Raw genomic sequence first — 135,017 nt, forward strand, 5'->3', positions numbered from 1 at the left:
CATCTCCTATTTCCCTCCTGCACCCCCTCACTCTTGGAGCACAGTTGGAAATTCAAATTGCAATCTTTTACTGTCCAGCCCTCAAAGCCTCAGCCTGCTTCCTCTCCCAGGGACAAAGTCTCCTCAACGTCCTGCCTCCCTTTGAGATGAACCCCCCAACCCTGCCTCTCTCACCAACTGTAAGTTTGTCTTCCCCACCTCCCTCTACCCCGCCTTCTCTCTCTAATTAAACCACATCCAGGGTGTTGGGAGGGAAGGGGAAAGGATTCTGAAGACTTCCTTGCTGCAGGTTCTGGGGGCCTACAGCCTCATGTTTTTTTGTGAGGTGCCAGCCACGCTGTGATCATTAAACCCCACCATGGTGGGGGGATTTTCTTGCTGCTGTTAACCTGGGAGCCAGCTCCATTCTTGTTTATCAGACTTGATTTAATTCAGCTTGGTCAGGTTCCAAGTGTTGAGGTGGAGATTAAAGGCAACTGAAGAATCCAATTAGCTGCCCAGTCTTCTTTAAGCCAAAAAATCAGGTCACAAACTAGATCAAAGTGAAATTATTTCTCGACAGCTCTGTTCATTAAGGGGAGGGTGGGAGCTCATACTGGTAAGCTGGGCTCATTATGGGGATTGGCATTTTAAATACAGTATCTCCCCCAAATTATATGTTTCAGAGGTCACAGGGAGAAACCGAGATTATCTCATGTGAAGTCTCTATTTGGCTAATAGAAAACAGCCGAAGAACGGGCGAGTATATAACTTCTAGGAAAAGACTTAAACAAGGCCCCAATTTTCCTGGGCTGGAAAACCAAATCTGGAAACTGGAATTGGCAACAATCACTCCCAGCCAGAGAATTCCTCCTCTGGGTGATCTAGAGAGCTGAGAAAGCTAATTTTTCCAGGTGGCCCTATATTCACCCATTTTCATGAGAGCCCACCCCTTTTCCTGGCTGGGTGCAGTGGCAAGGGTGGCCCCCTCGCTGCCCAGCCCAACCTCCCCCAGCCCCAGGACCCAGGCAGCTTTGAAGAGAAACCACTCACCATCTCTGGATTCTGAGTCCCATGCAGTGTCATTTCCAGCAGCAAGAGATTCCCCTTGGGCCTTCCCGTGTTTCTGTGGGCTCTTCTGAGGAGGCTGCATAACATAGGAAGAGGAAAGCAAGGAAGGCCATGATCAGATTCATTTCCCATAGGAAGGATCAAATATCAAATTGCTGTGAGGGCATTTAGAAGCCCTCAGTTTCATGTGAGAGAAAGAAAAATTACATTCGAGAGAGCAGAACAGGACATGTGCCCTCCTTCTGTAAGCACTGATTTTGAACTAAGGAAATCAGCAGAAACCATGGCTTTTCCCCTCCCTGTTCCCTTTGCTTGCAAAATTCCTGCTTAGCTTCTCAGGCAACCAGGAACCTCTAGGTGAGAAGATGGCATTTTTAGGCTCTCCAGGTCACAACCTTGTGGGACACTGAATGTGGTTAAGTTTGTAGGGGTTTTTTTTGGGGGGTGGGGTGGGGGTGGAATAGGTTGTGACCACTTCTGGAGTCTCTGAGGTCTGAACCACCAGTGAGAGACCCCTCCTCAAACTTCCCAGTCTCTCCATCTCATCCAAGTAGGGTCTGGGAGCAAAGTCATTTGTACCTGGAGGTCTGACCCTCTTGAGTGGAGTAAAGATATGAGAGAGAAAGGGAGACACGGGAAGAACAAGGAGAGTCTGAAAGCTTCTATGAAAGCTTCTGTCTGTGCCTCCTGCCAGGTTCTTGCTATCCCCAGATTTCTAGCTGCTGCATTACTAACCAAGTCTGGGAGTCCTGAAGATTTTATTATGTGGAGGCATCCAAGTCATGGAATTTACTTTGGGGTTGCAGCCACTCAGGACCCCCACTAGGCTTTTCTTCTCCCTTCCATCTCCCTTAGCAAGAGCCTGCACCCTCAAGGGAGAGGTGGGAAGCTCACACCTTGCCCAATATTGGGAGATCTAAGGACCCAGACCCCCTGAGCTCAAGTAAGTGCAGCCCAAAGGGATTCCTCTTGGATGATGTATTTGAAGCAAAAGCAAATCATATATGTCTCCTGGGTTTTGTTTTTCTTCTCTGTGTATTTCCCCTCATGGGATTACATCATCCTTCTAGATCCTTCCACACCCGCCTATTCTCCATGCCGCGGGGCTAGGGTGCAACAGCGCTGCCAGGTCTTAGAAAATACACGCTGGATCCTACACGGATTTTCTAACGTGTCCCAGAAGATGGAATGAACGACCAATGTTTTCGTTTTGTTTTGTTTTAAATCAGTGGCTAAAAATGAGTTTCAAAATCTGGTTTCCGAAGGAGAAATGAGAGGACACAAGCCCGAGGTTGAATGTTGCACTAACTGAGCCGGGACCCAGTGATTCCCGTAGGGCGTCTGCCGGCCTCCAGCAAAAGAGGAGCCTCCTGCAGCCGCCCCCGCCCGCCTCGCAAAAGGCCGCGCTTCAGGGGTTTCCGGGGATCGCGCTACCAGAGGTGCTCCCAAGCCCTGGCACTCTGGCCAGAGCCGCTCCTGCTGCTCCACACGGCGGCCTTGTTTTTGTCCTAAAAGCCTGGGCTGAAATAGAAAGCTGGGGAGTCGAGGCTGTGGTTGGCTTGCACACGTGCGCCTTGGTCCCTCAGGGGGCCGGTCCCCGTCCTGGACTGCAGTCCCTATGCTGGTCACTCACACTCGGCTGGCGGAGCCGCTGACTGGATATGGGGCCCGAGATGTACGTGTCGCGCGGTGGGAGGTGCCAGCACAAGGCCTGTACCAATTTCCCGGAGAGCCCTGGCGCCACCGGGCCGGGTGGGGATGGGGGCGCGGACATGCCGGCCCGGGAGGGGGTCCGCCATCCCAGCTGTTCTCTTGGCCCCGCAGCACCCGGGACCCAAAATAGCCAGTTCACCCCGGGTCAGCCCGATGAGAGCCGAACCCGCACCGCTCCCTAGCAAGGGATCACGGGCCCAGGGCCTCTGCCCAGCGGTCGCACTTCCACAAGGAGCAGTCTCGCAGGGGTGTTGCGGGTGCGCGGATCGCGGCCTGAATGGAAGGTGCGGAGAGTGCGGATGAGACCCGAACGGCCGGGAAGAGCTGCAGCGCTCGCTCCTGCCCAAGCTGGGGGCTCTCCGCGGCCGCCAGGACTCCAGGCCACCAGCCCAGCCCCCTCCGGCTGCTAGGCCCGCGCGCCAGGCCCGGCCTCCAAGGGCTCCGGGCTCCGTACACCCGCGCGGGCCGCTCCGGGCGCTTCTCGGCCGGCGCCTTCTCTCTGGCGCGCCCCTGAACTTGGCACAGACGCCGCCCAATAGACACTTCGAACAACACGGGAGGAAAAGAACGCAAGAAACCACTTTGCCGGCATAAACGCTACGAGGCACTCTCCAAGTTTTCCTGGCTTCTCGTAAAGGTGGCTGAGGCCGTTTACAGTAAGAGCAGAATAATGTTTGCGACTGTACGACATAATTATCTCCAGACTTGCCTCTCCCCCGCTCCCAGCTAGGGTTTTCACCAGCGAAAGCGGCTAATGCATTTGCACACATTAAACATCTTGAACGCATAATTACAGGCTGCAGACAGCCTGAACAATAAAATATCTCGGCTCGATATTTTTGGAAGCCTTTTGCGACTGTGCCTGGAATAAATAACAACCGCTTCCTATGTCCTTAGCCATCTAAACTGCAGCCACCGTAATTTCAGAGCGCCCCCACCCCATCCCTTCTGGTGCTTTTGAGAAAAAGTGCCTGAGGTGAGGGGGAATCTGTGTATGGGAAGGAGGGTGCAGCTTCCTGGAGAGGTGTCCTGCAATGAGGGAGGGCTCCCAGGGCTCTGTGCCTGGGCAGGGGTGACTGGAATAGGGAGAAGAAAATAGGTTCCCAGCCGGAGGCCGCCTTCCTCATTTGAGGGATGTAAGTGGGGCCCTCTAGGCCTTACAGCCTCTGGACACTGTCTCTCCATCCTTTTCCTCTTCAGAGGCTAAACATTTTGGAGAAGGAGCTGATTATCACCTCCCCCACCTCGCAACCATCCTGAGAAAGGTGTCTTTAGATGGGACTGGTTCCTGTTACCTGAGAAATCTGCTGGAAAAGAAAGAGCTCCCTATTGAAGCAGCAAGATTGGGAGGAGGAAGCTGGGAGTAGTTATTTTCTCCCACCAAGGCCAGGGACGCCCTAGCTTCCCTTGAGTCTTACTTGCTGTGTCTGTAAAATGGAGATGATTATAATAACCACGGGACCTACTTCACAGGTTGTTATGAGGAAGCACTTAAAATTTTTTTTATTGCCATATAACTTACATATATAGCGAAGCATAAAAATCTTAAGCACCCAGCTCACTGAATTTTTATATGTGTATATACTTGTATAACTACTACCCAGATCAAGATACAGAGAATTACTAACCCCCAAAAGGCTCCATGAAGAAGCACTTTTAAAACTAACTTTAGTCAGCGATAACATTATTGTCTCTAACTCAAGAAGTCAACACCCTGGTCAAGTATGTGGAGCCTCTTGACCCTCAGCAACAAAAATTGACAAACCAAATATATACAGAAAGGATATTTACTATTCACACCACGGTTAAGGACTGTGATAATCCCTGAACTGAAGGGTTCAGAGATGGATGGGTTTTTGTCTACAAACCCCCAGGCACACGGAGATTTGGGGGAAAATTGAAGATAAGACTTCAGTTCGTTTTGAGACCATGGGGTTCTGCTGTTGCTATGTGCAGCTGGGACTTTATATCCTGGGCTGGCATGCTCAAATCCAGGTTAGGGCAAGCCCAGCAGAAAAAGGCCTGAGAACCCCTCCCAAGGGATAGGATTCTGAGTTGATTCCTGTAGGGGTAAGGTCTAAGTTTTGGGGTGTCTTATTTCAGTATCTCCTCTGAGTACAAATCTAGGTTGATATGTGGAGGGAATTTCCTACAGGTGTGTTTGGCCGTGAGATGAACAGGGCACCCTATTTCCTGACAAGTGCTACCCCACTGGCTAACACATGAAATTGGTACAAATTGCAAACAATACAAGAGAATTTACAGCAAAAAAATAAATTCACCATCTGACCCTCTGACCCCCAGTTTACGCCATAGGAAGCTGCTGTTATTGGTGGCTTGACTATCCTTCTAGCTCTTATTACACACACACCTCATTTTTTAAACCACACTGGTAGCCCTCAGTATGCGTGCTGCCCTGGCCTTGGATATTTTTCCCTAAGTAACTGTCCAAGACAATTCTCGATGACACATGTATTGGTTCAGAAAGTTATGTTCAGCCCTGGTGACTCAACCCAGCTGACATTCATGCTAACCTTGTGTGGCCTGGCACGGGGGAAGGGTCATTATAGCCTGGATTCTAGATCCTGACATACCTCTAAAGGACTTGGCAACCTGCAAAACAATCAGCTAACTTGGCTCACCACCCATCATTAGCAGCAACCCCAATCACTCCTTGAGTGACCAGAACCATGCTGGGGGAAATAGTCAAGGCACTGACCGTGACTTTTGATCTACAACTATTCTCTGGAGGCAGGGGAAATTGGAAGTGCCTCTTGGAATTTTTAACTATTTTGTCTAATAGCTATAAAAACTGTGCTCCCGTCAATAGCCCACCCTGGGTGTCTGCCTCCATCGATCCTATTTCCTCAGTCCTTCTTGGGGCGCAATAGGATGGCTCTCGTCCTGGCCCCCACCCAGGCCTGAGCAGAGGCAGGAGGGCACAGTGGGACCTCAGCCCCAAACCTTGGACCCCACAGTGTCTGCCAGAAGACGTCGGAGGAAACGCATTTACCACCTAGGCGACCTTCACGGCAGCCGATTAAAGTTTAATCCGAGGTGTGTCCTCAACCTTGCCGTGTCATTTAAACACATCAAAGGTCATAAAAGGATTCCAATGCCATGAGCGGGTCCAACGCGGGCCTGCAGGGAGTCAGCGTTTAATTCTGATGGATTTCCACAGCCAGGATTGGGAGCACGGGGCGTGGCGGGGGGCCATAAGAAAGAAAGAAAAAGGTTTGCTTTCCCAGCGGAACTCCAGACTTCAAAAAGCGGCGGGGGAAACCGAGTCTCGGGCTGGGGAACAGACAGCGCCCTTCAATTCCGATTAACTGGGAAGACATCTAGTGGGAAGAGATCGCAACTGCAGCGGGGTCTCGCGAGCATCCTAGGCCTCTGCCTGCCGCGATCCTGACTACTGCTTAATTGTGAGGGTGGGAGGGCCGAAAAGAGAAGACCCTTTCTCCTTGGTCGTGCATTCGAAGCAGGGGACTATCTCAAAGTTTTCCAGTTAGGGCAGAAATCCCACTCAGTGCCGAGACACTATTTCTACCTCGGAGAGGACAGGTCCAGCTCTCACTGGCTTTCCAGTCTCCAGGTTGTGGTCCTAATCAGCCAACTGAGGCCACTTGGACCCAGGTTCCTCTGATTTTCATTCAACCCTTACTAGGGGTCCTGAGCCCAGAGCCAATAGAGTGGTGGAGTGCACGTGTGGGCTCCCCTCCAGGGCACTGAGAGACTCTCGGAACCACAGAGAGCGGCAGAGTTCCTGGGAGGCAGATCCCCTGAAGGCCATCCCACCCGGTTATCTGCTTTGAGCTCTCATCACCCTCAACCTACTGGTGGTGGCCAGGCAGACTGCAAAACTGAGGAGCCCAGCTGCCCAGGTGTCCATCTGCCCAGCCAGATGCAGTGTGTTCTCACCGCATCTGTGTTGTAGAGCTGTTGCACCTTGCTCCATCTTCTTCTTCTTGCCCAGACTGCCTCATTTCTATGGAAGACCTGGTGCCTTTCAGGACCCTGGGAGAATAAACCCCACTATGAGTGCCATCTATTACATTAGCTCTCCCAGCTGCACCAGTACCTCTCCCTAACGTGGAGGTGGGCAGAAAGACAGGCAGATTCTGGGCAGGCCTTCTCCTCAGAGATGCCAATTACAGCTTCTCTGTTGGCAGCTTCACCTGTTTAAAGCAAGGTCTTCTCCTCGGGCCCTCATGGCTGACCACTTTAGCTGGATCTAAGTTTTCCCTTCTGCTCCGCTGATTGTGGCACACATCATCTGAGAATTACTAGGGAGGAGGACCAGCCTCAGGATACTTTCCAACGAGACAGGAGGACAAAGCGTGCGTAGGTGTCACATTTCTATGTGTGAATCCTGGGACTTCCTGGATCCACTGATAGACGTTCCAGGCGCTCTGGGGTGGAGCCTGAGGGGACAGTGATGATAGGAAGACCCTGTCTTATGCTCATTCCAGGGCTGTCAGAAATGGCCTCCTCCCTCCTTTTGCCTGCCAGGTTGCCTTCTCCAAACTCAGCTATGTCCAACTCTTTGTGACCCCATGGACTATACAGTCCATGGAATTCTCCAGGCCAGAATACTGGAGTGGGTAGCCTTTTCCCTTCTCCAGGGGATCTTCTCAACCCAGGGATCAAACCCAGGTCTCCCATATTGCAGGTGGATTCTTTACCAGCTGAGCCACAAGGGAAGCTCAAGAATACTGGAGTGGGTAGCCTATCCCTTCTCCAGCCAATCTTCCTGACCCAGGGATCAAACCAGGGTCTCCTGCATTGCAGGCAGATTTTTTATCAACTGAGCTATCAGGGAAGCCCAGCTTACTATACTCCAGGGCTTAAACACTTCCTGATTCTCACAGGAGGGTTTAGGGAACCCTGTTCTTTGGCTTTGTGTTACCCTAACCCCCCCCCCCAAAAATGAAAGTAACTAGAAACAGTGGATGATACCATCATAGGCAAATGCTTTGAAGCCCTTTACCAAGGTGTTAGCCAGCCCTGTCACACACTGAAGTGCATCTTCTTCCCTGCAGTGCATCCCCAAAGGAGTATAAGAGGTATGGTTCTTTCTGCCTTCTCTTCATACCTCTTAGCTGGGTGAATCTTATTCCTCAGGTAGACAATCCCTTAGGTTTTGAGACTGATACAGACCATTAGAGCAGCAGTGAGTGGAGTGAGGTTTAGGGGGGAGGACTGCTGCTGATATAACCAGCCTTAACTTTAGGGAATGAAAAACTGAGTCTTGGATCCTGTAGAAAATGAACTTAGGATCCAAGGGCCTGAAACAATCTGGGTCCCATGCAAGCTCTACCAGCTGATGTGTGTGCTTGGAACAGAGCTGACCCTTCACTCCCCTGCACCTACATGAACAATTCAGACAGCCCCCCTCCCAGCCCACTTGGCTAAGTCAGCACTAGACCCATGGCTGGATCCCACAGCCCCAGCTAGCCCGGTTTGCTCTGCTCCCAGCTCAGACCTTCGGGGATGTCTATTCCTCTGGGTGACAAACGAGTCTGTTTGCTCTCAGTGACATCAAATTACTTTGCACCAGCCAAGGGTCCCATGACCCGACATAACCCCACATTAGGTCCTAGAAATGTAAAGAAATATGGCCTTTTTAAAAGTGACTGAGAGCACGTAATTGCTAGCAGGCTCGAGAGGTTGTCCCAAGTATGGCTCAAGTCCTATGACAGGGCAGCAGAGACCAGCCAGAATTCCTTGCTTGGGCTCCCTATGGTCAGAAGGTTATGCCCACATTTAACTCTGGACTCTAATCAGTTTTAGAAAGCTCAGATTATTTTTATGAAGTTAAAGAAATTCCAGGGAGACTTGCAACCTAAGCACCTTTTCCATACCAGTGGCTAGCGAGGTGGAGTGTGTGTCGGGGGTGGGGGGACCGGGGGTGTTGGGGGAAGTCAGGCTTCCGCAGAGAGCCAGTTTCTGTGGAGCTTTAAAAACACGGGCCTGACTTGGGCGGCCATGGCTTGGCTTTTTGATGAGAATTATGGTTTCCTTAGAGAAGGAAATGACGATCTACTCCAGTATTCTTGCCTGGGGAATCCCATGGACAGAGTCTGAGCCTGGTGGGCTGCGGTCCGTGGGGTTGCAAAGAGTCGGACATGACTTAGCGACTGAACACACAGACACATAGCTTCCCTGCTTTTTATTTTGCACCCTCCCATCTCCCCTTTCCTCTGTCTCCTGGCTTTGCTGCAGTATCTTTCTTCCCTTCTCCCTCTTCCTCTGAATCTTCCCATTTCCGCAGTCTCCACCCTGACCCTGGCCGGAACCTTAACCCTCATGGTGAACTCCATCCTAAAATCAGGAGACCAGGGAGCCCTGAAGGAGCTGCCCAGAGACCTGGCAGGGATCGATCTTGCTTATGACCTTCAGGCTGCAGGAAAGGGACTCAATGCCAGGGTCCCCAGGGGCTTCTGCTAGTTGTAGTTGGGGTTGTCAGAAAGGTATATAAAAATCTGTGCACATAATTTCGTCTCTTGTTTAATTTACACATCCCTAATGAGTTTAGCCAAATAGTTCTTTTCTCATGTAATAAGGAGTTGTTTTAGCATACATTAACATTTTAGCATCTATTATTAGCATAAAAATATCCCCGAGTAAAAGTGTCCCAGACATTTAACAACTCCTCAAAAACATTAAGGAGCCATAAACACTCCAAATGCAAAATAACCCAATACTCTGCCACAGAAAGAGTGACTGATATCCACTGAGACAAGCAGGATTAGAATTTATTAAGTAACTGGTTGGTGCAGGATTTTCAGATTCAACGGTTTGCTAGTTTCCATTTTTACTTTCTTGCTTTTTAAAATTGCCAACTCTTTAAATTAAATCATGTTTCAGAGGAGGATCATGTGCATTGTCAATTAGACCACCAAATTAAAACAAACCAAGCTACGACACCATTAGCACTTCTTTTTAAAAAATATTTTACTGTTGAGATTCTTAAAAAATACACAGAATTGAATTTCTTCTTGAAAACTGTGGTTACTGAGATGATATATCGACCCAGAAAACCTTTCCCTTAATCATTAGAAATCGTTCTTTGCTTTCTAAAAGGGGAGGAGGTGTGTTGAAATGAGAAATGGTTATTTGCCCAATGAGAAGGAAATATACGTCAATTTAGGACATAGAAAGGACGGAGGCATGGTTTTCATCTCTCCCCCAAATCCTGATGCAGCAGTAGAAATCTTCAATTAAAGGATGACATGCTTATGGAAAAGGGTAACATAAGTGTCTACATACGTATTTTTGATGAAGAGACATAAAAATTCAGGCGAGATGCCCCACAAGCCACACTCCTTCTTTATCTAGATTTTTCTCTGGTGGACCTTCAAGTTCTTTCTAGATTGTAATCAGAACAATTCAAGTTCAAACACACTGACCTCTTACCCTCAGACAGAGGAAGGATTCCTTTTGTTAAGTAATTTTGTTCAACCTTGAAATTTATTTTCAGAATCCTATGTTGGGAGTGGAATGAGGTGATGTCAGGGATTTACTTTAAACTACTCCAGGAAAAAGAAAAGAGTGGAAGTGAACAGTGAAACATGAAAGGCAAAATGATAATAGGGGTTGAAACTAAGAGTTGGGTATATAGGGGTTCATTGTACTTTTCTCTGTGTTTGGAAAATTCCATAATAAAAAGGTTTTTTTTTTTGATGTGTTAGGCAAAGGTGGAAAAATTATCCCTGCCAGGGGGCTCAAATAAAAACGTAGTCCATCGGGTAGCACCTGGAGTTACCCTTTTAATCTTCGTTTTTCAAGAATGGTAAACGACCTTGCTCCCTTTTTCATTTCTCCGGAATCAGCCGGCCATCCCCACGCTTTCTTTCCGGCAATCTCCCTTTCTCAACCCATAAACTGAGTATCCAAACCCGAGGTTTGGGGCTGATTAATGGAGCTTCCGTACTCAGCTCCTCTGAACAGAGTGTAAATACCCATAAAAACTAATATCAAAAGTTTTTATTGAGCTGCTTCGTTTCCCTGAGCGTTGGGCCGAGCGGGGCCAGAGCGGCGGGACAAAGGAGCGGCGGCTGAGCCACAAGAAATGTCGGCGTTTTTGGTTGGCTTGGCGCGGCCCCCAGAGCCTGCCGGAGTTTCTGGGGAGAACATCCAAACCAGGTAAATGCCAATCGGGGGGTTGCCTTCCCCTGGGGACAGGTGTATTTGGAAAACGGCGGCGGGTAAAGGAATGGTGAGTGGATGGAAAAATCAGCAAGGGTAGGGATACGCCAGCCACCCCGAAATATGTCACCAGACTGGTCGGACAGGGTGAACTATTCTTCCTCAGGACTTGGTAGGATACCTGCGTTTCACCCACAGGACATTGGATGTCCGTGTTCACTGATGCGTGAATCTGTGAGTGCCTTATGAGGCACACGCATCCTTATGATTACCGCATATACCTTGCCTGTAAAAGTCTGATCACACCTCTCTGTTCTGAGTTCCCCTTTCTCGTGGCTGTGCTAGTGAGTTTCATCCCTTAGTTGCTCGATGCGTTAAGAATTTGCATCCCGGGTCGGGGACCTGGGAGTCTTTGGGGAGGAGCGAACTCCCGCGGGCCCAGGCCGCGTGGCCGCTGGTCGTCTGCACCGGTTTCTCGGCGAGAAAGCTGGGGGCTCCGTGGGGCCAGGTTTACTGTCCAAGCCCCTGTTTCCTTCAAACGTTCGAATGTCTTCAGTGTATTTGTTGACATAATGAATCCACAGCCCCCCACCCCCCCGCAAGAGCCGATTTCCTGTTTTGTTGTGGGGCCTGAGTGAGCTTCGAGCGAGGAAGGGGGTGGGGGCCGGCGGGTGGGACTTCTCTTGGGCTGTGGCAAGGCCGTACAGACAGCGTCGGGACGGAGATCTCTCGCCTCTTTCACTCCCGCCGCAACCTCCCGGGATTCCTCGGCCGTTCTGCGCTCTCCCAGCGGCCCGGCGGGGTGACGGCGAGCTCACTCCCCTGGTGGCGTGGGTCCCGGAGTCCGCCAGCTAGCTGAGGACTGCGCGAAGACGCTTCCTCCCTGCGAGGAGCGCTTCTCCGGGTTCCCTCTGCTTGTAGCGCAGGCTTCGGTCCTTTAAGGGGAGGCTGAGTTTCCAGGTCCAGTCAAGAGCCAGGCAGCGGCGGCAGCGTCGGGGGCAGGCAGCACTCAACCTCATCGTCACCCAGGCCACCGCCACTGGGCGGAATCACCCATCCATCCTGAGCCCGAAGGCGGCCGGTCTCAGAGGCGGGAACTCCACCTTCACTCCCAAGTTTGCACCAAACTTGCAGAGTCTGGGCGCCGCTGGCTGGCTGGTGCTGTGCAGAGGGTCCTCAAGGGAGCCTGGGAGACTTGGGACTAATTGTTCTAAAACAGGGATGGTGCCCCTCTCCCTGCTCAGGGACTTTCTGTGAGAACTAGAAAGGGCAGTGCGGGAAGTGGGGTCCTTCCTGACGCTCTGAGCACTGGTGGCCTTGAAGGTCTGGTTCTGGAAAGAACCCACCAGGCACAGCTGCTGCCTCCAAACCCTTACTTCCCTCAAAATTCACAGAATGAGGTTATTTTTCAAGACAAAGTAGGGGTCTTTGTGGATCTTCTTAGACCTTGCACACCCTCCCATTTTCACCATGTTAGCGTTTGGTCACCACAATGCCAAGTGACTTCCCACAGCCAGACACTGTTCCTATCACCTTGGGCCTTGTGCTGCCTTATTCATGTGTCAAATACAAAACACACTCACACACACACACACACACACACACACACACACAAACCTAAAGCTTGAGCAAGTGACTCAGGACATGCCATTTCTCTGCCTACTGGCCAGCATTGGCCCAAATTTCTTGAAAACCCACACTTTCTCCTTAAGGAAGAGTTCAGCTTCCACAAAACCCACCATGAACAAAGCTGTCCCTCACCTGCATCCCAAAAAGTCTAGTTGATTACAGTTTTGGAAGTGCTGTCCTGTTCAAGTGTTTTTCCTTTTCTCTGTTTCTCTCTTAGCTAGCCTCAGCTCCTCAGCCCTTTCCCCTTCTCTGGGTCTTTCTTCCTTTGCCATTATCTCTGAGCCCCTATCCCTTGTGCCCTGGGAGAGAGAGGGTTAAGATCTTCTGCAAATGCAGCTCGTAAAGCTGCTTGGATACATTAGAAACACATGAATATCCTGAAATACAAAGTGTCTTTAAAACTAACCCAGGAATGTTTATCCTAATGTTGGATGGATGCAGAGAAATAGTGCCAGAGAGCAGTGCTGACAGGTTCCTCGGAGTTAAAGTGAGAGCAGGTAAATTTCATTTGCTAGTGAAAATCAAACTCGATTAATACCTGGGTTTCCCTTTGTCCTCTTCTCTTCCAACCCTGGGAACCCAGGGCTTCATGGCCCAGGCTGGCAGCGAGTCCCCCCCCCCATCACCCCATCACACCTCCCCCAAAATAACACCCAGCCAAGGTATTTTTCTTCAGCTCGAGAGCAACGAAACCCCTCAGGGCACCCCAGCCTGCCCTAGAAGGTCTGAAGCCATGTCTGCCAAGGGGCTGGTAAGAGAAAGGATATGGCAACTTCTGGAACAAAAGCTGCTGGTCTCTGATCTTGCCATTGCTGCCCACTGAGGGCCCCTCTAAAGGAAAGCAGGGAGCACGGGGCAAAACCCACCTCCACTCTACCGCCCTCTTGCTCAATGGGCCATGAATCTGCTGTTTCCAGAACCCAGTGGGTGCCTTGGCTTTCCAGCCTAGCCTACAAAGGGTCTGAGGATAAAACTGTCATTGCCAAGATTCAAGTTGAGGCATCTCCCTGCAATCCCACAGGAATTCCTGAGCCTGGTAGACCCTCCCCCGCAAAAAAAAGCAGAGGGACAGTTAAGAAGGTCTGGGCCAAGAGCTGGGCAGGCAAGAGAGTCTTGACCTTGCCATTGGAAAGAGTCTGTGCTTGCTTCCCAGAAGGCTCTCCAGTTCTTCACTGCCCTCCGACCTTTCCTCTTCCAGCAAGCTGGTTTGGTGGCTGCCTGGAAGACTAAGAGGCTAAGAAACAATACTGGGAACTTATAATGCATCTCTCAGGTCCCTCAGCAATGGACAAGAAGATGGAGAGAAAGAGGTTTTCTTCAAAGTAAGGAGAAATTCTGGAAAACCAAAATTATTTACAGAGCTAATCCAAATTCTGTAAACCATCTCCACTAGATATAACTCAATATCTAACGGGACCTGCAGACTTTTAAAAACAGTGAAGGCGTGCCAGGACATCACTAAGTTGTCTGGTAGAAAAATCACTTCATGTAGATTGAGATCTAAGACAAGAAGGAAACAGGCAGGCTGCCTCCCCGTAAGTAATCACATCTCAAGAGTTTTCAAAAGTTGATACAGATATTTAGAAAAAGAAAATATCCCCATAACCTGATCACTAAAGATCCACCTCAAAGCGCAATAAATAATTCAGGCCTGCCTGAAGCCCTTCCTTAGCGGGGTCACCAAGGTTGGGTAGCAAAACCTAATTCAAGATGCAACCCAAAGTCTTCCCCTCAGTGCCGTCCCTCCCAGACAAACCTGCTTGGGGCTCCTCAGCAGAAAAAATGAAATCTTGTCTCACCATTTTTGGTGAGGAGGGACCCAGTTGGCTTTGGCAGTCTGTGGAGCTGGGACCTTTCCTCTGCATTCAGAGCTTGGTCTCCGGCGAATTGGGGAGAGTGAGGGAAGAATGTGGAGCTGGCCTTGGCTGCGGTGTGCACCGGCAGGCAGCTGCGCCATGCCATGGCCAGAGGTGAGCTGGCACAGGCGACGGCTGGTGGGGGCTCTCAGAGCAGTGTTTTCGTTTTTCCGGGTCTGGCTAGAAGACAGAAGAGGCACGAAGCTCCGGCCAGGAGCAGGGCGGAGGCAGAGAAGAAGAGTCTGTAAACACTGCCCCCAAAACTCCGAGAAGGCAGTTTAAAAAACAAAACAAAACAAAACAAAACCTGGGTAACTAAACGGAACCAGAAACAGGAGGAATTCTAAAGGAAAAAGGAATCAGGAGTGAGGGGAGGTGGGCGGTATTCCTTTAGAAGCTGCCGGAGTCTCCAGGCTTGCAGGGCAGTTCTCACCATGGCTAGACTGCAACTTTCAACTTGACCTTGGCCTCCAGCCGTGTCTGACCTGTATGTAAAACAGCCCTCAAGTCCTTGGGAACTGGGGCCTCAAACCCTACCCTGTCTCTTTGTCATCAAGAGTTTTACAATGCCACTTGGAGGAAGGAAGGGGGGTGAACGGCCCGGAAAGTAACACAAAAATCAAGTCCCTACAGGGGCTGGTTCTTTAGGCTGCAAATGGCCAAGTCAGGGAGAAGGTAAACTGGGGGCAAATCAATATTTACCCGGAGCTACTAAAAAGGCAGGAGGGAAAGGGCACACTGGGTATGTGTATGGCAGGGGGGAGCGTCATAGAAGGTTTTATTGGGCAACACTTACATTGGTCCGAACAAACCCAGGATCAGGGTGGATGTGGATAAAAGCCGGAGCTCAGCCTCCTTGGTTCGGACACTTCAGGAAGACCAGAAACTTTAGAGAACAGACTGGAGTGGGGATGTTCACAGTGCCTTGAGCTTAGGGCTGAGTCTGCAAGCTGAAACAGGAGGCAGGTCCAAGCCTGGCTGTTCACCAGTCTGCCTGGGATGGGAGTCCAGCACTCTTCCCAACCCTCCTGTCCCGATAGAATGCACCCACTTTCACTTTGAATGCAAGTCCCCTTTCTGGGCATCTGAGCAACTCACAACATTCACAATCGGAGATGGAAGTATATGATCCCAAAGGCACAGGACCCCAGAATTCCTCACCAAAATGTGGCGGCCGCTTGGCTCTTCCAGCATCAACACCCCACCGTGCTCTCAGGAAAGGGCTGCATTCCCCAGGCACAGAGGGCAAAAGGCTTCTTCAGCTGGTTCATGGACAGAGGAGGGCCAGGCATCCTCTCTGCCGGCTGGAAACAGGGCTTTTTCCCAGTCCTACCTGGGAAAGGTGGGGAGGGAGATGTGAAATGGCCCCAAAGAGTCTCTTTCTCTTGTCCCAAAACGGAGTGTGATAGAGAGTGCCCAGGTGCCTGGAGAGTCAGCTCCGGCCCAGGCTCTGTGAAGCCTCATTAAACCCCAGAAGAGAGTCCCAACTCAGCACCCAGCTGGGGCCTGTTCCTCTTAAACTCCTTCCGAGACAGGCCAGACTGGCCGGAGACAAGGGAGCACGGAAAAACGATGCTCAGAAATTGGTCTCTCCATCTCAAAGCTTCTGGAGGAAGAAGAGTTGCTACTGGGACAAAGTGAGGAACAAAGTCTGTATATAAATGTGTGAGTGTGACACCAAAGTACACTTGGTTGTGTATGCGCTTATGTCCGTGTCATTGTGATGGGTAATCCGGAGCCTGTGGGCCTAAAGGCGAGTCTAGGAGATTGCCCACCAACACTGTGGACAGAGAAAGGGAGAAAGCTTCTACATGCAGTCCGAGCTTTCCAGTGGAATGTCCTGGGACTCATGAGCCAGGCGCATCCGCAAACGCCCCGCCACGGCTCCCCGGAAAGAGCCAAATCGCGACGCTGTCGAAGCCGACAGCCGAAAGCGCAAGTGTCGGTGCAGGCGTCTCGCTGCAGAAAGGGGCGCGGATACCTGTAAAGAAAACGGCGCAAGAGGCCCCAGGAAAACACCCAGCCTGGTCTGCGCCGCGCTACTTTACCGTCCCCAGATGCCCGCAGATTTACCTGACCTGTCCCCACCGCCTCTGGTCGTCACCCAACATCTCGCCCCGTCCCCTCCCCACCATACGCCGCTCCGAGCCCCACTGGGAGAGGGGAAGGGAAAGCGAACTGCGAGGAAGTCGCCGATGCCTCTCCTCCCCGCCCGCCATGTCCTCCGCCCCCACCCTACCGCACCCCCCGCCTCTCCCCTGGGTGAATGGTGCGCGGCCGCGCGGCGGGCGCTGGCGCTGGGGACGGCGCGGGCGGCGGTGGGGACGGCGAGTGTACAGGGCAAAGCCGGGCTTGGAGCCGCCCGCTTTGCATACGCCGTGGGCGGAGCGGGAGGAAGGGGGGGCCGGGCCAATGGGCGGCCGCCTGGCGCGACCCCGCGGGGCGCGATCCGCCCCCCTCGCTCGGGCCCCGGCCCCGCGCCGCGCGCTCTTCACTTCTTGGGGGCTTTTTAAAACAGCGCCACTGGGGTCTTCTCCATGCGGCTCGTGCTATGACAGCCTCCGTGCTCCTCCACCCCCGCTGGATCGAGCCCACCGTCATGTTTCTCTACGACAACGGCGGCGGCCTGGTGGCCGACGAGCTCAACAAGAACATGGAAGGGGCGGCGGCGGCGGCGGCGGCTGCGGCAGCGGCGGCGGCGGCTGGGGCCGGGGGCGGGGGCTTCCCCCACCCGGCGGCTGCGGCCGCGGGGGGCAACTTCTCGGTGGCGGCGGCGGCCGCGGCGGCGGCGGCGGCCGCGGCCAACCAGTGCCGCAACCTGATGGCGCACCCGGCGCCCCTGGCGCCCGGCGCCGCGGCCGCCTACAGCAGCGCGCCCGGGGAGGCGCCCCCGTCGGCCGCCGCCGCCGCTGCCGCCGCCGCCGCCGCTGCAGCGGCGGCGGCGGCGGCGTCGTCCTCAGGAGGACCGGGCCCCGCGGGCCCAGCAGGCGCCGAGGCCGCCAAGCAGTGCAGTCCCTGTTCGGCGGCGGCGCAGAGCTCGTCGGGGCCCGCAGCGCTGCCCTACGGCTATTTCGGCAGCGGCTACTATCCTTGCGCGCGCATGGGCCCGCACCCCAACGCCATCAAGTCGTGCGCGCAGCCCGCCTCGGCCGCCGCCGCCGCTGCCTTCGCGGACAAGTACATGGACACCGCCGGCCCCGCGGCCGAGGAGTTCAGCTCCCGCGCTAAGGAGTTCGCCTTCTACCACCAGGGCTACGCACCCGGGCCTTACCACCACCACCAGCCCGTGCCTGGCTACCTGGATATGCCGGTGGTGCCGGGCCTCGGGGGCCCCGGCGAGTCGCGCCACGAGCCCCTGGGTCTTCCCATGGAAAGCTACCAGCCCTGGGCGCTGCCCAACGGCTGGAACGGCCAAATGTACTGCCCCAAAGAGCAGGCGCAGCCTCCCCACCTCTGGAAGTCCACTCTGCCCGGTAAATGGCGCCCCCTTCTCAGCCCCGGTCCTCCGGTTCCGCCCCAGCTTCTCCTCCGCTCGCTCCTGGGTCACCCTCGTGCCACTCTGCTCTCTCCCTGGCCTGTCCTAGTGGTGCTGCACCCCTAGGAGCCCGACCCTGGCAGGCTGGCTCTGCCCTCACTGCCCTGGAGTTGGGCTGGTCCTGGCTCTCCCTGGGTGAGGGATGGCTGGAAAGAAGCTCGTGCGGACCCTCGCTGGCTTCCTTCGCCTTCTGCGCTCCGCCCTCGCCAGCCCCTGACATGGACTTTAAGGATGGGAAATTGACCTGGAAATGGTTTATCAAATTGCCCGTATTCATTCTCTCAAAAGTGTCTTCAGTGTAGAAGCATCAAGTGTTGGGGCTTTGGCGATATAGAAAGGAATCAGGAATGGAAGTATTGTCCCCTGAGCCTGGAGGCTAAGATTTGAGCCGCTGGGCCAGGAGATCAAGCGAAGCCCCGCCGCTGTGCGGGCAGAGTGGCCCAGGCTGGGGTAGTAATTGGATCTCGGCGATTTCATTTCAGTACAGAACTTCCCACCCTCCCCACTGACCCTCCAGGTTTTGGCAGAAGGGCTGGATTGTACAGCGGGTGGCAAAGGGCAGCCGGGCACTGCAAGGCGGTGGCTCAGAGAGAGCTGTCGCCTGTGTCCTGGCCTGGATCCGATGCCTCTTTAACTTGCCTTCTTCCCTATCTTCCAGACGTGGTCTCGCATCCCTCAGACGCCAGCTCCTACAGGCGGGGGAGGAAGAAGCGCGTCCCTTACACCAAAGTGCAATTAAAAGAACTCGAACGGGAATACGCTACAAACAAATTCATTACCAAGGACAAACGGAGGCGGATATCAGCCACGACGAATCTCTCGGAGCGACAGGTTACAATCTGGTTCCAGAATAGGAGGGTCAAAGAGAAAAAAGTTATCAACAAACTCAAGACCACTAGTTAATGGATTAAAAGTGGAGCTAGAGAGCAACTTGAAGAAATTCTTCAGAACTCGTTGCTTTGCCCAGATAATGGTTATAATGCTAATAATAATTGAAGAATGGGAAAGAGAAAGAGAGAGACACTGGCATTTTGCTTTTCTAAGGGGGATCTCTTTCTCCTGTGGAATCTACAACTCTTTTAAAACTTAAAGAAATGGTAAAGACTGCCAGTTCTCCCGCCAACTCCGACAGACCATTAAATGACAAACTCTAGAGTCAAACATCAGCCCCCCAAATACACAATTTCAGATAAGTTTGCCCTTTTACTGAAATCTTGTAAGTATTTATGTGACCGTTCTATTTTAGGACACTATGTTATGTGATAATGATCAATGATCGGAAAGTTGGTTACAAATGCAAGAGGCTGTTGTAAACATCTGCTTGTCTTTCTGGGTCACCATTACCATCCCCTTTGCATGTTAAGTGACTGCTCAGGTAAATCTTAGTGAAATTCCTACCGTTGTTGTATATTCTGCAAAACCCGTCATGTATAGATTTAGAAAGGAAAGGAGAAGAAGGTACTGAAATAATGATCTTGGACTATTTACTATGAAGGGGCAAAGGGAGACAAAGCTCTCCCGAGGATCGTTTGTCTTGGGAGTAAATACAACCATCGGAGTGAGCCTTTGAGGCCATAGGAGAACCCCGGGTTGGGAATGTCCTTCTGATAATAATTTTTAATTGCTTATGACAAGGTTTTTTTTGTGGCATTTGGACAATATTTTCTGCCCCAATATAATCTACTTTTCAAAGGATTTGATACGTTTAAAAATATTTAAAGCATCAGATAATTCACAGAATTCACTTTATGTCAGATCTTCTGAGAGGTCCCACCCTAACATGGTGGCCTTTGGTTTGAATACAATTAATTTTTCACGTAAATTGATATTTCCCAATATTTACAAACATTGGCTAGAGAAATATTTTGTTTTTATTTTTAGAAAACTCAAAACGGAAATCCATTCCCCCTGAAACATTTAGATGTTTACATTCTATATTTTTGATCTGTTAAGGGATTAGTATTTTTTCCTTGTTTATTGTGTTATGAGACTGCATTAGAAACTTTAGGGGTTCATCTTCACAGCACATTTTTAATCAAACAGTTATTTCAACCAGCACATTCATTTTGTTCATATTCACTATAAAATGCTATCTTGTAAATAAATACATTCAGCACACTGTGAAAATGTATTTGTGCACCTGCTTTTCAAATATTTCTACTAAAAATAATAGTTTTTAAAAAGCCTTAGACCTGTAGATAGTTGATATAGTGGCATTAATTATGTTAATAAAATAGACACTGTCATTAAAATCTGAGGAAAATAGTCATTATTTTTCTATGCTAAACATGCACTTCACAGAAAGAAAAGGAGCCGGTGGTTTGTCCTATACAAACCAAGGACCATTCTTTTCTATTATTATTCAGCTTTTTTTTTTGCTACAAATTTTTTAAGCAAAGGGAGAAATCCCTCACAACTAAAATCCTAAAAATTTAGATAAGTGCTTTAAGAAGGTTAAAGTGTCAGGTATTCTGAAAAGAAGAGAAAAGAAAGGAGGAGGAGATAGTATAAATTCCCAGGCTCCCTGTGGAAAATGAAAACCAGTTGTTTAGTATCAGTGATGCCCAGGCTGTCGTATTTTAAAATCTGCTGTTGGGTCTGCATGTGTCTGAAAGGGCAGGTTTTGATATTTGTTGAAATGACAGGACTAGGAAAGGCCTTAAACCTTGACCTTGATGAAAAAAGACAATTTGTGACCTTGACTTTTGACAGCTCATGAATTGGCCTCAGCTGGATTAGTAGATCAAGGGCGCCACCTGGCGTTGACAAGCTTCCTTGTAATTCTTCAGCTTCAAGGGAATCAAAAGGTCTTACCTCCTTGACTCCTTGTTTTAGAGATTTAGTACTCATTTCTTTGGCACCAGATGGAGCAAATTTGAATATATGTAAGTTATACATGTGCCTGTATATATGTGAATATATATCATATGTGTATACATGTATACATTTGCATATTACTGCTTGTGTGTGCTTGTATATATATTTGTAGAATCTGTACAGATAGAGTATCGTTAATTACTGATGACCTAAGATGGTGTAATTTAAGGTGATTTGAGTGTTGAGGTCCAAAATGTACCTTACATGATGAAGTTTTGCTCCTTTTCTTTAATGGCCAAGTTTGATTTGTATTCATAGCAGCTTCCCCTGCATCAGGTTTCTGCAGATCTGCTTTAAAGCTGTACATTTTTGTTACAGTCTAAGAGGTGTTCTTAAATAACCTTTCTTTCTTGGCCCTCACCCTCCAAGGTGGTCTACCATCCTAACTAGAGCTGTAAGGGATCTATACGGTAAATAAAAAGTTTCAGATGCCTTGCTAACTCTAGAGCTCTAGAGTTACATTTCAGAAATTCAAAGAAACTCACCTCTTAAGAGGTCAGTATGGAGAGCTTAAAGATCTCATATCTATAAAATGACCATAATACGGATGCAGAAGGAGAGTTATCCTGGATAGCTCTGAGTCGAGTGCTGTGCCTGGGTGGTGTGCAATCTTATACTGATGTTTTCTAAGCTGCCATTTGATTTATGGAAGAAATATATACATTTAATATTAACAACCACCATCAAAATTATACCGGCAATAACAATCATATGTACTACTTATTGACCCCTAATGACACATTGGATGATGTGTTTAGAGTCATAACTAATACATATGCATGTTTCCATACACATAAGGTGATGTTTTTGTCAAAAACATGCTATGCTGTGCATATATGCATTGAAATGTTGGTGGAACCAAGGTCTTTAGGATGCAAAATTTTGAAATGAGGTGAATTTTATCTTTATGTTAAGACGACAGTAATTGTGAACCGAGTAATCTTATTCATCATTTTATGGAAAATAATCAGTTGATAACAAACTAGGCTGACGCTGACAGAAACTTCTTCAACCTGAAGACTTAGAACTCCTTTATAGATGGAAAATTATAGAAAGAATCTCTAAAGCTGTCTAGAAACAGCATGGTCTTGAAACATACACATGGAATGGTCTTGTGAAGTGCAATCAAGTTTTGCTGCCCTGAGGATTTTCACTCCACTTGTGGAAACAAATGAAAATGGTGCTTCAAATCAACCTCCCCACATCTTGTTCTACAGCACTCCATTTCTAAATGAGCTGCCACCAAGCCAGAGTAACAACTTTCTCCCAAAATGTTAAAAGTGGTGGAAAATCCCCTCAAAGCTGGATCAAACTGTGTGTTTACGAACAGCTCCAAAGGGGACTCTTCTGTTGATGGGGGATATTTTTCTTTAGATCTAAGAAATATTCTGAGCCTCAGGCCTAGGAAGAAGGCCAACAGCAGCTCTGCAGCAGGAATACCACCCTTTTCACAAGCCATCGCCACTGCAGGAACTCTGGGTAAAGTAGTTTTCTTTTTTTTTTCTCCCTTCAGTTTTTGAAATTAATGACAGAAGATATTTCAGAGGTTGTTTTTCTCTTTCTCTCTCTTCTGAAACAGTTATTGATAATGTTGATTTTACCTTTTATTTAAAATTCTCATGGATCTACCAGATAACCTGAAGTAAGCATGGAGTGTGATGGTTCCCTAATACCCAAATACCAATTAATCTAAACCTTTAGAAAATAGACATCCAGGAGGATACCGGCCGCCATATAGGAATAATGCCAGACACTGGGATAGCATTGTTGAATCCCTCATTCAAGTATATTTTTTTTCCCCAAAAGGGATACACTTTCAGAGTAAGAAATTATAATATGGAAACAACTAGACACCATTTCCATCTATCAAATTAACAATGATTTTTAATCCTGTAATGGACTGTCATGTTACCATTTTTTTTAATTGTAAATATGGGACTTTAAAAAAACTACTCTTTCCATCTGCTCTTAATACTGTCAAATTTATTAAGGTATTTTAAGTGGATGATTGTAAAATGCCACTTTGCATTTCACTACTATTTATGCCTGATGCAGAGCTTAAGCCATCTATTTAAACTGGTGGGGTTTTTTTGTTTTTTGTTTTTAACAGAAAACTAAAATTTTCAAGAAAGGGTGAGAAAATTATTCTTTTTAAAAAATCAACCTATTTGAGATATTTTCTTAAAACTTCGCGAGGCAGCGAAATTCAGCTGAGGAGGATAACATATGTGTGCAGGTAGCTAATGACACATTTCACCGTATATGTGCGGATTACATCCTGCTGAGTGTGTTTGGAGGGTTTGGTGAGGATGCGGGTTCTCGCTCCCCTCTGCGAATTCCCGAGTTTCTTTCGTAGCGGAGACGGAGACTGCCCGGGACTGCTAAGCGCCAGACCGGGTGGGTTCAGAGGCGCCCTTCCGGATTTGCGAACTTCTATGGAGGAGACGCTAGGGGCTCGCTGATTTATGCGCATTCCTTTAAAGTTGATCGAATGCGTGTCAGCAGCCCAAGACCTGGAGAATCAGAGAAATGTGCAGCGAGTTGCTCACATCCCATTTTTCATAAGCAGAGATGTAACGTTATCCAAGAGGCCTGGGGAGATTTATGCTTCGGTTTAGGACACGCACACAATAATTAAGTTCTCATCCGCCAGGCCGCCGTGTAAATAACAGCCGGCTTCATTCTTTATGAAAATACCCACTTACTGATCGGCTGTTTCAATCCTAGCGCATCTACCTAGCTCCCGACCAATGTCTGAAAGGTGTTTGCTATTTTTAATTTGATTTTCAAGGGAAAGAAAAAAAAAAAGAGGCTGGCACAGAAAAACTCCGTGGAAGCAGCCAAGGCCTCGCCACAGTTGATTTCATTTCTGCCTGGCTCCGTCGCGCCGCCGAAGAGCTGGATCCACCGGGAAGCGGTCATCACGGCGAGGCCTTGGGGATGTGCGAACCTTGGCGGGCAGTCGCGCAGCGGCGCGGGGGCCGCCCCCTACCCCTCCCTCGGTGCAGGGACCGAGGACGCGCGGGAGAGGCGCCGCAGCGGACCCGGGAAGCCACCCGATGCCGCGCCCCTCGTGGGCCGAGGAGGCTCAGAATCCTCCGCGCGTCGCTAAGAACACTCTCCTCAAAATGGAGGCGCAAAGCTTCAGAGAGCCTGCCTCGCCCGGACGGCCGGTGGCCGGAGGGGGCGTGCAGTGGGACGCTAGCCGAGGTCAAGGCCCAGGTCCCCCAGCCCCGCGCGGCGCCCCGCAGCTGCAGGCTGATGTCACCGCCGCCCGCGCGGGCCTTCGCGGGTGTCGCTGGGCGTTATTTGATGCGGACAAACCGAGTCCAACGAAAGTCTTGGTGCGGGTCCCTCTTCTCCGCTCCCGCCCCTCCCTCCCCACGAGAATAATCGGGTATTTAATCTCTCCCGGTCTTAATTCTTGGCAGCGTGGAAGGTGGTTTGCAACGGGAAATAAAACTTGACAGGAGCATTTGCTCTAAAAGGGGTTCTGAGACGGGCTTAAAAGAAACTGTGTTTTTCTCCACCAAATACTTCCGCTTTCTGAGCCCCGGCCTGATGGGTGGGGTGGGATCCGAGGGAGCCCAGAGCGAGCCGGGCACGTTGCGGACCCAGGCGGCCTAATTCGGGTCTCCGGCCCCGGGGCCGGAAAGCAAGCTCGGCCTCGCTGCGCCCCGTGCCTCGGCCGCGCTGGACTCGGCTGTAGGTCCTAGGTCCGGGGCTGCCCGCAGTCCGAGGCCAGGACGGGGCGCATGGGAGGTTGGCACGCGCAGGGGCCCGGCTGGCATGCAGAGTAGTACCCTGGCTCTGGCTGAGGGCGGCTGGGGCTAAGGGAAAGAAGACGGCGCTGGGGTGAGAGGCGGGGGGCGGGGGGGTGGTTGGACTTAGATCGCTCGACTTAAGCTCTGAGCCTTTTGGCCCAGGGGAGATAGGGACAAGAGCTCGCGAAGGCGATGGAGAGACCACTGCTGGGGGCTTTGTTCTGGCTGCGGGTCTGCGGACAATGCACAATATGGAGGGGGAAACCGGGTTGAGGGGCATGCGTGGGTGTCTGGGCTGCTATTGGGTGGGAGAAGTTGGAAACCTCAGAACCCCCCTCCTGGCAGCTTAGAGAGCGCTCTCCTCTCGCGCCAGAAAGGTCAGGTCCTCTGCGCCACCGCCGTCTCCACGGCCAGGGCTGGTTGCCGCGAGAAGGCGCAGGACACGCAACCGGCCGGCTGCAAGCGGGTTCTGATAACCGGAGATCGCGGACTGGAGGCAGCCCTTTCCTGGTGACCAACTCTTTCGCCTCCAGCCATATTGAAGCGGAGTTCGCGCAGCCAGAGATGGCCCAGGCTCTGTTCCCGTCGAGTCCCAAAGAACTGAGCCCGAGGAGGCCTAGCCGGGGTGAGAGGCAAAACCTGAAAGCTCAGTCGAGTGGATGCGGCTGGATCTGAGTTCTGACCTCTGGGAGAGACAGGGAACCTGGCAGGGGCCTGCAGGCCCGGTGGGCGGAGAATAGGATGGGGAAGCAAGGAGCCTGCTGGGAGCCTCTCCTGAGGCCCCCCCGAGTCCAGGTCTGCCCCCTCAGTACATGGCAGACCTTTGGTGAGAACTTGCATGTGCCTCTTCTCCTGCCTAAAATATGGGCCACGGAGTGAGGTGCACTCTGCCAAAGGTAAAACTCTCTGACTCCCAGCCCCACCCCCCACAATCCCTTCATTGTGCTGAAGAGAGGTGGGGGGGTCCCTTCCCTCTGCCTGCAGCAGGTCATGACTTCAGGCCTAGTGGTCAGTCGCTTAAATCTGGTCCTCCTCTGAGCTTATTGCTCCAGATGAATCAAAGAGGCCCTGTAAATGACTGATTTTGTCCTTTTTTCACAGCATATAGAAAAGCAGGGTTTTATCCCTAGGGCTGCAAGTGTGCAACAGGGTCTTCAGGGGACAGTAGGCAGAAGGATTGTGCGTGAATAGGTACCATCACAGAACTATTAGGGCCCATGGGAGAGACTCCTAGGGCAGGGTTTGAGGAGTCAGGGGTTAGCTCTTCTCCAGCCTGGAATATGAGCCATGGATTCAGGCTGAGTAGAACCAGAGGAGCCTGGGGGAACTGCCCTCAGTGGTAGCTGAAGCTTGGGGTATAGGAGCTTCCTGTGAGCCACAGCGATCAAGACTAAGACGTGCTCCAACCCCCACCCCAGGACCAGAGCTGGCCTTTGGGTTGAGCTGCCCTCTGCCTTTTGTCCTCTTTATTACAGATATACTTGGCTGGGGAAACCCCGTTTGGGGCAAAGTTGCAGGGAGAATGGAAGGCAGACACTGAGAACCAGGGCTTTGCCCTTCAGCCCCCACCCCCTCATCTGTTCCCACTCAGTAGGGGAAAAAAAAATCTTTAATGAGTCCACAACAATAAAATAAAAATAGTTCTTCTCAAAGGAGGTAACTCTCTTTCTCCCATCACTTTGGGACACACTAAATAGTAACCAGATTGCTTGGTTGTCTGAGACCCCCCTGCTAAACCTGATGCCTCAGTAGCCATGGGAAGGATGTGGACTTCTTCAGATGTTTAAGGACCTTGGAGATTTAAACTGTGAGTCAAAAAAAGAGTCAACTGTAAGTTCAAGTTCAAGGCATTACCTGTTGCTGTGCTTTAGGGAAGGGAGGAAGAGCTTGGGGGAGGGGGGAACAGGTGTCTCTCCCAGCCAAGGAGATAAATTAACCTCCACATCCTTAGTGACAGAAGGAGGTCTCTTGATATTTTATTGAAGCCTCAGTGTCTCCTCTAGAGAGTGTCTTGAAATGTGAAAAGTTGGCCATAATCTGCCAATAGACCATTTCCTAAGAACAAATTCTAGGAGATCTCCTGGGCTTTACCAAGGAAGACAGATAGATGTGCCTCCAGGGTATCTCCCATTGGGACACAGAAAGCCCTCAAATGGGGACCTGGCCTCCAACCCTCTGAAGGGCTTGATAGCCATTTTCATCCTGGGTCCTCCAGCTGGTTCTTGCACCTGTGTGCACTGTGCAAGCATTGCCACAATCTTTGCTATGGTTTTCTAGAAACAGGTGTGACATTTGGGAACAGAGGATGGTAGGGGCTCAGATCAGAATTTAAAAAAAAAAAAAAAAGGTATCTTATGTGATCCACAAACCACCAGAGATCTTTGGGAGTGAATTTTGGTCTTTCAGGTGGGCCTTGCCCCCTCCCAGGCCAGCTGCCATCCAAGATTGCCAGGCCTAGAAAATCAGGAGTTGAGTTCCAAGAAGAGAAGAAGGGACTGTTGATGAGAGACGGAGGGAGAGAAAAAGAGCCTGGTAGGGCCTTGGAATAGAATGTTCAGAAGAAGGAGGTGAGAGGTCCAATTCAGACCCCTGGTGCCTGAACTGGGAGAAGAATCAGGAACCTAACCAGCTTCCAGAGAAACTGTGTTTTCCGAACCGAGTGCCCTCCAGTGGCACATTAGCTCTGGCTTAGCGTGGGGGAAGTATCAGAAGAGGCAAGAGGCCACAGAAAGGGAGACTTGGCTGGAAAGGGGCAGAGCGGGTGACTGGCAAGCAGGAGCCGCAGGGAGATAGAAGATAGAGACAGACAATGGTTAGAGAGGAAATGGAGTGAGCGGGCAGCCGGCTGTTGGCATTCATGTTAAGGGTTATGCACTGAGCAGTCTGAGGGCTGCAAGTGCAAGCGCTGAGACTTCGCATTCTCAGATTCAGGAACAATGAGCCGCTGCCAGAGTCCAAATCAGCCCCAAAGAGAGAAGGCGGCAGCGTAGGAGCATGATCAGTTAGGGATGAGAAGCCCAGAGTCTGGAGGCACTCCCTGCCCCCCAATTCTATCCTCCCTTGGAGTGAACAGTTGTTAGGCTGCCTATCAAGTGACGGTCCTTTCTGCTCATCTCCCTTGAATGACTATGCTGGAAATGACTCTCCGCCCTCCCCCCACCACCAACACACATGCACACACAGGATAACTCCGGTGAAAAGGCTCACTTTGCCCTGGTGCGCACTGACCATGCCAAGGTTACCCAGCCTGGGCACTGCCAGCAGGCACCCTCCGGCTGCTTCCCAGACCCCTCGGCTGCAAGAAGAAGGGGAGGCGGCAGTGCTGGGTAGATGCACCTGGACACACTTTATTCCCATATCCCGCCTGGGAAGAGGCGTGGAGTGGAGTGCAGAGCTCAAGAATCTCCGGCAAGACACACTCAGCCCGCCTGCCGAGGAAGGTCTGGGAGGCGTTGCAGAATCCCCCAATCCCTGACTTTTAGGGCCAAATCAAATGAAGTTTGGAAAGACTTGGTCTGCTCTGCTGAGCAAATCGCCTCGTTAGCCGTTTCCGCCTGACGAGGCTGGCTCGGGCGCCAGCCTTCTCCTGTCCGGGTGGCCATCTCCAAACGCTGCACTGGGAGCGACGGGCCGGCCCTGCTAGGGCTGCCTAGACCTTGAAGTTTGGAAAAACAAGAAGAGATTGAAATGGCTCCCTCCCTTCTCCGCAGACACACACGCACCGTCAGGCTGCCGCCACTTCCTGCCTTTGTTTTTCTTGCTCCAAAACATTTTTGGCCTCTCACATTAGCTGCCATGGGGCTCCGGGTTGACGATAAAAGGAAATACACGCTGAAGAGGGTTTTCTGGAGATGGTCCTGCACAGTGGAGCTTCTGAGAAAGAACAGCTCGTGGGAAATCAGTCTCCAGGGCCAATGTCACAGCCGTGCCCATCCTGGACTCCTCAAAAAAAAAAAAAAAAAAAAAAAAAAAAACCACAACTCGCACTTGGCCTTCCAGGGCGGACTTATACCCCATCGGGTGTTCTCTCCAGCCGGGTGGACTCAACTTGGCTGTTGGGCCTCCTGTAAAGTGGAAGAGTCAATTAGGCTCAGAGCAAAGTTAAAACCAAGGACCCAAAGCTCTGCCTCCCCAAGGTTTGGTCTGATCCTCAGAGCTGCTCCCACTTCTGAACACCGAACACCTCCCCCCAAAAAAACATTCACAGCATGAGTATATTCCAGGCCAGAGGGGGAGAAGCAGGCAAAGCTGGGAACTGTGGGCAGCACTGTGGATCTGAGCACCCCCTCCTGTCCTTGCTGAAGAACTAAAAAGCATTCACAGCTCCAGGCAGTTTCCCTTCTTCTGGCATCAAAAGCTTTTATTCTCTACTATCTTCACAGCAGCGCCCCCATTTGCCCCCTTCCAGGCTGCAAGACCCTACCTGCACCCCGTTTCAGTTCTGCCAGTGGCTCCCAGAGCACCTTCCCTACCCCCCGCCTCTCCTCAGGAATTTGCCTTTGTCTCTTGCAGACACCCATGGGATCCAGACTGACCAGCACCCTCTCAGCTTGGCTCTCAAGAAAGTGGGAGGCACTGGTTCTGTGGAAGAGAAGGTCCCTATACCGACCTTTCTGCGGTGAGCCCCCCTCTCCCTGGCATCAAGGGGAAAACTGATCTAATTGGGAGAGGGGCTGTGTGCAGCCAGGGTTGATAGCCTGGCGTCCCCCGCAGCCACCGCAGCCGGTCTGCTCAGGCACAAGCTGAAGTTGACTGCCAACACTGCTATAAAACCCCAGGTCTGTCTAGAACTGTTTTCGGTTCTCCTAGACGCCCCCGGGCTCAATTATAGTCTTAAAAGCCCTAATACAAGTGCAAGAATTTGTTTGCCTTCACCCAGGGGCGGGGCAAGCCCCGCAGTGGTGGCGCCTTTGTTATGGCAAAGTCACTGAAACCCCTCAAGCATTCCTTTTGTTCGAGGGTCGGGGTGGCGGGGACTGGGTGGGCTGCTGGGAGAGAGCTGGAAAGAGCCAAAATCAGCCTGGGAATGACTTAAATACTGCTATTTGAAAACCTCGCCTTCTGCCTTTTATATTCAGTCTTCAAGAAAGAAATGCTGTAGAGAAATAAATATTTTGCCTTGTTGGTCGCCGATGGAAATAGAAGGTTTGTTGGTTTTTTTTTTTTTTTGCTGCAGGGCAATCCTGCAACTATGATTCCCAGCTTTAGGAGGTCTCAAGCTACCCTTCCCAAACGACCTTCTTTCCCACCAGACCTTCTCACTCACACCGATACTGCCCTCTGCACAAGCCATTGTGGACAAATACATCAAGCTGAAGATGCACAAATAATTTTAAGTTCAGCTCATGGATTCAAGGGGCATGAAAGTTCTTGCAGCAAATCCTGAATAAAGAGTTCATTAAACCAATGTGTCCCAGTAGTTTGATTTGTGATACGCAACCCCTGTAAAGGAGAGGGGTAGGAGCCACATAAACATGAATGCTAATAAATTAGTTCACTACAGAGTAATTACCCGATATTATTGATATTTACAGCGGGTATTCAAATCCAATGGTGGGCCATCATTTGGAGAAAATACATAATGAGAAATTTCTTTTCCAGTGCAATACATGATTAGATTTGTTATTGAGTCAGTTACAGTCAGCTCAGCAATAAATAAATAAATCGATGTTGACACTTAAATACCAAAGATCTTAGAATTTATACTCTAAATCTCCCCAAGATATATAAATACCTTCAGCTATTTCCTGGATGGGGAAAGGGAAAAGGTTATCCTTTTTTATTTTTCAACTTTCCTTCAGCCGCATCCAGCTCCTTCCAAGAAGATAGGTGTGGGGAGGCCTCAGAGCCCGGCCCCTCCCAGCTCCTGGCCCTGCCTGGCTGCTCTATGCCCTCCTCTTCTGCTTCTCCCGAATATTGTTCATTCAGTCCTGAAGGATGGCAAGCAGTTTTCACCATCTCAAGTTTCTGTCTTTCCTCTTCCCAAGAAAACCTAGACTCATCCTAGCCGCCATGACCTCTGTATCTTTAGTTCAGACCTAGCCTTTTCAAAGCGTTCTTTTCATCCAAGGTGCTGGGAGTTTCAGAAGGACATCTCTTTTCTTTGGCATTGTGTCCCTTCCGTGGGATGAGTAGCAAGAAAGGCCTCGGTCCTTTTGAGTTTCTGCCCTGCACATCCCTGGCCCTCAAGCTTTGCAGAGGAAAGGAGGCGCGTTACCTCTTTCTCAGCCACGGCTCCCGGGCCCTCGCCCCCTGCTCATTTCCCCCCACTCTCCCTGCAGGTCTTGAGCTCAGATGTGGGTCCGGGAAGGTGCAGCATACCCAGGAGTAGTCTCCTCGGATGTCAGCGCCTGTGAAGCCGCCCAAGGCTCGCCTCAACCGCATGGTTTCCCCAGTCCTCACCTCCGGAAGACCCGGCGGGCGGATCAGTGCGCAGCGGCGCAGCCCCCGCGTCTCTGGCTCTGTTGAGTCCCTCCGAACCCCGGCAGACAGCGAGAAGGAGCGGGTTTCTCCAAGGGCAGGGCGTGGGGGTGAGGAGGCCGGCAGGGAGAATGAAAGGGAGGTGGATCCCGGGTGAGACGAAGGCCCTTCCGGGACCTGCGGATCCCTGACAAACCGCGGGGGAAGCCGCCCTGGTTGTTGGCGGTTTAGGGACGGAAGGCACTAAAGCGCTTCGGAAGTGACCATGAATGCGAGCGTGTAATCAAGTCACCGTGCAAATCGGGCAAGCCACGAGGCAGTCACATCCACGGCTGCGAACCCTGGCCCCGAAGGGGGTCCAGCCAAGATCGGAGGCAGAGGTGGTTTCCAGAGCAAGCCTGTGGGAGGGGGACAGCGCAGAAGGAGGTGCGAACGCGAGCCTCCAGGCGGATAGATTCCAAGACCACGCACGGGCCACGCAGCGACGAGCTCCCACCCGGCCACCCCTAGCCTGTGGCATCCCTCACCCGGGGAGAGGTGGGTGGCAGTTGAGCTCTCTCACCGCCCTCGGCGCACTCAAGGGCCAGCACCGTGCAGCTGAGCACAAGCAATTGGCACGGGGTAGCACCCAGCCTCGCCGCGCGCCGGGAGGCCCCCCAGCCAACATGAGTTACACCGGCGATTACGTGCTTTCGGTGAGAACACCGAGTGACGATCTGTTGCTTCCCCTGAGGTGGCTACAAAGAAAGGAAGCCGGGGAGGGAGGGGGGGAAAAAAGGAAAGGGGAAAAAAAAAAAAAAAAACGGACTCGCTCGCAGCTTGTCAATTTCAACATCGGGTCACATGACCAGCACCTCCCTGCTAAGGATGGGGATAGATTTCCACCTCAGCTTACGTCTCCAAATTTCTACTTCACGGATCCGCTTCAAAGAGGCAGCTGCAGTGGAGAATCATGTTAAGCTCGGCTACTGCGGAGAGCCCAAGGTAGCCCAATGATGGATTTTGATGAGCGTGGTCCCTGCTCCTCTAACATGTATTTGCCAAGTTGTACTTACTACGTCTCGGGTCCAGATTTCTCCAGCCTCCCTTCTTTTCTACCCCAGACCCCGTCTTCGCGCCCAATGACATACTCCTACTCTTCCAACCTGCCCCAGGTCCAACCCGTGCGCGAAGTGACCTTCAGAGAATACGCCATTGAGCCCGCCACTAAATGGCACCCCCGCGGCAATCTGGCCCACTGCTACTCCGCGGAGGAGCTCGTGCACAGAGACTGCCTGCAGGCGCCCAGCGCGGCCGGCGTGCCTGGCGACGTGCTGGCCAAGAGCTCGGCCAACGTCTACCACCACCCCACCCCCGCCGTCTCGTCCAATTTCTATAGCACCGTGGGCAGGAACGGCGTCCTGCCGCAGGCTTTCGACCAGTTTTTCGAGACGGCCTACGGCACCCCGGAAAACCTCGCCTCCTCCGACTACCCCGGGGACAAGAGCGCCGAGAAGGGGCCCCCGGCGGCCGCGGCGACCTCCGCGGCGGCGGCGGCGGCGGCGGCGGCGGCAGCGGCCACGGGCACGCCGGCAACTTCAAGTTCGGACAGCGGCGCCGGCGGCTGCCGGGAGGCGGCGGCGGCGGCGGAGGAAAAGGAGCGGCGGCGGCGCCCCGAGAGCAGCAGCAGCCCCGAGTCGTCTTCCGGCCACACTGAGGACAAGGCCGGCGGCTCCAGTACGTATAAAAGGCAGCGCGCCCTGCGCTTTATGAAAGGGGAGTTGGAAGTCTAGCACAACACCGCTGTTAAATTTTTATATGCTGTTTTATAAGCATATAAGGTTTATGAAGGGCCTTTAGGTTTCCCCCCAACAAAACTTTGTTATAAAAGGCGGGATCACGTGGCGAGTGCTGAAATTGGCCGTGAAATACCCACCGGCCAAGGCATGCCTGCAAAAAAAAAAAAAAAACACACACAAAAAACCTCCCTTTTCCCCTTTTTTTCCCTTCTCGGCTCCCAAGCCTAGCAGCTCGACCCCGCTCGGGGCCAGCTCGGGGCTGGGGAGCCGGAGGTGGGCGCCTGTAAATTCTCCTTGCAAGGGTTCGGGAGCCTTTGATAGCGAGGTAATCCGGAGATTTTTATAAAAGCCATGTGTTGCGCCGGGACTCCAGTCCCGGCCGGGATTCAAAGGCATCGCTGTTTAACGATGGCGCTAGGAGCGTGTTTAGCAGATAAAATAGCCCGCTTAGCTCGAGCAATATATTAAAAGAAACAAATTAACCCAAAGTTGGCCTTTTTGTCCAAAGGAAGCCATTTTCCTTGGGCGCAGTGGCAATTACGTGTGCTGCCTTCTGTCCGACTGCATGTTATTATTGTTATTCAATCTGTCAAAAGCGGGTTTTTTCTTTACTTCTGGTGGCGTTTTATTGAAAGGGGTGCAAGTCGAGCCTGCCCGCAGCTCTGGGAAACCCCTCTGTCCTCCAGCCTATCGGGGACAGCACCCCAGCCCTGCCAGAGCACCAGGATGGCTGGGTGGCCTTGGTCCTTAGGGAAGGCCCGGGGTAGGGGGCTTCCGCTACCCCCTCCCCATCCCGCGGAAGCCAGGGGGCTGGCTGGGGAGGCAGGAGCTGATGGCCAGGACTTAAGCTGACAAAGACCCGGCAGCTGCCCCCAGATGTTAACGAGGGCCGAATCCCGCCGTAGCCGGTAAAGTCTGGGGCTGGGGCCGCCTTTACTGCCTCGGGACTCGGCCGCCCAGGTGCTGGAAGGTGAAATGGTCGTGGGCGGCTGTTTGTTTAGTCTGGCCGGGCTGGAGGCAGCCGGCACCCCCCACTCGCTGCTTTGAAAGCGGTTTCCGCGGCACTAACTCGCCTGTTGCAGTGAGGAACCCTCCTTTCTGCTCCGGAGCAGAGTAAGCAGCTTCCCTGGGGGCCTATCTAAGGAGCTCGCTTTTATCCGGAGCTGAGCCTCCTCCCGCAGCCTTTCCCCCAGCCGGCAGTAAGAGCCTGAAGGCAGGGACCTAGTTGGGGGACCTTGCTTGGGCTTGGGGCAGGGCTTCCATTCCCTGAGGCCAGCCCTTTCCCTTCACTTGGAGCTCTGGGATGGATTGCAACCGTCACACCTGGCTCACTCCCTGCCTCTTTCGGCCTTCACAGGTGGCCAACGAACCCGAAAGAAGCGCTGCCCCTACACCAAGTACCAGATCCGGGAGCTAGAGCGCGAGTTCTTCTTCAGTGTGTACATCAACAAAGAGAAACGTCTTCAACTATCCCGCATGCTCAACCTCACTGACCGTCAGGTCAAAATCTGGTTTCAGAACAGAAGAATGAAGGAAAAAAAAATTAACAGAGACCGTTTACAGTACTACTCGGCCAATCCGCTTCTCTAAAGGCTCCAGCCAGCTGGACCTGGGTGGGGGGCTTCATACACAGGAGATTATATGCAGATTTTGCCCTTGACAAGGTCAAGGCACATGGTGACTTTTCAAGAAAGGAGATGTGCAAGAGAGGAAAGGCAATACACGGAGACAGCCTGGAAGGAGGCCGCCCGGTGGTGGTTAAGATTTCTAATGATACTTGGATTCAGAGAGTTGTGCACCAACAACGAGAATGAATGGTTTGGGGCCTCTGGTGGTTCACCTTTGGAGACTGCTAGAGCTATGGGCTGGGTGTGGTCTCCATCAGGGACTGGGCACCCTTCCCAGCCCCCCAGGGAAAATGATCCCAACCCAGGACCCTCCACATGGAGCCTGGTCACCTCTAGGACCCCTGTGTCAAGATCGCCAAAGCCAATTCAGTTTGGGAAAAGGAGAAGAAGGAAAGGGGAGGATTCCTAGATGTCGGATTGGGGCTGCTTTCCAAAGCTAATGTGAAAGATGACTGGATTAAGAGGTCGATGCAAGGTGGGAGAGAGCTGTTGATCCTTGAGGGGAAAACTAATTTACCATCCCAGGTGGCATCACAGGCTCGCTACTCTTCCTAGCCACTCCCTGAACTGTCCTAGGCCCGAGCTTCTAGCAGTTGACTGCCTTCTGCAACCCACCTAGTTTTTCCTACCGACGAGGGTCTTCGTCTGGCCTGCCACTTTAGGCCTAAAGCCTAGTGGCAGAGCAGACCATTCCCTGGGGTGGAAGACATCAAAAAGCCTAGAGGCTGCACCCAGGCCGCTGGCCCCCGGATCCCTGCAGGAAATGCCTGTGGAGTGCGGCAATTTGGCAAAGTCTATGCCACACTTAATTCAAGCTTGGATTTGCTCAGTGAAGCGGTGGGCCTGGCCAGCAGTCCACAGCCATAAGGGGCTTGAGTCTCCCAAACACCCAGTTTCCACGCCTCACTCTGCCCTTCGCCACCCCAGAACTGAGCTTGGAAGCTTTCGGTGACCTTCCAAGAGCTCAAGAGTGATTTGGAATTATTTTAAAAGATAAATATTATATTATATATATATATTTCCCTGCAAGAACCAAAGTGAATTTTAAAAGATGCAATGTAGAGGGGGGAAAAAGATGATGAAGAGAATATTTAAAGGCTCTATCTGTTTACAGTGTTCCACGGTTAAACTCACTCACTGCTAAAAATATTTGAATGTATGCTTCATACAGGGATGGTGTTCAAAAGACTTGTAAATAAAGGAACCATAACCTATTTTGTTTGAACACTTTTTTTTTTTTTTTGCCATTAGTTGATTGCCTTTGGGGTATTGGAGGGGATGGGAAGGGTGTTGGGAATGGTCTTTTTAATTTTTTGCAATATTTGAAAAGCATTAGGGAGATACTCTGAGGTAGTTCAGCCAGTCAGGGTCTGGGGACCTCAGCTGAGAAAGGTAGACACCCTCCCATTAAATCTCCTCTACCTCCCCATGTGAAGAAGCGTCTGGTGGCTCTGCATGTAAAGGGAGTAATGCCCTGTCCTCCGTTCTAGCCCACCGCGTAAGTCGCACCATGTATATAGGCGACGGGGCACAAGGAAAATAAAGACTGTGGAAACTTGAGTATTGGGTCCTGGTGTGACATTCCTCTCCCTACTCGCCTTTTACTGCCAAATGTCACCCCCACCCCCCCACCCCCAGCACCACTATCTCTTTAGGAAAGAGGCAAGTTACGAGGCCCCTGAGGAAGTGGGGAGGTGGCTTATTCAGGGTTTAACTCCATTAGAAGCCAGGCTTAGGAAGTCAAGGTGAATGGCCAGGTCCTTTGGGGAAGTGGGGGTCTCAGGAATGAATGGGGTATCCCAGGGCCTGGAATATGGGGCTTCATCCCCTCAGACTGACCCAGCCCTGAGAGAAAGCCTTGGGACTTGAGGTGGCCAATGGGCCTGATCCCAGGCTGGGCTCACTCATCTCCAGACTAGAAGGCCTGAAGTGGAAACACTCTAGGGTCCCCTGGGGAGCCCTTCAGCAAGGGGGAGACTGGTCTGGGTACAAAGAGCAGACTCACAGGAGTATCTAAGGGCGCTTTCTCCCCAGCTCTCAGCTGAGGCTGCCTTTTCCCTTTGGGGAAAGAAAGATGCTGGTTTTCTTTGTTTCCTGCCTTTGAACTTCTGCCTTAAATTTGGACATCACCCATAACCTTGAGGGGCAGGGTGAAAGGCCAGTGCCTTTTGTTTGTCCACCCCACCCCCACCCTCCACCCTCCACCCCACCCACCCCCACTGCCCCCCACTCCACCCCACCCCACCCCATCCCACCCCACCCTATCCCATTCTCTCTCCCTAGCCACCCAGGCAGGATCAGAGAGAGCAGCAGAGGGGATGGAATTTGGAGACAGGCCCCAGACCCCAGACCCCCGCTTTGTTTATTTGTTTGTGTGTTTGTCTAACTGGCGCGACTGGGGAAATCAAGCTCAAAGGGAAATGGGACAGACCCCGAGATGAATGTCTAGGTTGATAGACAGACACACAGAGGTGAACAAGGACTCTCCTGCGGGGCAGGGAGGGAGCGGACAGGGAAGCCCAGGATTTAAGGAGAGACTTCCTTTGGGACGGTTAAAGATTAACCAAAGTCTCACAAGTTGCTAGGGAGAGTCTAGCCAGGAGGACTGTTCGACGGCGGGCGGCGGCGAGCGGGCGCGGGTTTGATTTCTGAGCCCTATAAAAGCCCATCCTCCGATGGCTGTGACAATGTGGTCGTAAACCCGTCCGGGGCCGGCCAATTTGCATATTTGGAATGCGCCGCTATAAACCCGGCTGGGGTTTTGCAGCAATTTCTTAGATGTAAAAATGAGATCTCTTTAGCAGCGGGCTGGGCATATTCTCTCCTTCTTGTCTCTGACTTGAGCCTGCTCTCCTCTCCCCGCTGCGGGCTGGAGTTCGGGCCGGGTCTAGGCGCTCGGCCGCCACGAGATGGCGCACTTCCGATCAATGTCAAAGCCGCCGGGGAGCGGGGAACCCCAGCGCGATTCTTGGCCTTTGTTTGCTTCTGATACTAAGAGCAGCACGTTACCTTATTTCACTTGTCCCGCTCTCCTCCGTATCAAAAAAAAGGGGGCTCACCTTCAAGAAGTGGTTGGTGCTGTAATTTAAAGCAACGCGCTTTCTCTAGGCCTCGCAGGCGTCGCGGCGCGGAGAAGCCAGCTGTCCCTTGGCAGTGATTTCGGAAATGTGTCAAGGTAAGAGGCCCCAAGTTTAGCAATTTCAATCTGGCTTGGGCGGGAGCGGGGCCGGGTGTCTGAGCAGGGCTGGGGAAAGTGGCTGGGTGTGTGAGCTCGGGGGTGACGCTATAGGCGCTCAACCCACCCCACCCCCCTTCTCCCAACGCTCCCTAAGGTTGGAAAGCAGGGGAGGCCCCACTGGAGAAGTTGACGGTTTTAACTCTCTGCGCCAGCATTTCACCTGAGGCGATCTTTAGATTTTGTAGAAATACTCAGAACGGGATGAACAGGGATGGGGAGCATCTTCCTGGCTGTGCTGGCATACAGGCTTATAGTGGTTAAAAAAAAAAAAAGGAGATGGCGGGACTGGGGAAAGCAGAGTTTCTCCTCTAAACAATGAAGTGGTCAGCGACTGTGGTCACTGGGGCGGGCTTATTCCCTGGGGCAGAAGTCAGGGAAGTAGCTGATTTCCTACTAGGTGCGTTCTCTAGGTTTGCCCAACAGACTGGAGGTAACCTTTGTTCCAAAAAAGGCCAATTAGGAGAAGTCGCATTATATTTTTGAGGCTGCCAGAGAAACCTGTGTTGCTTATTTGGACTGTGCCGCTATAAACCTGGCTGGAGGTTTGCAGCAATTTTCTTAGATGTAAAAATGAGATATTTTGCATATTTTGCGAACATGCAAAAATTGTATTGGTAAATACATTTTCCCAAGGCTGGAAGTGGGAATAAACTCTGATCAAACAATCTCTCCATCAGAGTTCTCATAAAACAAGTTTAAAATAATCATGTCACTTACATTTCGGAAGCCAAACTCAAATTCCCTCTTTTTCTATATTTAAATTTTTTATTCCAGTGTGTTTTCATTAGTTTCTTGAAATGGTTATTTTCTTTTTACAAATATACCGTGCATGGGTTAGTGGGGTGGGGGGAATCTTAGAGAAAGTAGATGCTGCCTGCCGTGTATGAGTGTATAATTTTGCCGATCACAGTCACCAGTCTTTGTTGAGTATGGTCTCTCAAACTCTGCCAGAATAAAGCAAGGAGTGGGCGCCCACACAGTGCTCTTTGCAGCCTGAGCCTTTCCTAATATCGTTTCCAGGCCAGAGGCAGTTTATGATGGACAAAACTGAGGATACTGCAATTGAGGGGTGTATGTGAGGCATGTACGAAAAAAGTCTCCAACACTTCCCCCATCAGGAGAGAAGGGCCAGTTCAGTGGTTGGATTTAGAAAAAACTTTTAAGCAGGTTGTTTAGGGATAGGTTGTTTAGGGATAGGTTGTTTGATTCTAAGAAGACACATCAAATACTGCATCCCTGAAAATGCTGACATTCTTAAAGACGAATGGGAGAATCAGGTCTTTGCTCCTTCCAAAATTTAAACTATGCGGTAAATACATGAATTGAAAAAGTCCAGAATTTTTGTTAAAGCCGAATATGTCAAAGTAGCATTTATTTTCCCTCTCCGGGGCGGCATCTCCACTCCACAGCCGACCAGATAACACTGCGCCCAGAAAGCACTGAGAGCAACCTCCAGATACGAATTGTTTACTGGCTATCTCAATCTCAGTACCTGGTATTCTTTGTAAGATTTTTTTTTATAATATCAGTTTATTATTTCTCGTAGTTTGCAAGGGCCTACTCAGGAGAGGGAATGCACTTTCTGTAAACTGCAGGGTAATTCTCAACAGAGGGCTTATTTCACTAGCCTGGCATTTACTTCAGCTCCATAGCTGAATGGGGTGCAATGAACCAGGTAGAAATGAGCAGTATTTACTCCTAAATAAAATGTGGGCCCCGGCAACTGCACAGGCCTGGTTGAAGCAGGCAGACACTAGAGAGTTTTAGGTCAAATGCATTCTGACCACCAAGAGAGAAATTCGGCAGCTGGGAAAGAGTAGGAAAGAGAGAAAAAGGAGGCAAATGGACGAGAGGGAGAGAATATCCAGAGGCCGACCATTGAGTTGCTTTTCTTAATTTCTTGGGGGTGGGGAACCCTGGGAAAGCTGAGATGATCAATAAATGGAATATTTTATTGAGGAAGGTAACACCTCAGTGTTACAGTCTGGGGAGTGTGGAGCCTTGGGGGCAGTCGGGGATGCTGGGAGCTCCGAGACTAACTGAGAAGGCAGCAGGCATTTGACTTGAGCTTCTGCTGTGTGGATATCTTCTTGTCCAAACCAGCGGGGCAAGCCAATCTGTGTCCCAAGTGCACTCATAGGCTCTCCATTCACTCTCGCTCTCGGCTCAGCAGTAGAGGCAGAGTGGCCAACCTGGGCCAGAGAGAAGATCCCACACTGGCTTACTTATTCTGTGTTGTTGTTTTTTTTTCCCCCAAGCAAGAAACAGCACAACTCAACATCCCATTTGGCTTATTAGAAGCAGGGAAAAGATGCTAGAGAGAAACATCCAACTCTCCCCAAAGGTCCGTGAAGACTCAAGTGCCAATGCCATGGTCTGTGAGCTCACAGCCGGCTTTCCGCCTTCTCTGCTCTTCAGCTGTGGTGGCCTTCTCATAAGACACGGCACCAAAATGATTATTTGTAACCTTGGTTGGAGAGTGCATGCTCTTGGATCCCAGTCAGCCTAGAAGGCCATTTGGCCACCCTACAGAGCTCTGACTAGACAGGGCCCGAGCGCCTATAGCCGGGAACCCAGCTTGTCTTACAAGTCAAACTAGCAGGGCTACTGAATTCCCACAAGGAAAAGGCTTTGGTGGGGGGGGGGGGGGGATGTCTGTGAATTCCCTGGAAATGACTGGGTCAAATTGTGGGAATACACAGATTTGCATTTTTCACAGGGTAAGAGTCAGAACATGGCCTTAGATTTACCAAAGGGGGTCCAACTTTCAAAAATATTAAGAAAGACAAGTTTAGATCATTGTATTTCACTTTATTTTATTTAGCCTCCACTATCTCAAGCATTTTTCTCCTGCGGCCACTGGCCCTTCTGAACCTGTGGCCTGGGAAGATGCTTTTTGCATAATTTTAACTGAAAAGCACCCAGTCCTGGCCCACTTGCCTGCTGGGGCTCATTCTTCTCTAGGGACCCTCTCCTATGCTCAGAACCTACTTCCCCCTGGGCAGAAATTTCCTGATAGGCATGAACTGTACTAAAGGGCAAAGCCCCCTTCTCAGCCAGTCCTTGGCTTTGTGGCATTTCCCAGTAGCACTGCTGAACACAACAGTCCCAGTCAGTTTCACTCTCCTGACAAGCTGGGTAAGGACCAAGCCCATCTGGGGAAAGGTCCTAGGCTGCCTTACTCTGAAACTTCTGGTCCTCAAGTTCGTTGACCTCGTGGGCCTAGCCTGATGAAAATTTGCCTTGGCCTTGTGCGTTTGAGGCGTTTGAGCAGTACGGAGAGCGAAGGACATTTCCTGATCTCGGCACCGATCCCTTACTTGATTCGGCGGCGATGCTACTGCCGCCTCAAGAATCTGTCGAATTGGAGCGAGTTGGCGCTCTCCTTTCCTACCTCTCTCTCTTTCCTCTCCCTCTCTCCTCTTCACTTTTCCTTTCTTTCTCTTTCTGTTCCTCTCTTCTCTACCCCAGAGGCCCAGTCCGCGGAGCCGGTCTCCCCGGGGCGCAGAGGTAGAAGTGGCTGGAGCGCAGCGCAAGCAGTGGCGCGGCCTCCGGGTGCTGCGCGCCGAGCGGAGCAGCCGCTGCCGGCAGAGACCGCAACTGCGTGCTTACATCTCAGAAGCCAGCGCCGGGGCTCTGCCGCCTGCTCTCCCGTACGCTCTCTCTGGGTCCTCTCAGGCTCGGCTTCCTCCTCCGACTGGGTTCATACTGGGAAGAACAAGGCCAAGTGCCTGGCAAATCACTCGGGATGCAAGGGTCTTTCCCCGCCGCCGCCCGCCGAGGCCTGAGCGGTCTGCTTCCCGGGATGCCGGCGTCAAGCCCGCTGCAGGGGCCGGAGCTGGCGGAGCGGGCAGGCCTGGGGCATCCTGGAGGGCTCTAGCCCTAGCCCGCAGGCCCGGGACAAGGCAGCGACCTGCTGGGCTCCCTGGATCCGGCCGGAAAAGGCCGCGTTTCCTGAGACAAGTATGAGGCCCACACTTGGGGGGTAGCGCCCTGAGCCGGCCCTTTCCAGTTCACCAAGAGCGCGGTCCCTACGACCAGGGAAGGAGGAGGCCTGGGTGTCTATTGAGCAAAGGGCCTGGCCTCCGAACGTGCCTATAACTGGGCCACAAGCCCAACAAGGCCTCACAGGGAACGGATTTCCTCACCGCGGGCCTCGTTAAAATGCTCACACCACGGGCGTGAGGGCTGCCCCATCCGTGGGTTTGGAGGGGAGGGGGGAAGAGGGGAGGGGACAGAGGCAGGAGTGTGGTGACACTGGTTCTTGTAGCCTCCTCGTGCAAATGCCAAGGCTAAAGGGAGAATTCGAGAATTGGGTGGCAGAGGTGTTCGTTGGCATACCCCACCCAAGTTTCCCCCTCCAGGTCTTCCCCTCTGGGTAAGCCAAAGACCCTCAAGATCAACACTTCTTTCACTTCCCCCCAAAAGGCGTATCAGCTTGGAGGCTGCAAGGGTGATGTGGCTGTGGGGTGCCTGGACCTGGCTCTGGCCTTGGAGTAAGGGTGGGGAAGTCTTTCAGCCAAAGCTGTCGGTCGCCTCGACCCCCCCACTGATGCCAGCCCACCAAGGTTCACCAACAGGAGCTGCAGAGAAGGCAAGCCAGGTGAGCACACCATAGGCAAAGATCCTAACAGGATCAACCCACTGGCGGAGGAGGAGTGGAGTGGGTTTGGGGCTGAGAGACCAGGGCACTGCATTTTGGGGAAAGTTCGGTGAGCGATGCTAGAAAGAAGTGGCTATTGCCAGCTTCCATTCTCCTCTGGATTTCGGAAACTTTGAAAATCCTGGTGATTTTAGGACTAGGTCCCCCACATTGGGATAGAGTTCCCGGTCTGGGGCTGAATGGGAAGAACTTGGGGCACTGAGGCCCCCCTTAGTGTTTTAAGAGTGCACCCAAGTCTGGTGGCTGATTCGAAAAATTAAAACAGGGAGCCCCCAAAGAGGGCCGGGGTGCGCACCATAAACACCCCACTTGTTAACTGCATGGGGCCCAGGGGCCCTTCAAACAGACCCCAAAGGAGGGCGCGCGTCCGGGTATGGGCGGAGCGAGCCCAGGGGCCAGGCCCCCCACCAGCCACGTTGGGGCAGCCCCCGTCGCTTCTGGCCTTTGGGTTGAGGTATCGGGTGTGCGTCTTGCGGCCCATCAATACAGATTACATATTTATATCAATCGCGGGCTTGGAGGGCGCCCTCGGAGAGCGGCCCCGCGCCTACGAAACCAAACTGGGAGTGGTCGCGCGGAAACTCTGGCTCAGGATTGGCTGCGGGCGCCCGCCGCGGTGCGGGGGGATTGCTAATCGTATTCAGCATGTTTTGCACAAGAAATGTCAGCCAGAAAGGGCTATCTGCTTCCTTCGCCAAATTATCCCACAACAATGTCATGCTCGGAGAGCCCCGCCGCGAACTCTTTTTTGGTCGACTCGCTCATCAGCTCCGGCAGAGGCGAGGCTGGCGGTGGTGGCAGCGGCGCTGGGGGCGGCGGCGGCGGCGGCGGCTACTACGCCCACGGCGGGGTCTACCTGCCGTCCGCCGCCGACCTGCCCTATGGGCTGCAGAGCTGCGGGATCTTCCCGGCTCTGGGAGGCAAGCGCAATGAGGCGGCGTCGCCGGGCGGCGGTGGTGGCAGCGGGGGCCTGGGTCCCGGGGCGCACGGCTATGCGCCGGCGCCTATAGACCTGTGGCTGGAAGCGCCCAGGTCGTGCCGTATGGAGCAGCCCGAAGGGCCGCCGCCGCAGCAGCAGCCCCAGCCGCCGCCCCCACCGCAACCACCCCAGCCCCCGCCGCAGGCCACCTCGTGCTCTTTCGCGCAGAACATCAAAGAGGAGAGCTCCTACTGCCTCTACGACTCGGCTGACAAATGCCCCAAAGGCTCGTCTGCCGCTGCAGAGCTGGCCCCCTTCCCGCGGGGCCCGCCGCCCGACGGCTGCACCCTGGGTACCTCCAGCGGGGTGCCAGTGCCCGGCTACTTCCGCCTCTCTCAGGCCTATGGCACCGCCAAGAGCTACGGCGGCGGCGGTGGCGGCGCGCCGCAGCTCGGCGCCGGCCCGTTCCCCGCTCAGCCCCCGGGGCGCGGCTTCGACCCGCCACCCGCGCTCGCCTCCAGTTCGGTGGATGCAGCCCGGAAGGAGCGAGCCCTCGATTCGCCGCCGCCCCCCACGCTGGCTTGCGGTGGCGGCGGCGGCGGGGGCTCGCAGGGCGACGAGGAGGCGCACGCGTCGTCCTCGGCCGCGGAGGAGCTCTCCCCGGCCCCTTCCGAGAGCAGCAAAGCCTCGCCCGAGAAGGACTCCCTGGGTAAGCAGGGCGCGCTGAAGGGCTCCGCAGTCAGGCGGGCTGGCAGACAGGCAGACCAAGAGAAGGGAAGGAGCAGAGAGCCAGGAGTCCGCACAGCAGCCGGCCGGCCTTGGCCCGAGCTTCAGGCAGGCTGACCTTGTGAACTTGCTTTTTTAATATTTGGGCGTGGGGACTCAGTAAAAAATTCATGTCCCGGCTTAGCGCCCCACACTCAGACGTTCTTTGCTCTCGCCTCCCCTCACTCCGACTGGAGTCGAGGACACCGGCGAGCAACTCCCCTCTTGTGCATGCCCTTCTCCGTGCCCCGGAGCACCCAAAACCGAGTCTGGGCCCAGCCTGCGAGGCGCGGCCCACGCGGGGGGGAGGGGGAGGGAGGGAAAGTGGCTCGCCCGCAGATAGCGCGGATGTTTGTAAGGCATCCAAAATAAGCAGCCGCCAGCACCAATAAATAAGCCCATTAACCGGCGAAGTTCGAGTTTACGATCCCCCTTGCTTTTTTCAAACTTGCTTGAGGGGCGGGAATCCTTGTTGCGGGGAGAAGAAAAGACAGATCCGTCCCGGACGCCTGGGCCCTGATCTGAGAGTCAGAGAGGGGTCATTTCTCTTCCCCTGGAACTCGAAACCGCCCAGACTGCACGTCCCTGGCTCCTGGAGAGACGTGAGGGAGGGCCCTTGACCCCAATCAGTTTTTTGTGCCTTCTCTAGCTCCCAGCTATGCCCTTCTCCCTCTCAACAGGCCTTGGGTAACCACCGGGCTGGAGTGAGACACAGCCACGTTGCCCGCCCCCCCTTCCAAGTGGGCACCCCTGTCCCCCTAGCCTGGGGGTTGCAGGAAATGCTTGTCTGCCTTGGGGCGAGAGGCAAAAAAAAAAGGCGTTAAGTTCAAGATATACAGCCTGCCCTCCCAGTCCGTTCCTTCTGCAAGCGCATGGCAGCTTTGTGCTAAAACAGGTGTTTGGGGGGGAAAGTGGAGGAAAATGTAAGAGAGTAGGTGTAGATGGGAGGCCCACTCGATTTTACACATGACTTTTGGAGGAACTGCTCTCCCTCGGCAAACTAAAAGCGGCGGAGGGGGGAGGGATAGCTCTCTCTGGGTGACTCAGGGCATCCCTCATACTGTAGAGACGACCCGAATTCTCCCTTGCGTGCACCCCGCATGGCCTCGATTTAACCTTCCCCTCTTTATTCTCTCAAATGCCAGGCAATTCCAAAGGCGAAAACGCAGCCAACTGGCTCACTGCAAAGAGCGGCCGGAAGAAGCGCTGCCCCTACACCAAGCACCAGACGCTGGAGCTGGAGAAGGAGTTTCTGTTCAACATGTACCTTACTCGAGAGCGGCGCCTAGAGATCAGCCGCAGCGTCCACCTCACGGACAGACAAGTTAAAATCTGGTTTCAGAACCGCAGGATGAAACTGAAGAAAATGAACCGAGAAAACCGGATCCGGGAGCTCACAGCCAACTTTAATTTTTCCTGATGAAGCTCCAGGCAATGTGGTTCTTTTCGCGTCCAGAGACCCGTTCTCCTCCCTCTTGTCTTCGGCTCTGCCCAGGAACTCGCACCTGTGCCGGAGCCCCCCCGTTCTTCCCTCCCACACTCGCCATCTCGCTGGCCGTTACATCTGTGCAGGGCTGGTTTGTTCTGACTTTTTGTTTCTTTGTCTGTTTGCTTGGTGCTGGTTTATTTGTTGTTTTCTGGGGGAAAAAGCCATATCGCGCTAAAATTCTATAGAGAGATGCTGTCTTAAGTGTCAAGTGGTGACGGGGATGGTGTGCTGTCTCGGGGTTCCACTGCTTGAAATGGCCTCTGTCCTCCGCGTGCAGCTGGTTTCCTGCGGGGCCAGCGACCTAGCCGGAAGGCGGAGGTCCCATTGTAGGCAGCTGAGGTGTCTGGCCTGAGGTCAATGGTGCAAGGAGCCGCCACCGGGCTTGCCTGCCTGGAGTGCAGGGCTGTGTTTAATCAGGGGGCACAGGCCCTTGGCTTTCTTTTCTCTTTTTTTCCTTGGCAAAGAGAAGGGCTTGCAGAAAAATGTACATGCAGGTTGGCAAAAGGGTTTGACTTTGGCTGATTGGTAAAATTGAGAAAGTCAGAAAGATTCATTTTTCCTTCCCCTGTAAGATAGCTCAGCTTTAAAATAAGAAGAAATGACCAGGAGAAGGAAACGTCTCTTCCAGTTTGTGTAAGGTCTTGCATTGAGGGACTAAATTATTTCAGTTACTTTGAATTTCCATGTCCTTCTGGCTGTAGATAAATAATAGAATGTAGTTTTGTTTATACATGCAGATTTAGTGCATTTTTTGTCATTAAATAATTGTTACCACTGGTAACATAAGACAAGCACACCACGATTCTCCCTCCTCTGCAGAGGTTTCCCCCGCCCTGTTCCCCCACTTTTCTTTCCAAAATTCACAGAAGCCGAGGAGGGCTGGAGCAAGCGGAATAGACTAGAGAAGGGAGACATTGCTGGGTTTCCTTTATACTGTGAAGTTACATGCATAAAAGGGTCAAACCTGTAGGTGCAGAAAAAGAAAAAACTATAAAATACAAATCTGTATAAATGTCTATTATGAAAAATTGCCAATCTTGTTTTATGCAAATGCATTCTATCATTATTATAAATGTTAGTTCTAGCTCTATTTACTTCTAATCTTAAATCAGAATAAATTAATATTGTAATGCTGCTGTGCGTGGAAAAAAAGATGATGTTTATGTTCTTATAGAAGAATAAAAGCTGTGGAATGAAGCTTTTTAATTTTACCTCTTTTTTTTGACTTCTTATCTTCACCTTCCACTTTATCCCGTCCACCGTTTTTACAACAGGAGGACTAGCCCGCGCCCCCTGCAATTACTTTAGGCATCTATTTAAATATTACCTAGACGGTCGTAATTTGTCTGGGCCCTATAGCCCTGGTGCCGTAAGGTTTGTCGGCTTTTGTTCAGTTTTATGACTTGCTAGTATATCTGGATTGTGGCTGTCTTGGACCAGTGGTTTCAGTTGAGAGGGGAGCTGCATAGACAGAGGAAGCCAAACAGGATTTGTTTCGGGAGCCCCCTGGGAGGTTCGCAGAGGCTGGCTATTTCGTGGGTCTCTTGGTCCTCGATGACCCCCAGCCTCGGATTCCAGGGAGCAGGATGGGCCCACAGCGGGTCACTAGCGTCCGCGGCAGCGGTTAGGTAGACCGCGGCGGGGCTGCATGGGTCCTCCCGCCCCCAGCACGGCCTCCCCCACCTGGTCGCCCTCGGCGGGGCCACGCGTTTCCTGCTCGCGGGAGGCGGGGGGTGGGGGGGGCGCGACAGCAGGGGGGAGGGGGCGCGGGAGCGCGCGCCCCGGCTGGCTGCCTGGCGGGGAGGGAGAGAGGGGGAGAGCGAGTGGCGGGGAGCGAGCGCGGGAAGCCGAGGCCAGACAGGGAGCCGAGCTCCGAGCTGTCCCTGGCGCATGCGAATCGCCCTGGGCTGCCGCCGCTCGGCGCCGCGCCGCCTCGCTGAGCTGCAAGATTTGGGAAACAAGCGCGCACGCTGCTCGTTCCCTCCTCTCTTCGGGCTTTCTCTCCTTTTTCCGTTTTCCTCTCTCCTTTACCTTCCTTCTCCCAGGTTTACCTTACCGGGGCCGGTGTCTTCTTCCTCAGCGATGCCTTAACGGCAGCCCCGGGGGCACTCAGCGGCAGCGGCGGGCGCAGGTTGGCGAGGGGCCAGGCCCGATCGCAGGGTTCTCCCTTGGCGGCGGTGGTGGCGGCGGCAGTAACGGCGGCGGCGGCGGCGGGCGAGGCAGCGCCAAGCGGGCAGCAACAGAACTGGTCGGTGATTTAGGTAGTTTCCTGTTGTTGGGATCCACCTTTCTCTCGACAGCACGACACTGCCTTCATTACTTCAGTTGAAATCGTCTCCAGGTACCTGTGCGCGCGGAGGCCGGGCCGGTCCGGGCGGGGCATCCAACCCCTGGTCGTGCCAGGCCTGCGATGGCAACCTCGGCTTATCCCGCATAGGAGTCTGGACCCTGCCTCCTCAACGCTCTGCCAGGCTGCCGGCCTCATCCCCCTCCCACCCCCCTACCTGGCCTGGAGCAGGTACGGTCAGGTTACCTGCTCCTTCGCAGACGCCAGGGGCGTGGTAGGAATTCTGAGCCCCGGGCCATTCAAGGTCAGGGGCGCACGCCTCTGTCCTGGGCCTCTCCAGCTGCCGGCCTGCGCCTGGCCAGGGACTCTGCCGTTCTCCTGCCATTCACCTCCAGCCCAATCCGGGGTACCAGATGAGGAAATATCGCTTTGTCAGTGCAGTGGAGATTCAGCCTAAACTAGGAAGCGGACAGGGCTGACAGGGGCTGGGATACTGGCCTTGTCACTTACCCTTCTCTCTGTAAACCTCTGTCTACTCCCAAGAGCTGCCTTTGACTCTTTCCTCCTCTTTCCTTCCTCTGTTTTTCTTGTTTACTCCTTCCTTTTTTCTTCTGCCTTCAGTCTGTGTCCAGTTTTCTTTCTTTCTGTCTCCTCCCCAACTATTCCTTTGGGAGGAACCCGGGGGAGAGATACAGGGCTTGTTTGGGGAGAGCGGGGTGGGGGGGTGTCTTATTTTTCCATGCGCGTTCAAGCAGAGGTGGGAATCTGCTGAGGAAGAGCTGGAGGGGCGCGGCTGTCTAGGGCTGTGGATCTCGGCCTGGTGTGCCGTGGCCCAGGCAAGGCCTCGGTTATGATCACGACCGGATGGCGGCGGCCTGGCGTTCCTACTCGGCGGGTCCTGAACTGCAGCCTAGGCGATCTGATTGGGGGGAATTCGCGTCGTTTTGTGTGCCCATTCCGAGGGCAAGGAGGCCTTCGCTGACTTCATTGGGGAGATGAGGCTGAGTCCTGGGCTCAGCCAGGCTCGGTGGAACGACACGCAGGGAACTGCCACAAAGCTTCCTCTGGATTCCCGGCCTGCTGGTCCAGGCTCCGGCGTTAATCGCGATAAGGGAGCCCCGGTAGGGCAAAGATTGGCTGTTTGCTTGTCAGTAGTTTCTGTTAGGGTCAGAGGATGTTAGATATGACATCCTTGTGGGGACAATACTAGAGAAGGGAACCGTTCCAGTGCCAGTGTGTTTCATATAATAGGGGAAAGGAGGCCTAAATTCTAGACGCTGTGTCCGCATTCCAAGTTGTAGTCCACGGTTTGAAGCCAGTGAGGCCATTCTCATTACCGGGAACTGAAAACAATTTCCACCCCTGGGAATTCAACACGCCTAGGGGCCTTCAGGCGCAAGCACACGGAACAGTGCTTCCCTTCCCAGCTCCAGCAGCCCAGAAACTATTTTCACTGCCCAGCCTGCCCTCCTGTTATCGGAGAGGCTGTCACAGGATATTCTCCTCAATTCCTCTCTGCCATTTTTCAGGACTTGAGTAGTGGATTCGTTTTGGAGGCCAAGGTTTTTGAACTCTCAGGCTAGAAAAGGCAGTTCGTAATTACACCCACTTATTGTTTCTTTATGCACACATAATCTCTTTCACCTCCAAAATAAAAGCAAACACAAAAGCCTGAATATTCTCTCCCCAAAACTGTAGGCTAAATAGGAATAATAATATTTAGTTTTGTGATTTCCCCCTTTTCCTGGCACCAGTAAGGACTGTTTAATTCTCAATGCCGGATAATTATTTAGAAGCCATTCTATTTGGAAAGTCTAAGGTTATTTAAAGAAGCATAGCCTGTTTTATTTTAAACATATTTTACTAACAATAATTGGTGTCTTCTCTGGTTACCAAAAAAAAAAAAAAAAGGAAAAGGCAACCAGGCGTGTCCAGCCTGTTTGCAGACAATTACAATTAGGAGTCAAGGTTTCCTCCAGAGTTAATTTTTCTTAATGAAAATCTAAGGGGTCGATATTTAGGACACCCTGGGCTGCGGTGGGGTGGGGATACGGCGGAGGAATTTACAAGGAAAGGAAAATATTAGGGAGGAGGGGGCTGAGGCGGCCTGGACCGGCCACGTCGGAGTTCATTGTGTCGGCCACTTCCCTCTTCCGGCGCGAGCAGAGGAAGGGGGCACCCAGTGGCTCTCTGCGCGGCTCCGCAGCCTCATTCTCTGGGAGAGCCTGGCATTTGCGGGTTTTCGCCTGGGACAGGGATGTATCCGGGTTTGGGGGGATTACTGGAACTGTTGGGGAGGATGAAGGAAATACAGAAGATGGAAGCGACCGATGCCGCCCGCCCGCCCTCCCCGCCAGGGAAGAGGGCTAATGAGAAACACACTCTTGCAGGCACAATGTTCACACGTGAATTTAATTACCCCTTTTTAGGAGTCGTCTCTTTCTGTTCAGATTGGGGGTAGGTTTTGTTTTGTTTTGTTCCCCAATTAACATACAGGCCGAGGTCTTTTACCTCTGAAAGACGCTAAGGAGTAAGAAATACCTTCCTCAATTTGGCCAAGCTAAGAAATAGGATTAAAAGTCAATGCCCTGTGCCCCTCCCTGTTTTAATTTCTAGCCCTGGACTTGATCTGCAGCCCGAGTTTTGGGCCATGTAACTGCCGAGCCGTGGGTCGGGTGGGTAACCTAGGCGGGTCCGGGATAGTGGTCAGAAAGAAAGGAGCCCAGGACTCATACGGGGGCCCAGAGGCTAACCGCTCCGGTGACGGCTTCCCAGCTACTAGAGCCAAGGGGTCTCTTAGGCGGAGCTGCTTTTTCGCCAGCAAACTCGCCTTTCATTGATCCTGCTTCGTGTTTTTTCGCAGTTCGGGTTCCGGGAATGCGACGAGGCTTGCAGAGCTCAGCATTAGGGCCTCCAAGGTCGGCACACACGGCTGGGACGCCTATTGGGTCCGCCCGGGGTGTGAATAGCGATTCCGGCGGACCGCGAGCGGGGCGCGCTGGTCGTGCGTGTACGCGGGGATGGAGCCGAGCGCGCGGCACAATCAGGTCCTCAAATCCGTGGCCCCAGGGTAGACTGGCCACTCTCTCCCTGGCCGCTCCTCGGTGGGGCCCTCGCTGGAGGCTCAGCAGCGATTTGGGGAGCTGCCCGGGCGCCCTGCGCTCCAGTCGGGCAGATGCCGGAGGGGAGTTCACAATTGGTGCTGGCTTCTCGGTGGCCTGTCCCTGTCCAGCGCGCTCCGGCAGAGGTGGTGGTGGCTCAGTCTGGGATGGATACTGCGTTGAATTTGACTTTTCTCGACCAGCCCCGGGTAAACTCGCATCTCTAGGGACCGCAAGGATTATTTACAGGGAGCTCGCCAACCAAACACAACAGTCTAATTTAACCTTTCCAAGTCCTCGTAAATTTTTACAGCTGCGAGTCACGAGGAGCCAAACGAATCTGTTGGTCGTTCCCAACTTCCCACCAGCCTGTGTGGCTTCTGAACAATAACTCCTTATGAAATATCATAAATATAGATTTAAATACAGTAGAGCGAGAATGCGATTTGGCTGCCTTTTTATGGCTTCAATTATTGTCTAATTTTATGTGAGGGGCTCTGCTGGCCGCACTCGCGCGCGGGACCCGCGTCTTGCTGATGGCGTGATTAATTGTGATATAAAATAGTCCGCTTAAGAAGTGTGTGTCTGGAGGTGGCGGGGGGGGGGGGGAGGGAGTACAGAGGCAAGGCCAGATTTGATCTTTTAATCTTCGTTGGCCACAATTAAAACAAACCCGATCGCGGAGCGCCACGATCCCTTTGCATAAAAACATATGGCTTTTGCTATAAAAATTATGACTGCAAAACACCGGGCCATTAATAGCGTGCGGAGTGATTTACGCGTTATTGTTCTGCCGGGCGGGCACGTGACGCGCGCGGCCAATGGGGGCGCGGGCGCCGGCAACTTATTAGGTGACTGTACTCCCCCCCCCCTGGTGCCACCAAGTTGTTACATGAAATCTGCAGTTTCATAATTTCCGCGGGTCGGGCCTGGCCGGCCAGGCGCGGGGCACGGAGATGGCCACCACCGGGGCCCTTGGCAACTACTACGTGGACTCATTTCTGCTGGGCGCCGATGCCGCGGATGAGCTGGGCGCGGGCCGCTACGCGCCGGGAGCCTTGGGCCAGCCCCCCAGGCAGGCCGCGGCGCTGGCCGAGCACCCCGACTTCAGCCCTTGCAGCTTCCAGTCCAAGGCGGCTGTGTTTGGCGCCTCGTGGAACCCGGTGCACGCGGCGGGCGCCAACACGGTGCCCGCGGCCGTGTATCATCACCATCACCACCACCCCTACGTGCACCCCCAGGCGCCCGTGGCGGCGGCGGCGCCGGACGGCAGGTACATGCGCTCCTGGCTGGAGCCCACGCCCGGCGCGCTCTCCTTCGCGGGCTTGCCCTCCAGCCGGCCTTATGGCATTAAACCTGAACCGCTGTCGGCCAGAAGGGGTGACTGTCCCACGCTTGACACTCACACTTTGTCCCTGACTGACTATGCTTGTGGTTCTCCTCCAGTTGATAGAGAAAAACAGCCCAGCGAAGGCGCCTTCTCCGAAAACAATCCTGAGAATGAGAGCGGCGGAGACAAGCCCCCCATCGATCCCAGTAAGTGTCTCCTCCTTCCAGGCCGGCCACCGCCTCCACGCCGGCCACCCGGATCTGCCGGCCCTCCAGCTTTCTCCGGAGCCTGAATTCGCCTTCGCTGGGAGCCTCCTGAGCAAAGGCCGGGAGCCAGAAGTTGCTGTTTGGGAAGCCTCCTCGGATGGGGCCCCCCAAGTCCAGAAAGCAGTGACAAGCCGGCCTGCCGGGCTTCGGGGGAGGGGAGGCGGCGGCTGCCTAGAGAGGGGGCGGGGCAGGCGCTGCAGGACGACCCGAGACCTGGTGACCCTCTCCTTGGCTTGCCCGGGACCAAGACAGAGATACTCTGGGCGAGATTCTTCGAAAGCGACGCGTCAGAGAAAGCCTTTTGTGCGGCTAGATTGTCCGGGAGCGGCGGTAGCAACTGCAGCCCGGGCAGCCTGACCCGGGACTCTGGGGAAGACGGCCGATTCTCTCCACTTCTTGCTTCAGCCAGTGGCGGCGTAAACCCTGCCTAAGATGCGGCTGCAGGCGACCGGGACGCGAGAGTCCCCGTGCTAGATTTTTCAAATAAACTGGAGAAGTGATCTACGGCCTTGGGGTGCCTAGGGGCGCCATACCGGCCTGGCCAGCTCCCACAGCCTTCCAGGGAGGTCAAAATAAGGAATGGGGAGAGTAGATGGAAAGGTGGGAAGGAAAGAGAGTCAGTGAGAGGGAGAATAGAATATTAAGCTTGCTAAGGAACGCATGGCAGCGTGGTTTCCTCCCGTGTGACAAGAAAGAGACCTGTTTGCAAATTTCACTTCTTGCACAACGTGTGGAGAGTGGGAGGAAACAGAGGAGGGGGAAGGAGGACAGAGGAGGAGAAAGAAGGGTCTGGGTGGGATGGGGGGGGGGGAGCCGAGGTTTACAGGCGTGCAATTGTAAGTGACCGTCCCTGCGTCTGTCTGCCAGGGTTCCATTGTATCCGAGGCTCGGCTGCCCTCCCTAACCAGTTCAGCAGCGTCCTGCACTTTGGCTGAAGACCCCAGGACTTTTCCTAGCCCCCAGCGGAGAGGGGTGGGTGTGCTTATTCACCTCCTAAATCCCCCAATCTCTGTCCCCCACCCGCAGGTAACCCGGCTGCCAACTGGCTCCACGCTCGCTCCACGCGGAAGAAACGCTGCCCCTATACAAAACACCAAACGCTGGAACTGGAGAAGGAATTTCTGTTCAACATGTACCTCACCCGGGACCGCAGGTACGAGGTGGCCCGACTGCTCAACCTTACGGAGAGGCAGGTCAAGATCTGGTTCCAGAACCGCAGGATGAAAATGAAGAAAATCAACAAGGACCGAGCGAAAGACGAGTGATGCGACTCGAGTTCGTTTAGAAAAGAGAGAGTGAGCTAGAGAGAATTGCCCGTCCCCTTCTACCCCCATCCCACCCCACCCCACCCCAGCCTCCACCTAGGCCTCCAACAAGGCGGTTGGATACTCCAGGCCTCAAGTCCTAGGCAAACCCTGTTCAGGCTGGTTCCTTGGCCTGCCAGTTTGATGGAGGAGGTATTGTAAGCTTTCCATTTTCTATAAGATTTAAAAAAAAAGGCAGGGGCATTAGCGATGATGGTTCTATGTGCTAGCTTGTATATATTAAAAAAAAAAAAATCTACCTGTTCCTGACTTAAACAAAAAAACTACCTTTTTATAATGCACAACTATTGACGGCGGGCTGTATAGTTTTTAGACTGTGTGTAGTTAATTTAATTTGCTGTTTGTGCGGCAGAGCAATCTGCCCAGATACTTGAATACTGTGTTTTATTGTGGTAATTATGTTTTGTGACTCAAACTTCTGTGATGGGTGATGCACCCGTTGTGATTGTGAAAGCTAGAATTCGATTTGAACTCAGGTTGTTTATGAGGGGAGAAAGCAGTTGCATAGAGTATAGCTCTGTAGTGGAATATGTCTTCTGTGTAACTAGGCTGTTAACCTTTGATTGTAAACTAGCTGTAAGGATTTCCCAGTGACATAAAATTTTAAAACAAAAAACGAAAGCATTCTCCGGGATGCATAGATTCATGGTTTTCTCCATTTTTGAAATGCGGACATTTTAGTTTCTACATGCTCTCTAGATCTATCTTGTCCATTGTATATATATAATCCACATATTAAAGAAAAAGTGAACAAGCTTGAATATTGTTTTTGCACCAAACAGTGAGGAAATTTGGAGCTATACTACGTATGTGCAGATGGTTACTACCTATGGTTTATGTTTAATTTTAATTGGGGAAAAAATGAATGCTTATTGTAATGGAGTTAATTTTATTGATAATAAATTATACACTATGAAACCGCCATTGGGCTACTGTATATTTGTATCCTTGATGAATCTGGGGTTTCCATCAGGCTGAACGCACACTGTATATTTTGCAATAGTTACCTCAAGGCCTACTGACCAAATTGTGTTAAAATGATATTTAACTTTTTGCCAATAAAATATATTGATTCTTTTCTAATTTTTTCGGGTCAGCTCTTTGCACCTTCTTCTCTGGGGCAGGGGAGCCTGGGTAGTCTGGGGAGTGGCAGGCCGGCTGAAAGGAAGGACAGAGCTCACTTGTGTCCCTGGCTTGGGAGCATGAACCTGCAGCAGCCAGACCAGGCGGCCCTCCGCTCTGCCTCCCCTGCCGGCTGCCTGGCGACTGCAGTCTGCGAGCAGAGGAACAGTGGACAAGGGGCGGAGAGGCCCTGCTCCCGGCTTTGTGTCCGGTTGCGGGACTGCGGGGAGGCTTCAGAGAAGTTGGCTGGGCTGGGATGTCGCTTACGGCTGTCCAGTGCCTGGGAATGACCATTCTTTCGTCTTGGAGCCCCAAGAATTTCCCCAAACCCGGGTCCACCGCGACTGGAGGGGGCCCTGGATCTTCCCTGGTGGGGTGGGTAGGGGAAGCTGGGAAGGCAGTGGCAGGACTGAGAACTGCCTCCTAAGGCCTCTACCAGGAGGGAATCTGAATCCCGGCCGCCCCAACGTGGCCGCGGGCACGGACAGTGGCAGCTCCCAGGGGACTGGATTTTGCCTGCGCCCCCGCACCCCCTCCCCCCGCATCCTGCCAGGCTGGCCCGCCCCGAACACCTCTCCCAAGCACAAGTCCTGACAGAGGCAGAGCCCGGGCAACCGACCAGCCCCAAGCGCCATAAAAGAAAATGAGGGCTGTTACCGTTTATGGGGTGTAAAGGGCTGCGGGGGAAACTGCCACAACTTGGAGGCCCGAACGCCTTCTAGATGTGGCGGAGGGTTCAGCCTCCTACCCCACTTTTCTTTTCTTTTCTTGCCTCCCCGCCCCTCTGCCCTCGATTTCTGCAAAGTTATCTGTGTTTGGGTGCGGAAAAGGGGAACGGGGACAACGGAGGATGGGGCGTCCGCTCACCCCCACCCCCACCCTGCCGCCAGGTTGGGACGCCCTCTGTTGTTGCAGACAGAGGAAACTTCAAAGAATGGGCAGTGAGGGTGTGCCATAAAGGCCGGGTCTGCGAACTGTCTGGAATTCGGCCCTTAATGGGTTTACAACTGTCCAGCCCCAATTAAGATTTTCCACTAAAGCCCTTTCATTTGTTGGCTCTGTCTGCCGCCGATAAACCGGCTGCGGAAACAGCTCTTTTTTTTTATGGGCACTGCCTTCTCGGCAGTGTAGATTCCGGGGCTCCGTGCAGACCCCCCGGGGATGGGCCCTTGCCCTGCTTGGAAAGTGGTACCCCGGCCCCGCGGAGGCTGCTGAGGAAGTTCAGGCCGGGCGGTTGGGCTGCAGTGTCAAGGCGCGGCCAGCAGATGGCAGTATGGCTCCACGCAAGAGGCACCGGCGCCGCCATCTCCCGCCGGCGCGACCCTGGGAAGTTCCTAAGATGTCGACTTGATGCAAGCTCTTCTGGAATGGGAGGCCCAGATTTGAGCGAACGGCGGTCGTATATTTTCGGTGCCTCTCACGCGTGGCCAGAAGCCTCGCTGGGAACAAAAAAAAGCAAGCGGCGGGGTCTCGCCTGACCTGCACAGGTTGCGCCCTCTTCGCTCCGCTCCCCATCCTGGGCAGGGGGCCTAGCGCTGCGGTGCTGCCGCTATCCCGAGGCTGCGGGGCGGTAGCTCCAATCGCGGGGACCGATCTAGGGTGACCGTTCCCACCCTGGGACAAGCCTCGGGGCCTCACGACACTCGGAGAACGCGACCGACCAGCGGACAGACACCAGGACTAAGGCCTACAGCCCGTGGACCTGGTGACCCTCCAGAGGGCGCGCAGAGGGCATACACAGTGGCCAAGGGTCCTGCGGCGACCCGAGAGACCCCCCGAAGGCTGCGTCCCGGTGCAGGGAGAGTCAGCACTCGCAGGCGAGCCAGGACCCCGGGACTCGGCCGCCTTAAAAACGTCACGGTACAATCAGGCGGCTGAGAATTGGGCGTAAAGGCATTCTTGGTAATTGTCTAGTGTGGGTCTGGAAGGATGGGGAATCCTGGGACCCGGACCAGGAACTGCTTTGGTTATTCTAAAATACATGATATTTAAAATAGTTATATTTACATCCCAGCTCCAGGGCAGGAGTTCACGTGGTGAAAGCCGCCCTTGCTATTTCCTGGGTAGTGGAGGCACCAAGGCTACTCTGGCGTCCGTCCCCAGCTTAAGAGGCGAGGAGCGGGAGGGAGGGAACCCCAATCCCATTCGAGCCTACCCTCGACCCTGGACGAGGGTATATGCCTCAGACCCTAACAGGAGGAGGCCGGGTGCGTTTCTGCGTTTGCGAGGATCAGCCCCGGTGCAGAATGGTTTCAGAAGGAAAATGCAAAAGCAAGCAGGGAACCGCTCTGAGCCCTGTGAATACGCCACGCGGTGCGTTTATTTGGGTTGTAATAATCTCCGCCAAGCCCACAAAATGTTTACAACCTACGTCTCGGCGCTGTACACGCTGTAAAACCCGGTACTGCGTTTTTTTGTCTCCCGGGCGTCACTATCCGTGTGTCTCTCTCCCCTCCCTTTTCTGTTTATATACACACGTTGGTATTACAAACACACGCCTTCATTATATTTCCTTACTTAATACATAAGATTTTACAGCCTTTGGTGAAAGAGGTTTTATAGCTTCCCCAAGAGTCGCCCGTGGCCGTGTCTCCAAGCCGCAGATACAAAGCTCAGTTTACGTAACTTTAAATAAACGGCGAAGGAGCAGATCGGTGGTCACCGGTCACGGAGGGCTCAGGTAGGTGCAAGCCTGTCCGGAACTCGGAGGCCTCGTGGACTGCCCTGGGTAAGGCCTCTCTTGCCCTTGGCCGGCGGGTGTCCGGGAGGCTCGCAGACGGGACCCCGCGTCCTCCGGAGCGCCTCTGCACTCGTCAGGGGTGAGTCGCTGTCAGGGCTGCGATGGAAGACTGCGCATTGGGTGCATAAGAGGCGCGCAACCCGAGCGGGGTGCGTGTGGCAACGTTTATAGAAGCAAATCTTCAGCCGCCCAACTCCTGGCAGGCTCCACTCACCGCCCCGGAGCTGAGTTTACCTTCTTAGCTGGATTTCAATATTGAGGACTGTTTGGTAAAGAAAAGCAAGGGAAACACTTTGCTAGCTAGGTAGGACCCCAGCTCCAGGAGAGCCCTAGGAAAATGTCTTTATCTAAAGACCACTCGGCTAATAAGAAACCCGCCTTCACGTGGCCTGCTTCAGGTTGAGCGTCAACGAGTATTTGTGTGAATATTATCACATTTAATCCAGCGCATGTGTCTGTTCGGCCAAATAAATAGAAAGCCGGAGGCTCAAGAACACGCGTTTAAAGAGGCCACATTGAAAGCCTGGTGGTGTCTGGCTTTTCCGTTTTAAAACGCCGCTGCAGAACGCAAGAGAGGAGAGAGAAGCTCAGAAACGAAAGGGAGGTTTCAGCACCCGTGGGGCTCGGCCGGGTTGGCTGACTTGGGCCCAGAAAGACTGAGGCCTTGCTGGCAGTATCTGGATCCTCTTTGGCCCAGGAGGAGGATCAGTGCGTTCTGCCAGGACGGCTTGGACCTGCTCCCAACAAAACTCGGGCAGGGATGAGCTTGTGGCACGGGCTCCCAGACCCCTTGGCTGGGAACGGACCCTTTCCTGCGCTCCCAGAAATTGCTCCGCCTCGGTCTGTCCGGTCGCCCCACTAGGGCAGGTTCTACTACAAACGCCATAGCTGTTGGCTGCTCCAGCCCCCGGAGTCTAGACAGACGGCGGCGGCGGAGCCGGTCTTTCTCTTTGCATCTTGCTCTGTGTCACCCGAGGAACAATTTATTGGTCTAAAGCTGTCTAATTCCGCTTCTTTGATCTCTTAGCTTTTTGTTTGTTTGGTCTTTCTTTAATTTTCTTAGGTTTTTATTTCCTGCCAGAAAGTAATGCTATTTGGAATATTTGATTTTTTCATTTGATTTTTTCATTCCTACCAGTCTTACCTCCTCCATTCCTCAACGGGGACGCACTGTCACCCTGGTCCTCCATAAAGGGCATCCCTGGATATTGCCACACCATGGCCCCTGTGCCCCCAGGGGGAACCACCAGGCACCCACCTGCTCAGACAGCCCCCACTTCCCCACCTATGCCTCAGGCAGTCCACTAGGCCAGAGGTGGGACTCCATTTTCATCCAACCGTGAACCCTCCTGTCACCTTTTGTGCTTCTGGGACCCCTGAAAGTGTGCGGTGAACGGGATGGCCTGAACCCTCTGAAAGTGATGGGAAGTGCTTTGTACACAAGGAATCAAACTCTATAACTCAGAGGAGAATTTCCGGGGCAATTCCATTGTGAGGTCGGGTTTATGGTGTGCAATCGAGCTGAGCAGTAAAAGGGGTACTGACCCGGCCGCTGGGCTTCCATCGAAGTCTGGGCAGTTTATGAGGCATATAGGGGAAGGGTCGCCCCACCACCCTCTAGGGTGCTCCGACCCTGCGCCGGAGATTGGAGGCTTGGGAAAGTAAGGTCTTCGAGTGGGGGCCCTGGGTGGGAGTGAGTGAGACTACTTTGTGCTTCAGTTTTGGAAAAGTAAAGCCAGTCCTTGGAAAGGTGAAGCTGCCAGAGCTGGGTGGCCTTTTGGAAAAGGTCTGAAAGGGGAGGGGGTCTCCTCTTTTGTTTGGAGGTCTCCAAAAGAAATGGAGAAACATAGGGGTTGTGGTCCCCAGGCCCCTGGGGCCTCTCTTCTCTTCAAATTGGCTCTATAGCATGTTTGGCTCTCAGGCATCCGGGCCCAAGAGAAGGTAGCCGAGGCCCAGGGATGTCCCCAGTGAAGGCTACCAGAAACCTTATAGTAACATTGGCACCTGGAAAGGTGTGAGCCTGAGGTCCCAACAGGCCGGGCGAAAGAGATTTGGTTCCCTCTGAGCGAAGAGGAACCAAGAGTTGCCGGAGGACAAAAGAGTGTCCGCGCATATCTTCGGCTGCCAGAGGCCAGCCAGGTGCCCAGGAGAGAACGCACAGAGCCTGACGGGCCAGCGGTGTTGGGGAGGAGGGAGGGAAACCTCACGTTAATAAATCTACTGGCAAATGAGGCTCATTAATAGATAAATATTTCACTGTTTCCTTTAGGCGGATAAACAGTGCGCCGCCGATTAAGGAAAGGAAGCTGGGAGAACTTGACTTTATTCCAACCACATGGTTCCAGTCAGCGGTGGCCTTCTTGCGGCAGCTGAAAGCGACGCTGCGCCGGCCCCATCTGGATCGGAGTCTAATTCGGCCTCTGGCCCATTGGACTTGGGACGGGGAACGTAAGCAAAGAGTCTATTTGCCCAGAGCTGAAACTTGTCCGCTTGGCCACCGAGTAGAGGGCCGGTACTTGGGAGCGCAGAGACCCTCCCTGGGTTGGGTGAGTGGGCAGAAAAGAGGGGCAGGGAGGACCCGCCAGCTTGGTCCAGCGTCCGGGAATAAGCAAGGAAGGGACTGCGCCCGGCCGGTTCCACGCGGCCTCTGCCGGCCAGGGGTCCGGGCTGGCGGCGCGCGGAGCCTCCACGCGGTGCCTTGGGAGTCCTTTTCCCGTTGGATGCGCAAGGCCGGCTGGGCGCGGACAGATTCGTTGGCCACATATTTGAGCCTCTTTCCCTTCCATTCTAGGCTGCCGCGGGCCCAGCCGAGCGAGACCACCTGTGAGGGCGGCTGAGATTGGCGGAGGCGGTCATGTGGGCGGTCACGTGCTGCAGCGAGCTCCGTCCAAAAGAAAATGGGGTTTGGTGTAAATCTGGGGGTGTAATGTTATCATATATCACGCTACCTCGTAAAACCGACACTGAAAGCTGCCGGACAACAAATCACAGGTCAAAATTATGAGTTCTTCGTATTATGTGAACGCGCTTTTTAGCAAATATACGGCGGGGACTTCTCTGTTCCAAAATGCCGAGCCGACTTCTTGCTCCTTTGCGCCAAACTCGCAGAGAAGCGGCTACGGGGCGGCCGCCGGCGCCTTCCCTTCGACCGTACCGGGCTTGTACAATGTCAACAGCCCCCTCTATCAGAACCCCTTCGCGTCTGGCTACGGCCTGGGTGCCGACGCCTACGGCAACCTGCCCTGCGCCTCTTACGACCAAAACATCCCGGGGCTCTGCAGTGACCTCGCCAAAGGCGCCTGCGACAAGGCAGACGAAGGCGCGCTGCACGGCTCAGCCGAGGCCAATTTCCGCATTTACCCCTGGATGCGGTCTTCAGGTAGGCGCAGCCGCTAGGCGGGCCGGGTGGGTGGGCGGACTGGGAGCTGGGAGCTCCGGGCTGGGGGCGCGTAGCGCGGAACGAGGCGGCTGCGAGCCGCCGGCCCCGTGACTCCTGGCGGCGCTGCCTTTCTGGTTTTAATTAGAGCCGAGGCGCCATAGCACGGAGAGCTCCTAGCATTGTATGTAAATGAGGCTCATAAAACTTTTTATGGCCCAATTAATGGGTTCGATCCTCGTAAATTTATTTAACTCCATTTGCCTTGGAATCTCAACATTAAGTTGGTTTGTTCGCTATTCTCGTATCCTCTTTCTCCCTCCCTTTCTTCTCTCTCCCTCCTCCTTTTCCTTTCAGCCTGGCTTTTCTTCTCAAAAGCAGGGAGAGCCAAACCCTTTTGGGTCCCTCTTGCGCTCCTGTGCCAGGGGCCATTTAAAGGCAGGGAGGGACGGCTGGGTGGGAGTGGAGGCAGAGAGCCCAGTGCCCTAGGAAGGTCTGGGGATGGGGGCGCGGGCTGCTGGGGAGGAAAGGCGCCCTTGAAGTGAGGGCCGCCGGAGAGGGTCTCCCACTTGCCTAGCTAGGCGGGGAAGCGGCTGGCTCGCCTTTGAATGGCAAAAGCGCAGCGTCTCCCACTTGCCCACACTCTATATTTACAATTTCCCTTTGTCAGGGGGAGCAGGACATTGTGGAAGCCTAGCCGGCTGGAAAGAGCGGTTGTAAAGTTGGGATTCTGCGCCTTCCCCCCTCACAGAGCTGCCTGCGCGTCTGGCCCCGCAGTCGGGGTCTTCCGCTAACACTCCCGCTCCTCCCCCAGCTCAGGTTGGGGGCGCAGGGTGGAGGGGGACTCGGACCTGGGTCAGGGCCCGGATTGAGGTGCGCGCTTCTGAATGGCAGCCGGGTTGATGCCCTGGCCTGTGTCCCTGTTGGCTTGTCTGTCCGTGTGTCCATGTGTCCATGTGTCTGCTCACAGGGCCGGACCGAAAGCGGGGCCGCCAGACCTACACGCGCTACCAGACGCTGGAGCTGGAGAAGGAGTTCCACTTCAACCGCTACCTGACGCGGCGCCGCCGCATCGAGATCGCCCACGCGCTCTGCCTCACCGAGCGCCAGATCAAGATCTGGTTCCAGAACCGCCGCATGAAGTGGAAGAAAGAGCATAAGGAGGAGGGTCCGGCCGCTTCCGGCGCCCCCGAGGGTGCCGCGCCCGCCGCCTCTGCAGCCGCCGCCGCCGCCGCCGCCGCCGCGGACAAGGCCGACGACGAGGACGACGACGAGGAGGACGACGACGAGGACGAGGAGGAGGAGGAATGAGGCCCGGCTGCCCCAGGCAGTCTGGAAAGCGTCTTTAGAGACTGATTTTATTTACAAAAGTGAAAAAAGAAATAATAAGAAAATGTTAAAAAAAAAACCCACTCCCCACCCTGCACCCAATCTACCCCATTACCCACTCCAGCTCCCAAAATTTTTTGGACTGAACAGTCACCAGACTGGGTCCCGTTGGGGATCCCCTCTGCCTCTGAGGACCCCCAACAGACACCCCCAACCCTAGGCCGACCAGCTTTGCGCTGGCACGGTTAAAATACTACCTAGCACAGGCCTCCTCCGGGAGAGGCACTCCCAAACTACCTATGGGCCCAGCCCCAGAGGGGCTCCACTCCCAGGAAGCCCAGAAGTGTCCCAACACTGTCAGACCCCAGCACCTCCCCCGGTACCGGCAAGGACCTGATTCTCAGTACTACCTACTCGCCCCAAACTACCTATTTTGTGCTCAATGGCTCGCCTGCTACCTAGTGCCGAACCCTCCCCCCTCCTCGGCCAGGCCTCTGCTGCTTGCGGCTAGTAGCCTTTGGGGTCCCTGAGGCTGCGCTGACAAGGCGCTGGGATCCGGGGACCAGGGCATTGGCTTCTATTTAAATGGAAAAATAATATATTTATTCCAAAGCATTCTAAGTGCTACAATCTAGAATTCCTCTTTCTTTGGTCTGGGCACTTCATGTTCAGGCCCATCGTCCCCTCCTTCTGGAGCATTCCCAAGCTAGCTGCCTGGGCCTCTGGGTTCGCTTCTGCTTAGTAGGACTGCAGAGATGCTCCCAGCCTCCCTGCCCCCACCCCTGGCCCCTGTGTCCCACTGTCCAGCTATGTTGAATATGTGTATCCTGACTTTTCCTGCAATGGCAAATATTGTATATTTGAAAATGAATTTTTTTTTTTTTGGTCATTTATATAGTCTTGGAGCTCATTTGTAAGGCAATGTCCTGACTTGGGAAGGATGTGTTAATGGGGTGGCTTTGTAGCATGGTGTGTTGTCTTGAGCTAACTCTATAGCTGGTGAGTGGACTGATGCCCTCGCCAGTGCCCTTCATCTCCTGTGTTGTCCTGTGTCCCCCTCATCCCTCTCAGCTCTAGCCTGGGCTTCCAGGAACGGGAAGGTACATTTTCCTACACTTCCCATCTTGCCCAGTTAACAGTGTTTTATGTAACAGAAAAATAAAGATGCTTGATGACAAAGAACTGTGGACTGCCTTATCTGGGAGTTGCAGTGTGCTGGGGAAGAGAGGGTGAAGCATGTCTGGAGAGCAAGCCCTGGCTAGGTCTGTATGGCCAAAAGGGCTTTGGGACAGCAAAAATGGAAGGATGGATAGGGTTCAAGTGCTGGGTGTCAAGTATTAGTGTATACGCCTGTTGAATCTCTTTTCCCGTGGATTGCTATGGAGATTTATATAGGTGTATGTGTACCTCTTTGTGTGTTTTTGTGAGTCCACAATTGTATGTATTTCTGTGTCCATAATTGTGTGCACACATTTCTGTGTGTCCATAATTGTACATTTCTTTGGAGATTTTTGTCTGGTTTGGGTGTGTATACAAACATCTTCTAGATCCCTTGAAAGTGGAAATCTTCGATTATAGTCTATTCTATGAACCTCCCCCAAACTCTCCGTGGATTCCACCCTTTCCTCTAAGGTTATAGAGTGGGTTCAAAAGGTATACCATCCTGCGACTGATTCCGAATTCCCCAGGCCCGGGAAAGGACGCAGGATTCAGGGCCTCTGGTGCCGCCCCCAGCCTCACATTCAGGAAAAGCGAGGCGGCCCCAGAACCCAGCAATGAAGCTAAGGGGTAGAAGGGGCACTGGCCGCAGACCCCGCTGCGAAACCCTGACAGGGGCCTCTGGATGCGGAAAAATGAGGGGCTGGGAAAGGGGCGAGGGGCGGTGGGGACAGCGCAGAACAGTGGCAGCTCGGCGGGCGAAGACCTCCACTCCCGTCTCCTGCTTGGGTTGGACCGGCTTCTTATTACTCTTTTAATAAACCCCTGGCACAACTGGGTCTGTAAAACCCGCGTCCCCGAGTCGGGGCCGCCTCAGTGGTAAGATGGCGCCGGTGTAGGAGCTGCCTCCTCTTAGTGATGGGGAAAGGGTCATAAATCCGTTGTTGTTTATGAAAATTTACAACTTTGCAATACAACTTTATGAGTTGTTCGGCCCTTCCATTGGCCGCTGTCGGTCATGTGGATGGGAACCGTGAACATGAACTTTTTTATAATTTCCCTTGCGAGAATAGAGCCGCATTCTTTTGCTCCGCTCCGTCCTGCCTGCTTCGGAGCTCAGCCTTCCAGCCAGGCTCAGCTGTGCTTTGTCCAGCGATGGCGAGCGAGACGAGGCCCCGGCCCGGCCCGGCCCGGCCGCTCCCGCTGGAGGTGGGGTGTGCCCAGTCCCCGGCGCCGCGGCGGCCGCTTTGCAACTCGCAACCTGGCTAATTTCCTGCGTCCTCTAGCACCACGAAGGACAATTCGTCTCCCCAGGCTGCCCAAGCGACAGCTGTCAGAGGGACTGGAGCTTCTGGGAACCGCCATCTGAAGGTGAGACACGTGGGGAGATAGGAGCAAAGGTGGTGAGAAGGCAGCGGGCGCCGGCGGCATTGGGAGAGGGCACCCCAGGGTGGCGCTGAAAGGGGGCAGACCTAACCCTCTCCCACCCACTCACCCTTTCACACACACCCCCCCATCACACACACACACACACACCCTCACTCTCCTTTCCCGCGCTTGCTCACCTTGGCAGTCGGTGCCCTCCTTCCTTCCATGCCATAGCTCCCTGGCACGGGGCAGCAGCAGCTGAGGGCTTCTCTCTCCCCTTCCCCAGCGACCTCGCAGAGCCCCCAAAAGGAAATGACCCTGCACCCTGCGTTCCCCGCCAGCCTCCCGGGTTTGGATTTTTTTTCATTCATGGCCCAATTGGCAGGATTGAATCCCCCCAATAACTGGAGACAGTTCCCGAGGTGGGAAGACGGTAAGAGAGGAGGACAAAGTGAATTCATCGACAGGCGTTTTTATCACAGTACCTCCTATTCCTTGGGAAGTGGTTTCTAGAGAGTAAAGGTAGAATAAGCAGAAAACCAAAAACTTACTAATTCAGCCAGAGTCCTCTGCTGAGTGCCTGCTTCGCTTCGCGTGGTTTTCCGATGAGAGGGATGTCTGGAGCGTGCGGGGAGAGGGAACAGGTTCGTGGGTGGAATTCTGTGTTGAAGGAGAGGATGGGGTTAATTGTTGGGTGTTGCTTGGCGGGAAGTTTCGGTGCAGAGGATGTAGTAGGGTTATTGTGAGTGGCAGGGGCCGCAGCTAAGGTTGAAGGAAGGACACAAATCGAATCTGGGCGATAGGGGGACACCCCCCCAACCACCTCGGCGCAGCGGGTTGACTGGCGACAGCGCTCCGCATCTCCCGAGAGAGCTGGGAGAGGACTGTGCAGCCGCCTGAGAGGAGGCGCGGAGGGTGCAGCGGGCGTGGGCTTGAACAAGCGCCGTGGCGCAAAGCTGACTTGGCTTAGGTGAACCTTGGCCAGATTTGTCCCGGTAGCTTCCTGGGACAGCGAAATGACCCTGCGGTTCTGGGCCCGAGTTCTTTTTGTTATTTGATTTTGGTGGTTATTGTTTTCCCCACCTTAAGATGATGCCTTGGTATGCATTCGATACTTGAGAAGGGGCTGTGGACGTTGGGGACTTCCACTCGCGTTGGGGGTGGGGCGGGATGCGCTGGGGCGGATAAAGCGGCGTATTTGCATCGCGGGGTCGTGGGCTGCCTGACTGCGGCTGCCGCGGGCAGATAATTTATTGCGACCGCGCCGGGCGCTCGCTGCTGCCACGCTGTGGCCGTCTCCGGAACCGACGCCAATAGCAGCCCCGCGTCGTGCAGCCTGGCGCGACTGCTGCGCGGGCCCCTCAGAGATTTCCAAGCAACCCTAGGAGAGGGGGGCGAGGGAGGACCTAAAGGGCGGCCTCCCAGGGCCTGACTGGCCGGGAACCTCCCCCGCCTTGACCGCCCTTGACGGGAACTGGACGCCTGATTAGACTCGGGTCCTGCTCCCACCCAGCAACCATGGAGACTGGTCGCACAGGCCGCCTGGCACGTCATGGCTGCTGCTCCAAACTGCGCGTTCCAAGGCGCCCCGGGGGTGCACGCTGGTTTCGGGAAACGCGCGCCCGCTTTGGGATTTAGAAATTGGAGCTATCACTCGTAGTCCTGGGGCCTGCAGGCCTGACTGGCTATGGCAAGGAAGGCGGACTTTGGCTCCACGGGAGGGCCTGTGACAGGCAGAGGCCGCACCTGTGTGCTATGGGCTCTGGCCTGGGCCAGCGAGTCCAGTGGACGCGGGGGCCCCGAAGGAGCCCGCCGCACGACAGCAGGCCTCCCTCCACACCCGCGGAGGTCGAGGAGCTCAGTGGGCAGCCCAGGGAAAGGGCGAAGTGTGAGGCTCTGCTCCCCATCCCGTCCGCCTTGAAGAGCAGCTGAAAGGTAGGTGGATTTTTTTGTGTGGCTTTGACCGAGGAAAGAGCCCTGGTGGCCATTCTCACCTTCCCAGGAGAGGCTCCCTCCAGCGTCTGGGGCTTCTATTCTTGCCTGAAAGTAGCTCGCTCGCGCGCTGGCGCGCTCTCTCTCTCTCTCTCTCTCTCTCTCTCTCTATATATATATATATATATATATATATGCAGCTAATGCTGGTTGGAGAAATAAATTGAGCAGCTGCCAACATGATATGTACCAGCCTTGGCTAACAGCTAGAGATTTCAGTGTAATATATTTTTTCCATCTTAGTGCCTATAGAAACTAGAAATACTCTGTTTTTGCTGTTAGCTGACAGATCAAATATTTTGTTGATTGAGACAATGATTAGATCGAGAATCCAGGTCAAACCATAACAGATACTAATAATAGTAGTCAATTGCCCCCAGCCCCAACACTATGTGGAACCTAGAGAAATAAACCAGAAATGATAAATATAAACATTTATCAACATCTCCAAATGATTATTTTCATCTTAATAACTTGCTTGAAATCACTGTCATCTGATGGCATTGTTTAAAGAACTCAAACATTTTCTTCTAACACAGCTTTTTAAAAATCCCTTTAAAAATTTCGACTCTCAAGTTTTAATTTTCATCTATCAGTTCCTTTTGCTAAAGAAATTTGAGGGCAAGTTAAAATTATATCCTCTCTTACTAGGCCCTTATTTGTATATTCAAAAGAGAAACTTTCCCAGGTTCAATTGATTGGGGCACAGGCAGAAGGCTTCTGGGTGCAGCCCCCATTCAGTGGGCAGCAGCTGATTTCAAGGATGCACCATAGTCTCTGGGGAGGCCAATCAGAGCCCAGTCTTTTCTCAAAATTTTTTCCTTGGGGGAAGTGAGAGGAAAAAATTGAAAAGCAAGGAAGAGATTAAGGAAGTCGTTGCCAGATTCCTAGGGGGCCCTTGTCAACACCCCCGCCCCAAGTTCTGAACCCCATCAGCCTGTATTCACCAGTTTTACAGATCTTATAAACACCCTCCGGAAATTCAGCCAAATCATATAAATAAGTCTTTCTTCAAGCTCCACAGAATTGAAGACTTTAAAGCTAATTCAAGGGTTTTACAAGCCTAACAAATACAGTTGTAAAAATGCCACTGGAATGATACCACATTTTACAAAATGAGATTGATCTATGCGCTGTAAAAGTCAACTATCTTGAAGGCACAGCTCTCAGGCAAGAGAGCACAGCCCAGGACAGGCTTTTCATGTCCTGTCTGGGGAAAGCCAGGCCTGCGACTGTGGTAAACGCAATTCAGATAATTTCTGGAGCTGGGGAGAGAACTGTTTCTGGTTCTGGAGCCACAGTGGGTGGCAGGTTCCCCCAAAGTCCCAGAAAAGGCAGGAAAAGGGGATATCCCAGGACAGTGCCCTTTGGACAGGTGACCCAGAAACCAATCACATTCGTTACTGCCACCGCCTTGGGCCAGCAGAGCTGCCCTCTCTGCTGGGTTGAGCCAGGCACCCTGGGTCACTAGCAACTCTGAAATGAAGGCAGAGATTCCACATCTGGATCCGTCTCATCTCTGCCACCCTGCGCGGAGTGCAAGAGGGGAGCAGGTCCTAGGGCTGGCTTTGGAACTCAGTCTCACAGCTATTCCTCTGTAGATTCCTTTCTTGTTGAAACCAGTGGTTTCCAGCCTCTGCGTTCCTGGGTTCAGAGGCAGCCAAAGCGGGGCTCACAGCGTGTGTGTGTGTGTGTGTGTGTGTGTGCCTGTGTGTGCGCGCACTTTGAGGCCAGGCAATCGCTGGCCATTGTAAGGAGGCCTCTCGAGACTCAAAGAAGACATGTTGTTGTACGTGGGAGTAGGGGGCCGGCAGGGGAAGAGACTAGCCTGATCGTAGTCCTGGCTGGCTCGAGGTGAGCCTTTCCCTTTGGTGGCGAGGCCTAGGCCCTTGGTGGGAGTGAGGAAAGAGAGAAGGAGATGACGCACCGATTCCTAAGGCGTAGGAGAGAACTGGGGCGAAGGCCTGGTTTCTCAAATCCCTTCTCCATCTCAGTAACCCGCACCCACGGGGAGAGGAGTGCAGGGGGAGGGGCAAACTCAGGGCCCTGCCGGTACGGCAGGCCCGCCGGGGTACAGCCATCCTTGTCACCGCCCCTCCCGGCGCGGGGCTGTCAGGTTTCCTGTTTGGAGAGAAAAACCAGCAAAATCCAACAAGGCAAAAGGGAAGGAGGAAAGAGCGGGCCTGTTTGGGCCTTTTCGGCGGCCAGGACACCGGTGTCCCTACCACGGGCCGATCCGCACAGCCCTGCCCGGGCTGTGCCCGCCGCCGGCGTTGGGGGAGAGAGCCCGGCGGGTTGGTCGTGCGCGCCCATCAATCTGCCGGGCGGGCGGGCGGCGGGCGGGCGGACTGGGGGCTGTTTGTAACTTTGCTGCCTCGGTCGCCGCGGTCCCCGGGGAGCGGGCTCCGGCGCTCGCTCCCATTGGCCGCCGCCGCGTCAGCTGGTGCGATTTGCTGCTGTCGCTTTTGGCGTTCGGCCATCCAGAAACAAACCAGTTCGATGACTACTAATAGTTATAGCCAGATGTACTAATACACAACAAATCACAGTCCTGCAGAGGGGCGCGCAAATGAGTTCCTATTTTGTGAATCCCACTTTCCCCGGGAGCCTGCCCAGCGGCCAGGACTCCTTCTTGGGCCAGCTGCCCCTCTATCCGGCCGGCTATGACGCGCTGAGGCCCTTCCCGGCCTCGTACGGGACGTCGAGCCTCCCGGACAAGACGTACACCTCACCTTGTTTCTACCAACAGTCCAACTCGGTCCTGGCCTGCAACCGGGCATCCTACGAGTACGGGGCCTCATGTTTCTATTCTGATAAGGACCTCAGTGGCGCCTCGCCCTCGGGCAGTGGCAAACAGAGGGGCCCCGGGGACTACCTGCACTTTTCTCCCGAGCAGCAGTACAAACCCGACAGCAGCAGCGTGCCGGGCAAAGCCCTCCATGACGAAGGCACCGACCGGAAGTACACGAGCCCTGTTTACCCCTGGATGCAGCGGATGAACTCCTGCTCGGGTAAGGTGTTTCCCTGCAGCCCCTCAAAGAGTGGAGGGAGAGGGGGAAGAAGGCAGGGAAAGAAGGAAAGAGATAGTAGAAAGAGGACATAGAAAGAAAGGAGGAAAGAATGAACAAAGTTTCTTTGGTTTTTAAAAGAGCTTTTTTTTTTTTTTAATAAAAAAACCCAACCCATTCCCAGTGGGACAATCAAGCTGTGAAAGAGTGAAGGCAGGGCCCCAGTCCCCATGTAAGGTGACACCTTAGGGGAGCGTGGGGGGGGGGTCACTCCATGCTATGTGAGACCCAGTGGGGGCAATCTGAAGAGAGAGCAAGGCTGGATGGGAGAGTGTGCCTGCCCACCCCGCACCCTGTAATACCCAGTTCAGTCCCCGTAGTTGTGATGGCCTTCTGCACCCGTTCTGAGAATGCCTCTTTCCCTCACTGTCTCCTCACCTTTCTGCCCTTCAGAAACCCATCTAGAAAGAGGCCCTCCTTTGGACCCTTGCAGTGTCTCCCCAAAGCCTTGGAGGGCCACATCCCCAGCATCAGGATTTTTTAGCTGTCTCCTCCCTTCCCTCCTCCCCCCTCCACTCAACTGCTCACTCACAGCCAACTTCTGCCTCCTTCTGAGGCCCTGAGTCACACACTCAACTTGGGGGGAGTCCCCAACCTATGGGTCTTTTTGGCATCAGAATAGATAGCCCTACATTCTAGAAGCCCCAGATGGCCCATATCTCCATCTCTTTGCCCCTGATTTCCAAAAACTCCACAGGGAATTCTTGGAGAAGGACGGAGCCTACTGCGGATTTTAAAACTTACAGTCTTTTGCTTTAAAATTCATTTGTGTTTTCAAGAGCTCTGCTTTTCTCAGAAGGGCCATACAATGGGAAGGCATTTGCGAAGATCTAAGAGGGCTGACCATTTAAAAATTTCCAAAAAGTATATTGTGGCCTGAAGTGTTGACCACAGTAATAACTCCACAGAGATCAGTGTGTGAATTCGGAGTGTGTACCCTACTCACAGGCTTCCATACCCATAATTTCCAGACATACACTTTACCCCCACAAAACAGACTTAGGTGCCCAGATTTAAGAATGCTGTTCTATTCTTTTTTCTTGTAAAGTTTTTACTGAGCAGATTTTGCAAAAACAATCATTTCCCACCCTAAGTCGTTTTAGGTGGAAAATATCTCGCTTGGTATGAAATAATCTTCTCCCATCCGGTCCGCTTTTGGCCCCAGACATAGTGGGAGAGGCAGGTGGTTTCCGGCCCCAGAGGCCAGGGCGCGGGGCTCAGGGCTGACTGGTCAGGCTGCCTGGATCCTGGCTTACTGGCGTCCGGCCATTTCTGCCCGCAGGTGCTGTGTATGGGAGTCACGGGCGCCGAGGCCGCCAGACCTACACGCGGTACCAGACGCTGGAGCTGGAGAAGGAGTTCCACTTCAACCGCTACCTGACGCGGCGCCGCCGCATCGAAATAGCCAACGCTCTCTGCCTCACCGAGCGCCAGATCAAGATCTGGTTCCAGAACCGCCGCATGAAGTGGAAAAAGGAAAATAAACTCATCAATTCCACACAACCCAGCGGGGAGGACGCTGAGGCAAAGGCAGGCGAATAGACGCCTGGGCAGGGACCAGGCCCGCGCCGCAACCTCCCTTGGCTTTGCCCCCTTGCCTTCGCCTGCTCCCCAACTTTTCTTCCCGCCTGCTCTCATCCAGGGGGCTTTCGAAGCTTCAGGGGAGCCCGGCGCTTTGCAAACGCCTCAGCATTTATTTCTTACAAGGAAAAAAAAAAAAAAAACCACACAGCCAATCTCAGCGGTAGAGCGAGGCGCACTGCACACACAGTCCCGATCTCCCAGGCTGCCCAAGGCGGATCCGGATCTCCGGGCCCGCCCTGAATCCGTCCCCGGCTCTTTATTAGCGCCTCTGCACGCCCCTGAGCTCGGGTCGCGGGGTTGCTGGAGAGGAAAGAACCCGGGGACCGAGCCCGTTTTGGTGTCTGGGCGTTTCCGCCTCAGTTCCTCGCCAAGTCCCAGAGATCTTGATCACCAAATCAACCCCGACCACTGGGAAGAGGGGCCTAAAGTCTGGGGCCCCAGCTCTGCCGTGGCCTTCCAGGCCGTCCCCAGACAGGAAGACGCGCGAGGAACAAAGGGGGACCGAGAGAGCCTTGTCTCTCAGCCCCGCGCGCAACCTTCCGTGGAAAAGAAACAGCCTCAGCCCAGCCGAGCCAACCTGGGCACGGGTGGAACTTCACAGCCCTGGAAGCGACTGGGCTCCCCGAAGGCTCTGAGCTCCGGATTCCGGCTCCCCGCCTCCGATAGCGCCGGCGCTGCCACCACAACAGCTTTCAGGACCTAAGGAGACGGCCCAGAGCCATGGGAGCAGCGAGAGTCCTGGTTTTCAAACGTGCCAGGGGCGCCTGAGATGCTTGGCCTCCAGCGGGGAGAATCCCCCGCCTCGCCTTTATGCTATATTTGTGATTTACTTTCGTCTTTCAGAACCCAGAAAGATAACCACGGAGGTACTAGGCACTGCCACAAAATGCTTTCATTATTGCTCTCATTTTACTCCTGGAGGTCTAAGCAGGACCCTAACAATTCGGCCCACGTATCCCCAGCCCCAAACAGCTTCTGTGGCTGTGAGGAGCCTGGGCCCACTGTCTGGGTTCACGGAGAACCCTCCGACTTGGGGCCGGCTTGGCTGGAGGAAAGGGACTGGGTGGTGAAGATTCTCCAAGCTGGATACTCAAAGCAAATCAAGTAGCAAACTAATGACAGAAGAACCATATTTACACGCAAGAAAAATCGACTCTGGTTATAAAAGTGTATGGAATTTGACCTCGCCTCGGAGAAACACTACACAAAAGCTATCTTTAATAGACGCCTGTCATTTAAGAGCGGCAGGGACACTGCCCCTCACGCGCTCGAAAAAACAGAGCCATAATTGTAACTGCTGCTGCGGGTAGGATTTATTTCTCCAATTGGCTAAATGGCCACCCCCCGCTTCCCCGAAGGTGATATCTGTATTTTCAAATTTCAGAGCTGTCGGCACGACGGGCAGAACAGACCCCTATCTCGCCACAAAAACAAGAGGGGCTACACAGCGGGGAAATAAAGTTGTTGTAAATAAAATTCAAGTCACCATCTTCCCCCAGTCCTCTGCATCCTCGCCGGGCACGCGATCGGCAGCTGACGGCCTCACAATTGGTACATCCTAATGGAACTGCGAGGGAAATGCAATAATTTTGCCATAATGGGCTGTAACCTCAATTCGACCCCGGCCCTCGCAGCCCCGGGTCGGAAGCGGAGCGATGCGCTCTGCCTCCAGCGGGTGGCGCTCGAGTCCGACTGAACGACGGCGGCGGGCGGCGAGCACGCGCCTAGGGCGCGCGCGCCACCCCTCTCGCCTCCACCCAACTCCCCCATTAGTGCACGAGTTTACCTCTAGAGGTCATCAGGCAGGATTTACGACTGGACAACAAAAGCACGTGATTCGAAGTCGTACCCCATATTTGGGTGCCTACGTAGGAGGGAACCAAGTACATGTCCCAGTCATTTCCATAATTCATCATAAATTGTGCAAGGGTGCTATAGACGCACAAACGACCGCGAGCCACAAATCAAGCACACATATCAAAAAACAAATGAGCTCTTATTTTGTAAACTCATTTTGCGGTCGCTATCCAAATGGCCCGGACTACCAGTTGCATAATTATGGAGATCATAGTTCCGTGAGCGAGCAATTCAGGGACTCGGCGAGCATGCACTCCGGCAGGTACGGCTACGGCTACAATGGCATGGATCTCAGCGTCGGCCGCTCGGGCTCCGGCCACTTTGGCTCCGGGGAGCGCGCCCGCAGCTACGCGGCCGGCGCCAGCGCGGCGCCCGCCGAGCCCAGGTACAGCCAGCCGGCCACGTCCACGCACTCGCCTCCGCCCGACCCGCTACCCTGCTCCGCCGTGGCCCCTTCGCCCGGCAGCGACAGCCACCACGGCGGGAAAAACTCCCTGGGCAACTCCAGCGGCGCCTCGGCCAACGCCGGCAGCACCCACATCAGCAGCAGAGAGGGGGTTGGCACGGCGTCCGGAACCGAGGAGGACGCCCCCGCCAGCAGCGAGCAGGCGAGCGCGCAGAGCGAGCCGAGCCCGGCGCCGCCCGCCCAACCCCAGATCTACCCCTGGATGCGCAAGCTGCACATAAGTCATGGTAAAGCCAGCCTTTTCCTAAATCCAGCCGCGGGGGTGCGACTCTCGGTCCCCCTCCCATCTCCTTTACCGCCCTCTCTCTCCCGGTCTCTCTCCTGGTTTCCCCTCTCCCAGCCCGGAGGAGCCTCTCCCCGCCGTTCTCCTTCCCGTGCCTTCCTTCTTCCTCCTTCTCTGCAGCGCTGGGCGCTCACGAATGGGGGGTGGGGGGGAAGGGGGCCGTTGGCCAGGCAAGTTTAGACGTTGAAAAGAGGGGCAAAATGAAAAACAAAAACATATCGAACCCCAGCGCCTCGGAACGCACTGACGGGTCAGGCCAGTCGAACAGGGAGCAGAGGGGTAGAGGATGGTAGTAGGGGCCGTGAATCGGGCTTGTCAGGGAGGATAATTTATGAGGAGGGCTACGCTGGGGAAACAGCGTTACTAATTAGAGTCCCCGAAAAGGGGCTTGGTTGGGGGGGGGGGATCATCGAGGCGAGAGCTGGCGAGATTCTGAAGTTTGGGCGCAGGAGGAAAAGCAGGAAAGGAAAGGGAAGGGGGGGGGGGAAGAAAGCAGGCGCCCCAAGCGTGCAGGCTGGAACAGGAGGCGCCTCGCGGGGCTGGAACTTTGAGGGTGACCTGGAGGCCACTTGGGCGCACAGAAAAGGGCCTTGCTTTGGTGGGTGTCTGAGTGTCGGGCAGCCTGAGAGGGCTGTGCCCTGCCTCGGGACGCCAGAGGCAGGTCCAAAAGGCAAGAGAGGGACCGGGGGAAAGCCGGGCGATCCTCCGGGGAGCGGCTTCAACCTCGGATAGGCCGATTGTTCCCAGAGTCCAAACCGTATTGTTTTCTCTCTAGGAAGGAAGAGGGAAGGAAATTCGGGAGGGGTGGGTGGGCGGGCGAGGAGGGAGGACTTGTTGAGCTTTTTTCCCGTTCCCTGTCCAGGACCCTGGCAGTTCCAGCTGGCGGACTTTTTGGTAGCCAGAGGCTGAGGAGTGGGTGGCTAAACCGCTGACTTTTCTGTTGCAGACAACATAGGCGGCCCGGAAGGCAAAAGGGCCCGAACGGCCTACACGCGCTACCAGACCCTGGAGCTGGAGAAGGAGTTCCACTTCAACCGCTACCTGACCCGCCGAAGAAGGATTGAAATAGCACATGCTCTTTGCCTCTCGGAGAGACAAATTAAAATCTGGTTCCAAAACCGGAGAATGAAGTGGAAAAAAGATAATAAGCTGAAAAGCATGAGCATGGCGGCGGCGGGAGGGGCCTTCCGCCCCTGAGTATTTGAGCGTTTAAAGTACTGAGCAGTATTAGCGGATCCCGCGTAGTGTCAGTACTAAGGTGACTTTCTGAAATTCCCTTGTGTTCCTTCTGTGAAGAAGCCCTGTTCTCGTTGCTCTAATTCATCTTTTAATCATGAGCCTGTTTATTGCCATTATAGCGCCTGTATAAGTAGATATGCTTTCTGTTCATCTCTTTGTCCTGAATGGCTTTGTCTTGAAAAAAAAAAATAGATGTTTTAACTTATTTATATGAAGCAAGCTGTGTTACTTGAAGTAACTATAACAAAAAAGAAAAGAGAAAAAACACACAAAAAGTCCCCCTTCGACCTCGTTTAGTGCCAATGTTGTGTGTTGCACTCCAGTTGTTTAACTGTGCATGTGAGTGGAAGTGTCCCTGTCTCAATAGCTCCAAGCTGTTAAAGATATTTTTATTCAAACTACCTATATTCCTTGTGTAATTAATGCTGTTGTAGAGGTGACTTGATGAGACACAACTTAACTTGTTCGACGTGTAGTGACTAGTGACTCTGTGACGAAAACTGTGACTCTGAGCGGTGTGTCCCTGCGTGCCTTTGTAGGACCCTTTGCACGAACTCTGGAAGTGGCTCTTATAAGCGCAGCTTCAGTGATGTATGTTTTTGTGAACAAAGTTACAAATATTGTCCAAGTCTGGCTGTTTAAGCAAACTGTGATCAGCTTTTTTTTTTTTTTTTGGTATTTGTTTTTAAGGAAAAAATACTGACTGGAAACAAAAAATAAACTTTCTATTGTAAGTTCTCTTGGTCTGGTTTGTGCCAAATAGCAAGCGGCTCTTTCTGCTCTACTGTCTGTTCGATGTGGGGAGGCAGTGAGTCTGTGGCTACCTGAGCAGCCTTCTTGTGCAAGGGGACCTCAAATCAGCAGCCTGACCCGTGGCCTCCCTAACTCTGACCCAGCAGAGAGTTAGGGCAGGAGGTAGAAAAGCCTTAGGTGCTTGCAAAGCCTGAGATTGACCTGCCCATTTCTGAGGAAACCAAGTTAACTGGCTGGGTACGAAAAGAAAAAGAAGAAAAAACCCAGGGCTTTGTTAGCGGCCCTCAGGGGCCCACACAGTTGCTGCCTCTCTCTGAAGGCCATCCTAGGCCTCCACTTGCTGAAAAGGCTGCTGGGTCAAGCTATGGCCCCCAGACCCTTTACCCCTAAACCACCCAGGCACCCTTTCCCACTCCTCACCCTCCTGAACCCAGTTGGCTTCTTTTGCTACAATTAATTTGCTACAAATGGAAGGTACTTACCCCATCCTAGCTTGAGTGGGAAACGCCTCAGAGCAGCTAAAGCAGCAACTAGAGATTTGCACATTTACCGACTGCTTACACTGATGTCGTCTTTCCTTTTAAAAGTTATAAAACAGTAAACTTTATAAGCCCCAGTTCCGGCTATATGACATTTGGGTGCCAAATGAATAGGGTTTTGTCTATGAATTAGATCGTAAAATCATCCATAGCACAGACAGATCGGCTCACTGGCTATAAAACGTCACGTGGGGCCATTAAAGTAAGTTTTATGGTTTTGGGGAGTTGACATCCAACATTATATACCACATAACATATAATCTCACTGACGCTGGACTCCATTTGACTCTTTTGCAGGCTACGTGTGCCGCCTGGTCATTCAAATTGTCAATTTTAGGCCCAGAAGTGTCCAAACCACAAGTTCTCAAAACTCTCTGAAAAATGGCTACCTCCGAGTTAAGGTAAGCTCGTCCCCTGAGCGCTTTCAAGTTTATCTGTACTCTGAAAACTTTATTTCTCCATCTTTCTTTCTCTCTCTGGTTCAGTTAACTCTGGGGTTGCCTCAGAATTCCAAAGGGGAGAGCAGACTTTCCCTCGGCTCAAATGAGGAGAGCCAGGAGCTAGCTTCGGAGGCACCACGGTGCAAGGCGCCGGTGGCCGCGCCGCATCCCCAGGCCTAACTTTAATTGCTGCACCAGCGCGGATGTTAATGACTTCCGCTGCTCTCGCCGGCGTGCAAAAAGATGATTTTTGTGTGTTAGTGGGCCTGCATGCGGCGACTGGGCAGGGTCGCCTCCATCCCGGGACTGGCGGGCCGGGCTCTGCGGGGTCTGCTGAGCCCTGGGTGGGGGCTGGGAGCCCCGGGGGGGCACGGGCCGCGGGCGACGAGGCCGCGCTGCGCCCGGGCGCGCTGGGGAGTTTGAAAGAAAAGGCCGAGTAGGGCCGAGGAGAACTCTGGCGGGATTCCTTACGGGGCTGTGGCAATACGTCTTCGCGGGCCGGGGTCATTTGGCAGCATTGAATCGAGGCGACGGCCTTCGGGGCCGGGTTGCAGGCCGTCTCGGTAGAGCCCGAGGGTGGCAGGGGCCGGCGGGACACACCTCCAGGCTGGGCCCCAGGGTTGCCAGGCCGAGTCCAGGCCGCGGGCATCTGCGGGACGCTGGGGACCACAGGTCCCCACCTGAGGGGAGGGCTCAGTATCCCCTCCCCCCGCCCCCCACTCGGGATGAGGCCCTGAACCTTGTTTGCCTGCACGTTCTTTTTATTTCGGTGAGGTTGTTCTCACCCGCCTGTGAGTCTAAAGCAATAAACTTTATGGCCGGATTTAACTTTAGTCTTTGAATCCCCAGTCTAAATGAAAGGAGTTACAGCGCTTTCTTTTCTTCCGCCTTCCCTTTCTTCGCCCTCTCTTCTTTCCTTTTCCTCTCCTCCTTTGCAGGATTAAACCATTCAGGCACAGGACCCTCAAAAGGCAACTTAGCCATCTCCCTAGATAACACTTAAGATTAGAGAAATTTATTCTTCCTCAATGTACAGGCAAACTCTCTGTTGCAAACTGTGCCCTGAAGTTTGGGGGGAAATCGAAGTGTCTTCAAGGCCCAACTTAAAAGCCCCCAGAGCCATTAGGTTGTTTTTCCTCACACATCATAAAGGGTAGCTTAGGGGAGAAATTGGTCGTTTGTCAGTAGGAGACTTCCGCCTTTCTTTTGTTAGCTGCTCTTTCTGTTTGATCCCAGGAAATTTACATAATCTATGGTTTCCAACAGTTCCCAATATTGCACCAATGGGTGAGATAAATTTTTCCTGGGTACAGTTGCAGCTTGGTTTCAGCCACCCTTTCTGGACCCAACCCCCTACATTCTTCAGTGGCAAAGCCATGACTGGGGACCCTGTGGCCTGTCCTGGGTCTTTTCTCTGAATGGGTACCCACAAGGGATTTAGCAGATTTTCCCCAACCTGGATGAAGAACTAAGCCAAATCCCCCAGTCCAGAAATGAAACAGAAATTGGGATCTTCTGTTTCCAAATGCTTTTCTCCTTAGGGAAGTTTTCTGCAAGTGCTGACTGTAAAGTAAAGTCCTTCAAGTGGAAACATTTAATGTGTAATTTGGAATTTCTACAAATTTTCTTGTGCAGAGGCCACTTTCACTCAACCTAAATCCAACAGATGTCCCCAAACTCAGAGGTCCAGAAAGCAAAACCTCAGAAGTTTTTTGAAAAATTGAAACCCTCCCACAAGTCCCACTCCTTTTGAGTAGTGGGAAGGCCTTTCCTTGAAGTCCTTTCGTGTAACCTATTAAAGTGAGCATTGATAGTTCAGCACTTAGGACGATGGGTCTGTATCTTAGTCAGAACCAGAATACTAACTTTATTTGGGTTCTCTTTTATTATATTATGTGTTTGTGAGAATTCTGGAGTCTTTGTTCTGCTGCTCTCAGTTTCGGGTTCTTTAATGGAAAACACTGGGTTAAGGTTTTACTTTAGTTACTTATTTGGTGATCCTGCATGAGTAATTTCTTGGTAACTAAAATTAGTGGCAGAAAAAAAAGAGGGATAGTGCTCCTGACAGGTTCATTTAGGCAACTTGCCTGGAGGAAGTGTCCATACCACTTCGTGATCACATCCCACCCTGGGGTGTGGGAATGGTCAGAAAGGCTCTGGACCAGTATCACACAATATGGGGAAATCTTTCCCATGCATTAAGAAAAAATATGGGCTATAAATATTGTCAGCTTGCTTAATTCTGTCTATTGTAATTATCATGAAACTTTAGAGTTTAAGAGAGCAGGCCAACGCACATGGGGTTAAACGACTTAAAAAAATAGAGCATCCAGTCAGACCTATGTGAGCAGTATCGGAGGAATTTTTTTTCTTCCTATTTTCATAGGAAGCATTGTAAAGAGGATGGCTGGTTATCTGCTTGTTTTGTAGATAAAGTTGTTTTTTTCTTGTGCATTCTTTTGGGGTTGTTTTTGCAGAGGAACTTACCTAGGAAAAAAAAATCTCTGCCACACTGAGGGTTTTATGAAGACATCTAGCCTCAGCCGATGGCTGCAGTGTCTGTCTGTGATCCTAGCCTTGTAAAAGGAGAAGGCATCGGAAATGTGCCGGGGCCCATTTGTTTCTACAGGCTGAAGAGACAATATTTCCTGAACTATAAATATAATAGGAAGCTTCTGGTCACACTTACTTAGGGGTTTGTTAGGGTTTCCATGGTCTAATTTCACAACATTATGCCAAGATTCCTTCCCCCCCCCCGCCCCGCCCAGCTCTTTCCCCCTGCTTCATTGTTGGCATTCTGAGAGAACAACACAGAAATTTTTACTAGAAATGGAGTCATGTTCAGTTGTTGAGATGTGAAGAGTATTATATCCAAACAATTAATGAAGGGAGAGCAAATTACATCCTGAAAGATAGGCTATTAAAGAGGAAAACAATTCTTTCAGCTTAAAAGATGCCCTTCAAAGCCTCTCTCCCACCTTCACTCTGGTGTCTGAGGTTTGCCCACCATGGAGAGTGCAGAACGTTGTGGGCGCCATGCCTTTGGCTTCTAAGGCAGAACGTTTTTCTAGACAATGACAAAACTATACACGGGGCTTCCAGACTGGGCTGAGGGGGTCTGCCTAGGCTCCCACCCACATAGGAGAGGGGAGCCACAGTCCCAGCCATTCTAAACCCCAGGACTGGAAGGTCTGCCTAGGTCTGTTTTATTTGGTGTTTTTCCTGCAAAGAAAGCTGCCTTTCCCCCACTAGTTCCCCTCCCCACAAACCGGTCTTTTCAGTAATAATATTTGTTATGAAGGTTATTGGGTAATTATTGCGATTTTGTGAAGCAGCCCTTGCTGGAGGTGAAGTCTGTCATCGCCTAACAAATGACGCCCGTGCAGTTCACTGCCGGGTTAAGTAAATGCAGAGAAGATAAATCTGCACACCCTAGGAATCGCCAGCAGAGCACGCTTTAGTACAAGTTCACAGTCAACTCTCCTGCCTGGGCCAGCTCTCCCAACAATTAGGGCTGCGTCTTTATTTTTAAATAAAGGAAAAGTCTCCAGCTTCCATTGCCTGTTTTCTCCCCATCTTCTTTTTTCTTTCACTTTTTGCGAGGGTCCCCTTGAAAAAGTCTTCTGCTCCAAATTTTCCTAGTAAATGTAATGATGAGTGATTTTAAAATAATCTCATTCCTATTTAAGTGATGACAAAAGGAGGCAGGAGGCTGATTCAACAGGAAATACAGTTAAAAACACACAAAAATATCCAATTTGCCCTCTTATTCCAAAAGGCAGTGGCAGAAGCAGGGCATCCCTGGGCTCCTCCAGTTGTGGAGGGTGCTTCCCCTTGAAAGAAGAAGCATAGATTTGTGTATCTTTGTGGTTGTAACTGCAGGTCAAAAAGTTGAGGGTCAAAAGTTTACGTTGTGCAGCACTCTTAGTCATCTGCCCAGACAGAGTTTGATGTCAATGTTAGAGCTGCGATCTTGACTATCAGCACAAAAGATAAAATGGCTCGGAGTGACGCGTGTATCACGGTATGGACTCCAGGTGAACCCTAGTGGCTGAATGACCTCAATTACGAAGGAAAGGATAGAAAATTCCTCTTTTTAAGAGTAATACATGCTGTATTTCATCTTGAATTATCACTCCCATTCTAAGGGAACAGCAGCAGGTAAATAGGCATAGATTATTGAAACACCAACACTTAGATGCTGGAGAATCTAGGAATCTGTGGGTTTGTCTCAAAATAAAAAAGCTGAAAACTCAGTGGACCTTTAAAAAATTATGTAGGAAGTTGCCAATGTTCCATCATACCTTCAAAGGGAAAAGAATGGAGAAGGAAACTTCCTCTCTTTGAAAACTGTGATGTTGATGGGCTAATTTTTTTTTCCCTTGTTGGTACCTATAATGATCCCTAAAAAGTGTGTGAAAACAAGGGCAAACACAGGCACTGCTTGCAAAATGTATCCTTTGCCATTTTCAAGCACAGAAGGCTTTTTTTCTGAAACTTCCACTCACTAAATGCTAAGAGCTGGGAAGGGGAGAAAGGAAGTGGAAACCCTCTACCTCCCCACCAATGAGAAAATGCTTATTGGTACCAGGAAAATATTCCTGTTGTCAAACGTTTTCTTTAGTTTTCTTTATGCTTATTGTTAACCCTACATTGAACGGAAGAGAAATGCTACAATTTATGGGTGAATAAACTGTAAATAATATGCCATTTGGAAGGTGAAATCCACAAATGCCAGATTACTTCATGAGACCACTGTGACAGACTCCTGTTCTCCAGAAAATACTCCTTAAAAATACATTTGGAATAAAAGTTAAGGAGAGGGGAAGCAAGCTAAGGAGGGAGGGCAGGAGAATAGGAAAGAAAGGGAATAGTGTGTGAGGGAAGCCAACTGGAACCATGCCTTGTGTGTGCGTTGCAGCTGGAAAGCTAAACAATATTTTATTTTTCATGCACCTATATTAACCTTAAGTGCTGGTGCCATTAGCATCTATTTTCTGGGGGACATGGTTTCCTTTTCTATGTATTGATCTTCAAGTAATCTATGAAGGGAAACAGAGAAAGATGAAATTTTTTCCCCTAGGTTTTTCTTTTAACTTTGGAGATAAGCTAATTCAACTACTCAGAATATAGATCTTTGCAGGGACATTTAAGATCATCCCACTATAATCTGCTTGATTGGATTTGCTGGTGCCAGGTACCTTCAGTGGTATAAAGCAAATATTTCCCAAACACTGCCTTCCTGGAAGTAGTCAGATTGTTTCCACTGTGCAATGTGTAAAGTTTTCACTCTGGCCAAGAGCTTGAAGCCAAATGGGGTTATGCCAGATGAGAACAGAGGAAAGGGAACAACTGTGGTGACTGCTGTTACAGCAGTAAGCACCTCACCACATCTGGGCCAGTGAGATGAAGAAAGCAGAAATCCCCTGTATTCCTCACAAAGACAATTATGTGTCTCTTCTAGAAAATCTTGTTATTGGTTAAAAACGTGCCACACCTTAGGAACATGTCAGCTTCAAAAAACTACAGACACCTCTTAGCTAGTTTTTCAAGTCAAAGAAAAGGTACCTGCAGAAGTTATCACTTTTATTTTTTTTTTAGAAGTTATCACTTTTAGAGTGCTTACTTTTTTTAATTTGGAGGATTTTAATCTTTAGGCCTCTGACACAACCCTGGTTAAAATTTATATCTAATCCAAATATGAGTTGCATATGCCTTATGCCTGGGTTGTGTTCATTAGTATAAACTACTGTTAAGGAAATTACCCCCAAAACAATTGATTATCAAATGGCTGATAAAGTATTGCTTCTCTAAAATCCTATCGAGTATAGGTGGGGGGGAAGCCCTCAAATGCCACCATCAGGCATTCTGAAATTCAGTCTTTCTCCTGAGCGCTCCAGAGACGTGCTTCAGATAGCGAACAGTCAGTCTGAGGAACTCTAGCTCTAGAGAACAAAGGACAAATACAGTCAATACATTCCATAACGTTTACATTTCCTTTGCTTCCCCCTCACCCCCACCCCCGCCTTGATTTTCCCTGAGAAGGAGTAACCTGGGCAAAGCACCCTGCTCTCTAAAAGGCACTGTATAGACCTTTTAGAAGCGCAAAGTCCAAGGCCGAGGTGAACTTCAGGTCAGCGCGTCTAACAAATATGAAAATGTCGGCTGGTGAAGGGCGCGCCTTGTGATTTAACAAAGACTGTCAATGTGTAAGATTAATAAGAAACAAAATGCACACGGTGTCACTGTTCGGTCACTTTGAAACTTGGGACAGGGTTGCATTCAAGAGGGAAGGCTGTTCCAAATATATTCAAAATAATTCAAATCAAATTCAAACTAAGCTGCAAAACACTGCCTCCCTCTCACCCTCCCTCTCCCTCGGACTCCCTTTGCTTTCCTTCTCTATTTGGGACTTGAGCACATGATGAAAAGTTATTTCACTTAATGGGATTTTAAGAAAGCTTTCATTAGGAATATATGTTATCCCTGTACATGGAAATGAGGAAATATGCTTACCAGTTTCCCAAGAAAAGGATAACGCTTTCACCGTGCTTGGGACTGGAGCCAGTTGGTGTTCGAAGATTTGTATGCTCCCACTCTGCTTGATTTCAGGGCATCCCATCTTCTTTTGGGCAAGATTCTGCCGGTAAACTTCAGTTTATTTATTAATTGAGTTAGTTTCTTCCTGGCTTTATGTTGGTGTCTTGAATCTTGTGTGAAGGCAAGAGATTTTTTTGTTTGTTTGTTTTTTCAAAAGATTATTTCATTCAGTGGAATGATGCTATGGCTTGCAAAGAGAGATTGTGGAAGGATCAAAAAAGGTACTGAGATTGTTTATTACAGCCATAAATCTTGCAGTAAAATGTCAAAATGTCGGTGTGCGAGATAACACTTGGTGGTCCTGGCTCCGTTTGTGTTTATGATAGGAACCACAAAGACAAGTTACAGGCCTTGGGGGGATTCTGTGTAAGCCCATCTTCCTAAAGGAATAGAGCCACACAAAACACAGGCGCAGTTAACTCGTTTAGGTTAACCATATACAAAACAGTGCCTGAGCCTCCTTAATACTTTTAAATAGAAACTGGGTAGAAGGTTCTGAGGCTAAACAACATGAATTTTGTGTTTTAGTGTCTGTAAATAATATTGAACAGACATGGTTAAACCCTAGTCTGATGACACAAGGAGGGAGGCAACATTTCCTTGTCAGGTTTTTCCTTCCCTGAAGCTCAGTGAGCAGTTTTGCTAATTACTTTATGTATGTATATATTATTCGTTATATAGTATACATGTGTATATATTATTTTTCCTTTCGGTACAGAGATATTGGTTTAGGCAGTTCTATCACAGGCTAGATATTTCCCTTGAGTCTAAAGAGGATGTCTAAAGATTACACTCAGTGTTGACTTCTGTCTGTGGCTTAGGTTTCATTTGTAAAAATTTTTAGGACACCCCATGTCTATGGACAACTCTCTTCAAATGTAGAAAACGTCTTTGTACCACTTCAGGATGACTGCAGCTAGAAAGCTAACATGATCCCTTTTTTAACCTCTTTTCCTAAATTAGTTTAAAGATTAGTCCCATATAATAGGCTTTATGTGGCCAGGCATTAAAGACTATCCATCAAATGGATATATTCCAGCATTTAGTAACTCATATGAGTAACCCATATAAATGAAGATAGAATTGACATTCCTTTTGAAGTGTCTCCAGGCTTAGGCTATAACTTTCCTTGTCTGCGTTCTAGACTGTTGTGAGAAGGCTGTTTATATTGCTCTTTGAAAAATCAACTAAGGTGCACCAGCTGAAAAATACTTGCTTTGCATGCCAGTATGAAAGTATTTTTAGAATGGTGACTATGGTACTTTGCACTGCTTTAATCTAGGCTTAAAAGAGGATCTAGGTGTGTCTATTACTCAGAAAAGGAAAGGGAAAGTACATACTTCGAGTAAGGCATCAGTATTTACTTCAAAGATCAACATTAGGTGGAATTAATAAGTAATTTATTTGTTAATAATGGCATAATTAGTTTACCCATCAAATTTCAATTACCAAATGGCAGGCGACAGCCCTCTCTCTCCACTTTCCAGAGCTACTGACATCGTTAATATGCTAATTTTCAGCAATTCAGAAATTATAGATTATCTTTAAATATAACTTTAAAGTCAGATACAGCCTGGAAAAGCAACACCCGAAGACAAAATTCTTAGCGGGAAAAGACCCGTCGGCACAATGCCTATGATATCCTTAGCTTGTTTTTGCTTGGAGATTGTTCTGAAGTAGGAAATTGTTGGTCTCAATGGTGGATTTTGTGAAGGCATCGTCGCTTCTATCCCCACCCTTGGGCCACTTTCTCACAATCGCACCTACTACATTCGAGCATATTTAATTCTGAATCGACACTTCCATCAAATGAGACGCTATTAGGAAATTCTTGTTTTTCTTAGGGAAATAACCAAATCAATTCTGCTTCTAAAAGGAAAAAAAAAAAACCTGCTCATCCGGTTGTATTGGAGTAGTCTTGTTTCAAATCTAGGGGCCGATTTCCCTCAGCTGCTTACCCACCCACCCTTTTTGGCTCCTGCCTGACTTCTCAAACAAGGTACAACGGTCGCAGATGAGGTGAGCACGATGTAGGGAAGGAATAAGTTGGTGAGAAAACCGGTCTGTTGGCTCCATTCGTTTTATTCCGGGGCCAGGATGAAAAACGGAATACCACCCCCCTCGCCTCGGTCCCCACGCCATTCCCTCCCCTAGGCGGCCTCGAACTCTGGAGGACTCCAAGCCTGGGGCCCGAGGTCAGCGCTGGGCCGCGGTCGCATGGCTGCCCCGAGGCCTAGACCAGGGCAGGCGTAGGGCTCGGTCCCGGCATGCGAGAGAACCAGAAGCCTGTGGGCCCCGAATTGCCAGCGGGACTCAAAGTTGGGGGGTTGGAGGACCAAAGCGCCAGCTCCCTCCCTTCGGCTGAAGTGGGACAGCAGCATCCATCACCCGCCCGCGCGCTTCCTGATCCGGGTCCGCGCGCGCGGCGCGCACATTGGCGGGGGCGGGTCACGTGGAAGTACGGGGCGGGATGCGCGCCGGCCGGGACAGAGGGCGCGCGCGCGCGCGGGGGGGAGGAGCGGCGCGAACTTCGGTGGCGTCGGCGGCGGAGGGAGGGGGAGGGGTGGGTGCTTGACAGCGGGGGAGGGGAAGGGAGAGGAGGAAGGGGGGGATGGGAAACGAGGCAGGAGGGGGAGGGGCCTCGGCGAGCCCAGAAAAACGACAACGCGAGAAAAATTAGTATTTTTGCACTTCACAAATTAATGACCATGAGCTCGTTTTTGATAAACTCCAACTACATCGAGCCCAAGTTCCCTCCCTTCGAGGAGTACGCGCAGCACAGCGGCCCGGGCGGCGGAGACGGCGGCCCGGGCGGGGGCCCCGGCTATCAGCAGCCCCCAGCGCCCGCGGCCCAGCACCTGCCGCCGCCGCCGCAGCAGCCCCAGCTCTCCCACGCGGGCGGCAGTCGCGAGCCGCCGGCCTCCTACTACGCGCCGCGGGCCGCCCGCGAGTCCTCCTATCCCGCGGCCGCGCTCTACCCCGCGCATGGGGCGGCCGACACTGCCTACCCCTATGGCTACCGCGGTGGCGCCAGCCCCGGGCAGCCGCCGCAGCCCGAGCAGCCCCCGGCGCACGCCAAGGCTCCTGCGCACGGCCTGCACGCGAGCCACGTCCTGCCGCCGCCTCCCCCGCAGCAGCGTGCGGCGGCCCCCGCGCCCCCGCGGCGCTGCGAGGCGGCTCCCGCCACCCCGGGCGTCCCGTCAGGGGGTAGCGCCCCCGCGTGCCCGCTGCTCCTGGCCGACAAGAGCCCGCCGGGCCTGAAGGGCAAGGAGCCCGTGGTGTACCCCTGGATGAAGAAGATCCATGTCAGCGCCGGTACGTGGCGCCGCTAGGGAGGCGCGGAAGGGTGGGCTGGGGCCGAGCCGGGTTCCAGGGTCGGGGCGGGGGTCAGGGGAAGAGGGCCTCGGGAGGGGAGCACCCAACTGGCCCAAGCTACAGTGGGATGTGGGTGTGTGAGGGCCAGCCAGCCGCCTGATTCCAGTGTGAGAACCCTTTTGTACCCGGGGTCCCTTTATCTGGAGATTTACGAGACGACAAACTGTTAGGGCAGTAATTATAGCCCCCATAAATTTAATTGCCCTGGCAGAGGCTTCAGGCCATGTGTCTTTGAAGCTTTTCTTCAGCCCCAATGCCCAGCACTATTTTTTATGGCTCTCGGGTGTTTCCCGTTGTCAATAGCCTGTGAAACATTTTCTTTGCCGTTTTATGTATCTTGCGTGAACTTGGTGTCAGGTTATTATATAATGATGATGTCCAATTGCTCTTCCCCACCCCACCTTCTCTTTCTTCTTCCTTTCCCTCTCCTCCACTCCCTCCTCCTTGGCTTTCTCCTTCGGGGTTATGGGCTTTCAGTCAACCCCAGTTATAATGGAGGGGAGCCCAAGCGCTCCCGAACCGCCTACACCCGGCAGCAGGTCTTGGAGCTGGAGAAAGAGTTCCACTTTAACCGCTACCTGACCCGGCGTCGCCGCATCGAGATCGCCCACACGCTCTGCTTGTCTGAGCGCCAGGTCAAGATCTGGTTTCAGAACCGAAGGATGAAGTGGAAGAAAGATCATAAACTGCCCAACACTAAGATGCGATCCTCCAACTCCGGCTCGGCTTCAGCAGGCCCGCCAGGAAAACCACAAACTCAGAGCCCGCATCTGCATCCTCACCCCCACCAGGGCGCCTCCGCACTCACTCCTCCCTCTATGTAATCTTCCAGAGCTCTAGACCAGTTCTGTTCCTCACCTGATTTTCTCCTCTCTTCTGCCCCTTTTCCCATCCACCCGTTCCATCTGGACTACACCAGTCCCATCTGGACTACAACAGACCCCCAAACAAAACTCAACTTGAAGAAAAGGATAATAAAAAGAAAGATGTTTTGCGGGTAAGAAAGTGTGTGAACTGCTTGCCACTGAAGAGAAGACAATGACCAGGATGCTGGCTGGTGGAACAACCTGCTGGCCTGGACAAGGCTGCCAGGTTTGGGTACCTGAGAAGGACCGCTTGGCATCAGATACTTTTGAGATGGCTGAAGCCAGTCACACAACTCATGTTGACTGGGAACATGTACATTTGTTGCAAGCAGAAGAAAACAGACCCTTTTCCTACTTCCTTACCTTCCCCTCCCTCGTTAAGGCAGCTCATAAAAGCTTGTACTGAACTGAATAAATGAGTAGCCACTATGGACCTCACAAGATTATTTAATTTTCAAAAATGTATAGACCTTGATGGTAGATGTGACACGTTAGTTTCCCTTTCGTTTATTTAAAATATTGCTATGGGGATATTGTCTTATTCTGAGGCACAATCTTGGAAGGGAGAGTGCATTTAGTACCATGTGCAGCTGTACAAATTGTGGTGTGGCTCTGTAGAAAGCCATGTGCTAAGAATAAACTCTGTTTAAGAAACAAATTTCTAAGACATATTTGTGTGTTTCCTACTTTTAATTAAAGAAAAGTTCTCTGAATTGAAATGGTTGACCTTTCGTGTAAAAATCTTGTAGATGGTTTGGGTTGCATTCACTCGGACTGACTGCTCACATAATTTGTTCAACTTGAGGTGAACTCTTGTCAAGTTTGACCCACTGTGGGAAAAGTTCCAAAGAGCAGGAAAGCTCTTGAGCTCTGAGAGGGCTCCTCTTCTTCCCAAACTTGGCCAGGCTTTCAAGCTTCAAGTCTCTGTAAGGCATAGAAACGTGTCCTTCTCTGCAATGAAAGGTGAAACCGTGCAGTGCTGTGGGCCCACGAGTTTCTGCAGCTGTTCTACATGCTGAACTCTGAGCACACTTGGAAAGAAGTGGTCCCTTTGGTATTTATTGCACCTTCACACTTAATCTGCCTGTTTCCTTGGAGATAAAAAATAGTTTGTGCAAAGAGTTGAGATTGTTTTTTGTTGCTTGGCTGTTTTTAAGGTTCTCTTCACTAACTGCAACTTGGTATTTTTGTTTGTTCATTTCTTCTTTTTTTTCCAAGCAAGACCTTTAAAAATAAACTGAATTTTGCTGGTACACCCTCCAAAGTTTCTTCGGAGGAAAGAATAATGACACCTTAAGCATAATGACACCTTAAGCAAGGTAGATCTGGGAGTATTAAGTGTTGGAAGAAAGCCAAACTCTGAACTAGGGACATTTTCCTTAAATATCACCAGATCGCACTGTGCAACCTAGAGATCTAGATTCAAAAGGCTGAAATCAAACCCCACTTCTCAGTCTTCATAGCCCTAGTATCTGCTTACTGATTTACAAATTAGTAAAGAGGATTTAACTTCATTGTCACTGAAGGGAGTACTCTCCAACAAGATTGAGAAAACCAACAGCCCCTAGTCCCAGAATATTAGAACTATCACCTGACCTTGAATGAGTATGGTTTTTAGTTCATGTAATAATTTTAGCAGTGATGGGAAAGGGGTCTCACCCACCTCTGCAGTATCAAAGGAGTTTTAACCACATTTCCCCATCAGAGGCTAACTACCCGTAGCCAGTGGTCAGTGCTGTTAGACCTTCCTCCTCAACTGGTCTGTGTGCCACAGGCAAGGGTGATCCGATTTCTACCTGGGAACAAACCAGGTCTTAGAGGAAAGTGGACACCAGTCTCTGAGGGGCCTCCTCCTCCCCAAGAAAATTCAGGAGCAAACAAATAAATTCCTTCCCAAGTCAGGCCAAACCTGGCATAAAGTGCATTTTATAAGGTGTGAACAGTGAACCGGTGCCAGGGAGCTCTGGAAGCCCTGCAACTGCCGCTAAAACTTATTAACCCTCCCCCTACTACATGCACTTGTAAAACGAAATTAAATCATGCTGAAAATAGCAATTTTCCCAGGAATCATTAATCACCTCATACAATAAATACTTCTTTGTAATTCAACAGCAATTCTGAAAGGCATTCTCTGGGAAAAGTCTGTGGAGAAGCAGGGATCTTCTTGCAAATAATGTGGTCTCGGGCAAAGACTCAGCATCTTGGCTGTCTGCTCAAAAAATGCATAGACTCTTGGTGGAAATTGTGTGTCGAGCCGCAAAACCTCAATTGGCAGATTATCATCATTTAAGGTAAATTCTTCTATTTCTCCTTGGTAGGAAAGGAGGGATACGGGGGCATTCATTAACTTCATATGGAGGCACTTGTTTGGGGGTGGAAGGAGATTTTCTTAATCTATCCAAGAAAAGAGAGAGGATCAAGATTGTTTTTCTAATATTCCCTGACGGAATGTCAGTTTTTGCCCAAGCTGTCTTGATTATTAAGGTATTGGTAAGGTTTACAAAGCCAAAATTACCCACAATGATCCAAGTGATTATGTCATTTCTTCAAGTGATTTACCTGCTTCAGGTTTGGTCTTTAAGGGAGCTTGTTATAACAGCTTAGAAAATCTCACTTTGTGTTTCCAAATCCTGCATTGTCTGCCCCTTGCTAGGGCAACCATAAGAGTTCACCCAGAGGACAAATTTTCTATCTCATTAATTGTTTTTTTTTTTTTTTAACTTGAGCTCTATGGGCCCCACAAACCCTTGACCTTTAAAGACAGTATTTTGTGTAAGCTCTGTAAGTCTCCTACCAAAATGACCCTTAAACATGTTCCCTTCTTTTTCTCTTTCCCCCTTCTTCCCTCTAACACACACTCATCAGTTTTAGTCACAGAGCCACACTGTGCATGACTCCTAAGATAAAAGTTTTGTCAACATCTGAAATCAACCTAAATCGGATTGGAGACACTTTAATGGTCACAGTTTGAATTAAGTACTTAACACTATCCCTCCTGAAGAAAAATGGCACTTTGCAGGCTCTCTTTCCTAGTTTTGCTGAAATCTACGATATACCCGGTGTTTTATTACAGCAGGAATTCAACTGTGACAGGCATAGTAGAGTACTTAATACCCAGGATGGAGCTCCTGGGAAGATTACCTAGATATATGGTGAGTGGGCCCTCCTGACAGCATCTCTGACTTTATATTCAGCTGTCCCAGGATGCCCACACTCCCCCCACCTCTCAGCCTCCTCCCCTTGGAGTGGGTATCACTCTCTTTCCCTCTATCCCTTTCCATACCTGGAGCTTCCAAACTGTGCTGCTTTTCTCACCACTGCCTGTCCTACTACCCTTTCAACATAGAAACAGATAAACGGTTCTTTGAAAAGGAAAGAAAGAAAACCCCAAAGAAACCTGGGACTTCCGGTGTGGATGAGTTAGTTCTGTGGGGCAATAGGCTGTTCTTTGTACTTCCTTAGTCTCTGCATCCCTAGCTGCGGTCCGGTCGGGTATGGAAGAACTCAGTCTCACCTTTCCCAACAGCTGCTCCTGTTGCCCCTTCTCTGTACTATACATCAGCCTGAGAATAATTCTGCTTCCTCTTTCAAAGAGTATGGGCTGGGAAGGAGAGGAAGAGAGTGTGTTCTGACTCCTTGACAGTAGCAGGGAGGCTGCAAGGGCTGCTGTGAAGCGTTTTAGCCTGAAACTTCAGTCTTGGAACTCTGGCATCTCTTCTTCTCGAGGCCCCAAACTCCAGGAGTAACCACTCTCCCCTATCCCCACTTTCAGGCCAGCTCTACTCTTTCTGTTGATTGATTTCTGGGGCTAAAAGAGATTCCTTGATTGAAAGAATGTCCAAGGTGAAAGAGAGATGGATGCCATTTTGGTTCAGTCTTTTCAGTTTACCAATAAGGAAACTGAGGCAGCTGAATGCTTCCCTTTCAAGTTCTTTATATTAATCAGTATGTGTAGCTTGAATAGAGTCTTTGGTCTTGGATGGGGTGAGTGTACAGACATCTTTTCTCTGCAGAAGCCTCTTCTTCCTGGAATGGACATGTGCATCTGGGCTTCACTTGAAACTGAGGCGGGGGTGGGGGGGGGGGTGGCGCCTCAGGTGTCCAGGGGCCAGGGAACAAGGGTGGCTTCTTTCCCCACCAAAGCAGCTGGGGAAATTATGTAACCAAACTGCTGTAGCCAGTGTGCTAAGACAGTTGGGTTGACCTCTGGACTCAGGAGGGAACGGATGTCAGGGCATATCTCACTGTCCACAATTCTCCTAGTCCTGAATGACTGTTTCTAATATGCTAGCCCTGAGATTTCTGTAGGTGATTGCTGCCTCAGAGCCCGTCAAGGGCGTCTGGGTTCTGGAGGCCTGGGAACTAAAAATGCCAAACAAGGACCCTGGTTGCAGCAGATAAAGGTGTAGTGCCTGTTCCGGGGAGATATTGAAATTGTAATCTTTGTGGTCACGTGACTCATTAAATAATTAATGTGGATCGTCAGGAATGGATTGGAGTCGTCAGGCCCTCACTAGGAATGAATCTCAGAAGTGAGTCCCCCAACTTCCTATTTGATTTTTTAGAAAACACACACCCTCAGATTTATATCCCAAAGCTTTTTAACTGCTTCAGAAGGGGTGGAGAGAGCCCGTCAGCGGGCAGGACCCGGAATTGGCCGACCCACGCTGGGTCGTGGGCTCTTTCCGTAGGGTTTCTGCGAGTCTGGGGAGCGCGGCGCGACCGGGGAAACGTGAGTTTGGGTTCCGGATTTCTGCGGTCACATCTTGGCTTTCGTGATGAAGTGGGACTGATGGTCAGACAGTTGGTAATGCTCTGATTCACACTGGGGAAGGCTGCAGAGATACCACAGGATGTGCGCGCGGCTTTGTTCAATTTTCCCGGTGTTCATAAATCACCCGCGCCCGGCGAGCGAGGGAGCACGCGAGCGCCAAAAAACGCCGGAGAGAGAGGCCTCAGCGGCAGCGGCAGCGGCAGCCATTGCAGGGGAGAGACCTGGGCAGCGTCTCTTTGTGACTCATTAGTCTGAACGATTTATGGTGGAACGGCAGCCATGAATATTTGACTTGGGGATAAGGAAACAGCAACAGTAATAATAACCATAATAATTACAATGCTCCTAAGAGTCAAGGGGTGGGTGGGTGGGTGGCGGTGGATGGCGGCATAGTGGATCTTTCTGGGACTATGTTGAGTGGCAACTGCAGGGTAGCTAAGCCCCACCTTGCTTAGGGTCAGGCCACTGTCCCCAAGGCCAGGGGGCACTCCCTTTGGGGACACAGAGGACAAGTTTGAATAGAGGAAAGGGGCCCAGCATAAATTCGGAGTTCCAAGTGCTTGATGGACACTGGGGGCTGCAGGTCGACGTGGTGGCAGAGAGCAGTTAGGGGCTGGTGTGCATCCACTTGTTCAGTGTGTTAGGGGTCCATGAAGCCTGAGGGTCAGGGGACTTGTCGGCTATTTGGTAGCTCCTTTTGACACTCTTAGCAGGATTGCATGGATGCAGGACAGCCACTGGGGCTGATTTGGGCAGGCTGGAGTGCAAGGAGGCTGCCATGACCTGGGTGAAGGGATAGTGGGACAGGAACAGGGCTGTGGAAGCAACTGGACCTCAGAGTCCCAGCCCAGCAGAGAACTTCCCTAAGCCAGGGACCGAGAGCCCAAGAGGATTCTTTGCCCCTTCTCAGTGTCTTCCCCCTATCCCCCAAAAGCTGGCTGACCATTTGCCAGTTAGAGAGCAAGAGAGGGCTGCAAATATCTGGAGGGAGGCGGCAGCAGCAGAATTAGGGCCTGGAGGGACTGGCCGCTGCTGTGCAAAGGGAGGCTGGATAGGGTCCCCACATGGGGTATTGTCTAATACCTGCGTCCTCCCCAACTTCCCCCACTTCCAGCAACCATAGCTAGCCTACTCAGAGGGACTGGGTGTTGTGGTGATCCCGCCAGCCTACTGGGACCAAGAGAGAGGACGCCCCAGGGCTTGAATGAACCAGAAGACAAAACCTTCCAACACTGCCCCTGGCCCATGGACTGAGCTGGAGTCTGATTTCGCGCCAAACAAAAATGAACACTATTAGTGAGGTTTCAGGAGAGCCCGTGATTGAATGCTCCCGGGCAAGGCTTCCCTTTGTTAGCAGAAGAAAATAAAGCGTGCATTCACACTCCCAAGTTGAGGTGCGAGAGCAGCTCTTGCAGCAGAGGGAGGGCACCAACAGAAAGCCTCTTCCACTTTGCCGTCTTCCTCCGCCTGCCCCCCACCCCCCGTCATAAAAAGACAGAAAAAAAAAAGTGTGGGTGCGGAGATGGAGTATGTATTTATTTTACAAAAATAAATCACCACCTTCAGGCCATTTGTAGACCGGAACCTTTCGAGCAATGAGTACGCCACATGGACAAGTGTCCTGGCGACTCTTCCGTGTCCGCGTCACCCCGGGGACCACCCGGGCACCCGCACCGCCGGCGCCGCCAACTCTGCTCCTCCAACTCCCTTCTTCCGCGGCCGCCGTTCACCCTCTGCTGTTTGTTTGTCCGCAGAGCCGCCGGATGCCGGAAACGGGGAGTCCCTGAGCGCCCGGAGCTGGACATACTCTCGGCTTCAGCCTTGGCCATCTTTCGAGGTAAGCGCTGCGTCCCAACTCTTAACCGCGCCGGCCCTCGCACCGCCGGCCCTCGCACCGGTGAAGGAGTTTACTTTCCCTGGCAGCTGCCACCCCTTGCAGCTGGTCAGTATTGAAAGAGGTGCTGGTCAATATATAACTTCGAAAGAGTTCCCTCAGCTGCACGCCCCGCCAGCGAGGGCTTAGGCGACAAAGCTCTGCCCCAGACCGGCTTCGTGCAGAAGGGGCGGTTGAAGAAACCAAAGATGTGTGTTCGTGGGGGGCGGGGGCGGGGGCGGGTGGGGGCTCAGAAGGGTGTGTGTTCCTTCGGGCATGCCTCAGAGGAACCAAACCGCCCCACGGAACAGCAGGGCCAAAGCCAGTAGAGGCCACGGGCGCGGCGGTAGTGGGCCGCTCTCCTTGTAGACTGTTCGCAGCGCTTGCGGAGCCTGGGAGTTCAGCCGTTGTGGTCAGCCTCAGCTCTGCGCGCAGAAAACGTGCCTCGACGCCTTGCAGTTTCTCCTATCGTCTTGCCTTTCCTTGGCAAGAGGGAAGTTGCTGTATTTCAAATCTGTAGACCATCGTTGGCAGCTGGGCTTCTCGGTTTCTTTACCCGGACTGATCCACTGATCTTCCTGTGGGAAAAGCATGGGTTTTCTGTCTCGTCGTTTTCTTTTCCTATTTAGACCAAGAGAAAACTCTTTAAAATTCTTTCCAAGTTCTGGCTTAATTTGTTCTCTTAGTTTGGGATGCAGGGAGGTAATTACTGTGGTTTATTACCTTGTAAAAGATCCATAAATTTCGTGCCTATTTGGGGGAGGGGCCCCTGGAATAGCTTTCAAAAGCGTGGGATGAAGGAATGGATTTGCTTTGTTCTTTCAGGAATTATTTATTTTTAAGTTTTCTGAGATTTTTAAAAAATCTTCTATTCCCTAGGCCTCAGTCTTCCCTAAAATGTGCTCCTACAATACATATCAGGTTATGAATTAATTGAAACACTATTCAGTGATGCTCTAGGGCTGATAAGGTGTTCTGGATACAATTATTACTTTATCAGATAGGAAGTAAACAGAGTAATAGTAAAGCTGGTACTTTCTCAGCTACTATATGTTTATTTATCCCAAGTATAGATAGAGCATTTCAGGAATTTGTAACTCAGATGTACTTAGAATTTGCATTTCAGAACATAACAGAACCACCGTGTGTGTAAATAGTTGCAGGGGTCTGTGGCCATGTGTATAAAATGATAATATACATCCAAGAGAACTTGGAGCCCATTTGTATCATAATTGCACCCACAGGAAATATCTAATGTTAAATAACGATCTATAACCTGCCCACCCCCCCCACAGTGGGCTAAGGGCCATTCCTGACACTGAATAGAAAAAACCACTACAGTTAAGTAAAGGGAGAAAAATGTTAAGTGTATTTTTGACGGAGAAATCAGATTACAGTGTTTGAATACAGATATAGCTAATCTGCCAACAGCCTTGCAAATATTGACTAAAGCTCTGTATCCTTGGTCACTTGCTCCTTCTAAGACAACTTTGTGCTATTTTGGCTCCATTGCATGGATCTAGGGCTTGTGTCCGAGCCCTGGCCAGGTTGAGTGGAGGAGTCAGTAAAGGGGGAATTGGCAGCTGGGTTTCCCAACCTGGGCCTACATACTTGAACATCTCTATTCTTGTTCTCTAGAACAAAACGGAACCATAAAAGGCCCATAGCCTTGCTTCAGGAAAGTGGGTTTCAGAGTGATGAAGGAGGACTCTCAGCTGCTGGTTCCCTGGGGGCTTGCCCAGACCAAGATCTCTCTTAAGGAAGCCATTTTCACTTCAAAAGTTAAACTTCCTTTGACTTGTTCAGATTTTTCCCTTCATATCCCACCCAATCACCCCATCCCACTCCAAGTCATTAATGTTAATTGTTAAACAGCAGTTGAAGCATTAACTGGGCTGTTAATAGAGGTATAGAGGCTCCTAGCTGAAGCTGAGATGCTGCTGGGCCTTGCTGGCGTTAAGGCATTTCTCTGAAGCAGGACCAAAGACTTCTATCATTGATTTATTGCCTTGAGAGTTTCTGTTTGTTCCAGACTGCTCTGAGAGTTCTAAAGGGGACCTCTTCTCATTTTTGAGTTGAAGCCTCTGCAGAAACTTTAGTTGGCAAGGGAGGGAGTTTGCCAGGCTATCTGGAGAGCTCAGGGTGAAATTATACGGATGGATGGGGTAAGGGAGGCAGAGGACAGTGTATTAGTTGTCTGAGTCCTTGGGAAACCAGAGAGTGCTTTTGAAAAGAGCTTTTGGGCCTGTCCCCTACCCCCCAAACCTGAGAGAAGCTGGTTTTCACTTTGGGTTCTCACTTTGTAGCCTGTGACTTAGGTCAGAGCTGGGAAGGTTCACATAGGGGTTCTCTCCCAGCTATCCCATAGACAGAACCTTATCCAGCTTAGGCCAGGACTTACTTCCAAGGAATTAGGTCTCCTCTTCTTTTATTGCCCTTCTCATGTGGACACCCCCATAGCCAGGCCTCTGCTGAGGGCCTTATTTTCTCACCAGGCCCCTTCTGTCCCTCTGCAGGGGAGAAGGGGAGGGAAGGAACCATGCACAGCTTTCTGCAGCTGCTACAAGTGAGCCCTCATGCTTAGAGAGTCATAGCCAGCTGAAGACCTACTTTCAAGGAACAAAAGAATATGACATGAGGATCTTAACCACCTCAGAGCATTCCCCAAGTTTGGAAACAAAGACCTGAAAAGAAGGAGTTTTTAGATGGCTTCTGAGAACATGAAGTGTTAAAGTCAGTGGATAGAGCCCCCAGGCAGAAGGCAGGAATTAGAGTGGGATGAGGAGGGGGAATGCCAGGCTCCTCGTGAGTAGTTGGTCCCGTTCAGTTTCTGATGGTGGACAGAGTTGTCTTAGAGGAGAGTGGACACACTTGTCTGCAGAAAGGGTCTTAGATTGTCTTGTAAGTTAATTCAAGGGATGCCAGCAAACATTGGTGGGGTTTTTTTTCCCCTGTCTTGCAGAGACAATTAGATCATTTCCCCTTACATTTTTCATCATTAGAAGCCTATAATTTCATGTATCACTCAGCTATGCACTAAGGAAATGTGTAAGTGCAGATTTGGCCTGGACACTTGGTCACTCCAGATTTTGCAAACCCTGACCCACCATTCTAGAGCCAAGCAACTCTCTTGTAGGGGGCTCCTATCAAACACAACCAGCTGGACTTGGAGGAGGTGCTTCGGCCTTTTGTCAGGTAATTATGGGCCTTTTGGGTTTCTCCAGTGGCTGTGGTGTATGGTGTGGGTGTTAGCAAACTCCATACAATGGCAGGTCATTAGGGAGTCCACTGAAGAGGCCAGTTAGTACTGGGTTTTCTTCTGGAAACAGGGCCAGCACCTTTTGCCTTTTGACATACTGGCCAGTTGGCCAGGGGAGACTGGAGTGCTTGGGTGTTATGGGTTCAGCTTGTGTGTGAGTGGGAGGCTGTAAGGAAAGTTCTGCGGACTATGAGAATGGGGACAGAATTGCTGTTCCCTTGTGTTGACTCGTGTGTAGAAATGAAAGTGGAGCTAAGTGGCCTTGTGTGACTGTGTCGGGATGGGGGGAGATGCCCCCAGTAGGAGATGCCCCCCTACTGTCCTGGATAAAACTTCCCCATTGCTGGTCAAGGTCCCCCAATTCACCTCCCTGAAAGCTAAATGTTCTGATTGGAAACGTAGTTCCTTCAGTGATTCCCTATTTCAAATAAAAGGATTTAAGTTGACGTATGACCACGTGAGCACATAATACAGCGCATTATTGTGGCATTTGGAGCGGAGACCCAGATGGGCTTTGCCTGTGATTACGTTTTCTAGATTCTCTACAGAGCGAGAGCTTTCCCCCACCCCCACGCACCCACCTCCTCCTTCTTCCCCTTCTCCGGAGAGCGCTCTCCTAGCGGGTTGCAGTTTTCAGCGCTCATGGAGCGGTTCTGGGCGAGCTAGCCGATGGGACTCCAGGCCACACCGGGAGAATGGAATTTATTTTAAGGTATTTCTGTTGATTGTTCATATCTGGAGTGAGTTATGGCTGTGAGAGAGATAAAGGTCAGGCGAGGAGACCCTGGTTCATGGACAGGACCCTCAGCGCCTCTCTTCCTTTGTTTCTCCCTTAGAATCGAAAGCATTTGAAAGATCCCCAGCAGCGCCACAGAGTGAATTTAATTCCCTGGCAAGTGTTGGGGGGTGTAAAGGAAAGAGCATTTGAGGGCTACTAGGTGGGCCTGGTGGCCTCCAACACTCGAGTGGCTTTGTCCACTGCAGTGGGAATTGAGTCCCAGAAGCTGAGCCCCTGGCGGACGCGAGTCTTGGAGTACTGCCGGCTCGAGCCAAGGTGGCCCGAGCGCAGCTCACAGCTTGCTGGGTGGAACTGCCTGGAGAGGGTGGGGGCTGAGTGAAGGAGAAGGGGAATTGCTCCCTGTTTAGTCGTGTTTGCTGGCTAGGGTGGAGGGTGAAAGCTGACCTGGATAGCCAGAGCAGCTGGGAGAGAGAAATCAATGAATGTCCAGATGCGCTGCCATTTTATTGATGATGCTTCGGGCCACTTTGTTCAGTGCTAGGTGGTTGCACGCGCTTTCCCACTTGCCAGACTGAAGAAGCCAGACGCTGAGGACTAGCCATTGTTTGCCTGAGTACCCTCTGCCTGAACAGGGGTGGAGAAGGACAGCTCAAATCTAGGAGAGGCTTGGGCTGGGGGCAAGCATGTTGAATGCCCAGAAGCTCTGTTTTTCTGATATTCAGGAGACAGAGAAAGAAGGGAGCTGGAGCTAGCTGAGCTTGGTAAGACACAAGGCTAGGGCGCCCCCTGTTTCACCCCCAGCCAGCTAGGAGAGTTGGAGAACTGGCCGGTGTGCCCTGGGCTGGAGGGAAGTCTGAAAGCAAAGTCTACGGAAAGCAGAGGCAGACATCTTCGGAGTCCCAGGAGCGGTGCTGTAGTCAGAATGGGGGCAGATGAGAATTAAATAGTGTGCTTCCAAATTACTGGGAAAGCCCGAGCTAGTTGGGTTTTAGGGACCCCAAAGAAAGGATGGAAACTCCCTAAAAAGGTGAGGGAAATTTCACTTTCCTCTGCTCTTGAAGTTCTTGGAGCAGAGAAAAGGGATGCCTGCAAAGGAGCTGGGAATCAGATCTGTGTCCTGACTTAAAAACAAACAAACAAAAAACCCAAAACTTTCCACACTGGGAGAAAAAAAAAGAAATCAAATCAGATTTCCCCTACTTGAGTGAGATTTACTTCCCCAGACAGAAGGGCTGCTTCAGCCCTCCCCACTACTGGCCGAGGCACTAACCGTGTTTAACTGAGGCCGTTTCAAGTGCTCTAAAACACTCCTTGGAAATAAAATGTAAGCTTTAATTGCTGTTCAATTACTTGTCAGCATTTCATATGATTTATGACCCAGTTCTGGCGCATTTTTGACCCAGTTAAAGACTCATAAATAATATAGTTTCACTAGAAAGAATGAGAGAAGGAATAGAGGTTTGTTAAACGCATCTTTTTATTGTCGCTTCAGTGCCAGCAAGTGGAATAAATATCTAAGGATGGACTACCGAGCTGGTTCTGTATAAAAGTGTACACAGACAGAAGCCAATAGAGGTGTTTATAGAGAACTGGTTGGTTTTTCCCGCATGGAAAGAGCCAAAGCCACTCCATCATAGCTAAACTATAGCCATTAAAAAAATAAAGGCTAGTCTCCCCCTTTACTCTCAAAATGCCAACCTCACCCCGAGAAGCAAGCTTATTTCCTCATTGATTTTATTCCCCAGTCTGGGATTTCTGTGCCTCTTCTAGCCAACAGTTATTCCCCACCTTCCTTCCTGGCTGCACAGCCACCCACAGGCTCTCACAGATAAGTTCATAAAGATACTCCTGTAAAGGACAGAAAGGCACCAGGGCACTTCTGATGTTCCAGACACTCTTCTAGTGCTGAAAATATGTTTTCTTCTAGTCTTCATGGGTGAGAGATGGGGGCAGGGAACAGGGCTTAAGAGTACTGGGGGAGCCAAGGGGTCCTCTCCCCAGAGAGAACCTCAGTGGTTTTGGCGGAGCCCAGTGAATGGCTGCGGGATTTACTTAGGGTGCTTGGGCAGGGGCGGAAATCGACAGGCGACATTTTCCTTTTAAAAAAGCAGTAACAAAAATCCTTCAGCTATTATACATTATTATTTTTAATCAGTTCGCCCGTCTGGCTTCAAAGGTCAGTCCTTTGGATTTTAGCAGAGAGGTCTGGGCCCCAGCAATCTGCGTGCCAGGTCACCAGACCCTAGTCCTGAGGTCCGAGCCCCACTGCTACCCGCTGCCCAGAGGAGGTCCTGGCCCAAGCTCCCGCCCTGTCTTTCCCTGGGCTCCCTGCTCGGCGGCTCCCGGCCCCTCTGGGCGCCGGCGGAAAGGTATGCGTCCCGGGTGCCCCAGCCCTCACCTCGGCGCCCCGGGCCGTCCCCTCCCTTGGCAGGTTCTCACGGAGAGCGGGCCTCCCGGCAGCTGGCTTAGCTGAGAAGGCAGTGAGTCCGCGTCAGCAGTTTGGAGGAGAAAGTGCGGGTTGATTATTGACCCACGCCTTCTTTCTTCAAATGCTACATCCGACCCAGCCGGTTTGAAGAGAAAATGCCGCCGAGCGGATTTCTGCGGCAGGCTCTTGCCTCCTACGCTGCCTCGCTCCCCCTTTCAAGTCGCGCTGCAGCAGTATGCCATAAGGAGCAAGTGTTTGCTGTTTTGTGCTCTGTTTACAGCTTTGGGGCGCCGAGTCATAAATCTTGCCTAGCCATAAATGACAAAAACCATTGGTATGCATGAGGCCACCCTGGCCCGGAGTGCTTTTTGATTTCTCCCTTTTCCCTTGGCTTTGTTTTTGCTCTAAGGTGACACTTTGGCTCCCTGACAGTTTAAACATACTACTTATATTTTTAACACCTTCCTTTGAGAAGGACCGGCCGTTGACACCTTGGAATTGCACGAATGCTCCATTTCTCTCTTTTGCCACACACATCCTGACAGAGTTCACTTCCGTATCTGGGAAGTTGAGGGAGGCATTAGGAGGGAGAAAGACTATCCTCCTTAAAGTTTTGGCAATATTGCTGGGCATGTTGGGCCTTTCCTCTGCTCAGCGTCCCTATCTGCCACTAATTAGGGCAGAAAATATAGACGCGGTTTCCTACTGGGGTCGGAGCTATCTGTCGTAGCCCGAGAGTGAGCCGCGTGTTTGTACCGTGAAATGGGTACAGAAGGGTTGGACACCTAGAATTCTAACACCTTTGTGTGTACCTGAGCCCAGAGCAGCCCGTTTTACTGCCTGGACAAACCTATCTCCCTCAGGCTACCTCCCTCCCGGCCGCCAGGATTTCAAGGATTTCCACCTGAAAAAATATAACCAAAGAGAGCCCAGTTGGCTCGGGGGGAGGACTCTCAAGAAAGGAGGCCCTGTCCCAGCCCCTAGAGACTGGCTTTGAGGTTCTCAGCTTGGGGGTGGCAGGTGAGGTAAACTGCCCAAAGTCTGGGGAACTCTCTTCTCCTGGTTCTCTTCCCTTTGCCCCGCAACTGGAAATGTTCAGAGCATGGGGTAAGGTAGTTTCTCAAACGGATTTCTAAGAAATAGAGCCCAGCAAGAGAGCCCCTTTGTGAGAGCCGTTTGTCCCTATTAGCATAATTTTCCTGGACTTTAGTGACGCTTAGGAGCGGGGAGAGGGAGGGCGTTGGGGGCTGGGGGGAGACTGCCCTCCCCCCGCCGCTGCCGAGCTCCCCCTCTTGCTCGCCTCCGTCCCATCCCCCACGCCGGCGGCGTCCCCCCCACCCCGGCCGCCTCGGCCTCCCTTCCCGCCTGCCCCCAGCACCCCCACCACACCCCCCGACCAGACGCTGCTCCGCGTGTAATATTCATAAGAAACATACCCAAGTCGGTGCCACTAGCCCAGGCAGAGCCCCGCGCCGCGCTAGCGCTTATCTCCGGGCCGCGGCTGCTGCCCTCGGGAAGGGCAGGGGGCGGGGGTGTGGGGGAGGGGAGGGTGGGTGGGGTGGGTGGGAGGGGGGGTCCGAGCCGCCCCAGTCCGCCCTGGGCTAGCCGTGCCGGAGCAGCAAGGCGGCCACGCTCTGCACCGCGACGTCCGGGCCTCGGGGTCTCCCTCCCGCCCGCCGTCTCGGCCGATGCTGAAGGTCGGTGCCCATCCCGCGCCGAGGGGACCCGGCCGGGCCGCCGAGCCGGGCCGGGGGCCGGAGCCCGAGCCTGCGCCCGAGCCCGAGCTCGTCAGAAGTTAAGGTAAGCAGGGCTCCAACCGGCGGCTCTCAGCGCTGAATGGTGGAGTTTACGTCTCGGTGATTTATGGCTGCAGACTTAAATCTCGGTTCAAGAAGAGTTCACAAGCCGGAGCTTCCTTCCCGGCAGTGACTGATACCCTTACACTTCGAGTTCAGGCCGCTTTCCCATCCCCACCCCCACCTCGTCCCTCTCCCAAGCCCAGCCTCAACTTTTCGGGGTTAGGAAGGAGAGGAAGGGCTGGGCGAGGGGACGCGGGGTTTCTTACCCGCCTTTCCCGCTTGAACTCGGGGTGAGGGCAGGCCGAGGAAGGGGCGGGAGTGGAAAAAGAGAGCGGTGTCTGAAGGAAGGAGGTTGAATTTGGGCAGATCTTCCAGAGAGACAATAGGGCTTGCTTCCTGCAGTCAGTTTAGCCTCCTCAACTCTCAGTTCTTGTACCTGAGGGTTATTCTCCAGAAACGGAGCTTTTCAGAGGAATCTCCTCCCATCTCCAACCTTTGCTTGGGGGTGCCAAGCAAAGTTTCCTGGCTGGCAAATTTCCAACTTCTTTACCAGGTTGCAAACTTTGGGGGCTGGATTGGGGTAGAGAGGAGGTTTGTGGGTTGTGTGGGCCCCAAGGTGGGCCTCAAACAATAGGAAGGGCTTTAGTGGGTGAGTTCACATTTTGAGATTGTGGAGTTTGTTGTTTGCTCTTAGAGGTTTAAAGGTATTTTAAATTATTTTACAAGGCAATGCATAACTTGACGAAAAGACTTAAGCCGCAGGCGGGTGTAGCCTCTGATAATGGATTAGCAAGTCACTTGAAATATTGCATGTTCAAGATCAGCTTAATTTTGTTTTATCTAATATCTTGCTGTTCAAGTGTCTGGAGTAATTTTCTTAACCTGACGTTTTATTTTCAAAGATACAAGCCCAGTATCTTAAAAATTTATAATGGCAGACATTAACACTGCCAAATGTAATTGGAACTATTTTCAGTGAAAGAACAGGAAACAGGGACATTCAGTTGCTATTCTGTTTTAAATTTTATTTTATCCTTTATTTACTTTTGATCGTGGGATCTGTAGCTTCCTATCTATTTCCAAAAGAGAAACCGTACAGGCTTAAGATCACATACAATAACTCCGGATAAGGGATGCTGTAATTTTTAATTGTGGTTCTGGGAAATTAATTGTGCCTGTTTTCCAGATGGTGGTTAGATTGTTGGTTTAATAATGAAATCCAAAAGTCTATTATTAAAACCAAAATTATAATCTTTCACTGGTAGATGCTTATTACAGTTAATTTTTTTCTAGTTAACAAAGGGTGTGCTATTTCTGGAAATCTTGAATAACTCCAGGGCACAAATACACATAGTTGAGGTATGCAGTGTAAACCCTTTTCTTCATGAATTTGTTATTGTAATTTTCTTAAATGGTCAGAGAGACTAACATTCTGATTGCATGGTGGGGTGGGAGGCGGTGACTATATGAACTCACATGAAAGTTTTCTGAGCTGAGAGCCAGAGGTTGACCATGCAAAGCTGAAAACATAAAACATAGATTTCACTTTTACAACATGCTTTTTAAATGAAAAGGGATTGAGAAGGCTTTTAGTTGCTTTTTAGCTTTCCAGGTTTGTCCTTTACTTTGTATTTCTAAAGCAGGTAAATAGGCCAAGTAGCACATAACAACAACAATAACAGAACACAAAGATCAGAGAACTCTGGCAGGATTTTATGGCTTGTGCTTCCATCCCTCGTCCGGAGCCAAATGACCCCCATACATCAAATTACATAGCAGTTTCTAAGACAGAACCTATTATCGTTAAGTTGGAAGGAGAGTTCAAGCGGTGGTCATGGAGATGACGCTGGTTTTTCAGGTTCCTGATGGTTTTTTTTTTTTTTTCCTCTCTAATCCATCATGTTTTAACAGGTAGAATTTGATAGTTGTCCTGAATAACAGGACCTCAGAAAGTCCAAGGCAGGAGGGTCTGGGGACTTCTGTAACAGGGGGAAAGAGGTGGGAGTGGCCTGCTGGGACCTGCCTGAGAAATAGGGAGAGGGAGGAGTAAAGAACTGTTCAAGATTTGAGTTTTACTTTCTGGAGAGGGTCTTGTTGTCTGTCTCTTCCCACCCGGAATGTTCCATCCAACATTTTCTCTCCCCTTCTTGACCACAGAGGTCTCATTAGGAGGAGGTAGGTCGTATCCTTACACAAAGGTAGATTAACTGTCTAACAAGCTCAGCTTCTGAAATCAACAAGGGTCCAGTCGGGCTATTGCCTGAAAAGATTTTGTGCGTACCTCTCTTGGGTGCTGAAAGGTCCAAGAAGGGCCTGGATGGGAAGTCACCCCGCGTCATGGTTCTTTTGGCAAATATTAGTCTTAAAGAAAATACTGGAGGAAACGTTGGTGACCCAAACTCTCCTTTGCCCCTCCCCTCGATCTCCAGAAGGGAGGAATGCAAGGAGCGAGCGGAGACCCCAAGTTTCTTCTTCCCTGGAAAATAAGGGATTCGAATCCTGTTCCTTTCTAGTCCATCAGGCCTTTCTCCTTTTGAACTCCAGCCCCGGCTTCCCAACCTCTCTCTCCTCCTCTCTCCCTGGAAAACCCCCCAACTCCAGACGCAAGTTAAGCAAATATTTGTAGCTGCCAGTAAATTCCAGCGGCTTTTTATAGCGCGGCTCTCTGCGCCCGGGGCCAAGTCGTGCTGCTAAATATTGCTGACCACTTTTTCTTTTATGGCTTTCATGTCACTTAGCTATTGAGAGTAAGATGGATTTGCGCGGAGCCCTCACGGCGCTGCGATTCTCGCCCCCCAGGTCTGCGCGGGGCGGCCATTGGCTGCGGAGCGTCACGTGACCGCGGGGGCGTGCCAATGTGCGCCCTCACGGGTGTCAAGGCCCTGTCAGAGTGTGCGATCAAGATTGTGAAACAACGCGATGCAAAAAGCGACATACTACGACAGTTCGGCGATCTACGGTGGCTACCCTTACCAGGCAGCCAACGGGTTCGGTTATAATGCCAATCAGCAGCCGTACCCGGCATCCACAGCGCTGGGCGCAGATGGCGAGTACCACCGACCCGCCTGTTCACTCCAGTCGCCTGCAAATGCCGGGAGCCACCCCAAGGCGCACGAGCTGAGCGAGGCCTGTCTGCGCACCCTGAGCGGTCCTCCCAGCCAGCCTCCGGTTCTCGGCGAGCCGCCCCTGGCCCCACCGCCACCCCAGGCTGCGCCCCCTGCCCCACCGCAGCCTCCAGCCCCGCCGCAGCCCCCTGCACCCACCCCTGCCGCGCCCCCGCCCCCCTCTTCAGTCTCCCCTCCTCAGAATGGCAGCAGCAACCCCACCCCCGCCAGTGCAGCCAAGAGCCCCCTACTCAACTCGCCCACCGTGGCCAAACAAATCTTCCCCTGGATGAAAGAGTCTCGGCAAAACACAAAGCAGAAAACCAGCGGCTCCAGCTCAGGTAAAGAGGTGCCTTCCGCAAGAGGGCCCTCCGTCCTGGCTTCCAGCCCACCAGGCCACCTCCAGCCACAGCCGGCAGGGTCTGGGAGCGCTGGAATATTTCCAGAATTCACTACTCCTCCTTCCCCCAACCCTCAAAGGTTTCCAGAGTCTTTGCAACTAGGGAAATGATTGGGCTCTGTGTGCCTGGGAAACCCTAGAGGGAGACTTGATGGGAGTCTTTCTGGATCTCTCTAAGAACAAGTGGGCCCTAGTGACTTTGGAATACCTCCTTGTAGAGTTAGGACCTTTGGGCAGAACAGGCATGGACACCACTGTTTCTCTTTTTAGCACATCTCCTCATTTCTAGTGAAACAGTGGTGCCTACCCCACAAGGAAATGTGGCAGAATAAAAGCAGGCCTCCAAGTCAGAATCAATGGTCTGCCTATAATCAGAACCTATTTTAAATTTTTGCTCCAGCAGATGGAGTGGCTGCCTTACCTCTGGGAAGGCCTTGCTCAGACTTAGTACAATGAAGGTCGCCAGGGATTTCCTGGGGGAGGGGATTCAGACTTATCATCCTAATGGGAACCACATGGTCCTCCTGGAACCAAATTCCAGGACAGGCTCTGGGTCTTGTGCTTCCCAGCATCTTGGTTTCCTATGCCACTGCCTTCTCCAGTTGCTAGTGCTCTGTTCTGAACCTGAGCATCTGGAGCCATCCGGAGCCAGGAATGGGGAGTGGGGGTTGGTGGGGAGCAGGGAGAAAAGGAGGGTCAGGATTAGTGGGCATAGCTGGGGCATAGTGCTTGCTGACATGAAGAACCCTAATTAATGGCATCCAACACCAGATGCCAGGGCTTCCCCACCAGAAACGGGATCTCTTTTCAATGAGATCTCCTTCTCTGGCCAGAGAAAGCCTTCCAGATTGGAGCTTCCACTCTAGTCCTCTTTACTGGACAGATTAAATAAGAGGCCAGTGGAGGCAACTGTCCAGTCCTTCAGTGAGAGTGATGGAGGGAAGGTTTATTGAGTGTATATTAGGTGCCCCACATTCCAGTTACTGTGAAGGGAATAAACAGGATGAGACCTGCCCACGCAGAGCTTGTAGTCTGATAGGGCAAAGGATCAGGAAATGAACCAGAAACTGAATAGCTCCAGAAGGGAAACAGACTAGGAATGCAAACAGGGCGTTCTGCTTTTTGTTCCTTGCCCCCTTGGAGAGGCTTATGACTTGCAACTTTAGTCAGTGAGAAACTGCTGACACTGTTTCCCTACCAGGACAGAAAATACTACCTGCGTCCTTCTTCCTCTTTCTGGGCCCTGAGAGATGGAGGGATCTTTGGGGCCTGGAGGAAGGAGGGGCCTAGCTAGGCCAGGGGCTGGGCGGGGCAGCCCCTGATGCCACTCTTCCTCTCTCCTCTGATCTCGCAGGGGAGAGCTGCGCAGGTGACAAGAGCCCACCTGGGCAGGCATCATCCAAGAGGGCGCGCACGGCCTACACAAGCGCACAGCTGGTGGAACTAGAGAAGGAATTTCACTTCAACCGCTACCTGTGCCGGCCGCGCAGGGTGGAGATGGCCAACCTGCTGAACCTTACTGAGCGCCAGATCAAGATCTGGTTCCAGAATCGACGCATGAAGTACAAGAAGGATCAGAAGGGCAAGGGCATGCTGACGTCATCAGGGGGTCAGTCCCCAAGTCGCAGTCCTGTGCCCCCGGGCCCTGGCGGTTATCTGAACTCTATGCATTCGCTGGTCAACAGCGTCCCATACGAGCCCCAGTCGCCCCCGCCTTTCTCCAAGCCCCCTCAGGGCGCCTATGGGTTACCCCCCGCCTCCTACCCTGCGCCCCTGCCCAGCTGCGCACCGCCGCCGCCTCCACAGAAGCGCTACACGGCGGCAGGGGCAGGCGCGGGGGGCACACCCGACTATGATCCACACACGCATGGCCTGCAGGGCAACAGCAGCTATGGGACTCCACACTTACAGGGAAGCCCCGTCTTCGTGGGGGGCAGCTATGTGGAGCCCATGAGCAACTCTGGCCCGCCCCTCTTTGGCCTAACTCACCTGCCCCACGCCGCCTCGGCTGCCATGGACTACGGGGGCGCTGGGCCACTGGGTAGCGGTCACCATCACGGGCCCGGGCCAGGGGAACCGCATCCAACCTACACGGACCTTACCGCCCACCATCCTTCTCAGGGAAGAATTCAGGAAGCCCCCAAGCTCACCCATCTGTGATGGTGGGCTTGGGGCTGCGCGCCAGGAGAGTCCCCCCCCCCCCATCTTCATTTGCTTTTTCTGTTTTGTTTAAGGTTCTTTCTGCACCTCCCTTTCCTCTCTTCTCCACCCGCCCCTGCTCTCCCCCCACCCATTTTGTTTTCTTTGGTAACACGTTTTTATGGTTTATGTGACGTAGCAATCTTGGTTGCTGGAATGGCTGTCGGTATCAGTAGCGATATGTATCTGCCCCCGCCCCTCGCTGGGCCGCTGGCCTCGCACCCTTTACCTTCTCTACTCTTTGATCAGAAACAGGGTATATGAACAAATTTTCTAGCCGAGTTGTTCAATGTGAATTTGTTCGTACATTATGGCTCCCGAGGGGAAGCAATTAATTTCTAGTTTTTTTTTTAATTGCACTTCTTGTAAAGAGCGAGAAAAAAATCAAAGGCGCTTTGAGACAGGGGCTCCCTGTACAAGGATGACTAAGTGTACGTCTTTCCGTGTGTGTATGCTGGTGAAGTCAGATTTATTTATATTTTTTTTGCAAGCATTGAATAAGTTTTAAATATTATTTATCCCCATCCGTCTGTATTTATATTAAAGAAATTCTGTACCCTGATTGTTCAGAAGGTTTCTTGGGCCTTTTGTTCAATGGTGTATTGGCGTACATAGAAAAAAATTTTATTCGAAAGGGAAATATAATTCCTTTATAAAGATGGTAATGATGCAATAATACCAGAGAGGATCCAGCTTTTGAAAACAGTGATTTAGGTTTGTAACATCCGGCGAAACTGAAAAAAAAAAATTGTAAACGCGAAAAATGCTAGATTTGTTTTGAAAGTTCTACATTCCTTGCTGCTCACATTCTGAGAAACAAAACAAAAAAATAAAGTTTTTATTCTGAATAATATCCGTGTTCAGAAGAGATTCTTTGGCCCAAGAGAAGGGTCTGCATGGAGTCCTTGCGGAGGCGAATTGGAGGAGCGGGCCGCGGCAGCCCTCCAGCTCCGGCGTGAGGCCTGGCCAAGCGGCTCGCCCGGGAGCGCGGCGAATTCTCGGGGAAGGCAGCCGGAGCTTCTGGTGGCGGCCGCTCTGGAAACGCCAAGCTGCCAGCCCGCTGGGCTGCCCGGTTCCCAGCTGCCACCGTGGCCAGCTCAGCACCGTGACTCAGAGGCGGCAGAGTGCTGAGTGCGGAAGGAACAAAGGCGGCCCGATTGAGACGCGGCGGGGGGCGCACAGGTGACCCGGCAGCCTCGCCAGGGAGTAAGGTAGGGCTGTCTTCTCCATGATCTTTCTCGGATCAAAGCGGACCAGCCAACGCCTTAACTTGGGGAATCGTCGGCCGCTCTGAGGATGCATTTTCTAGGAGCAACCCAATGCTCCGCGGATGCTTCGCTGTTCCTTACCGCGCCAAGAGGAAAGAATCACAGCTAAAATCGCCCCTGGGAGTGGGCGGTTCGAAAGAGACTATGGTTCACCCACGACTCCAGCGAAAGAACGGCTGAACTCCGAGGAGCCTTCTCAGGTCCTTCCATATGAGTCCTAGCATTGGCTTCTTCCCGGAATATAGGATTTGGCATTCTCTGGATATATTTCCTCTCCTTCTTCCCTCCCTGCTTTCCTTTTATGGCCCAAGGGGAGGTGGGGAGAGAGAGAGGAGATTGGTATCTTTCTAATAAAAATGCAGTTTTACAAGTACTTATTTTATTTGATGCTACAGGAGCTAAACATTATATTTCTACTGCTGGATTTAAGGAGGGCTGCCTACTGACTGGCTGGCAGAGGCAAAGGCAGGCACAGGAAAGGGAAATGTTTTCATCTTCAGATTAAAGAATTGTTCAGAGAAGAAACCAAAATCAGAAAGTGCAAACCTTGGAACTGCATCCCCATCAGCAACTCCCCCCTCCAAAGCAGGAAGTGAGGAACCACCTGTGTCTGGGTATCAGGAGCATCTGATGTGAGAAATATAGCCCGCATCTCCCTGGATTGTATCTTTCAGAGGCAGAGATGGGAAATGTCGCCATTTTGTTTGCAATCCAAAATATACAGCATCATGGCCTCTATCTTTCCCGTGAGAAACTCCTGAAGATGAGCTTTCAAAACAGGCAATGGAGCCATTTTAGGGGTACCTACTGGGCCTGGAGGATCTGCTTTTAGGGAACCTCCTGAAGTCTTAAAAAAAAAAGAAAAAGACTGGAAAGATGCAAAGCCAGGCAGCTGTAAAAGCGCTGGATGTTTCACTGCTAGAGGTGCTTCCCCCAAATCTGTCCTGGAGCTCATGCTACATTTTTTTTTTTCTTTTCAAAAGAGTTTAGGATGTGGAAGAAGTAGATTTTGCTCTCTACCCAACTCCAACATCCCTGCTGAAATACGGCACAACTCAGAAATGCAAAGTTGGAAAACCAGTCTTTTCTCCAGTGAGGACTGTAGCTTCCACCCTTTTGCTTGTTCAGATATGAATACAGTAGGCTGAGTAGACGAGTCTTCTGTTAAGTAATAATTTTAGAGAAGTGTGTAAAATTACCTGGGAGAATACAGGAGGAGGGGGGAGGGGAGAAAGAGAAGGCAGAGAGAGAGAGAGAGAGAGAAAGCTACCCATCCAGAGAGAAAAAAATCTTTCAGGGATACCACTATTTGTAGTTTGTAAAATCTACCCTTTAGCTGAGGAAGAATTGGTTTGGAGGCGTCCACCTTCCCTCAGGGCAGATTTTTAAAGTGAGATTCCAATATGATTTCCCATATCTTGCCAATCAAGACATTCATTTTTACTTTCAGAGAAAAAAATATCAGCCTCAACCCCCGTTTTCTAGATATTAAAAAGAAATATGTATTAAAATATCTCCTGACAAAGTAATAGATTTGGGGAAGATTTCAGTGTTGAGTGGTTAAAAAAAAGGCGGGGGGGGGGTTCTTCCAGATGGTATTTGAATTAAGGCCGCTGAGGCGAGCAGAAAGCTCTCACCCACGCAGCCCCTGACAAAGCCTAAGCGATATGGGGGCAGCGTTGCTTCCTCTCCGCATTCCCCCTCCCCTTAACTCCTCAATATTTTCTGGTAAAAGCAAATGCTTAAAGCCACCATCCCAGAGTCCGCAAAGCACCTTTCCTAAAAGCAGCCCTCTAACTCTGCCGCCAAAAATATCTTTTAAAAGACTAGTTTTCCTTGTTTACTTGCGTTTCCTGCTCTCCTCTTTGCTCGGCCACATTTGATCTTGGAAAGAGCTCGAAGCTGAAATGTGTTCTTAAGGGCCAGAAGCTGTCAAGGCTTTTGGTGAACAAGATTGATCGCACCCAGACTTCCTTCAGAGCTTTGTTTGGAATAAAAGCAAGAAAACTGAAAAAACCTCACATTTTCCAAAATAGCATCTCTATCTGTAAGGCATTGCTCTGGGCTAGTCAATGACGGAGACCACTTTCTATCTAATTTCCAACCCAAGCCCCCTTTGATGCCAGCCTCAGAGATGGAGTCCTGTCCTTGTGGTTTGGTCAGCCTTTCTTGTTTTCTACGTTGATTTTTCTCTCCCAACAATCTCTCTCCCCCTGGCCATCAGAATGATTTATTTTCCTGCCACTGATGCCTGCCGGCCAGGGGGAGTCTGATCACTTGGTCCATTTCAAAGAAGCAAAAGCGAATCATCATCCTCGGTGTGGGGGAAAAGAGATACCTTCAGATTGCTCTCTCAGCCTCCTTCCCTTTTTCTGCCTTGGTGGATTTTTGCAGTTATTGTTTGGTATCTAAAGGTGTTATCTTTTGAACCCTCCAGCACAGTCCAAGATGCGCTCAGTCTCAAGTCTCCGAGTTGGAAAAAAAAGACAGTGAACAGAGAAACAGAACCTTTATAATTCCTCCTTGGGTCGCCCTCTCTCACCCGCGGTCCTGTTTCCCACAACAGACCCCGAGTGCAAACATCCCTGGTGGCCAAGAAGCGGGACAGTTCAGGAGACGATTCTGGCTGCCAAGGAGCACTCACTGCATCTGAATCAACAAGCCCCATCAGAGCGACAAGGATGAGGAGAAGAAGGGAAGGAGAAGAAAAAGAAAAAAAGAACAAGCAAGCGCCTTCTCCCTCCGTGCTGCTAACTTCCAACAGACTTCCTCGAAATCAGAAATACTTACCGCACCCGAGCCCTACGGGTATGAAACCCAGAATGCCAGGAGCCGCACGCGCCTGCTCGGGGCGGCATTTCTTTGGCTGGTCGCCGCCCTGGCTACGGGGATTTGGGCACATGGATCTGGGGTTGTTGTCTCGCTTGGCACATGCCTCTATCTTTCTTGAGCCACTCCTGAAAAGTTGATGGCGCAGGAGGGTCGGGAAGCCTGGAGAGCCGCCTCCCGTTTTCCGCTTCCCGCTGGAGCCAGATGCGAAGCTGTCGTGGAAAAGCCGGCTAACAATGGGCCGGGGTCCGGGGTCCGGGGGGCGCGGACTACGGCTGGGCTTTGGGAGGGGGAGTGAGGGCCTGAGGGAAGTGGGGGGAGGAGAGGTGGACAGAGGGGAGAGGGAGGAGGAAGACGGAAGAAGAGGGAAAAAAGAGGAAAAGAGGGAAAGACGGGAAGGAAAACAGAGGCAGATCAGTTCTGAGATCCAGGAACTGGTTTTAGAAAAAGCAGAGGAGGAAAAGAGAAATAAAAGGAGGGAGCCCCCTAAATAATCATCCTCTCTTTTTCTGTCCCCGAAGCCCCTTACTCCGTCTCATCTCCCCTCTCCCTCTGCTTCTTCCTCCTGCCTTAGCAGAACTTGTGTGGCTGGGATGCGTGGCCCTCGGGTGTCAAAACTTTGAAGATTAATGGATTACTTTGTTAATGACTGCAGGCGTCAGACTGAGGTGCTTAAATGATTTGTGAGGTGCGAGGCGTCTTCCCGACAGTCCCAAACAATGCGCGGAGTGTGCGGGGGAGGCAGAGGGCGGCCGCCAGCGGGACCGGCAGCAGGGCTCAGCACTCGCACGCACTCACACACTCACACACACTCCCAGGCGCACACACCACCTCGGTGTGGATCGGGAGGCAGGCAGGCACCTTCGCCCTCACGCACTGCCACGCATCCCCAACCCACACCCACATATATGTATTTTTGCCCTGAAAAAAGTGTAAATAAAGCCTCGCTGGCCCCCAATGAGGCGTTCCTTCCCGACTTTTTTGGATCAATCAAACAGACAGTGGCTTCTTTTGATTAAAGCCCAAATTGTCATTGGGCAGAAGCAATCATGTGACAGCCAATTCGGTCCAATTTCAACCTTGTCTCCATGAATTCAATAGTTTAATAGTAGCGCGGTCCCCATACGGCTGTAATCAGTGAATTAGAAAAAAAACACCCCAGCAGCGATCTTCTATGATAGATTTTTTTTTCCCCCTCTGCGCTCGCCTTTTTCCTGGGCCTTGCCCCCCCAAACCCCTCCAGAAGAGGGAACTTTTTCTCCGAGGGGGCTCCAAGGAGAAGGCCATGAATTACGAATTTGAGCGAGAGATTGGTTTTATCAATAGCCAGCCGTCGCTCGCTGAGTGCCTGACATCTTTTCCCCCTGTCGCTGATACATTTCAAAGTTCATCAATCAAGACCTCGACGCTTTCACACTCGACACTGATTCCTCCTCCTTTTGAGCAGACCATTCCCAGCCTGAACCCGGGCAGTCACCCTCGCCACGGCGCTGGCGGCCGCCCCAAGCCGAGCCCCGCGGGCAGCCGCGGCAGCCCAGTGCCCGCCGGCGCCCTGCAGCCGCCCGAGTACCCCTGGATGAAGGAGAAGAAGGCGGCCAAGAAAACCGTGCTGCCGCCCGCCTCGGCCGCCGCCGCCACCGGCCCTGCCTGCCTCAGCCACAAAGGTCAGTCCAAAGACTTGGCCCCAGGTCCTGGGACCCTCTTCCCCTTCTGGGTTGCCCTGAGAGCGGTTATGGGGGAGGGGAGCGTGGGCTGGGAAAGAAGGGGGAGAGGGAGAGATGCTTGGCTGCTTTCCCTTCCCCTGTGGGCTCAGGAGTGGGTTTGATGTGGAGACAAGGGATCCACAATGAGACATATATATATTTTTAAGAAGGGGGTGGGGGAACTTTCCCTAACTTGTGTAATGTGGGATGATTTATTTGAGTTGGAACTGACCTCCTCTTGTCTAGTTGTCCTAGAGTTTGGCTTTTTGACAGTAATGAAGAGTGATAGATCGCTCTTGCTCAGCTAAGCAGCTGATGCATTAATTATAAATTGTGGTGTGGCTAATATAAAGTTTGCTCCCGGATGGAGAGGTTGGGGGGAGCTACAGGCAGGAATCTGATGGAGGTGGAAGAGATGGGGTCTCCCCAGGCTAGGCTCCCAGGAAGGGCAGCACAAAAGCTTTACTGCATTCAGGGGCGGCCATTTTGTTGCAGTTGATCTTTTCTGCTATATTTATTCTCCAGTGGAATAACCCCGCTCGGACCCCTCCACCTCCAACTGTGCGTGTGTCTCTTGTTGGTTTCCCTTTCCTCAGAATCCCTGGAAATCGCCGATGGCAGCGGCGGGGGCTCTCGGCGCCTGAGAACTGCTTACACCAACACGCAGCTTTTAGAGCTGGAAAAAGAATTTCATTTCAACAAGTACCTTTGCAGACCCCGAAGGGTGGAAATTGCAGCGCTGCTGGACTTGACTGAGAGACAAGTGAAAGTGTGGTTTCAGAACCGGAGGATGAAGCACAAGAGGCAGACCCAGTGCAAGGAGAACCAAAACAGCGAAGGAAAATTTAAAAGTCTCGAAGACTCTGAGAAAGTGGATGAGGACGAGGAAGAGAAGTCGCTCTTTGAGCAAGCCCTCAGCGTCTCCGGGGCCCTTCTGGAGAGGGAAGGTTACACTTTTCAGCAAAATGCCCTCTCTCAGCAGCAGGCTTCCAATGGACACAATGGCGACTCCCAAAGTTTCCCAGTTTCGCCTTTAACCAGCAATGAGAAAAATCTGAAACATTTTCAGCACCAGTCACCCACTGTTCCTAACTGCTTGTCAACAATGGGCCAGAACTGTGGCTCTGGCCTAAACAATGACAGTCCCGAGGCCCTCGAGGTCCCCTCTTTGCAGGACTTTAATGTTTTTTCCACAGATTCCTGCCTGCAGCTTTCAGATGCAGTCTCGCCCAGTTTGCCAGGTTCCCTCGACAGTCCAGTAGATATTTCAGCTGACAGCTTTGACTTTTTTACAGACACACTCACCACAATTGACTTGCAGCATCTGAATTACTAAAAACATTAAAGCAAAACAAAGCATCACACACAAAAAAAAAAAGACCCCTTTGACCAGGTGGTTTTGCCTTCCTTTATTCTAATTTTTATTTTATTTTCTTCTTGACTTACCCTCTCCCTCTTTTAAATGTTGGAAGATTTTTCTGTTTAGTGATTCCCTGACCCAGTTTCAGAGTCATCTTTTCTCCAGACTATTTTGGAGTTTTAGTTGTTTTAAATCTAATCCAACAACCCTCTATGTGATTTCCTGAAAGCAATATATGAGGCCTGCAAGAAAGTGATCATATAATTGTATCTTCACTTTCTTTTTATTTTTGTATTACGTTAGGGTGCATTGTCATGCATATTTTTGGTAGAATAAATTCTCCTTTGCTATAAGTAGCTTTCTTATTTTTTTTCCTCCCCCTCTTTCTCAAGGCTCATAACAGTTTCTTTTTCCTCTTTTAGTCTAACTTGGTAAATAAAATTCTGGTCACAATCCACTTTCTTTTCCAATTTTAATATATTTATTGAATGGGCATGTTTAAAGTCTTCAGCAGACAGAAACAGCAACAAAAAGGAAAGCCAGAAAAGGGTTAGGGCTTCTGAGAAGTGTGTTTTGCTTTCTTTTCTTTTTTTTTTTTAAGGGAATGGATTAGGTTTTCAACATAGAGGTTCAAGCCATAGATTTAAATTGGCAATAGAAACAGGATTGGGCAGCCTCAGAGTTGGGCCGAGCCCAAGTTTTTGAAAGTGGAGAAATAAAGTGCCTACAGAAACCTCCAACTCCAAGGAGGAACATGGAGTTTCTTTAACAAGCTACCAGTCTCCAGGTCAATTACTAAGTTATCAACCATTCATTTATTTATACATGTTTGTTTCAAATATCTACATCCCAACCCCCTCCCCCACAAATTCCCAAACATTTTCAGTGTGGTTGATTAGTCTCCCAGCTGTTGATGGGTCCAGGCAAACAGGTCTAAAACAGAAAAAAAAAAAAACAAAAAGCAATGGTTACTAGCTGGAAAATGCACTTCAGAAAGGGTTCTTTCCAATCCTCTGGTTCAGTCATTCTAGGATTCTTTTTTTTTTTCTCCAGGGTCAGAAAAATCAATATTTCATTCTTAAATCTGTTTACATGGCAAATAATGGATCATTAAAGCTTTGAAGTCAGGTTAGCAAGATGAGATTTAAAGTGGAGTGTTTCTACACCCCAGGTTATAGATTAACCCAGTTTCTAGAGAAAGAGAAAAAGCACTTTAAATGAAATATCAATAAAATGTGATCTAGGGATGTTGCTGGGTTGTTCTTTTTTTTTTTTCCTCCCTTCTTATGTCTCCCCATGTTTATTTTTCCCTTACTGAGCTCTGTTCTGATGGCTACTTACCGTGAGAAAACGCAGAGTGTAAGCAACATGTGTCGGGGGTGGGTTGATTTAAGAACCTGGCTCTTAGTAGCAAAGGATTGGAAGTTAGGAGGAAATCGCGATCTTTCTCCACGGGTTTACTGCCTACTTCCCCCACCTTTTTGCCCCCTAAATCCTGGCAGCGGCGGAGGCGAGTGAGGACCCGGGCAGGTCTCCTGCCCTCGGCGCGGAGCGGAGCGGAGCAGGCGGCCGGGCCGCGGCCAGGGCTAAGCCGCTGCTGTTTGAGATTCATCCTCCACTCATAAATCAAACGCTTTCTATGAATGAGAATGTCATCAAAGAGATCAATTGCAGGAACACATGCACAAATAAAAATCCTCTTACGTATTTGCCGGGGATCCCCGTCCGAAAGCATTAAGTTAGAAGCCGTTTAGTCATAATTCATTTTTATTGCTCTTTTAAAACAACAGCAGCTTGGCTGAGCTGCGGATGCCATGAACAGCTCCGAGCCTCGGCGGCGTTTTGTCTCTTCCTCGCTCCTTCCCTTTCTAGTAGAGCCATGAAAGGCGCTTTGAGCCCAACTAGCGGCTTGCAAGGGGCCGGGCTCGCCTTTCATCCAGTCTTCAGGGGCGGTTTAAGAGACTTTGGCTCGAGTCGTGGGGTGCTGGCCTACTTGCCCCACGGACCTCGGGTCTCCTACCCGGCGGAATGAGCCCTGGGATTTCGTGGGGGTGGGGAAGGAACCGCGCTACGAGCCCGGGACGGAAGCCCCCGGGCTCGAGGCCAGAGGAGGCTGCCTTTGTGAGCCGCACGGGGAGAGCGGCGCTCTGGGCGACCAGCTTGGGCGGAGTCGGCTCCGCCGCGGGAGCCTGCCTCCGGGAGCGGTGCGCGGAGGCGGGTCGGTAGCCCGCCGCAGTGCAGCGTACTTGTGTGCGAGCGAAAGCTTATGTGTGATCCCAAGAAAAACATTCCGCCCACGAAGGCCGCGAAAAGAAGCCCGGAGGGAAGAAGAGAGGTGGAGGGAGAGGAGCTCAGAGGCCCAGAACTAGCAGAGGAAGGAGAGAGGTTGCAGACTGGAGTGACTGTGGTGTAAGCCCTGCGGCGGAGGGGGTCGTGCAGACCCGGGCCGAGGAAGCCAACAAAGGGACAGGAGTGAGGCAAGAGCCAGAGCCTACTGACGAGCTTCGGCTGGAAGAGCAGGTCGTCCGCAAAGCCAGCCTGGACCCCCTCATGTCCTGTCTCCTTCCCCCCAAGAGCCCCTTCTCTCCCCCTTGGCTGGACGCCTGGCACTCCCAAGGAAGCCACCTCCAGGAGGGCCTCCTTGCCTTTTCCCTTCTCCAGGTGCTGAAATGGGGGGGGGGGCAGGAGTGACCTTTCCAGGCCTCCCTCTTAACTGTGATTGGGGATAGGTCACAGGTCACAGGAAAATACCTTTCAAAAGGAAATGTTTAGGAAAAAATGCGCCCTCGCTTCTGAGGGAATCCACAGTCAAATGTCTGTCCGTTTTCCCTCTTGGGGAGACAGATTAGGAGAGAACTTGTATAGGTAGAGAACAGGACACAGACACCTGAAAGGCTAACACCTCTGAAATGTGCCTGCCTCAAGCAAAACTTCCTTTTTTTAACCGGGAAGGGAAAGCTGGAGGGGAGTGGGAACCCCAAAGTCACACACAATCAGATAAATTTGATCCGTTGGATCCCCATATGGTGAACATGGTCAGAGTCAAATCTGTACAGCATTGGCTGCAAAATTCTTGTATGATGTCTGGACTTCTTTTACCTAAGAATGCATCAATTCTTGGCTTCTGTTTGGCCTTTTCTCTCTACAAGCCAAAGGCTGACACAAGGCCTAATAGTAAAGAGCAGTTAACGACCCCGTGGGCATCGGGGTAAGAGGAAGGTGATGGAGAACAGGAACGCTGTCCTGGGATGACGCTCAGATTTGCACGTGTCTCTCTAGGGGTAGACTTGCAGGTTTACACAAGGAACTACACAGTCAGTTACAAAAGGGAGGAGGTGTTGCTGGGGAAGAAGAGAATGTCCTGTCCACCATCAGCCATCTGTCCCCCGCCCCTCCCACCTGCCAGCTCCCACCCCTACTTGAATGGGAGGGTGTAGATAAAAGAGACTCTACCACTTCTAACGTCCCCCTCCAGAAAACAAGAAACCTTGCGGGGGTGGGTGGGGGTGGGGAAGAGGAGTTCATCGTACTTCGCCGGAGCTGTGGTCTCACCCTTTGAGGCCCGGATGGGAGCCTGCAGGCTCCTTGTTCCTAGGGAGCCGGCAGATGGCCTGCAGCGCAGGGCCCGGCCCCCACGCTGGCCACGTCCGCTATCGTCATCTCTCTCTCCCCTCCTCCTAGCCCTCAAAATCCAGCGGCGGAGTTGCTCCCCGTAGGGCTCCCGGAGCAAAGCTAAGTGGGGAGGAGAAAGGGGCGGAGAGCGAGGAGAGAGGGAGGGCGAAGAGCCGGGCCACCCCTAGCCTTGGCCAGCAAGCCTAGCTCCCAAGGCTCACCCTCTCTCCCGGGCGTCGAATTACAGAAGCTCCCGGTTGCCACACTAATAGCCAGAGGGTGGGGAGGATGGGGAGGTGTGTGTGCGGCGGGGGGGTGGGGGAGGCGGCGGGGGAGGCGGGAGGAAAGGAGGCTTCAGGACTCTCCTTGAGGAAGGGAAGTTTCCTTTCTTGCCCTCGTTCCCTCCACGCCCACTTGGGTTCCTCCGAACCAGCCCTCTGCGTACTTTCCTCCCGACTTTGGAGACCTGGTGGCCTAACCATGTCCTACGCCACCGTTCTCGGTCCTCCTCAAGGAACCATAGGAGGGACGGAAGCCGGGAAAGCGACCCTTTCAGTTCCTGGCTTTCCGGGCTCGGCCAGTGTGCTAGTGGCCGCCCAGCGAGCTCCTCCTCCCCACTGATTCCCAGCCCGAGAGACCGCGGAGCCCTTCGTGCTTCTCACCTTTTGCCAATTAATCTTTCTGGGCGCGGTGGGGAGGGGGGCGGTGACGGGGGATGCCTTCCAGCCCCCACCTCCCGGAGGGGGGAGGGCGATTGGAGTTGGCGCGCGCAGAAAGCAGCTTCTGCTCCCCTTCGCCTTAGCGCTCCGCTTCTGCCCCTGCGGCCGTCGCAGCTGCTGCTGCCGCCCAGGCTGCCTGGGGGGGCGACTGCGCGTCACCTAGACTGGGGAGCGCCGGGGATTTAAATGCCACTGAAACGGTGATCCATCACTGCAGGAGCCAACAAACTTTCTCAGGAGGCTCCGCCATTGGCTGATAGAATCACGTGCCCCTCCCGTAGCGCCCTCCGCCCTCCCGCCCCCCCTCTTGCGCACTGTACATTCATATCATTTTTCTTCTTGGGCCCCATGGAGGAAGTGAGAAAGTTGGCACGGTCACCCAGGACTTCGCAGGACCCGGTCACTCAGTGACAGATGGACAATGCAAGAATGAGCTCCTTCCTGGAATACCCCATCCTCAGCGGTGGCGACTCGGGGACCTGCTCAGCGCGAGCCTACCCCTCCGACCACGGAATTACAACTTTCCAGTCGTGCGCGGTCAGTGCCAACAGCTGTGGCAGCGACGACCGCTTCCTAGTGGGCAGGGGGGTGCAGATCAGCCCGCCCCACCACCACCACCACCATCACCACCCCCAGCCGACAACCTATCAGACTTCTGGGAACCTGGGAGTGTCCTACTCCCACTCGAGTTGTGGTCCAAGCTACGGCGCGCAGAACTTCGGCGCGCCTTACAGCCCTTACACGTTAAATCAGGAAGCAGAAGTAAGTGGTGGGTACCCCTCGTGCGCTCCCGCTGTTTACTCTGGAAACCTCTCATCTCCCATGGTCCAGCATCAGCACCACCACCAGGGTTATGCCGGGGGCGCGGTGGGCTCGCCTCAGTACATTCACCACTCATATGGACAAGAGCACCAGAGCCTGGCCCTGGCCACGTATAATAACTCCTTGTCCCCTCTCCACGCCAGCCACCAAGAAGCCTGTCGCTCCCCTGCGTCAGAGACCTCTTCTCCAGCACAGACCTTTGACTGGATGAAAGTCAAAAGAAACCCTCCCAAAACAGGTCAGTCTTGCCATTCCATGAATGCTCCTTTATGATTCTGGAAGGAGCTGGTATGCTTAGTTTCCATGAAAAATTAATCTTTTTTTTTTTTTTTCTTCTTAAGAAAAGTTCTTGCCTCCCACTTCTGTTATAGGGTGTGGAGAGATTCCCCAGGTGCTTTGGGGGCAGAGGAGCATCTGGGACTGTTGTTTCCAAAGGGGCTGAATTTTAGAGGTTTAGGAAGTGGGTAGGTGTGTGTGTGTGTGGAGAGCATTCTGTTAATATCTCCAGGCTCCATTAATCATGGTCTGACCATGCTAATGGTTGACTTCAGTTCAACACCTTACACCTCATCACTCACCCTCCCAAGCCCGGATTAGGTTGAGAAAGTCTTGATTCTCCCTTTTACCTGAAGGTTGCTCTGAAGCGTGTAGGGAATCTGATATGATTATAAACATTTTTACCTTTTCCTCTCATTGCCCCCAGGGAAAATTGGAGAGTATGGCTACGTGGGTCAGCCCAATGCGGTGCGCACCAACTTCACCACTAAGCAGCTCACGGAGCTGGAGAAGGAGTTTCACTTTAACAAGTACCTGACACGCGCCCGCAGGGTGGAAATTGCCGCGTCCCTGCAGCTCAATGAGACCCAGGTGAAGATCTGGTTCCAGAACCGCCGAATGAAGCAGAAGAAACGAGAGAAGGAGGGTCTCTTGCCCATCTCTCCAGCCACTCCGACGGGAAGCGAGGAGAAGGCTGAGGAATCCTCAGAGAAGTCCAGCTCCTCGCCCTGCGTTCCTTCCCCGGGTTCTTCTACCTCAGACACTCTACCTACCTCCCACTGAGGCTGCCCCAGCCCCACTCAGCAGCCAGGGCTACTCCTCACACTGGGACTTCTTACCCAAAGCACATTCTTAGCTTATCTTCTTTCCATTTACAATCTCTCTCTCTTCCTTTCTGATCCTATCTGGGGAACTCCTGGCTGGGGATAATGTGTTTCCAGAGAATTCTAGATGAGAGACTTGATGTGGGGGTGGGGGGAAAGGGGTGTTAGCTCCCTAATGCAGCTTGAGCGCCAGCATCAATTTTCTGATGGCCCCTAACACCCCTACTTTTAAGAGATTTCGAATGAACCTACTGCTCCTTTCAGATGCCCTTTGGAAAATAGTCTCCTTTGCCAGCAGAAATATATCAGAGGGAGGCCTCTCATCTTTTATCTATCTGTATATTTACAGTTCTCTCCTACTTTGCCCTGAAAGTAGGCTGGAGAGAGAGGAGAGTCCAAGAGCTCATGAGGAAGAGATTCTCTATGAGCGTGTTTACACGATTAATTCATCCCTTAATTTAATTCCATGTGTGTGAGTTTGCTGGTTGTAAATACTTTGTCCTGAAAGATTTATCTTTATACAGATTTTCTAGAAATGTTTAGATTAATGTTTAGATTAAAACAGGATGGGCAAACTCTCAAAGCTGGTACAACTTTGTGATTATAGGTTAAAGAATAAAAGTTCTCACTTAAAATCAATCAGATGCCTTAGAAGGTAGTCTCAGTTTGTTCCTTCAGTGAGTTAAGAAGGCCTGCAGAATACAGGGGTCAGAAACCTTGCTTCCTGGGCTAAATCTCTCCCCATCCCCAACCCTTTCTTGTTTCTCTGGCCACACTCTATTTAAAATTTGTGCTGGGTTATCTGGGACCTAAAAGTATTATTCAAACCAGCTTCTTCCTTCCACAGTTATCTTAGCTGGATATGATGTATTTTCAGCTCAGTTGTTAATGTGATGGATGGCACAATGAATGTATATTTTGTGTGATTCGTGAATAGTCTTTTGCATGTCGCACAACGTTTTGGTGTCCCTGAAGTACCACACTGAGTTCTATCAGTTATCCTTTTGTGATATTTCCCATTTCCTGTACAATCATGAACAGCTCTGGGATCCTGGGGTGGTGTGATCCAGAGCAGAGTTTACGGGTCTTAAGATGTCTGTAATAAATATATTCAAGTTTGAGATATGCTTCAGCATGGCTACAATTTGCTGGTTTCTCCAAAGTTGGCTCATTTCATGTGGGGAAAGGGAGAAGCGTGGTGGTGTGTATTTTCAAAGAGGTGGGCCTTTTCTTGAAAAAAACGTAAAAGCTTTTCATCTTGTAGCTGAAGCTTCCCTTATGAGTGTAATTGCACCTAACACTGTCTATGGAATAGGTTGGTTTTGTCTAAAAGAGCAGCAGTTGCTATATTATAATCAAGTTTATCATGGAAAAAAAAAGAATGGTGAAGAAATTTATGAAGCAGATCTATTTTTGAAACAAACATGGATACTTCCTGGGTCAAGTGCTAACCTTTTCACCTCCAACTCAATGTTGACATATATATAAACAGAATCTCCTTCAAAAGCTGAAACTCTTCAGTCAGTCTTTCCTCACATCAGTGAACCAAGAGATTCACATGTAATTAGCTCCAGTATAAAGCTGTTTGTGGATGAGGTCCCCACCCCACCCCTCTTCCTTCTTTTTGGGTTGTCAGTGTGCCAAAATATTCCACTGTTTAAACTCAGTGTGGTCTGTGCTGAGTAAACCCTGCGTCCCTCTTCCAGTTCCTCCTGTCAATATCCACTCCTTCCTGTCACTTTTTAAACCCCTGCTCCCAATTCCTTCTGGGTTACACATCTCATTCCCATCAGATTCAGCTTTGATTTCACAGCCCTCATGGCTTTAAAGGGTCTACCGCTCTAATTTCATGCCATATAACTCAGAAAAAAAATTAATTTTCTCTAGGTTCAACAGGTTCTTCCAGGTGAACTTGTGGAAGCTGCCCTGAAGTTGGTCAATATTCAAGTTGCTTCTGACCAACACTTATATCTGCTGCTCTCAAACAGAGGAAGCCTGCAAAGAGTTCTAAGTGACCCTGCTCCCAGACCTGTTACCACGTTCCCTTTACTTTCACACAGTTTTGGAGGCTGTAATTTAGCCCCAAGAGCAGAGCAGAAATTTTACAGCATCGCAAACAAATACAGACATATGACATCCTTCCTTGCCGAAGGGTGTTTTACAAAGGATGAGTTGGGGTTCAGGGTGGGAGGGGAGAAATCCTACAAAAGCTTATAATATGCAGGCCTCCTAGAGCATCCTTGAGATTTCCTGTAGTTCCCTGTCAAAGGGAGCAAGCCTAGACTCTGTAGGCACGGTTGCTGCGGCCATATCAAGAGCACCCGATACCCGGTGGCCCCCCCCCCCCCCCCCCCCCCCGCTCCTGGGTTTGGGGGTTGCTTCTAAAAGACTCAAGTGGATGGAAGAGAACTTCAAAGTCAGTCAACTCTTTCTTTCATTTCCCGCCTGGCCATATACAGTATCTTTTGTTTATTAGTATAAGACCACACAGCAAAACAGATGGCTGGTTTTGAAATACTTTAATGTGTTAAAGTGTTATTTGCATGCCACTGCCGAGATTTCAATATCTAAAAGCGGAGCCGACCCACTGGAATCCCAGAGATTCCAATCTTCAAGGTGCTGGTTTGTTTTAATGTAGCTGAGAGGAGAACAATGAATTATGGTAAAACATCCCAAGCTTTCTCTAGGTCATGGAATAAATCAGTTAACAAGCAATGCATTTAGGAAGCATTAATATACCTTTCAACGAGGAAAACATTTGTATCTTTTTAGTTGTCCCTATCGATTAAATCAAAGGCGCTTAACACATCTTATTTCAAGGTCTCTCTTTTCCTGTTTAGGTCTCTGAAGAGCACAGTTAGCTCCTTGAAGAAAATGACAGCCATGGTAACTGAAATAACAGAGGATAGAAAATACAAAATAACATTTTACTGATAAATTTTAAAAGGACAAGAGTCTCAATTAGGGACTTGGGCTAAACGCAGTAGAAAATTCCACTTTTCAAATGCTTTTCCTCTCTTCTCTCACCTTCATTCACAGTACTCCAGAAATTCAGGGTGTCCTCAAATGGGACTGAGTTGAAATTGTGCTGTGACTCTGAAGTCTGTTCTCGGCTTCACCTTTGAAAGTTTACTTTTGGAGGCTATTCAGATGCCTTGGTGTTTTCCTCTGGGGCAATCAGATTCAAACCGATCAATATTTACTCAGTCTGAAAGGGTTGTTGAAAAGGCTGCTAACAACAAACTGCTTAGCTGCTCACCCCTGTTTAATCTCAGGTTCACCGAAAGTTCAAGAAGAGATGAATGCAGTGATGGGTCACTTTAGAATGAGTCCCAGCGGTTTATCTGAGCTCTCCGCTAAAGGCAACAATTATAGTTCCATCCCTCTTTGAGAAAGGGATAACTTTCCTATTATTCTTTTGCTAAACCGTGTTTACTAGAAACTTAAAACACTTTCCTCTGCCTTCCTGGCTTTTTTTTTGGCGGGGGGTGGGGGTAGCGGCACATGGAGACGGGCTTTTCAGCGGCCCTCCTGCCACCTCCTCTAGCTTTCTGCCAAGCCACTAGCTTTCATTTGACTTAAAATAAATTACACTGAATATTTAAAAAATGTTAAGTTAGCCTGACAGACGAGATCCGATTTATTTCAGATGCCACGAGCTATGAAATGAAACTCTTTGGGCCATTAGAGTTTATCTTCTTTGCGAAAGTACAGGGCAAGATTGAATTGAAATCCATTTGCGTTTGAGTAATATCAACGATCAGAGCCCCAATATCCATCTGAGATGGCTGTTTAGACAGGAGTGGGGGGAGCAGAGGGGGAAGTGACTTGAGCAGAAGCAAATACCTCAGGTGGAAAGTCAACTTTAAAACTGTATGTTTCCTAGCACACAAACTGCTGAGATGAGAAAGGAAGACCCAAGGAACCCAGTGGGGAATGGTGGGAGAGGATCCTGGACACTGAAGCTAATTGCTACAGCTCTTCAGAGGTCGAAGTTCATGTAATCACTGCATAAATGCATACTAAATAGGGATTTATTAAGCTTTTCTAATGGCTGAGCACGTCTGTGAAGAAAACCGGTCACTGCAGATTGTGTTTCTTCCTGAAGAATAATCATCCTTGCAGTTGAAGTCTGAGTAGGAGTCTGGGTCTTTAATTTACTATTTTGAATGACAGGCAACACTTCTGTTTTAAAATTTTGAAATTGGTACATGAACAGTATCTTTGTTTCTATTGGCTGGGACTGAACAATACCTCTCTTAGAAATGCTATGGTTTTTCAATACACACAAGAACATGAGTTAGCATGCCCCTGTCAGATAAGCTACTCACTAGACAGTTAACTTTGGTGACCCTCTGCTGTAAATAATCACCTTTTTGCCTGCGTTTCTGAGAACACCTAGAAGTTCTGTCTTAGGAATTCTTGTACCTAGGTGACCAGAACAGAAAGAAATCCATCTACCCCAACTCCCATTTTATGAATCAGAGAGATAAATCACCCAAAGGTGTATTGATTTGCCACAGAGCCCATAATATCAATATTCTTACTTCCCAAATGAAAACCAGAGTGGCTTAGCACCTGAGGTCAGTGCTCTGAATTCTAAATTCCTAATTTTGTTTCTTCCTATTTTATTCAATATGATTAGTTTCAGGCTGGATGTTGTTTAAATTTTTTTTACTTCTGGCTTACTAACCACACACTCAGTCAAGTTTTTTTATTTTGAGGCCATCAGGATAACAGAATCTTTGAAACAAATCTCCCAGTATGGCAGATGGAATGTTTTTGCCCACTTGTTTGAACAACAAAATGTTGGGCTACTTGCTGTTAAACACATGTGTTCTTAAAATAGAAAAATAGAGGTAGAGCAGACAATGTTCAACGTATATATTTTGTTGTTGTTTTTAAATCTATACTAGGGAAGAGTAAATGAAAGAGGAGTTGCCTGAACCCAAGTTCAACCTCCCTTAAATTGCAAGAGGTATCACTCGAAAGGGCTTAGAGATGCAGGAACATTCCAGGGGGTGTCTTAACCCTGACTCTTTGTGTGTGTGCTTGTTTGTTTCTGTTTGTTTTGTGGCAGAGCATATCCTCCTAAATGGTTCTGGTCCAAATTTCTTAATTTTCTCCGAGACTCACTCATGAACCTAAAACTCAGACACAGATACACACACACAAGCACACACTCTAAGACCAAACAATTAGCATCAGGTTTCCTTGCATCACAATATGTCCAGCTTTCCTTCATCAGTGGGGTCCTTCTGATCTCAGCAGAACTTGCTGCCCAAAGAGACATCTATGCCTGTCAGTGTTTGAAGAACTGAACTGGAATCCCTAGCGTTTTAGAACCTTATTTTAAATAAAGCCAATTATCCAATATAGCTGCCTTTCCGGCTGCAGAACTGAAAACCAAATATCAATCAAGCAAAGCTGCTCAGTAGACTCTAGCCTATGGTCCGTTATATCAGGCAAAATAGTCTAGAGATTGTGTTTTTAGCTTATTTCAAATAAATGAAAAGACCAGTTTTTTCAACATTTCAGACACATCTAAAATGTCTCCATTTTAAAACATTCCATTATATTTTTCTTGTTAAAAATGTGTTTGTCAAACGTCTAGTCACAGGGCTAATCAATAGAAATCAGATTGTTTTACGTTTTCCTTATAGGTTTGGGTGGTTATTTGGTTTTTAGGTTTGTTTTTTTTTCTAAGCACTAAGCAACTGTTTGCAACAGAAAATAAAGGAAAAATTATTGAATGGCTTTTTTCTTTTTAAGTCGGGAAACATTTTAGCCGCGCTGGACATTTCACAAATTACGACCTGCTGCCTTTTAAAAGAAAAATCACCCAGACCCATAACGTAAAGGCAGAAAGCAATGACTTAAGATGGTAGGGAACCTTCCCTCGCTCCCACCCAATGTCAGCAATCTTCTTGGACAGGAATTTTCCATTCTGAGGAGCAAATGAGGTCCTTGCTTCAGGGCTCACAGGGAGCAGCTGCCTGAACCTCTGGGAGAGCATCGCGGGCGCAGAGACCTGGCCTCCGGGGACCGGGTTGGCGGAGGCCGGGGAGGTGGGGGTTGCCGTCCGGTCTCCGCGGGCCCGCGGGGGTGGAGAGAGCCCAGACGTCACGGCTACTACTACTTTCCCCCCTCGGCTTCCCTGCCTTCTCGCTCTGAGATCCGGAGCGAACGCCGCGGCTGCCTTTCGCGTCCTCGCGGGACCCACGCGGATCAGGAGGCAGCAGCAGCCGGGTCTCGGGGTGTGCGGGCGCTGCCGATCCCGGCCGAGCGCGCGCGGGGTTGACAGTGAACGCCGCGGGAGTCGGGGCGCGTCCGCTGCGGCGGCCGAGAGCCCCGCAGTGCCTCTAGGGACCATCTCGCCTCCAGTCTCCTCCTTCTTTCCCAGCCAGCACCCCTGCGTCTGGGCTCCTGGGAGCGAGTCCCAGGGGCTGAGCTGCGGCCTACGATGCCTCGCGGCCTAGGTGAGGGCCATGTGTCCCGCCCGCGAACCCACCTGGGGTGCTGGACAGGACGTTCTCCCGAGGAGAAGAAACCCAGGTCGGAAGCCTAGGCTTCACCTTTTTGATTTGAAAGCGGAGGGAGACTTTACTCCCGGCCTGTCTCTTCTTTCCAGATTTTCAAAGTGTATTTAATTGAGTAACATATTAATTCCCCTTCTGATTCAATTCAGATGCTTTGAGGGTAGAGGTAGGGGTTTGCAGGTGTGGTGAGTTTCTAAATAGTTCCTCAGTAGTGAATGTTCCTAGAAAGACAAGTACTTCTCTGCTCAGGGAAACATCCTTGGTTCTCAAATGTCGTCTTCTCATTAAGTTGTAGAGTCAAACCCCGCCTTGCTTCTGGTCTCATTTCTTTCTAGAAGGTTCCCTGAACTACATCCCACTCTTTCAGCTGAGTACCTCAGTACTCCATCTTTTGTTATAGAACAACTAACCAGAGTTGTATGTTAGTCTTGACTCTCCCTAAGAGATCTTATGCTTCCTGAGGGCAGGGCTCTTGACGTTTAATGATGAAATAGTCTCTTCGGAAAGTGCTCTGGACTGGAATTCAAGACACCTGTGTTTACTCTTTTCTCCTTCACAGTATAGGGTTAGGTAGGATACTTAATGTTTCTGTGCTTTGAGATTCTTAAATTAGAAAATAAGATGTATGCTTTTGTTGACTTTTAAGTTATTCTCTAAAATTTATGTGATTTTTCAGATTTTTGTGTGTGGTTACCCTGAGCCAGGGCCTATGTCAAATACTTTACAGACAGTAATTCACTTAATCAGCCCTGAGAAGGAAGTATTTTATTATTTTGATTTTCAGATGAGAAAATGGAGAATTCTAAGATGTTAAGTGACTTGTCCAGTGAATCCAGAGCCTAAATTCTTATTCATTTTGTTGTATTGTTTCCCCAGATAGCTAACCACATAAGTCCTCTACAAAGAGTTATCAGATTAGCAGTGTTTGATACAGATACTAGCATGGATGATTGCTCACTGGTAAAGAATTAGACAGAGAAGGCATAAACTTTAATATCAGATGTATATGCAAACTGTGGCTGTACATTCTTGGGAAAATTACCAAATGGCAAATATTTGAATGAAAGCAAAGCTAAAGAGAGGTCAAATTTTAACAGTTCAGTCTGTGAGAGGATTGATTTAAGAATAAAAGTTTCTTTTTCATATCTTACAGTAATTGGTTAAGGAAATTATTTGCAAGGAAAGATACCACTTATATTCACAAATTATGTCTGTGGCATGCCTAACGTGGACAAAATTCAAAATATTTAATGTAAATTATAGATGTATTGTCTCTATGAAAGCTAACATCCATACAGCTGGAAACATTTGAATGCATGATGTCCCACACCCCAGTTTTCATTTGTTTATTTTATATACCAAAAATCCAGTCACAATTTGCATTAAAGAAAAAAGGAAAAGCATAATTCATCCTCACCCATAGGGGTTATTCCTCCTGTTATCTTATCACTTAACACTTGCTGACTGACAATAACAAGAGGAACCAGATTCAACAAGCACTTAGAGGCGTATATTATGAAGCCTGCTGCTGCTGCTAAGTCACTTCAGTTGTGTCCGACTCTGTGTGACCCCACAGACGGCAGCCCACCAGGCTCCCCCGTCCCTGGGATTCTCCAGGCAAGAACACTGGACTGGGTTGCCATTTCCTTCTCCAATGCATGAAAGTGAAAAGTCAAAGTGAAGTCACTCAGTTGTGTTCGACCCTCAGTGACCCTATGGACTGCAGCCTACCAGGCTCCTCCGTCCATGGGATTTTCCAGGCAGGAGTACTGGAGTGGGGTGCCGTTGCCTATTATGAAGCCTAAAGAGAGCCAATCTTTAGAAGCCAGTTATTCTCAGAACTCAGTTTGCATGAAGTTGGGCTAAGTTATATGTAGAAGAGTGCTACATTTGCTACAATTTACTTCCTCTTACTTTTCTAACTTCTATAAGTGAGCAAGGGCTTGGCATAATTACAAACATTACAATGTTACTGATGTTATTTAGTTTTGAATCATAGAATATAAGGTAAGAAGAGACATTAGAAGACATCTAACTTGGTGTTTTCCACTTTCAGGTGAAGAACCCAAGGCCCAGAAAGGTGCTAACAGCGCTAGTGGTAAGAAAAAATTTACATATATCTTTAATATATACTTAAGTGGGTATTAAAACTGGCAGGCAAAAGTTAATCTCAAGCTAGATATATTTAATAACATTAATGATTACTATGTTAAGTATTGTAATTATAATAATTAACTTCAATAATAATTAATTGCTGAAGATCCAAAAGTTATTAAGAATAAGTAGGCTTGGATAACTAGATATATGGCCAGAGGGTTTCTTCCTTCCTACTTACTTCCTAGAATCCTACACAAAAGGTGTAGGATCAGATCCTTCCTATCCCAAGGATAAAGAACTGGCTGATCCATTTTATTTTTTCCATTTCAGAAATTTTTTTATTGAAACAGAGACAAAATCAAGAAAAGATCAGGCTTCTTAATTGCCCTGCCCAAGCCACTCAGATGGCACGGTAACTCCTTGGTTGTTCCCTGATTCAGGCACCATGGAAGTTGAGAGCATTCTGGTTCCTGTGAACCATAAGGACTTTATTTGCAATTCATTATCTTATTAATATATATACACTCCTACTATGAGAGAGATCCAGACTTTAGCAAATTGTGACAACTTATTCTTTTTCTGTTAATATTTATTATTGATTTTCTTAGTACCAGATGCTGAGCTAAGAATTTTATTTGTATTATATCTAAGTTAGTCTTCATAACAGCCTTGTGATGTGGGTTTTTTAAATTTCTTTTTAATTGGAGAAGAATTGCTTTACAATGTTGTGTTGGTTTCTGCTGTACAACAATGCAAATCAGCAGTAATTATACATATATTCCCTCCCTCTTGAGCCTCCCTCCTCTTCCTCTCCTCCCTCCATCCCACCCCTCTAGGTCATCATGGGGTGCCAGGCTGGGCTCCCTGTGTTATATAGCAACTTCTCACCAGCTATCTATTTTACACATGGTATATATGTCAATGCTACTTTCTTCATTCGCCCCATTCTTTCCTTCCCTCATTGTGTCCACAAATCCATTCTCTGTACCTGCATCTCCATTCCTTCCCTGTAAATATGTTCATCAATACCATTTTTCTAGATTCTATATATATGCATTAATATACTGTATTTGTTTTTCCCTTTCTGAATTCCCTCTGTATAACAGGCTCTACCTCACTAGGACTGACAAATTTTTGTTCTTTTTTATAGCTGAGTAATATTCTACTGTATATATGTACCACATCTTCTTTGTACATTTATCTGTTGATGAATATCTAGGTTGCTTCCATGTCTTAGCTATTGTAAATAGTGTTGCTATAAACATTGGGGTATATGTTCCTTTTTCAAGTATCCTTTTTTCAGGGTATATGCCCAGTAGTGGGATTGCTGGGTCATGTGGTAGTTTTATTCCTAGTTTTTAAAGGAATCACCGTATGTTCTCCATAGTGGCTGTATCAATTTACATTCCCACTATCAGTGCAAGAGGGTTACCTTTTATACATGTCCTCTTCAGCATTTATTGTTTGTAGGTATATATATATACCTACTGACTGGTGTGAGGTGATACTTCTTTGTAGTTTTGATCTACATTTTTCTATGAATATCATCTTTCTCTTTGTTGAGTGTCTTTTCATGCCTTTATTGGCCATCATGATATCAGTTTTATTATCCCCATTTACAGATAGAGAACAGGCTTTCCTGGTTGCTCAGATGGTAAAGAATTTGTCTGCAATGCAGGAGACCAGGGTTCAATCCCTGGGTTGGGAAGATCCACTGGAGAAGGCAATGGCAACCCACTCCCATATTCTTGCCTGGAGAATTCCATGGACAGAGGAGCCTGTCAGGCTACAGTCATGGTGTTGCAAAGAGTGGGACATGACTGAGTGACTAACGTACACACAGAAGCTTAGAGAAGTTTTCTCAGTTTCTCACCACTATGTAGTGAGTGGTCAGTAAAGTTGAAATTTATAGCCCATGTATTTAATTCTCATGTGTTGAAGCCTCATATTACTCTCATACGTGACAGTAATAGTGTAATTAAGACTAACCTTGAAATTAGTTTCAGATTTAAGATGTTTATATTTTAGAAGCCTAGTGTCAGATTGTTATAAGCCTATATGTACACTATGAATGATCTTAGTTCTGTTAAAAATATATAATTATGCACATGCATAGAGAAAAGTTAATTTTCTATTTGGGGTTTTATTCCTGATAGAATTAAAGCTCTCAGAAAAACAATGATTTGCTTGTAATACTCATAGCCTAGTAAAGAAATAGCATGGTTCTATAATAGCATACGGATACAATTGTTAATAAAGAAAATAACCCAGTTACCATCACATTCCTCCAAATATAGCTTTTTTCTATAGTTCAGTGTTTGACCTCATCTATGCTTTACTTGGGCTTCCCTGGTGGCTCAGACAGTAAAGGATCCGCCTGCAATGCAGGAGACCTGGGTTCGATCCCTGGGTTGGGAAGAGCCCCTGGAGGAGGGCATAGCAACCCACTCCAGTATTCTTGCCTGGAGAATCCCCATGGACAGAGGAGCCTGGTGGTCCAAAGGGCCGCAAAGAGTTGGACACGACTGAGTGCCTAAGCATACCACATACTTTACTTAAAGATAATTATTGTGTGTCACAGTTTTGAATTCTGCTCTTCCCCCTCTTGAAGTGAAGTGAAGTGAAAGTCACTCAGTCGTGTCCGACTCTTTGCAACCCCATGGAATTCTCCAGGCCAGAATATTGAAGTGGGTATTCCCTTATCCAGGGGATCTTCCCAACCCAGGGATAAAACCCAGGTCTCCTGCATTGCAGGTGGATTCTTTACCAACTGAGCAATCAGGGAAGTCCAGTTTTTCCCTCTTATGTTATATCATAAACATCTGTGTTTATGTGGTATAATTTTTATTTGATATTTAGGTAAAACAATGAAAATATCATTACTTATTATATAAGACATTTTTCTTCCTTTTCCTTCCTCCCCCTCCTCCATTTTTTTTTTTTTTTTTTTTTTTGGGTAGGATTGGCCAGCATGTGACCTTTTATGTTTGGGAAATTTTTCACTATGAGCCAGAAAAGACCATATCCTTACTTTCTCCATTTCCTCTCCTATTTCCAACATAGCCATGGTGAAGTTACGGGAGATTGTATCCAGCAGTAGTCAGGCCTAGTGGCTTGGTGGCATCAGGGTTTGTGGTGAGGGTAGTTGTCTCACCGGACTGGCTATGTGGATGTTTAGCTCTGGCTCTGGCTGCCAAATATTCCATTTTTCAAGTTTGATTTCCAGTCTTCCTAGCAATTTTCTGAGCTATCCATGTGTCCCTTTTCCAATTAAATAACCAATAGTTAGTTTCTGTTGCTTATAAAGAAGAATCCTGATAATGTGCCATGTGACATAGCAAATAATGGTGCTTTGAATTTTTTTAGAGATTGTGACCCATGGCCTGGGATTGTGGGAGGGAAGTTGGACTATATGGTTTAGAGAGTATCTATGTAAGATGGCCAGATGGCAACTTCTTTTAGTCCCATTTTCTCTCCTTCCCCAGCTTTGGACTCTTTTAACACACCCTTTTTACCTTGTGAAGTCTGAACAAGTACATGAGAAGAGCCAAAGTTGGCCCCTTGTTTGTCCACCTAATTGAGTTTTAGAACAGAACTTATTTCCTAATTTCCTACTTTATTTTACAGCTTTCCTATCTTATCACCTCCAGTAGTTATTCTGAGGCTGAGCCTATATGTAGGAGAGTAGCTGACACGTATTGATGGCTCATGTTTTGCTAGGCACTAGGCTAAGCACTTGACTTGGATTGTCTCCCTGAACTCCTGTCCACAACATTATGGGGTATAGATATACCCCATCCTGTTTTAAAGAAGGAAAAATTGAGAGGAGGGGCCACCCAGATAGAAAATCGAATGACACTTATTGTTTAGCTTTGCAGTCTGATTCCTGAGGACTCATTCTTAATAATATTGTATATACTCTTTCTCCTGACTTGCTTGACTCATCCCATTGTTCTTTTTCTTACCTTTCATCTTTCCCATCCTCTAATTGTTTCTCTCCTATTTGAGAATGACACAAAGGCACCCCATGCAGTCTCCAACTGAGCATCTGTAATTGTGGGAGGTGAGGGATTCGGTACCTATTAGTTGCAGGTGCCCTTGAGAATACCTCTAGTTTTGCTTTCCTGGCTCTGGGAATTCCTCTGGCTTCACCTCTTCCTGACCTCCATCCCTCCTCCCACGTGGAACTCCTGCTCTTTTGTCATCTGGTTTCTTTCTTGCTGCCTTCTACTCAATCCTGTCTTATGACTCTGCTCCTTCGTTGATTAAAATGTTTATTCAGAGATGATGCAAAATTTTAGAGAGAAGATGCCATCTCCTTTCAAGGAGTTTACAAATCATAATGAAGTATATAACTTGATTTATGTTATATAACATTTTAAATTAATATTTTTATTAGAATTTAGTTATACATTTAAACTTTTAGGATTTTATTGTAAAAGTCTTATAGAGTA

General features: G+C 50.9%; 11 protein-coding genes and 6 long non-coding RNA genes across 27 annotated transcripts; 11 read left to right on the plus strand and 6 right to left on the minus strand.

Moving 5' to 3' along the window:
• Positions 1 to 10,737: 10,737 nt before the first annotated feature.
• Positions 10,738 to 16,559, minus strand: LOC132659694 (uncharacterized). The gene is made up of 2 exons (XR_009600415.1): positions 15,561 to 16,559; positions 10,738 to 15,349 (listed from the first exon to the last, which is right to left on the minus strand). It is a non-coding gene; the product is annotated as an uncharacterized LOC132659694 (long non-coding RNA).
• A 333-nt stretch (positions 16,560 to 16,892) lies between these two features.
• On the plus strand, positions 16,893 to 29,982 carry HOXA13 (homeobox A13). 4 transcript variants are annotated; one of them, XR_006059643.1, is made up of 4 exons: positions 16,893 to 17,872; positions 18,593 to 22,290; positions 29,088 to 29,193; positions 29,752 to 29,982. XR_006059643.1 is itself a non-coding variant. In XM_027968654.3 (2 exons), the coding sequence occupies exons 1-2, from the start codon at positions 16,951 to 16,953 to the stop codon at positions 18,835 to 18,837; spliced, it is 1,167 nt and encodes a 388-aa protein (XP_027824455.1). In that variant the 5' UTR covers positions 16,893 to 16,950; the 3' UTR covers positions 18,838 to 24,308. The 4 variants fall into 4 exon arrangements, 1 of the variants encoding a protein (XP_027824455.1); XR_009600414.1 differs by lacking the exons at positions 29,088 to 29,193; positions 29,752 to 29,982 and adding an exon at positions 23,609 to 24,308 and having other exon boundaries at positions 18,593 to 22,295; XR_006059642.1 differs by lacking the exons at positions 29,088 to 29,193; positions 29,752 to 29,982 and adding an exon at positions 23,603 to 24,308.
• Positions 27,896 to 31,744, minus strand: LOC105606592 (uncharacterized). 2 transcript variants are annotated; one of them, XR_006059644.2, is made up of 2 exons: positions 30,978 to 31,744; positions 27,896 to 28,509 (listed from the first exon to the last, which is right to left on the minus strand). It is a non-coding gene; the product is annotated as an uncharacterized LOC105606592 (long non-coding RNA). The 2 variants fall into 2 exon arrangements; XR_006059645.2 differs by having other exon boundaries at positions 27,896 to 28,517.
• Positions 31,745 to 31,902: 158 nt separating this feature from the next.
• On the plus strand, positions 31,903 to 35,615 carry HOXA11 (homeobox A11). Its single transcript, XM_015095335.3, has 2 exons — positions 31,903 to 32,711; positions 34,131 to 35,615. Exons 1-2 carry the CDS (start codon positions 31,988 to 31,990, stop codon positions 34,361 to 34,363), a joined length of 957 nt encoding a protein of 318 aa, XP_014950821.2. The 5' UTR covers positions 31,903 to 31,987; the 3' UTR covers positions 34,364 to 35,615.
• A 1,744-nt stretch (positions 35,616 to 37,359) lies between these two features.
• On the plus strand, positions 37,360 to 46,672 carry HOXA10 (homeobox A10). Of its 2 annotated transcripts, XR_006059641.2 has the most exons (3): positions 37,360 to 37,576; positions 42,068 to 42,242; positions 45,132 to 45,242. XR_006059641.2 is itself a non-coding variant. In XM_004007939.5 (2 exons), the coding sequence occupies exons 1-2, from the start codon at positions 42,964 to 42,966 to the stop codon at positions 45,404 to 45,406; spliced, it is 1,242 nt and encodes a 413-aa protein (XP_004007988.2). In that variant the 5' UTR covers positions 42,925 to 42,963; the 3' UTR covers positions 45,407 to 46,672. The 2 variants fall into 2 exon arrangements, 1 of the variants encoding a protein (XP_004007988.2); XM_004007939.5 differs by lacking the exons at positions 37,360 to 37,576; positions 42,068 to 42,242 and adding an exon at positions 42,925 to 43,930 and having other exon boundaries at positions 45,132 to 46,672.
• On the minus strand, positions 45,372 to 47,918 carry LOC121819410 (uncharacterized). Of its 2 annotated transcripts, none has more exons than XR_006059647.1 (2): positions 47,532 to 47,918; positions 45,372 to 46,439 (listed from the first exon to the last, which is right to left on the minus strand). It is a non-coding gene; the product is annotated as an uncharacterized LOC121819410 (long non-coding RNA). The 2 variants fall into 2 exon arrangements; XR_006059646.1 differs by having other exon boundaries at positions 46,803 to 47,918.
• A 3,818-nt stretch (positions 47,919 to 51,736) lies between these two features.
• On the plus strand, positions 51,737 to 54,867 carry HOXA9 (homeobox A9). Its single transcript, XM_004007941.5, has 2 exons — positions 51,737 to 52,399; positions 53,486 to 54,867. The coding sequence occupies exons 1-2, from the start codon at positions 51,820 to 51,822 to the stop codon at positions 53,722 to 53,724; spliced, it is 819 nt and encodes a 272-aa protein (XP_004007990.1). The 5' UTR covers positions 51,737 to 51,819; the 3' UTR covers positions 53,725 to 54,867.
• A 5,652-nt stretch (positions 54,868 to 60,519) lies between these two features.
• HOXA7 (homeobox A7) lies at positions 60,520 to 63,533 on the plus strand. Its single transcript, XM_027968657.3, has 2 exons — positions 60,520 to 61,025; positions 61,993 to 63,533. Exons 1-2 carry the CDS (start codon positions 60,647 to 60,649, stop codon positions 62,331 to 62,333), a joined length of 720 nt encoding a protein of 239 aa, XP_027824458.1. The 5' UTR covers positions 60,520 to 60,646; the 3' UTR covers positions 62,334 to 63,533.
• A 909-nt stretch (positions 63,534 to 64,442) lies between these two features.
• On the minus strand, positions 64,443 to 76,728 carry LOC132659741 (uncharacterized). The gene is made up of 3 exons (XR_009600498.1): positions 76,602 to 76,728; positions 65,429 to 65,537; positions 64,443 to 64,874 (listed from the first exon to the last, which is right to left on the minus strand). It is a non-coding gene; the product is annotated as an uncharacterized LOC132659741 (long non-coding RNA).
• HOXA6 (homeobox A6) lies at positions 64,587 to 73,014 on the plus strand. Its single transcript, XM_042248647.1, has 2 exons — positions 64,587 to 69,880; positions 71,220 to 73,014. Exons 1-2 carry the CDS (start codon positions 69,439 to 69,441, stop codon positions 71,477 to 71,479), a joined length of 702 nt encoding a protein of 233 aa, XP_042104581.1. The 5' UTR covers positions 64,587 to 69,438; the 3' UTR covers positions 71,480 to 73,014.
• HOXA3 (homeobox A3) lies at positions 64,587 to 109,365 on the plus strand. Of its 3 annotated transcripts, none has more exons than XM_027968658.2 (5): positions 64,587 to 66,812; positions 76,956 to 77,059; positions 94,468 to 98,557; positions 105,611 to 106,256; positions 107,670 to 109,365. In XM_027968658.2, exons 4-5 carry the CDS (start codon positions 105,731 to 105,733, stop codon positions 108,473 to 108,475), a joined length of 1,332 nt encoding a protein of 443 aa, XP_027824459.1. In that variant the 5' UTR covers positions 64,587 to 66,812; positions 76,956 to 77,059; positions 94,468 to 98,557; positions 105,611 to 105,730; the 3' UTR covers positions 108,476 to 109,365. The 3 variants fall into 3 exon arrangements, with proteins under 3 accessions (XP_027824459.1, XP_042104580.1, XP_060271018.1); XM_042248646.1 differs by having other exon boundaries at positions 94,468 to 94,550; XM_060415035.1 differs by having other exon boundaries at positions 64,587 to 64,880; positions 94,468 to 94,550.
• Positions 73,436 to 99,930, plus strand: HOXA5 (homeobox A5). Of its 2 annotated transcripts, XR_009600497.1 has the most exons (4): positions 73,436 to 74,071; positions 75,074 to 75,385; positions 76,956 to 77,059; positions 94,468 to 99,930. XR_009600497.1 is itself a non-coding variant. In XM_015095103.4 (2 exons), the coding sequence occupies exons 1-2, from the start codon at positions 73,510 to 73,512 to the stop codon at positions 75,322 to 75,324; spliced, it is 813 nt and encodes a 270-aa protein (XP_014950589.3). In that variant the 5' UTR covers positions 73,436 to 73,509; the 3' UTR covers positions 75,325 to 76,104. The 2 variants fall into 2 exon arrangements, 1 of the variants encoding a protein (XP_014950589.3); XM_015095103.4 differs by lacking the exons at positions 76,956 to 77,059; positions 94,468 to 99,930 and having other exon boundaries at positions 75,074 to 76,104.
• Positions 86,213 to 88,652, plus strand: HOXA4 (homeobox A4). The gene is made up of 2 exons (XM_027968661.2): positions 86,213 to 87,013; positions 87,551 to 88,652. Exons 1-2 carry the CDS (start codon positions 86,401 to 86,403, stop codon positions 87,895 to 87,897), a joined length of 960 nt encoding a protein of 319 aa, XP_027824462.1. The 5' UTR covers positions 86,213 to 86,400; the 3' UTR covers positions 87,898 to 88,652.
• On the minus strand, positions 94,223 to 102,533 carry LOC114114527 (uncharacterized). Its single transcript, XR_003589176.3, has 2 exons — positions 102,449 to 102,533; positions 94,223 to 95,207 (listed from the first exon to the last, which is right to left on the minus strand). It is a non-coding gene; the product is annotated as an uncharacterized LOC114114527 (long non-coding RNA).
• Positions 109,366 to 113,710: 4,345 nt separating the features above from the next.
• Positions 113,711 to 116,921, plus strand: HOXA2 (homeobox A2). The gene is made up of 2 exons (XM_004007943.4): positions 113,711 to 114,275; positions 114,911 to 116,921. Exons 1-2 carry the CDS (start codon positions 113,786 to 113,788, stop codon positions 115,648 to 115,650), a joined length of 1,230 nt encoding a protein of 409 aa, XP_004007992.3. The 5' UTR covers positions 113,711 to 113,785; the 3' UTR covers positions 115,651 to 116,921.
• On the minus strand, positions 116,133 to 120,100 carry LOC105606593 (uncharacterized). Its single transcript, XR_001039955.4, has 2 exons — positions 119,949 to 120,100; positions 116,133 to 116,607 (listed from the first exon to the last, which is right to left on the minus strand). It is a non-coding gene; the product is annotated as an uncharacterized LOC105606593 (long non-coding RNA).
• On the plus strand, positions 120,039 to 123,048 carry HOXA1 (homeobox A1). 2 transcript variants are annotated; one of them, XM_027968662.3, is made up of 3 exons: positions 120,039 to 120,767; positions 120,971 to 121,065; positions 121,531 to 121,549. In XM_027968662.3, the coding sequence occupies exons 1-2, from the start codon at positions 120,420 to 120,422 to the stop codon at positions 121,028 to 121,030; spliced, it is 408 nt and encodes a 135-aa protein (XP_027824463.1). In that variant the 5' UTR covers positions 120,039 to 120,419; the 3' UTR covers positions 121,031 to 121,065; positions 121,531 to 121,549. The 2 variants fall into 2 exon arrangements, with proteins under 2 accessions (XP_027824463.1, XP_012032290.3); XM_012176900.5 differs by having other exon boundaries at positions 120,039 to 121,065; positions 121,531 to 123,048.
• Positions 123,049 to 135,017: the final 11,969 nt, after the last annotated feature.

This window comes from Ovis aries, chromosome 4 (assembly GCF_016772045.2).
Source record: "Ovis aries strain OAR_USU_Benz2616 breed Rambouillet chromosome 4, ARS-UI_Ramb_v3.0, whole genome shotgun sequence".
In the NCBI taxonomy this organism is placed as follows: Eukaryota; Metazoa; Chordata; class Mammalia; order Artiodactyla; family Bovidae; genus Ovis; species Ovis aries.

Excerpts from the sequence above, each read along its gene's own strand:
- HOXA13 (XM_027968654.3), top strand. The coding sequence starts at position 16,951 with ATGACAGCCTCCGTGCTCCTCCACCCCCGCTGGATCGAGCCCACCGTC. Across the intron at positions 17,873-18,592 it reads CTGGAAGTCCACTCTGCCCG|ACGTGGTCTCGCATCCCTCA; the intron begins GTAAATGGCGCC and ends CCTATCTTCCAG.
- HOXA11 (XM_015095335.3), top strand. The coding sequence starts at position 31,988 with ATGATGGATTTTGATGAGCGTGGTCCCTGCTCCTCTAACATGTATTTG. Across the intron at positions 32,712-34,130 it reads GGACAAGGCCGGCGGCTCCA|GTGGCCAACGAACCCGAAAG; the intron begins GTACGTATAAAA and ends CGGCCTTCACAG.
- HOXA10 (XM_004007939.5), top strand. The coding sequence starts at position 42,964 with ATGTCAGCCAGAAAGGGCTATCTGCTTCCTTCGCCAAATTATCCCACA. Across the intron at positions 43,931-45,131 it reads GCCCGAGAAGGACTCCCTGG|GCAATTCCAAAGGCGAAAAC; the intron begins GTAAGCAGGGCG and ends CTCAAATGCCAG.
- HOXA9 (XM_004007941.5), top strand. The coding sequence starts at position 51,820 with ATGGCCACCACCGGGGCCCTTGGCAACTACTACGTGGACTCATTTCTG. Across the intron at positions 52,400-53,485 it reads CAAGCCCCCCATCGATCCCA|GTAACCCGGCTGCCAACTGG; the intron begins GTAAGTGTCTCC and ends CCCCACCCGCAG.
- HOXA7 (XM_027968657.3), top strand. The coding sequence starts at position 60,647 with ATGAGTTCTTCGTATTATGTGAACGCGCTTTTTAGCAAATATACGGCG. Across the intron at positions 61,026-61,992 it reads CCCCTGGATGCGGTCTTCAG|GGCCGGACCGAAAGCGGGGC; the intron begins GTAGGCGCAGCC and ends GTCTGCTCACAG.
- HOXA6 (XM_042248647.1), top strand. The coding sequence starts at position 69,439 with ATGAGTTCCTATTTTGTGAATCCCACTTTCCCCGGGAGCCTGCCCAGC. Across the intron at positions 69,881-71,219 it reads GCGGATGAACTCCTGCTCGG|GTGCTGTGTATGGGAGTCAC; the intron begins GTAAGGTGTTTC and ends TTCTGCCCGCAG.
- HOXA5 (XM_015095103.4), top strand. The coding sequence starts at position 73,510 with ATGAGCTCTTATTTTGTAAACTCATTTTGCGGTCGCTATCCAAATGGC. Across the intron at positions 74,072-75,073 it reads CAAGCTGCACATAAGTCATG|ACAACATAGGCGGCCCGGAA; the intron begins GTAAAGCCAGCC and ends TTTCTGTTGCAG.
- HOXA4 (XM_027968661.2), top strand. The coding sequence starts at position 86,401 with ATGACCATGAGCTCGTTTTTGATAAACTCCAACTACATCGAGCCCAAG. Across the intron at positions 87,014-87,550 it reads GAAGATCCATGTCAGCGCCG|TCAACCCCAGTTATAATGGA; the intron begins GTACGTGGCGCC and ends ATGGGCTTTCAG.
- HOXA3 (XM_027968658.2), top strand. The coding sequence starts at position 105,731 with ATGCAAAAAGCGACATACTACGACAGTTCGGCGATCTACGGTGGCTAC. Across the intron at positions 106,257-107,669 it reads AACCAGCGGCTCCAGCTCAG|GGGAGAGCTGCGCAGGTGAC; the intron begins GTAAAGAGGTGC and ends CTGATCTCGCAG.
- HOXA2 (XM_004007943.4), top strand. The coding sequence starts at position 113,786 with ATGATAGATTTTTTTTTCCCCCTCTGCGCTCGCCTTTTTCCTGGGCCT. Across the intron at positions 114,276-114,910 it reads TGCCTGCCTCAGCCACAAAG|AATCCCTGGAAATCGCCGAT; the intron begins GTCAGTCCAAAG and ends CCCTTTCCTCAG.
- HOXA1 (XM_012176900.5), top strand. The coding sequence starts at position 120,420 with ATGGACAATGCAAGAATGAGCTCCTTCCTGGAATACCCCATCCTCAGC. Across the intron at positions 121,066-121,530 it reads AAGAAACCCTCCCAAAACAG|GGAAAATTGGAGAGTATGGC; the intron begins GTCAGTCTTGCC and ends CATTGCCCCCAG.